Genomic DNA, 138,880 nt, shown 5'->3' on the forward strand with positions numbered 1-138,880 from the left:
CAGCAGATAAGACTATAGGTAAAAATCAAAGCACCCTCAATGTGTGCATAAATACATATCTTTTTTGGGGCCTTGTCAGATCTTGTCCATGTGTTTAGTACATATTCTCTATATTCGAAGCCTAACAGCAGTTGGTACTTCTTACAGTGATCACCAACCTTTGAGTCAAAAAGCAAGCAAAGATCTACATTATTTTTAAACATAACAATAAAAACAGCTCTGTAGGAATGTTTGTGCAGTAGCCTAATACATTCACACCATTGGCTATATGCCTGGCATGCCAATATTGTTCTTCTCAGACCGTATATTTCAAAACCAGCTTTGATAAAATAGATCAGTTGGTGTAGCACTTGAGGCACAGCTGAGCATAAATTTAAATAGTATTTTTATTTTACTGGTCTGATAGTAACTGCATCTGATGGTCATGGTGCTTTCAAGACAAAAGTGAACTCCAAAAGAAACTGTCAAATGACGTCAGTGATCTTCAGGTCAGAAAGTTGGAGCTCTAGAAAGATCCCCGAGTTACGAACTTTGAATTCCAAAGTGGATGATCGTTCAAATCTAATTTTTCCCAGTCAGATCTCGTTTGTCAGTTGTCTAGAACACACTGAAGTCTTAAATCTCTGTTTTGAACACGACATTAGCCTCAGTGGAGGGAGAGAGCAGCAGAGAGTCCGCCTCTCTTTCCTCCAGAGGGGACACCTCTTAACTGAAGTCGCACCACTTCCACATCTGCCTCATGCACAAATATTGTTCCTATGACCAGAGATTTTTAAATATTCCATGATATTAAAACAAACAAGATGCTAATAAATAATAAAATGCAGGGCTATCGATACTTGGCTATTCATTCATTGCAGCTGCAGCGCGAGTGAAAGTAGGGAGAAGTGCATTGTTTTGTAATAGTGTTGAATAAAAACGTATTTACAAAAACAGCACTCTTGCTGGTCATGGTTTTATAAAAGTTATGAAATCTCACTTACGCTAGTATCAAAGTTTGCTGTGGGCAGTGTTGTGGAAACTATATACAGCGCAATACGGGGAAAAGGGAGTGCAAGCCTTTATCGTTGGAGTAAATGATTAACAGTCCCTGTTGTCATCTTAGTTCACTTTGGTAACTTCCTCATACTGTAAGGACAGACGAAAACAAAATGTGCCACAGTCTTGTGATACAAGATTCTGCTTTTAGTTTCGAGAGAATAATCACAAGTAGGATTCCTTACATACACTTTTTGAGTCACTTGTATTGGATGCTTATATCATTAGCTGCCTCACTACATGGGTTGACCTCTCAATAATGAACATCCAGATTCACTACACTGGTCTCTTATTTTGTCTCCGCCTAGTGGTGAATCAATGGTAAATCCCCAAAATTAAAAGACCACAGCATGGGATACAAGCATGTACTGTATTGTCCTGTTAATATTCATTACAGCTCACATCATTCAATTCACACCATTCAATCCCAGACATTCCAAATTGGCATTCTCAGTATGCAGGCACAGACATACAACATCAAACAGCAGTCAGAAGGACAGTGATTCCTCACAAAACCCAGACATCACCATCACCATCACCCCACACAAAATGTAATCCATTGGAAGAAGTATTACCGGGATATTTCTGACATTTTGTCTTTATTCCTTTAACACTCCATAATGTTGAATCTGTAGATGCTACAAAGCAACAATTAGTGTCATATGAAGCTTTAACGCTTTGCTCTGGGGTCCTACTAATAACCCCAGACAGGTACCCAAAATGATCAGTTCAGGTTCACATTTTGAACACGTTAACAATGGCTTGGTCGATTGTGTTGGTTCTCCTCTACACGCTAGGAGGCATTTGATAATGCATTAGACTCATAATACAGGTCCCTCAAGCGTCTATTAGCTCAAGCAATAGCTCTAGCGATGCAGAAGGAGCTAGGCTATTGTCCTGTGCTAACACATGGACTATTTCCTACCCAGAGCAATAGCTCAAAGGTCTAAAAAAAACATACGAACAAGACTTTTTAAAAATGAGATGTTTCAGGTGTTATGTCCAATAGAGCAGTGATTATTAAGCAATGATAGATGAGAATCATTGCTATAGATACATATATTGTTGAACATAATATACTCTGCGGGCATATCAAAGTTCCAGACGGGGGTGTCTGTTACTTTTAGCGTTATGATCCAATTTTTAAGCATTACCAACAGAGTGAAAGTGAAAATGGATTCCTGCTGGTGATTTTCAGGATGTGCAATGATACAAGTAAAAGGAGGGCTGTGATTGGCTACAATGCCTACTACTATGTCAATTTCTCTGGATAAAAATGGGCCATAACTTAAACTAACAGAGATCCCACTCTTGAACATTGATATGCACGTAGACTAAAGTAAGTTCAACAATATATTGATAAATAGGCCAAATCAAACAAATCTATATTTTCAATATTCATCAATTAATGTAAAAAATTTCTTATTGAAATTAAAATACTACTCATATTACAGAGCAAGAGGTAGAGCTTCATATGACACCAATCTTTACTTTCGCATCTACAGATGAAACATCATGGAGCTTTAAAAGGAGGCCTAGGTGAGGTCCAAAATTACATACATATGCCAACTTTGATTAATTATTTCTCAAATTATGCGTTTAGATACAAAATGTCAAATATATGACAATCCTTCCTCCAAAGGACTATTCCATAGATTACATTTTGTGAAAACCCCCCAAAAGCATGTTTTTTTGGGGTCTGGTTCCATGAGGAATCACTCATTAGTATTACATGTCAAACAACTTGTGAAGAGGGGGTCCTCTGTAGTCGATAGTGATCCTGACCCTCCGATTGACATAGTGGCAGGTACAGTACAGTTGACTGAAGCCATATGTATGTAGCTGCAGAAACGTTACAGAAAGTAGAATCTAAAAAAAAAAGGTCCATTTATAAGACATGGCATGCAGACCTTGACCAGGGTTTAGCGGGTTTTCATCCAGGAGGAAAGTGGCTAGAGTGCTGCTCCCATTTCCCCTTTGACAAGTGAAAGCAGTTCCTATACAGGGAGGAAATGGTGGGAGAGGGAAGAACGTGGCGTCAATCCATTTCCCACGAGAAGGCTGTTCAAGGCCCCATAACTGGATCACAAGTGTTTTGGTCCTCGTTCGAGCATGTCTCGAGTTGGTACAATTTCTTTGAATCAGCACAAGAGTATCATACAAAGATACATACCCCCCTCACCCTCATCGAATATTAAAAGTAGAAATTACCAACAAATTTGTACACTGACAATGTGCAAATCAAGGCACTATTGACTTTACATTGAGCAAACTGTTTGGGTCTTCTCATAAGGAGACCGTGGAATGGAAATGTGCAATTGCCTGCAGTTTTTCCTCATGAAAACTAAGTATTTAAAAAAGAAAACATTTGTCCATAGAATCCATGCGGCCGCGCAAACTTGATTTAATTTGTCTCTTAAAAAACTACAACAATATATTAAGTGTAGAAAAAGTGCTTGGTGACACATCCTGTTATTACCAGGCATAAGTCACAAGTATATAAACACACATCCATGATCCGTGTCCATGGCAACAGCGACAATAACAGACTCCATACTGTATCCTCAAGACCGAGGGGGGCCCACCATAGATATCCAGTTCCTTATCGAGTTCTATTCTGCCTCCTGTCTGTGTCAAGCTGGGTCACAATAGGGGATGTCGGGGTCCGAGAAGCGTCTGAGGGCCTTGCTGGTGGCCTGGAGACTTTGTGGTGTGGAGCTAGAGAGGGAGGAGATGGAGGAGGTGGGAGAGGGGAACAGGCCTTTGTCTGGACTGATGTACAGGGACTGGGTGCAGTCTTTGCGTCGGGCGGGCTGTTTCCGCCTCTTGATCAGGCTGAAGCCACGGCTGGCAGGAGGGGTTGAGGGCCGCAGCGGGGGGCTGCGAGCGGATGCCCGGCGGCAGCTTTACCGTGCCGAGGATGATGGGGCGATGGCGTTGTGGCCGGGAGGTGGAGCCAGAGGAGACTAGGTTGCAGAGAGAGGAATGCCCCCTGGGGCCTTAGGTCTCTGGGCAAGGTCAGCTTGGCCTAATTCAGCAGGAGAGAACGAGGATGAGAAAGTACATGTTAAGAGGGGAAAAAACAGCATCATCCACTCAGAGTTCAAGAGTAACAGCCATCCTGAAAGGGCTCAATATCACCACAAATAAACACCATGTTAGTTCGGTCAATATCTCTGTGTGCCACACAGACACACAAAACGTTGCTTGTGAAACTGGGAGCCTCCAACATGCTAGAGAGCAGACCTCCGCCACCCTCTTTAAATGCACCACCAGTTTCACCACAGCTTGTCTAGACCTACATCAGAGACAACATGGACAGACGGGGCCGGGTAGGCCGATGAGAAACACGTGTGTGAATAGGTAGGAAAGGGGGGGGGGGTGAGACAGTACCTTTAATACTGACCTTCGGGCTCAGAGTTGTGGCAGCGCTCGTCCAGCAGGCTCTCAGAGCTCACCGACGCCTCAGAATCCAGGTTCTCCTGGTCTGAACCAGGCTGCTCCAGCTCTGGCAGTCTGTAGGCTAGTTCCTCCCTGGAAAATAGGGGGAAGGGAGAGACAGAACAGAGGGGTCACAAAAGTAACCAAGGGTTGGTGGATCTCCACAACCCAAAACTATATCAATCAGATATAACCAGTGTATACATCACAGTATTAAAATGTGCTGAATTCAGTGGTGAATCTAGGCGTGACTCAGAGGCTCTGCTCGGTTCTTACTTCTCCTGTTTGATGGACTTGATGCGCGCCATCAGGTTCTTCTCAGCCTCCGTATCGGAGTCCAGCGGAACATCGTTCCCAGGGACCACAGTCGGGTCAGAGCACTCTTTCTCATGCACCTGGGAGAGAACACAGTTATTCAGGACACCTCAACGATTGGGCTATCGCAATGGCAAGTCTCCACCACACCGGTTAAGAGGATGAATGAATGGAGGGGAATGGTGGTGGTGTGGGGGTTAAGGGGGCTGTGTTAAGTAATCATGCATAGTGTTGCATAAGGTACCAGGGAACCATGATACCCTAAGGCAGGCAGGAGGTTGTGTCACGATCAGTAGGGAGAAACAGGCACTATGTTATTCAACCACACAACATGTAGGAAAACGTCGGTATCGGATGGGAAGGGTTTGATGCACTATTGAACGCAGCTTGAGACTGCAAATCTGAGCAGAGGTCATGTCATACAAGCTTATTTTACACTAGGAGAAAAAAAGTATATCATCAAGACAGACTAGTCATTCCCATGTCAAGCATTCCCCATTTCCCTGAGTTCCAATTCTTGGTACCGATGAACAGGAAGAATCCACAAACCATCCCTCTAAAACCGTGGTTGTGCTGTGTGGAATCATGTATGTTCCACAAAGCACAAGTGAGTTATGATCAAGAGTGAAATGTCACTAAATACTAGTCAACCATACAAAAGTCAAACCATACACAAAATCCTATGTAGAAAAGACCAACAACACCAACCCAACACCATCACCCTGAAGAACCTTCCCATCACAGACGCTGGGGACTGAAACAAATATGCAGCATCACAGGGGTCTAACAAGTTCCCAGAGAGCTACTAAGAGCAGGTAAGGTACGCAGGCATTTGCTACAGCGCAGCACTAACAACTCTACTGATCCTGGTCTTTACTCGGGTCCACCATTCGTTGACTTAGTTGTGTTAACGCTGGGCTGGAACAAAAGCATGCCCTGTAGTTCTCCGAAACCATAGTTGGGTGACCACTGCAATATTGTATACTACCAGTTAGTATGAAAAGGAGGGGAAGGGGGGGGGGGCATCGACTACGACACGTCATGCACAGACGGGTGGACATGGCAAACTGCATCTAGCTACCAGGAGAACTGGAGCTAAGTGGATACGTACCACCACTCCTTTGTACGGAGCAGAAAACCTGAGGGGCAAATGCCAGTGCAGCTGAAGAAAGGGAGAACCACAAAACAATGAGCAGTAACCCACGATGGACATGGGACAGTAGAGAGTAGAACACTGCCCAACAGTACATCAAGTCCGTGACTATGGTTGGTTTGCCTAGTGAGTCTACGGACCTGGTAAGTGTTAGGGTCAATCCATTTCAACTCAGGAAGTAAACAGAAATTCCAATTCCAGATGTTTCTCACAGAGAGGCATTGAGAAAAACAAATTGAAATGTCAGTTAACTTCCTGAATTGACCCCAACTCTGGGTATTGTTCAGACAGACCAAGGCATGTAGCATTGTGCGTACCGTGTTCTGCCTCTTGAGTTTGAGCTGGTTGACGGCCAGAGCCTCGGCATACTCCAGCTGTTCAATCTCTTCCATCTTCTCGTTGTAGCTTCGGATCTGCTCGTTGATCAGCATCTCCACACACCTGGGACACAGACATTACATCTTAGTCATCCAATTCTATTGTGTTAAAGGCACTGCGTTGTTCTTCATAGAGTGAGTGTCCTACCTAGTTGCCTGAACAAAATAATCACTTGATAACAGCAAAGACTAGGGTTGAGATCAATCAAATTCATTCTAAAATTGACCATTTATCTTATTGTATTTCTTTCCCCTTTCTTTTTTATTTCACCTTTATTTAATCTAGGTGGGCTAGTTGAGAACCAGGTAGGCTAGTTCATTTACAACTGCAACCTGGCCAAGATAAAGCACAGCAGTGCGACACAAACAGAGTTACACATGGAATAAGCAAACATACAGTCAATAATACAATAGAAAAAGTCTATATACAGTGCGTGCAAATGAGGTAGGATAAGGGAGGTACGGCAATAAATAGGCCATAGTGGCAAAATAATTACAATATAGCAATTAAACACTGGAGTGATAGATGTGCAGAAGATGAGTGTGCAAGTAGATATACTGGGGTGCAAAGGAGCAAAAATAAATAACAGGATGGGGATGAGGTAGTTGGACGGGCGATTTACAGATGGGCTATGTACAGTTACAGTGATCTGTGAGCTGCTCTGACAGCTTGTGCTTAAAGCTAGTGAGGGAGATATGAGTCTCCAGCTTCAGTTATTTTTGCAGTTTGTTCCAGTCATTGGCAGCAGAGAATTGGAAGGAAAGGCGGCTGAAGGAGGAAGTGGCTTTGGGGGTGACCAGTGAAATATACCTGCTGGAGCGCGTGCTACGGGTGGGTGCTGCTATGGTGACCAGTGAGCTGAGATAAGGCGGAGCTTCACCCATCAAAGACTTATAGATGACCTGGAGCCAGTGGGTTTGGCAACGAATTTGAAGCGAGGGCCAGCCAATGAGAACATACAGGGCACAGTGGTGGGTAGTATTTGGGGCTTTGGTGACAAAACGGATGGCACTGTGATAGACTGCATCCAATTTGCTGAGTAGAGTGGTGGAGGCTATTTTGTCAATGACATCAGAGTCAAGGATCGGTAGGATAGTCAGTTTTACAAGGGTACGTTTGGCAGCATGAGTGAAGGATGCTTTGTTGCGAAATAGGAAGCCAATTCTAATTTAATTTTAGATTGGAGATGCTTAATGTGTAATTTTAAATGATTTAAACATTTGCTCCAGATATATAAAGTAACAGTGGTTCCGGTCTATGCAGTGATGAGAGAGAGACTTACGTGGTGGTCTTGGCCACGTCCCTCATGCTCATGAGCGGGTCGGCGCTGTCGGGACAGCGGAGGATGCAGGGGGCAAACACGATGGCCAGGGAGTTGGGAGACATGCGGTTGTGAGACTCCTCCTTAGACACTCTGGGAGAGGAAATAAACGTTAATCATGTTTGAGGGGAAAAATGTGTCCTTTCAAATTGTATTCGTCCAGCAACATAAACTGAGCATGATGTTTTTTGTCATTAATCGTTTATTCAACCAATCGAGAGCCCCGGCCATGAGTATCGCACCTGACTAGATGGAAGACGAGCCTTTCCAAGGTGTTGAAGCATGCGGTGGGGAGTTCCTCCAACACTTTGTAGATGGCATGTAGCTGTTCTTGCTTTTCAGGATGTTCTGGAGGAGAAAAGTACCAACATTTTGGATCAACAACAAATGTAACGCAATGACACTCAACAATATTACACCACATTTCAACATGCAGTAGAATAGCTCAGTAGAATATACAAAGGAGAGCATAACCCACATGGGCTGACATAGGGGCTGAAGAAGAAAAGAAGAGTAGCCATCTCTCTCAATACTGGAGAAGAGCCATGGTCTATAGCGGGGCAGAGTTTTGTCTAAACCTAGCGTTATAACAGGACTCACCTACGGCCCGAAGGAAGTCATTGTAATGAATGAAGGTCATGAGGGGGTCAGGCAGTTCCCTCAGCCACTGTTTGACCAGCCCCGTCACTGTGTGGATGGGGTAGTCCTCCAGGCACACAGCGTGGGGGTCTGCCACACAACATCAACCATTACACAAGTCATGGAATGGGAACATGAAGAGGCATTCTTACGTCATACATACGATCTTTAGGCATTATGAAATAAAACAAACACGCTGGTGCTTACATGTTAAGTACGTCTTACGTAGAACCCTTCAAGTGTTAGCCTTCAATATCTTTGTAGCTCTCTTGAAAGCGCTGCTATACAGTTTATGCTATGGCTGGTCCTTACCAGTCTCCATTAGCTGGTGGAGCTCCTTCATGCGGTTGGCAGAGCCAGACTTGCGGTAGATCCCCTCCGTGTACAGGCCGTTCATCTCCACGTGCTCCAGCATTATCTCCAGCACCATGGGAACAGTGTTTTTGTCGCTGGTCAGGTGACAGACTCGCACCCCAAAGTGCAGGCCTCCAGACTCCTCATCACTCTGCATACAGACGTCAACCGTCAGTGGCAGGTTAGTCACATAGGAGTAACATAGGGACCAATCCTGACTTGACATCAGCCAACCTAAATCATGGTCCAAGAATGAGGTTAAAAGGTATACCTTTTTGACACAAAACGTGGAGCAGTCTGTGACAATTTTGCAGAGGCACTTCTTGTGGCACACCATCTTGCAATCTGGAGGAATACAAATATTATCTTAGCATTTGAGTTCACGGTGGGGCTCAGAAGAATGTAAAAACTATTCTCAACATTCACATCAATCATTTGGAGTGTCGTACTTGTTACTTAAATATTGTCCGAATATTTGTGTGTGTGGGGTACTCACAGCTACACATGCAGGCTTTCTCCATGCCCCAGATATAGGAGCTGCACTGGTCACAGGACTGCATGATGTTAACCTGGTACGTGCTGAACACATGGTCCAAAGGGTTCTCCATCTAAACCATAACCACAGGACCATTGATATAAATCTTTAGAGTCGTTTCTTTGAATACATACAGGTACCTGCCAAAAATAATGGAAACACTTGAGTAAATTAGCAGTTGCTTCCACACAGGTGTGGTTCCTGAGTTAATTAAGCAATTAACATCGCGCTTAGCGCCATGTATAAAAATTCTGGGCAGGCCATTGTTTTGGCTACCATGGCAATGCCCCTATAGGATGACAATGCCCCTATCCACGGGGCCCGAATGGTCCCTGAATGGTTTGATAAGCATGAAAACAATGTAAACCATATGCCATGGCCAGCTCAGTCACCAGATCTCAACCCAATTTAACACTTACGGGAGATTCTGAAGTGGTGCCTGAGACAGCGTTTTCCCATCAACAAAACACCACATTTTAGATGGAAGAATGGTGTCGCATCCCTCCAATAGAGTTCCAGACACTTGTACAATCTATGCCATGGTGCATTGAAGGTGTTCTTGCTTGTGGTGCTCTAACGCCCTATTGAGACACTATGTTGGTGTTTCCTTTATTTTGGCAGTTACATGTTTCGTGCCATATTGAGAAGAGTGGAAAGATTTTAGGGCTGATCCTTTGTACTTACACTCTTGTATTTTTTGCGCCTCTTCTTCCGAGTTTTATCAGGCTGAAATACAGACAAACACATCAATACCCAATTTATTTAACCCATATATCAAATCAATGCTGTGTTTGTCATACAGCGAGGCACTGGTTTTACAAAAGCCTTAAATGGTTTTGATTTTGTTTTTCTATTTGAGCAAAAGAACACAGCATTAGCCATAGCAAAATGCAGGAAATTAGCTTTAAAACTGCAAAATGTTCTCTCCGCTCCATGGCAAAATTTGAAGAATTGCAGGAAATTGCCTTAAAAAAAAGATGGCCTTTAAAATGTTCAGCCGTGCAGATGGGTAAATTGCCACGCCCCCTATCACACCCAACACCTAAGTCAAGCCTCTTTTTGACGCAGAAAAAACATTGATAATAGCCCTATGACAAAATAAGCAAGTTCACCTTAGCTGGTTCTGCCTCCTCCTTCTTGATCTCTCCCCGTATGAAGCCATCCAGGACAGACTGAAAGAGGTTGACCACCAGCTGCACCTCACCCTTCTGCTTGTCTCCGGCCAGGCTGATCACCTTGTTCTGGTAGCCACGCATCAGACCGTTGTAGCCAATGTGGGGTTTCTGTCCACCACGGGAGAGAAAGAAAGCGAGTCAGAAATGCATAAAGCATCAACCATTCATAATCCATAGTGTGTGAGTGTGTGTGTCCACATACTGGGAGAGAGTACATTCCCTTGATGGTCTCTCTGAACTGCATGGTGGCTGTGACGAAGATGTGCTCGGTTGCCGACAACTGCTTCCCCCTGGAGCGGAAGTCATTCACCTACAGAGAGATTAAACACGTGGTCAATTGAAAATATCACGGAGCATACAATAAGTGTATTTTAGCTCTATGCATCTGGAAACTACACAAGGTGTGTCACGGAGAACAACCCTCATAACAGTTAGGCTTTAGCTGTATGAAGAAGCAGAAAAGCGGTCCGACCTGATTCCCCAGGAACTCATCCAGATGTCGGAGCTCGTTGGCGTTGGTAATCTCCCGGTCCAGTGAGGCGTTCCACTGCTCTGAGACCCGTGTGGCCCGGCTGATCTTGATGGTGGGGTTCCGGCTCACTGCCCGACCTCCACTAGCCGGGTCTGGGTGGGAGCGAGATGTGTGAGAGAGGTGGTGTTGTGTGGAAGAGAGAGAGAGAGCAGTGTTGTCAATATGTAAAAATACCATAATAAATTATTTGAAAACAAACAATGCTTGGAATAAAGATTTCTAACTTTTCTGTAGAATCTGACAGCCATCAAAGCTCCAAAACTAGGAAGTACAACAAGCTGTAAAATGTAGATTGATGGGACCTGGGTGCATTTTATATATAGTGAACAAAAATATAAATGCAACATGTAAGAATTAACAATTTCACTGAGTTACAGTGCCTTGCAAAAGTATTCATCCCCCTTGGCGTTTTTCCTATTTTGTTGCATTACAAACTGCAATTTAAATTGATTTCATGTAATGGACATACACAAAATAGTCCAAATTGGTCTGCAACACCACTAAGCGGCACCATGAAGACCATGGAACTCTCCAAACTGGTCAGGGACAAAGTTGTGGAGAAGTAGTGATCAGGGTTGGGTTATAAAACAAAAGTTCTGAAACTTTGAACATCCCACGGAGCCATTATTATTAAGCACCACAACAAACCTGCCAAGAGAGGGCCGCCCGCCAAAACTCGCAGACCAGGCTAGGAGGGCATTAATCAGAGGCAACAAAGAAAACCCTGCAGGAGCTGCAAAGCTCCACAGCGGAGATTGGAGTATCTGTCCATAGGACCACGAAGCAGTACACTCCACAGAGCTGGGCTTTACGGAAGAGTGGACAGAAAAAGCCTTAGGTGAACACATATGGCGTTCGCCAAAAGGGGCATGTGGGAGACTCCCCAAACAAATGAAAAAAGGTACTCTGGTCAGATGAGACTAAAATGTAGCTTTTTGGCCATCAAGGAAAACGCTATGTTTGCCGCAAACCCAACACCTCTCATCACCCCGAGAATACCATCCCAACAGTGAATCATGGTGGTGGCAGCATCATGCTGTGGGGATGTTTTCCATCAGGGGGAACTGGTCAGAATTTAAGGATGACGCTAAATACAGGGAAATTCTTGGGGGAAACCTGTTTCAGTCTTCCAGAGATTTGAGACTGGGACGGAGGTTCACTTTCCAAACATACTGCTTAAGCAACACTCACGTTTAAAGGGAAACATTTACATGTCTTGGAATGCTCTAGTCAAAGCCCAAACCTCAATCCAATTGAGAATTTGTGGTATTACTTAAAGATTGCTGTACACCAGCGGAACCCATCCAACTTGAAGGAGCTGGAGCAGTTTTGCCTTGAAGAATAGCCAAAAATTCCAGTGGCTAGATGTGCCAAACTTAGAGAGACCCCAAGAGACTTGCAGTTGTAATTGCAGTTGTAATTGCTGCAAAAGGTGGCTCTACAAAGTATTGACTTTGGGGGGGTGCACGCTCAAGTTCTGTTTTTGTCTTATTTCTTGTTTGTTTCACAAAAAAAAAGTATTTTGCATCTTCAAAGTAGTAGGTATGTTGTGTAAATCAAATGATACAACCCCCCCCCAACAAATTTAATTCCATTTTACTTCCAGGTTGTAAGGCAACAAAGTAGGAAAAATGCCAAGAGGGGTGAATATATTTTGCAAGCCACTGTACAGTAACAGGAAAATCAGTCAATAAATTCATTAGGCCCTAATCTATGGATTTCACATGACTGGGCAGGGGCACAACCATGGGCGGGGGCCTGGGAGGGCATATGCCCACCTGCTGGGGAGCCAGGCCCAGCCAATCAGAATACGTTTTTTACCCACAAAAGGGCTTTATTACAGACAGAAATACTCCTCAGTTTCATCAGCTTTCCGGGTGGCTGGTCTCAGACAATTACGCAGGTGTAGGAGCCGGATGTGTAGGTCCTGGGCTGATGTGGTTATACGTAGTCTCTGGTTGTGAGGCCAGTTGGAAGTACTGCCAAATTCTCTAAAACTATATTGGAGGCGGGCTATGTTAGATAAAGGAACATTCAGTTCTCTGACAACAGCTCTGGTGGACATTCCTACAGACAGCATGTCAATTGCGCACTCGCTCAAAACTTGAGACATCTATGGCATTGTGTTGTGTGACAAAACGGCACATTTTAGAATGACCTTTTGTCCCCAGCACAAGGAGCACCTATGTAATCATCATGCTGTTTAATCAGCTTCTTGATATGCCACATCTGTCAGGTGGATGGATTATCTTGGCAAAGGAGAAATGCCCACAAACAAGGAGGTAAACACATTTGGCATCAACATTTGAGAAGTAATATATTTGTGTGTATGGAACATTTCTGGTATCTTTTATTTTAGCTCATGAAACATGGGACCAATACTTTACATGTTGCGTTTATATTTTTGTTCAATACATTTTGTTTTGTCCATGAAATGAAAGCTTTTAACTTCATTCCAAATTAGTTTTTTTTACAGGGTTCTTCATATCACTGTAGATATAACATCCCTTTTTACCCCTCTTAAACACCAAACTCTCATGCACTGCCATAGCAAGAGGCTAGAGCCAAATTCATGAAAGGTCCAAACTATCTTGTTTTGATAAGAGCTTAATCCTACTTGCCTCATTATTTACCCTGAAAGCAAACACCTGGATTTTCTCTCTGGGTCCCATGTTCAGGAAGTGGCTGACCCTGTATCACTCCTACCTACATCACTGCACTTTTCCAGCACCTTCACATGATTAAAACCACTGACAATTCCAGACCAGATCAGCACAAATAATGTGAGCCTTATTGTATAACCTATTGTAGAACTAGGACACAGAGTTTTTCCTGGTCAGGTCACATATTTGGTGTCCCTCAAGGCTGCGACCAGGTGCCTCTTACCTTCTCCTCGTTCGATCAGGGCCTGGGCCATGGTCAGTTCTACATCGTCAGGGGTCTGAGGCTCCTTATGGGGACGTTTCTTCAGGATCTTCCTCAGGAACCCTGAGGGTCTACAGCACAATCAAACTGTAACCGCACTCAGTCAACGCAAATGCACTGTAAGTCTAACATATTAACATGTATTATGGTTTTTAATGGGTTTGACTAATTCTTGGCGCAAGACTGCACTATAGTAAATAGGCACAGGTGAGTAATGTATCTAATCCTAATAACATGTATAACAATTACAAGAGTACCTGTTGTTCAGACATAGATCACATCTGCCACCATGCATGAGAATTGGATAGAACATGCTTTGTTTTAGTGAACAGATGTGTGAGATGTGAATGCTGAATCTTTATGAAGTGTGAATATCAAGAGGCAGACCTGTGAGGGTTTATGTATGCAAGACTACAGTACTACATTTTCTCATCGGTACAGTCCAGCACCACATATTTTCAGGCTTTACAACTCCGCTCACTGAGAACCATGGTAACAATCCAAAGCCAAATCAAAACAAAGGGCAATATTTGATCTTCCAATCCGATAACTTTGTCATGGCACATTCAAAAAAGTGAATTAATGAAAGAGTAAATGAAGTTAAGGAATTTATCCCATCCAATAATCTGTCTCTATAGCTATATATGGGAAACTCTAGTTTGTGCAGCAAGCCACATGAAGCTGGACAGTTTGATTACACAAGAAAGAGTGTTTTCCCATGGGCCATCTGACTCAGACCGCCTGGGTGGACAAAATCGTCTGCTGAAGTGTTTTCCTCCACTGTTACTATATTAGTCTCTTTCCATCACCATCACACAAGCATTGGGGTTATCCGGAAGACCCTTAGGACATAAGTATATGATTTGACATCCAAAACCCAAGGCATCAAACCAGAATATTGGCCAAGTATGGTTCTAATCTACACCACTAGTTCCCAAACCATTTTATGCTGTGACCTGCCAAAAGCTCTTATGACTCATCAAATAAACAAAACCAATGTTTCTAGGTCCAACACAGTCTCTTTTCACAACCCAAAAGGAATCAGCCATGAATCAAGGCAGGACTATTCTGTTCCCCATCCTGCTGTACAATATCTCCCATTAGTTTCCCTGAAGCAGCGTACTTCTCTGGGGTGGAAGGATGAGTATGGACAGTGTCCTGGTGGCCTGATGTGTCATGGGTCCTCCTCTTCATGCTGCCCTTTGACCCATCCTCTGTAGGAGACTGGCGATACAGGGAGAAAGAATAAGAACAATGTGAGGAATCAAACTAATTCCCTTCCCATTGAGCAGGTGTTCAAAAGCAGTTTGAGAAGATAAGGCCTTGTTAGAAACTCAATGGTGATAGATCATTTGTTTCAGTTGTGATAGGAAAGAGATGACATTTCCAGCAATCAAGAATGGCCCCAACCAAATAGCAACCAATAAACTTCCATGAGAACCCCACCTACACAACTTCCAGAAACACCCAATCTTGGCGACAATTACCTTAAAAGTTCACCACTTCTCATAATTGATACACAAATTATGGATGACGTTCTCATTTTATTACCTGAAAAATACACCCATGTTTATTCCCATCAGCACATTGACCTTTTTTTGTGGTGGATTTGGGGAAAGCCAAATTGAGTCCACAAATAATCTAGGACCACTTGTTATTTAAATAACAAATGAATCATTCAATTGAAAAATGATAGTTGCGTTAGGAATCCACAGGAAAGTCATTGCCTAATAACACACTTACAGTAAGAGCCTGGTAAAATGGTAGCTACGTTACAACTACTTATTTTTTGCTGCCATGGACATGACATTTGATAAAATAAGATTAACTGCTGGGTGAAATAGCCCATGACGACACACATGGCTTGCCGAAACAGCTAAATCATGACGGTCGACCAGAAAGGTTTTCATTGTGGAGTTGACCAACCCTGAAGTGTATTCACTCCTAAGCCTCTTTATTATGTTCTGTGTTACATCTAAGGAAGTGTATGATGATGGGGTTAAACACTATGGCAGAAAAGGTCAGAAAATGGAGTCCAGAGATAAAGAGCCAAAGGTGTGCGAGGAGGCACCAGGTTTGCTTTGGCTGGCAGGGCTCAGTTTCTCTGAGATGGCAAGCTGTGCTCTGGCTTTGTGATTATACCTTATCCATGGACTTTGAGTGCAAGGGCCTGCTTGGGCCCACAGGGGACAAAGGGAAGCAGGTCCAATAGTCCACTTCTGCACTTTTCTTAAAAGGCGAGCGTCTACGAGCTAGCCGACGTTTGTGTTTGGCACGTTTACGGTAACGTGACCTGACCTAGCCAGAAAAGCACAACGACACTTTGAGCTTCCATTCAGATGCCTTGCAGGAAGGATGTGATTGGCTAGCTTTCAGCCTGTTCAGATCTGATGTGCTGCCCTCATATTTGATGAAAAAAAAACAGTTAATAAGAAAAGGCAAGGCACACATCATGGTGGGTATAATACTAGAGCAACAAGCATGTTACCTCTCTGTTTGACGTAGCACCAGCCGATCCAGGGGACATAGCATCAAAAGATGACGAGTTTCCAACACTCCTGGAAATAAAGTAAGTACGATACAGAGATGAGGGAAATTCATGCTCATAACTGGGGGAATCATCAGTTCTTCCTCATGTTGCAAAAACAATGACATCAAAAAATGATATGACATGATATAGTGTAGATATCAGAAGGATATGAAATGTCATACTGTGAATATTTTTTTATCCTGTCCTTGCTGTGGGCCTCAGGAGGACTGGTACTCTCTGGTTGTTGTACATCAATCTTTCCCTCCTTCCATTTCTCTGCCTTCTCCTTCATAGCGTCCTGTTGGCTGTACCGAGTCAGGTTGCCTGGACCCAGGACCTCATGGCCGTTCCTGTTAGCCATTGGCTCAGGGGGGTTCAGGGGTAAGGTGCTGGGGCGTATAGGAGCAGGGGTGGTGGCTTTGGCTTCCTTCTTCCCCTTGTCGTCCTTCTTCCAGGCTACAAAGGTGTACTGGTCCATCTCCTTGCTATCCGTCCGGCCTTTTGGCTTTTCCTCGGCTCGGCTGGCTGCCTCCTGATCTATGACCTTAGGGGATGGCTCCTCCTTGGTGGCTGCCGAGGCGACCCGCTTACTCTCTCTCTGGCTGTGCTCCAGGCCCCGCTGGCGCCGAAGCTCCCTCTTCTCCTGGCTCCTGGAGGCTGTGACCTTGTGGAGGGGGGGAGGACGTAGCTTCTTCTGCCCCGAATGGGGGTCTGCGGAGGGGGTAGCCTCCGCAGCCGCCTGAGCCCCCTTGTGTGTCTCTGGTGAGTGGGGGGCAGCTGCCTCTGTGGTCCCCCCCTCCTCTGGCTCCTCGGAGTGGGCTTGCTCCTGTTCCTCCACAGCCTGGCTCTCCTCCACCAGCTGGGGCCCAGCCTCAGCCTGTGTACTGTTGCCCTTATCAGGCTGGGAGACTGCAGGGGCATTCCCCTTTTCCACCTTCTCAGAAGGTGAACTAGCTGCAGCTTCTCCATCTTCCACTTCCTCCCTCTGCTCCTCCTTGTCCTGGACAGGCACTTTGTCCCAATGCCGGCTCTCATCTAGAGTCCTTACAGCTACCACCTGTGCCTCTAGTTCCTCCTGTGTCTCAGGTTCCTCATTGACGCTTTCTGCCTGCCTCAGCCTTGCCTCTTCATTCTCCCTCGCCCTCCTCTCTGCGGACTCCCACTCTGCCTTTTTCTTTCTCCTGAACGCCTCTTCCTCTGCATCCATTTCCAGTCGGGTTGCCTCCTCTGCCTCTCTCACTAGCCTAGCTGCAGCTTCCTCCCTCCTGGCCTCCTCTTCCTCATCCTCCTTTTTCCTCCTGTCCTCCCGTATTGAATGGCACCTGTAAAGTCCAACATGATTCAGAGGTTGTTCAACATCCATATCACAATGTTAGGCATCTCTTAGAATTTTCTAAGTATTTATAACAAATAACTGTGGGGATTCTGGCAACACCAGTACCGGAATTCATGAGATGTTGTTAATAATAACTTAGTCGCTGTTTACCAGTATCTCGAGGCATTTCAAATGTATAAATACTACATTTAGTATTTCAGTGGTGTGGCCTGGTGCTGTACCTCCTCCGTGCTGAGTGTCCTCTGGCCAGAGCCTGTATCTTCTTGATGCTGGTCCGCCTGCGGAGGTACTGTGATCTCTGTCTAGAGCCCCTCCAAACGGCCTGAATCAGCGTGGCCGCCTGACGCAGTCTCTCCTTGTGTTGCCTACGCCATGCACGCTGGATGGGACGAACAGGGGCAAGAACACATTATTAGCCTGTCTGCAGAAATATGATTGTCTCATATAGGAAGATTATTGGACAATTTATATGTATTTCTTGGTAAGAAATAGACACAGAAAATGATAGCATTCAAGGCATTCCATACAGGGAAAATTAATATCTTTGAACTGACATCAGTGCCTTTTCTGTGCAGACAGTTTTATGGTGGAACACAAAGGAAGGGTTATCACACAGCTTACCTGGATCAAGATGGCCGCCTGTCTCATCTCCAAGAAGTACCTCCTCTCCAGGCTCGCCCTGAACCAGAGCTGCAGGAAGATGATCTTACGCATCACATCCTTGTGCAGCGTGTCCTGCAGCTGCTGACGCTCTAGTTCCTTCAGGTAAACCTGAGGATCACAATTGAAGAGATACAAGAGACACATAACTGGGAATCTATCTCTTATTATACATCTTTGGGGAACATAGGCTACCTGTTCATTTTCCTTATGCTAATAGTTTAGAAAGTAACACCACGATAGCCTATATCTTTAACTTATCATAGGAAAGTGAGGTTTGAGTAAAAAGAGTGAAGGAGCGCTTGTCTAACCTTGGTTTTGCCTATCTGGTAGGTGGTGTGGTCTAGATTCATCCTCTGGAACAAGGCTGAGATGTCCTCTGGCTTGGAGGGTGTGGCGTTTTTGGGCAGCAGCACTCGGAATTGCTCGATGAATTCCTATTTATGGAAGGTACTTAGTTCATTGACCAACACAATCACAGATTTTCGTGAAATAGATAAACTACTTATTTGAAATTCATAACAGACACACAATTTTCTTTTTTTACTTTGACCGCACAATATTTTTCATAACACATTCTTGTCCAGTACATTATTTTCTTCATAATGAATTCCAATTTGTTGTTAGGGTCTTGGGATTATATGTTACGGTAATTGGCCACGCCAATATACACGATCAGACATCACCATTGGAGGGGAGAGGGCGGGATTAGCGCATATCAGACAACTTTTTTTTTTAATTATGTGATTTGCACACATGGGTTTGGGTTGCTAGACCTTCACATTATACACACATCCTCCCAGACCAAACTCCCTCCTATCATTTCTGTATAAAGTAACCTACTGCCTTTATCGGTGATTGAAGTGCACTGTATACAAAATAGTGTGGTGGACAATTATTTTTGTACTTTTGTGTCCGCCATGAATTTCTACACAATAATTTATGATAGTGGGTTACATTAAGACAGACAATGCCCAATAAATATGTTCCTTCTTATATACCGAACAAAAATATAAACACAACATGTAACAATTTCAACGTTAGATTTCATATAAATCAGTCAATTGAAATAAATTAAGCCCTAATTTATGGATTTCACATGACTGGGAATAGTAATCTGCATCGGTTGGTCACAGACACCTTAAAAAAAAAATACCACACATGCTGGTGTGACCATTTATTTACCTCATGCAGCATGACATTTCTCAGAGTTGATCAGGCTGTTGATTGTGGCCTGTGGAATGTTGCCCCACTCTTCAATGGCTGTGCGAAGACGCTGAATTTTGGTGGGAACTGGAACACTGTCGTACACGTCGATCCAGAACATAGCAAATTTGCTTAAGGGGTGACATGTCTGGTGAGTATGCAGGCCATGGAAGAACTGGGACATGTTCAGCTTCCAGTAATTGTGTACAGATCCTTGCGACATGGGGCCGTGCATTATCATGCTGAAACATGAGGTGATGGCAGCAGATGAATGGCATGAAAATAGGCATCTGGATCTTGTCACAGTATATCTGTGCATTCAAATTGCCATAAATCAAATGCCATTATTTGCTTTCTGTAGCTTTGCCTGACATGCCACCATGGGGCACTCTATTCACACACCACCATACACTGTCTGCCATCTGCCCGGTACAGTTGAAACCAAGATTCATCCATGAAGAGCACACTTCTCCAGCATGCCAATGGCCATTGAAGGTGAGAATACCAAACTGTAGTCAGGTCAAGACCCTGGTGAGTATGACAAGCAAGCAGGTGAGCTTTCCTGAGACGGTTTGAAAGTTTGTGCAGAAATTCTTCAGTTGTGCAAACCCACAATTTATCAGCTGTCAGGGTGGCTGGTCTCAGGTGATCCTGGAAGTGAAGAAGCCGGATGTGGAGGATCTGGGCTGGCATGGTTACACATGGTCTGCAGTTGTGAGGCCGGTTGGACTTACTGCCAAATTATCTAAAACAATGTTGGAGGTGGCTTATGGTAAAGAAATGAACATTCAATTATGTAGCAACAGCTCTGGTCGACATTACTGCAGTCCGCATGCCAATTGCCCGCTCCCTCAAAACTTGGGACATCTGTGTTAGTGTGTTGTGTGACAAAAACTGCACATTTTAGAGTAGCCTTTTATTGTTCCCAACACAAGGTGCACCTGTGTAATGATCATGCTATTTAATCAGCTTCTTGATGCAAGACACCTGTCAGGTGAATGGATAATCTTTGCAAGGGAGAAATGCTCACTAACACAGATGTAAACAAATATGTGCCCAAAATGTGAGAGAAATAAGCTTGTTGTGAGTATGGGACATGTTGCGTATATACTTTTGTTCAGTATATTGCTTCTTCCCGGTGTCTGCTGGCTATCTGAGTCAGTGAACAGGTGCAGCGTACCTGGAAGGTGTATTTGGCTCCATAGCCAGACCTTCGGATGCGAACAGTCTCCAGCATGCCTGTGTAGCGCAGCTGCTGCAGCACCAGGGTCTCATTCAGACACATCTCCTTCTGTACACACACACACAGAATGTCGTTAGAGGAACGAACGCAATCATTTTCCTCATACTGGTTGTAAGTAGTAGACTCAATGTTCTTTATTTATGCATACCTAGGTACGAATAACGTAATGTATAACAACTGATACCAATAATGTATAGATGCTCATGTGTTATAGATGACTCCTAATGGAACTGTACCATGTTTTACTATAACTGCTTTTAGTGTCACAAAACTATGAGTTGTCCACAACGTGGTTTTTAAAATCTGTATTTTGTATTGTCAACTACCGTATCATTATGGATGGACACTTATAAAAAACGAAACTCCGTTAAAACATGTTTTTAGTGAAGTGACTTTACCTTCTCAGAGTTGGAGCGAATACAGCGAACGAAGAAGGGCTCTGCTCTTCCCAGATTCTCCAGCAGCTTTGTCAGAGACGTCTGTCAATGTAAAAGAGGTTTCATGTCAATTAAGACTTACCTCAACAAACATTTCCCATGTTCTGCATCTGCATTGTATGAAGTTTGCATTGTGTGAAGTGTGGCTATGTATTTTCAGGTGTATGTATGTTAGTGACTGCCTGGCTGCAGTATTTGCTGGTGAGATCAGCTGACCTGGAACTGAGCGCTGATGCTGGGGGTCTTCTTCTTCTTGTTGAGGTGATGCAGAGACTTGGTGGAGCGGTCGTGGATGGTCCGACCAACGATGAACTTCAGGGAGCGAGAGTCCAGCAGGCTCTAAGGAACAGCATCAACACCACAGAGTTCTAAACGTCTGCAGATAGCACAACAGTCTCATTGATACTCTGAGTTAAATGAAATGTTTTGAAGGAACAAGACCCTCACTGGCCAGTTTATTAGGTACACTCCACTACATTTTTAGTAAATACCTGTAGTCAACTTGTGCAATATGCACAAAATCAGTCTGATGCCAAGCAGATATTACAATAATAAGCATTTTAGATCTGTTCACAAAACGCAGCAAGCTATTCCTTATGCGTTTTATATTTTGCTGTGTAAAAAAAAACTAAGAATTCTGCATTAACGCGACCCCTAAGTTACCTTGCTTGTTATCCAAGTAAGTGGTTTAATTAATAAGGTGACGGGGCATCATATTGTGTTAGCTTTCTGCCGTGCTTGAGTCAAAGCCCTTTGGGTGAGTTCTGTACAGATGCCACTGCCATCTTTTGATATCCTCGCGTTTTTTTGTCCTCCGTTCTTGACCTGTCTGCTCCTCCCCCATCTTCTCAGAGGAGGCAGGCCCGTTGCCCGAGCGACTCCAGACTCCACACAGAATGTACACATGCTGCTCCAGAGCCAGAGTACCGTTTTCCTTCTGACAAGCATGTCAAAACTTTGTTCATTTGCACAATGCAGCTCATTCACTTGTATTATGTCCAAACTCAACAAAAATTACATTTGGTAGCTCCTACCTATATATGTATAATTTTATGAGCTGGATTGCCTGTCTTTGCAATTAGTTTATTCTCATTTGCGCTTGTTAACATATCTAGATAGCAGCCTCCATGGAAATTCGCTATTACTTGTGCAAATTTGGTTAGCATTCTGGCAATAGACGGACAAATCTGGATAGCACCCAACCTTAGCGCGACAAACAACACACATCCAGTCAGTGGCAGTCCTGTGGGTGAAAACAGCTTGTTGATGAGGTCGAAGGAGAATGGCACGAATCGTGCACCCTAACAGGCGGGCCACAAATAGTCAAATAACGGTGCAGTACAACAGTGGTGTGCAAAACGGCATCTTGGAACGTACAACTCGTTGATCCTCGTAGCGGATGGGCTATTGCAGCAGATTCTCGGATTGTATATTATATTTATTTTTCAAATGACATTAATATAGGCGTGCACATAGCTGGCGTATGTATGATGTATGAAGTTTACCTTGGGTATGATCTGTTTCTGCTTCGCGTTCTTGTTTTTCCTGTGGGGAAGGGATAGGTTAGTGAGAGTGGCTCAGCTCAGAGACGTCGCTGAAAAGGTCTACGGGTGAGCATGGGGGTGAGCCGTGTTAGTATGGTGAGTCATGCTCAGTCAGTGAGGCGTGAGGGCTGGCACCTGGAGTATGGGTGGGATGACAAGGGCTGATGGAGGGAGGTTGCGGGATGGAGGAAGGGGGAACCTGGCCAACCAAAATCAGCCAGCCCGGCCGAGACCCATACGACCTAAAAGATCACGAGACGTGTTCCCCCAGCTATCTTGTTTTCATCACTACATATAGAGCATTATATAAACCTTCGGTTTATAGTGAAACTGTTGCTATGTCCCGACTACACTGCTTGACAGTGTGTTATTTGTGAGGTCAACACTCAACTTTTGTTTTGTTTGACTGTTGAAAATACTTGCATAGACTATACCCAACAACTATAGTTTTATATAAGTTAAAAGAAAATAATTTGTAACACACTTTTACGTTCTTTTTGACTTCACAGTCATACACAGTTTCATCTTGAAGCCAATGCATTCAGGTGAGTAATGTCCTTGTTCATGCAGCAGCTGATATTCAAGCCATCAGTGCATCCTCAGCTTTTATCAAGGCCTCTGCATTTCCATTAAAACCCATATGGGCAAAAGCCTTGTTGCACTACAACATCAGCCTCATGCTAATCAACATCATATTGGGACCCAGTCTATCTGGGCCTTGCATTTCACTATCACGAGCAGCCTTGTGTTGTTGGGCATCGTTCTGCAAATAATTAGGATTCCTGTGAGGAGGTCTTTGTTCGTAGGTGCATTTTTCACGAGGTGTGGTCTCAAACAGCTAATTACCTAGCCTGTGTCTTTAACTGTTTGTCACGGGTTGAGAGCTTTAACAACCATGTGAGGTGAAGACATTTTTTTGTAGTCAAATCAGGTGTGCTCGTGCTGAAACAAAATGTGCAACTAAGGGGAAGCCTCAAGAGGACTAAGGTTGAACACTGTTCGAGCTGGGTTGGACTTGCTAGGCCAAGCTGGGCTGGACTGAGCTGGAAGGGGCCAGGGCTACAGACTCACTGAAGGAGGTGTCGAGGGAACCGCAGGCGACCCCAGGACTGCAGCAGCTTGCGAGGGTCCTCACCATCCAGCTGCAAGTCCTTAATGGAGCTGATTATCTGGGCATGCATGTCCCTGATTCAACCCAGCAAGGGCCACAGTGGGTGAAGAGGACGGTGGGGAGGAGACGGGATGAGGGAGGGGTTGGGCACGGGGCATAAGGGGAGGGCAGGGGATGTAGGAACACCGCTGTTAGGACACCTCAAACGACAGAAAACCCCCCCACCACCAAAGAACCCACTTCCAAAGAGAAACACACACAGAACCATTAGAGGTCTGAAGTCGAGAGCAAGTAAAACTTCTGGTTAACATGTGGGACAATGCCACTTCAGTTCAGACCACCCAACCATTGCTGCAGTAGAAAGTGAGAGGTTGTGCACGGTGTGGATGTTCGCACACACCATACTCCTGTAAGTAAGTATTGTGAGCATGCATTCCTGAATCAAAGCTTCAGTGGTTGACATCTTTTCTCCATGCTGGTGTTACACTGCTGGCGACTGGGGTTGGTTTTATACTGGTGGTAAACTGGGGTGGACTGGTGTTGTTAAGATGGCTGTTCCTCTGGATCCATGCATTACTGTACTTACCACTCTGATCAATAAACCAAGGGAGGTCAGGCAGGAAGGGACGGGCCCATAAGGTACCATAGAAAAAACGGCCCTTAGACATGACGTCGTTCGAATTTTCAGGTCTGAAGGGACCAGATAGGGGGAAGCAGTATGGTGGAAACTCCCCCAAGCTAATCGAAAGCTTAGGTGGAGCTATACCCATCTTACTAACACCTATCATCTTTGCAAACACACAAGGGATAGGGCCCTAAGGAAGGAGCTAGGGGTGGTTTAAACACAACTGCTCAGTTCCTCTCAGAGAATGCTCATATTAGAACGGGGGCTTTTGGTCCATTTAGAAACTACAATGATGCATTTCACTTTCTCCGTCGGCAATTGTTTATTACATTTCCGACCTCATCACTAGTACTCCAGGACCTGAGATGTATAGCCCTTGCCCTGACCTGTTTCATTAACTAAACTTTACTAATACTGTTTATAGTGTGCACACGTTCTTAAATGCTGTACTAACCATATGTTAGTGTGCCCAGCCTTTCCAGTTGTTTCCTCCCAGTAAATCAGTAGATTATCAGAGCAGGGCAGCACTAAGACCTTCCTGTGTTCTACATTAACAATAATAAACTAGGGTGTTGAGAGGTTACCGTGGCCGAGAGATGAAGAGCGAAAGAAAGGGAGACAGTAACAAGAGCAATGTGGTGGAAAATAGAGAGCTAGAACAGGGGGAAGAGAATAAGAACAAGACGCAGCCTGTTGATTATAAAGGAAAATGTTTGCCGTGTTTGATGTTTATATGAAGTATTTTTCTGTTGTCTGACTCTGCATGTTTCATATCAGGACTTCCCTTTCCAAACTAAAGAAACTTATGCCTGCTGCAAACCTTCATGACGTAGAGTCTCTTGTGTATCTCTGACATGATGAATATGAGCAAACTCAGAGCGGGAATGAGCCATAGGCTAACTGCCCGTAAAAACAACACTGTCCCTTCCTCCTGCTTGACCTCCCTCCATCCTTCTTCCTGCTCTCCTCCAGTCCACTTACTTCTTACTCTCATAGCTAGCAAAGATGTCTTCGAAGGCCTCTAGTGGGCGCTCGTCAGAGTGATCAAAGTAGAAATCGAGCATAGAAGCCCGTCTGTGGAGGGGAGAGAACAGCACACGGGGTCACCCAGGGGCAGGGGAGAAAACGCAGGGGCCAGGATGACATGAAGGAGTTCATTCCACAATAGAGATATTATTGCATGGATTTGATTCTATGGATTTGACAGAGCTTGCGTCATACAAGCGACCAGGAAGCACACATGGGAGCCAACTGTTTCATTCAGTTCCATTTACCGGGGGACTAGTGGGAGTTCCATTTGGCTCCCAGTACAGATACACTTCCTGAACAATCTTGTGATTCATAATCATGATAACACTGTCTGATCCTGCTTCATGTAATCCTAGGCGCTGGGACACGGATCCAACAGTACGGGTGCTCACCCTTTCATTAGTCATTTTTGTGACAAATGGATTTTTTAATAATACTTTTACAAATAAAATGTGGATTGATGACCAAATCACAACGTGTTCTCTGTGAGAGGCTCCCCAATCAGGGACTAGTAAGGGGCTTGTTATTGTAAGGCAAACTGATTTAAGTTATTCTGGTTCATCCTAAATACAAATCTTTTGTCTGTATAGTAAAGATTCAGTGAGATGACTTGGTCTTGGATCAAGGTAGTCGGGTTTGTGCATTTAAGTGGATTTCTGATGGAAGACTGAGGCATTGCCCGTGGGCTTTAACGCCACAGGCACTCTGGTAGATTGTAATCACTGTGAACACCTGCCGTTGTGCCTCAGGGGAGAGAGCGAGAGAGAGAGAAAGAGAGACCCATCTGTCAATCATGACATCACACCCAAAACAGTAGAGGAAGATGGCCCATTTCACAACGCTACCAGAGTATGTCTCAATTTCCACATTAACATACTATCTAGTACGCATGGCGAGGGCCAGCCATTTTTTGTGACCATGTGACCTAACAGGAAAAACACACGAGGGCCCTATGCATGGGCAATACATCACTTCTTTCTAAGTGGTACAGAAATGTGGATACTGGGACAAATGTTTCCCTTCTTCCCTGTGTGTCCCTCTCTGTCAGAGGTCTGTGCCTTACCGGTACATCCTTTCTACAGGCGTGTTGGACCTCTGCAGCTCCCCCAAAGGAGTCCTGGAAGTGGGGCGCTGCACACCTGTTAAACACAAACCGACATCAGACACACATATAGGTTCTAAAAAGACGAACAGACTGCACCGCATGACTCCTGCCTGTCAGAAATCAGAATAATCCAGTTGAGTCCTTCCAGGGGCCATTTCCCTGCTTTGTTTTTCCTTGATTCAATTTAATACCATTAATCCCTATAAAAATACCCTCTTACGTCAATGGGCCACTTTTCTCATCTAGTCAACACAACAAAACTTCTCTGGCGGATAATGACTGAAGCTTGCAGGGAAAAACCTGACATTTCAAAAGCCTCATGTTTCCCCCCCAAGCCCTGCTAAACTAATTAAGCTAACAGAAGTAAGCCTACTGCAATTATTGGTTACTGTGCATGTTACAGTTCAGGTAGTACAGTTCTAACTCTGAGACATGGCTGTAGACTCCTATAGTGTCTAAAGCATGTGTACACCTATACAATCAGCCGCCCATTGAACCACGTCTCCCAGCTGTACACGTATTGTACCACGTCTCCCAGCTGTACACGTATTGTACCACTGCCTCCCAGCTGTACACGTATTGTACCACTGCCTCCCAGCTGTACACGTATTGTACCACTGCCTCCCAGCTGTACACGTATTGTACCACTGCCTCCCAGCTGTACACGTATTGTACCACTGCCTCCCAGCTGTACACGTATTGTACCACTGCCTCCCAGCTGTACACGTATTGTACCACTGCCTCCCAGCTGTACACGTATTGTACCACTGCCTCCCAGCTGTACACGTATTGTACCACTGCCTCCCAGCTGTACACGCCTCCCAGCTGTACCACGTCTCCCAGCTGTACACGTATTGTACCACGTCTCCCAGCTGTACACGTATTGTACCACCACTGTCTCCCAGCTGTACACGTATTGTACCACTGCTCCAGCTGTACACGTATTGTACCACTGCCTCCCAGCTGTACACGTATTGTACCACTGCCTCCCAGCTGTACACGTATTGTACCACTGCCTCCCAGCTGTACACGTATTGTACCACTGCCTCCCAGCTGTACACGTATTGTACCACTGCCTCCCAGCTGTACACGTATTGTACCACTGCCTCCCAGCTGTACACGTATTGTACCACTGCCTCCCAGCTGTACACGTATTGTACCACTGCTCCCAGCTGTACACGTATTGTACCACTGCTCCAGCTGTACACGTATTGTACCACTGCTCCAGCTGTACACGTATTGTACCACTGCTCCAGCTGTACACGTATTGTACCACTGCTCCAGCTGTACACGTACCATGCCTGTACCACTGCTCCAGCTGTACACGTATTGTACCACTGCTCCAGCTGTACACGTATTGTACCACTGCTCCAGCTGTACACGTATTGTACCACTGCTCCAGCTGTACACGTATTGTACCACTGCTCCAGCTGTACACGTATTGTACCACTGCTCCAGCTGTACACGTATTGTACCACTGCTCCAGCTGTACACGTCCCAGCTTGTACCACTGCTCCAGCTGTACACGTATTGTACCACTGCTCCAGCTGTACACGTATTGTACCACTGCTCCAGCTGTACACGTATTGTACCACTGCTCCAGCTGTACACGTATTGTACCACTGCCTCCCAGCTGTACACGTATTGTACCACTGCTCCAGCTGTACACGTATTGTACCACTGCTCCAGCTGTACACGTATTGTACCACTGCTCCAGCTGTACACGTATTGTACCACTGCTCCAGCTGTACACGTATTGTACCACTGCTCCAGCTGTACACGTATTGTACCACTGCTCCAGCTGTACACGTATTGTACCACTGCTCCAGCTGTACACGTATTGTACCACTGCTCCAGCTGTACACGTATTGTACCACTGCTCCAGCTGTACACGTATTGTACCACTGCTCCAGCTGTACACGTATTGTACCACTGCTCCAGCTGTACACGTATTGTACCACTGCTCCAGCTGTACACGTATTGTACCACTGCTCCAGCTGTACACGTATTGTACCACTGCTCCAGCTGTACACGTATTGTACCACGTCTCCCAGCTGTACACGTATTGTACCACGTCTCCCAGCTGTACACGTATTGTACCACGTCTCCCAGCTGTACACGTATTGTACCACTGCTCCAGCTGTACACGTACCTGCGGTCTTGGCGGCCCAGCGGCGTCCAGCCTCGTTGAAGGCAGCCATCCCCCTGATGGTGGCTCGCAGGATGCCCCAGCGGAACATGGCCACAGGGTCCATCCCGATCAGCTGACGCACGTAGGCCCGGTCACTGCTGCGCAGTAGAGCCACAATGTCTGGACGCATGTGGTCCGTATTCTTCTCCCGGAAGTCCTGCCAGGAGAGTCACAAGGAGACGGTTAAGGATGTTGAGGCCATTTTAGAGTCGCTGCTAAGATTATTAACGCACTGAACAATAATTAGATGTCAGTAACAATGAACAGTTACACAAATACAAGAAGCCTCGCCCAACCCCCTAGACATTACATGATAGTCAGACTCCATGTTTACTATGTTGGTGGGTGGTTGTCCATCCCTACCTTGATCTGGTATTTGACTTTCCCAGCAAAGTGGTGGATGACAAAGGCAGGCTCCATCACAGGCGTGGGCACAAAGTACTTATTCTCCTGGTGCTGCTGCTTAAACTTGGCCAGCAGGGTCTTATCAGTGGCATGGGGGAAGCTGAAGAGCAGGAGAGAAAATAGAGGGCGTGAGAGAAGGAGGGGGGAGACGTATACCGTTTGAACCTGCATCTCATCTAAAATGTAATTTATTGCCGCTTACAGGCAACTATGTAGCAAAGCAAATCTTTAGGCTGCAGTCACTTCTGGCACATGAAGATCAACACATGATGGGGGTGATGATGTCCTTACTTGCTCTCCTCGTCCAGTAGGTACAGGAGACCAGTGGGCTTCTTGCTGATGAGGTGGATGCAGCCCACGTTGTCAGTGTAGTCTATGTTGTGCCAGGTGATGCCCTCCGCCTGGTACTCCTCCTGTAACGGACCAATAACACGGTCAGAGCTAAAGACATAGGATCAGCTCTGTTATACTGTCCTTATGGCACCATAGAGTATGTGTTATTCTATTTCAATGAGGCGCACCCAGGGCCAACTCACCTGCTCAAGTTTGAAGATGTGCTGGTTGAAGTAATACTGAAGCTGCTCGTTTGCATAGTTGATACAGAACTGCTCAAAGCTGTTGGTCTCAAAGTCCTCAAAGCCAAATATGTCCAGGACCCCTATTGACAAACACTGGAACAGAACAAATACATACAGTAGATCAGTTCGAAATGTAGGTAAGATGGCCTAATAATGTCTGGTTAGTTCATTCTTTTTTTTAGTCATTTGCGTAGAAATATACTTTTTTCTAGTTATTTCTGGGGAACTACCGACATGTCTGGCCTTGACAATGACGAAACATGGAGAGGGGAACTCTAAGCTGCATTCCTAGGTCTGTGCTGTTGTGTGTGTGTGTGTGTGTGTGTGTGTGTGTGTGTGTGTGTGTGTGTGTGTGTGTGTGCTCTCTTACCGGGACAGATTCCTCCATGTCTTTCTTGTTGAGCAGTGCATGATTGATGCGCAGGACAATCCAGTTGAACAGTGCACTGTACAGAGACTTGGCCATGGAGTCTCTCGCAGTGATGGCCTGAGAGACAGAATGGGAGAGAGACAGAGAAGGGTGAATGGGAGTAGGCCGACGCACAGGGAAAAGGAGACCAACGACAACACACAATGATCCCGGGGAAGAAATCCAGCAAGATAATGATAGACTGATATTCAGGGCTTATGGTTGCCTACCTCACTGTGGCTGTAGGGCAGAATCAGCTTGTCATTGACTGTCACCGTTTTCCTCTTAGTTAGTGCCTCGACCAGCAACTCCTCTTCCACCTGGGAGGTCACACAGAGATGACATTACACTCACAATTCTCAAAGCTTGCGACATTACTAGGGACAGACCAAAAATACATACATTTAGTGGAGAGGAGGCTTCCTGTATAATCATTGGGGAGAACCAGGCTTAGTCAGTGGACAATAATAGAACACACTCACTGTTTGGGGATGAAACGGATAACCAGCCACATGTTCAGATTTTTACGATGCTCTAAACTCAACTACATTTGTCTCAGTGGACCATTAAGACAAATTTAGTTGGGCCCATTTTAGCGGTCTCCCTATAGCAGGGATACGTTTGTCATTTTAGATCATAATAAATTAACGTGGGGCCTGATCAGCACTCCTACACTGAGACGCTTAGTGCGCAGGCCCCATTTCAAAAACATATTTTTTTATTTTGCTGAATCAGTGTTCCCACAGATACTACATACCTCCAGGACCCAGAGTAAAGACTACTCGCTCATTGATGTGTAGACAAGAGCAGCAGAGCCATTGTTACCTTGAGCAGGTCTGAGAGGGTAGCCAGGACTTCCGGTGGTCCCACGTCCAGTCCCTCGTCTCGGCCTGTAGACGTCTGCCTGTACGTCACGTTGCCCAGGTACAAGATGGCCGACAGCACAGAGAAGATCCTGCAGCAGACAGGTGTCATTATCATAGAACCACAATGAATAGAACAGGCCTTCTACAGTATTTCTATTTTTCTGCCATATTGGATGCACATGACTGCCAACTACTGGAACAACTGCATCAGAGGAAAGGGTTGTCTGGCTACGTTTGGGCAGGAGATTCAAGTGGATCCAAGTAACGCCAACCGACTACAGCATACGCAAATCTATATGACCCATTTGCATTAGACAGCCATTTAATGGATCAAATGGGGTGTGGTGCCCTTGAAGTAGTGGAGATTGACTGCCCATTGGCATGTTCACTCACTGTTTCTTAGTGGCAGACAGGAAGCCCACCATCTCCATGGCCTGCTGCAGCCTCTCAAAATCATGACGCAGGTCTTCTTCATCTTCGATCTTAAAGTTTTGCTGCACAGAGACAGGAGAATGGGGAGAGCGGTTCATTAACATGCAGCGCACATATGGGCAAGAAACTAGGAGAACAGAGCATATGCAGGCCATTCACTGCATAACAATGACACCGCATACCAGGTTTACTACCAACTGAATCAGATGGGGAATGTTACCTTGAGCCAGTTCAAGTACAGGGAAAGAGATTATTAAGACATGCGGAACCCAGGAATAGAATGAGAATCAGGGTACAAAGGATTATACAGTTGAAGTCGGAAGTTTACATACACCTTGGCCAAATACATTTAAAATCAGTTTTTCACAATTCCTTACATTTAATCTGAGTACACATTTCCTGACTAAGGTCAGTTAGGATCACCACTATTTTAAGAATGTGATGAAATGTCAGAATAATAGTAGAGAATTATTTATTTCAGCTTTTATTTCGTTCCTCACATTCCCAGTGGGTCAGAAGTTTACGTACACTCAATTAGTATTTGGTAGCATTGCCTTTAAATTGTTTAACCTGGGTCAAACGTTTTGGGTAGCCTTCCACAAGCTTCCCACAATAAGTTGGGTGAATTTTGGCACATTCCTCCTGGCAGAGCTGGTAAAAACAGAGTCAGGTTTGTAGGCCTCCTTGCTCGCACACGCTTTTTCATGTTCTATAGGATTACGGTCAGGGCTTTGTGATGGCCACTCCAATACCTTGACTTTGTTGTCCTTAAGCCATTTTGCCACAACTTTGGAAGTATTCTTGGGGTCATTGTCCATTTGGAAGACCAATATGCAACCAAGATGTTGCATATGTTGAAGCAACATCAAGACAATTCCCTCCTCATGATGCCATCTATTTTGTGAATTGCACCAGTCCCTCCTGCAGAAAAGGACCCCCACAACATGATGCTGCCACCCCCGTGCTTCACGGTTGGGATGGTGTTTCTTCAGCTCGCAAGCCTCCCCCTTTTTCCTCCAAACATAACAATGGTCATTATGGCCAAACAGTTCTATTTTTGTTTCATCAGACCAGAGGACATTTCTCCATAAAGTACGATCTTTGTCCCCATGTGCAGTTGCAAACTGTAGTCTGGCTTTTTTATGGTAGTTTTGGAGCAATGGCTTCTTCCATGCTGAGCTGCCTTTCAGGTTATGTCGATATAGTACTCGTTTTACTGTGGATATAGATACTTTTGTACCCGTTTCCTCCAGCATCTTCACAAGATCCTTTGCTGTTCTTCTAGGATTGATTTGCACTTTTCGCACCAAAGTACGTTCACCTCTAGGAGACAGAACGCTTCTCCTTCCTGAGCGGTATGACGGTTGCGTGGTCCCATGGTGTTTATACTTGCGTACCGTTGTTTGTACAGAGGAGCGTGGTACCTTCAGGCATTTGGAAATTGCGCCCAAGGATGAACCAGACTTGGAGGTCTAGAGTAGAGTAGATGTCCTAACCGACTTGTCAAAACTATCGTATGTTAACAAGAAATTTGTGGAGTGGTTGAAAAACTAGTTTTAATGCCTCCAACCTAATTGTATGTAAACTTCTGAATGTAGTTAAGGGACGATAATAAAAAGGTACTATACAGAAGAGAACACCGCAGAAAATCAGATCAGTACCTAGGGAGCTAACTAATGGGGATGTGGCTCTAGATTTAGTAGTGGTGTATACAGTAATTGGATATATACTGCTTGAGGTAGAGAAACACATGTACTGTGCTAAGAAAAACATTACTAGTGTAGTGTAACTACGTAAAACCAGTGTGTGTGTGTCATTGCTGAGGGGAGGATGGCTCATAATAATGTCTGGAACGGAGCAAATGGCATCAAACACATGGAAACCATGTGTTTGATGTTGATACCTTTCCACTCCAGCCATTACCACTTGCCCATCCTCCCAAATGAAGGTACCACCAACCTCTGTGTGTGTGTGTGTGTGTGTGTGTGTGTGTGTGTGTGTGTGTGTGTGTGTGTGTTACCTGCTTGAGGTAGAGGTAATCTTCAGGCTGCAGGAGTTTGAACTCCTTGCGCTCCTCCTCGGACGCTCCCACCAGTAGATAGTAAAACACATGGTAGTTCCTACAGGAACACAAAACCATGTTTAGTGCGTTCAATAAAATGTGTTTTGTGTGTGGATACAGTGTGGTTTTCGGCTTTTATTATTTATTTGCTTTCGTTATTTGGTGAAGGTGATATATTTTAAGGTGGCAATAAATAAATCATTCATTTAATAAAAAAAAAAACGTACTTCTTATATTGAGAAATAAATAACTTTTTATTGGTACACATACACATATTTAGCAGATGTCACTGTGGGTGTATCGAAACACTTGTGTTCCTAGCACTCAGAAGTCAACACTGCGGTAGTATTAGTTTCCACCACCCAACATTGACTCTGTGTCTAAGGTGCAATCCTAGTAATGAGCGGGAATGCTGCTATCAGTTGTTCCAGTCTTGCCATCAGGTGGCCGGTCAGCTTGCATTGTTGTAAAACCACACGGGCATAATGAGTTTCCATGTTTACTACTGAGTCTCGCTGACATCACAGACACAGGCAGACGTGATCAAAACAAAAGCTCATTTCAACAGACGTGTTGGCATATGAGTAACATGAGTAGTGCTATAATACTACAACTCCTGTAATACTACAACTCAGACACATCTAGTGAGAACAAGGGTTCATTCTGTTTATAGGCTATACCAACCCCAACCAAAGCATTTGTAGTAGAAATAGTAGCACTTTTTAATTAACTTTATTTAACTAGGCAAGTCAGTTAAGATCAAATTCTTATTTTCAATGACGGCCTAGGAACAGTGGGTTAACTGCCTGTTCAGGGGGCAGAACGACAGATTTGTACCTTGTCAGCTCGGGGATCCGAACTTGCAACCTTTCGGTTACTAGTCCAACGCTCTAACCACTAGGCTACGCTGCCGCCCCACTACGGTGCTAGTCACGGGTAAATAAATTATACATTTAATTTTTATTCCTCAAAAAAATAGTCAGTTCACATATTGATGCAACTCTTTGGCACATATTCTGGCTGGGTAAAAAGTTCTCTGTGTCTAGGCCCGAAAGTCACCCTTGGACATGGCATGTTAACTGAATATGAAAAAGGCACCCAGGGGATCGTCCCTCTGTTTGTACAGAGGGCCTCCACAGGTCAATAGGGGTCAAAGATCATGACCCCTGCTGTTGCCCTTTACCTCTCATTCTTTTCTCTGGAGACCAGGCGAGACTTCTCCAGGAGATACTTCTCCACGATTGCCCTGAGAATGAGAGAGAGAGAGGAGAGGGGCGAGGTGAAAGGGGAGAGGGGAGAGAGAATGAAAACATCAATCAAGTCACACTGGAGTTAGTCTGGTCCTTTCACTTGGCTCTGTGTCTCGTGTTCGTGTGTACGTGCGTGCACGGGCGAGTTCATGTGTAAGGGTCATAAAAGCGGGATGGTATTGACTGAGGAGGAGGGGAAGCAAAGGCAGATGGTCAGTGGAACAATAAAGACTTGAACAAAGAGTCCAGATATGGACAGCCTTAGCGGGGTGCATAGTGGCATGGTCATGTTAACGTGCATCAAAATAGCCACTACGAGCAAGAGTTTGTAACTGCTCTAATTAAATTTCAGGCATATGGAAAACATTAAGCTAATCTTCCTGTTTATTGACAAACTAAAAATAGAGTGTCAGGGCGATGGCTGAGTGGTGTGTGTATATTAACCCCTTACATTTGTGGAAATTGGCCTACATGGATAGGGCCAAATTGAAATGTTTCTAGCAGAATAACTATAAAAAGCATACATACCATGGTAGCAATTGAAAGGGAAACACTTGATGGGGAAAATGATCAGACCAACAGTTCACCTGACAAGACTGAATCTAAAGTATTACACTTGATTTTGTGCATTTTTACATATCCTGTACTTTTCACAGCATTTGTCAGTATAACATAAGAGTTGTCATTGAAATTGGGGTAGGTGGTACAAGATAATAAAAAACTAGGGTTTGAGTGAGGTCTAACTAGTGTCTCCAAGTGGCCACACACCTCTCCAAACTGGGCACAGTTCCTATGTCATTTCAGTACACTTATGATTCAAGGAGAGAGCCTTCAACTATAAGGTGCTTTTAGCTCTTCTTGACTTGCCGTTGAGGAAGTGAAGCAAGCACAGTTTTGTTTGGAACACAGCCCTGCGTCCCCACCGGCACACAATTACTGTCGTTGTTTACACAATCCAAAAAACATTTCATTATAAATCTCAATCTGGATCCGGTGGGCATAATGGCTAGCTAAGTTATAAAATACGATCTTGCTTTCAAAAAAGGCACTTCAGACCGATTGTAAATTTTGGTCCGCACAGAATAGAGTCGTGAGTGCATTCACGTGCGTGTTCCACGGCTACTTTTCTGCACAATACAAACAAACCACAGGCTCATTGTATTCAGGACAACCCAGGCTATAATGCATGTCATCCTCGCAACTGTGGAGCAAACAGTGATCATCAAGGTTGATACTGTAAATGACATGAGTTTTCAAAACATGGAAATGAGAAGTACACATTTGGACTTCTAGGTGTGTGTGGTTTTGCTTGTACGACGTCAAGCGGTATTCATTATAATCCTCAACATCTCATCTTTCGGAACAGACTCCTCTCGACGTAGAGAATTTCCCCACACTTGGTTAACAAATGAGGAAAAGTAGCGCAATTAGCAGGCCTTTTCCTCATTTGTGGCATCTTCCTGTTACGCGTGCGGTGCTCAAGTTTATAACGTCCGTTAGTCAAAACCCATACAGGGCTATGGAGCGGAAAACCTGAGCTCTGACATGTATAGCATGTTATCGTACAGCCACTGTGTTCCAATGTAGGCACTTCTCAAAGACAATCTGGCATTTTCAACTGTTGACAGGATGACAGGTGCTGTGAGTGGCAAGGGTTAACACTAGTAGCTCAGGCAGGCAGAGTGCCTAGTGCTGGGCATGGAAACTTCACTAATTGGCCCGCTGTCTCTTTATAGAGCTGATCTCATAAAAAGCGATGCCAGGCCAGAATGTGCACTAATGCATTACCACAACCAAGCTAAGGGGCTACTGCCTATGATATATTATCTTCATCATTAAGGTCCATATGCAATGCAGACACACTATGACCGATACAGACAGACACAGTTCAAGACCAGACTATGAATATTGGATAGATCCTCAAACTAAGAAGCCACTCCAGGTATCACAGTGAGAGTCTAATCTCCAAATCCCAGGCAGTGAAAGCTAGTGAGATCCAGTGAGCCAGCTAGACTAATGCGGCACTGAGCGATAGAACCAGCGTTTCCATTTGAATCATTTAGCAGAGGCCCTTGTGAAGAACGACTTACAGGAGCAATTAGGGTTAAGTGCCATGCTCAAGGGCACAGATTTTTCACCTACGTGGATCAGGATTCAAACCAGTTACTGGCCCAACACTCTTAAAGCACTACGCTACAGTACATGCTTTCCTCTGCTGCTCCATTCACTGCTGCTCAGCAAGCCATTGTTCAGCAGAATGTCAGCACTGTCGTGCTGTAATCAATGGCTTCGGACTGACAGACCGAGACCCTCAACTACAAGCATAACAAGCTCAACCTGCACTACTACAGCTCAGCCACTGAAGTCTCAATGGCAACATTTCAGCCATCGGTATTCAATTACTTTGACCCCTCTCAAGCTAAACAATTCAATAAAAAGCAATGTGTCCCTGTTTTAGGTTGCCTGCCAACTCAAACTAAATTATTCTGCTGCTCTATGTTCGCTACATACTTCAGTTTGACACTGCCATCGTTGAAGTCGTTTGTGGTGCTGCAGGATTGTTTTGAGAATACAGATTATTTATGTTCAACCAAAAGATTAATCCACCCAGGACTCCTCCATCTACATTGAGGAATATAGATGGTCAGTCACAGGCTTCATTAGGAAATGTATTGATGTTTTACCCACAACAACAATCCGGACATGCCACAGCCAAAAACCCGAGATGAACGGAGATATCCGTACAATGGTGAGAGCCCGTACTGCAGCATTCAATGTCAGCAAAATGAACCCTGATGACTTGGTGGCGCGCGACATGTACAAGGAAAGCAGGTATGAGCTTCGCAGATCCATTAGGGACGCATAAAGACCATACAGACTCTTGAATTGATGTTCGAGAACTCAGACCCGCGTCCATATGGCAAGGACTACAAGGGCAAATCCAGCCGTGCGGTGCCCACCGAAGGCTCCCTCTCAGAAGCACTTAACACTTTCTATGCTCACTCCCTGCTCCAGACGACCAGGTGCTTTTGCTCTCAGAGGCCGACATGAGGAAAACTCAAGACTTGAATGCTCACATAGCCGCTGGCCCAGGCGGCATCCCTGGCCAAAAAAAGTGACATGCCCCTCAGTGTGTGCTGACCAGCTGGCGGGCATCTTTTCAGACATCTTGAACCTGTCCCAGGCTATAGTCCAACTGCTTCAAGACCACCACCATTGTCCCAGTGACCAAGAAAAAAATAAAAAATGTGGCATGCTCAAATGACTATCACCCAGTCACACTCACCTCTGTCATAATGGAGTGCTTCAAAAGGCTGGTCATGGCACACAAGGCCAGCGTGCTAGGCACACTGGACCCAATAATTTGCCTACAGAGCGCCAACAGATTCACGGAAATCACTATTCACACAGCCATAACACAATAACTCCTGTGTGAGAATGCTTTTCATTGACTACAGTTCAGCATTCAACATTATTGTTAACTCCAAGCTCGACACCAAGCTCAGAACCCTGGGTCTGGACACCACCCTCTGCAACTGGATCCTGGACTTCCTGATGGGTAGACCACAGGCAGAGAGGACTCGCAACACCCCCTCCACACTCTCTTAACACAGGGGCCCCCCAGGGGTGTGTCCTCAGTCCTCTGCTGTACAATGTACACCAACGACTGCGTGACATTTCACAAAATTTGGCATGCTGCCCCAGGGTCCTCTCCAAATACTACCGCCGTGCCATGACCATTTGCATCATTGCCTGGTACGGGATTTGCTTGGTCCACGAACGCAAGGCCCAGTACATCACTGGCACGCAGCATCAAGGACCCCATACACAAGCTGTTCTCTCCCTTACCGGCAGGCTGACTGTATCGGAGCAAGAGGTCTGAAACCGTCTCAGGGCCTGTTGGTTTCTACAAGCCATCAGACTGCTGAACACTAACTGACCACCTGCTTCGATTCTCCTCACCTTACCACACATGCACTCACTCATGCACACATCTACTTGGACATACATTCATGCCACACACACACACACCTGGCTGCTACCAGACTCTTATTATACTGCTCAGTTTATGCACTGCCACCCATTCACCCCCTTCCCCAATACAAGTGTAAATATTGGATTATAAAATGGTGCCTTGTATTATACTTACGCTAAAATCTTTATTCTATTCTACTGAGCTAATGACTTTGTTCCTATTCTTATCTTTTATCATTTCTTATTGGTGTTGCATTGTCAAGGAGGAACATGCAAGTGAGCATTTAGTTGGATCATCCACTATGACGAATAAAACTAGGTGACGTCAAAATGAGTGGCGTTGTACAAAACAAAGTCATCAGTGATTGGATCATCTCTAACCAATCACTGTATCAAAGCCAATGAAGCATTTTCAAAACATTGCTTTACCAACGTGTTTTCTGGCTCTGGCCTAACCCATTGGTCTCAAGCGCCAATCAGAATGGTTAGAATGTGTTTCTGTTCTGAAAATCGTTGGGAGACTCAGACGCATTGCGGAGAAGAAAGTAACGTCTATGGGCATGGTGTAGCGTTTGTAATATCTTCACTGAAACGTTTGGGAGCAGCACCTCTGTTAGAGAGGAAATGACAGAGCAGAGCAGTGTGTGACGCAGGCGGTAACCAGAGAGACTGCAGGCAGAGAGGGGAAGGAGGCTCTGCTTTAACTTGGGCCAGCAGGCTTCAAACAGAAACAACCTAAGACAACTAATACACTTCTCACTAGCCTTGTATGGTATGATGGAAGTAACAGCCGCTGTCTGCTGTCACGGAGGTTTCTGCTAGTCACATTACAGTTCTACTGAATTTCAACGGTAACTGCCTTGTGGCTGCCTTTGAGAGCCGGTGTGTGAGTGTGCTGATGAGGATGTTGTTCGTGTTGAAGGGGCAGAGTACGGTGTGGGTGTGTGTTATAAAGTTTTACAAACATACTCAGGAACATCCACACAGGAGGAATGTAGTGTGTGTGTTTACAGGGTTACTCAGACAGACAGAGACAAGAGGCTTGACTGTGTCATCACAACACACAGTGTGGGCCAACGGTCAGTACTTACCCTCTCACCACCCCGCTCTCCAAGTAGTTGACCTGGATGAACTTCCCAAAACGGCTGGAGTTGTTGTTGTGGGCCGTCTTGGCATTCCCAAACGCCTGGTAGAAAGAGACCGAGAGAGAGGTCGAGATGGTTACGTTCACTGTGTGGACCATAAAATGAGTCTAGTTAAGAAATAGGAATAACTACACTTATGCTAATACTGGGGCTATTAGAAGCTGCCAATGTCACCAACAACAGTCTGCTCAGAATGACAACACACAGGCCTCAGAGTCCAGAAGTCAACACTAAATGAAAACAGCAGCTGAGAGACGGGGGGGGGACGACTCCTCACTTTCCCTCCCTGCCCCCTCCTCTCTTGGAGAAGTCCAGGGGATGACACTAGGCCAGTGAGACTGCTGAGGGTATATGGGGAGACTTAGGTCTAGAAGCCTCCCCCCAGCCAGGGACACAAACCCAGCCCTGCCACCAGTCTGAATGGGGAGCCCTGTTCGCGCACACAGGCAACAAAAGGCAGCCACAGGGGAAGTTGAGTCAGTGCATTTTAAATAGGAGCCACATTGTACAGGGAGCAGTCTGAATTTGATACAGTGGTGGTTGAATAGATTTAGAGGGGAGGGGGTCCTCAAAGAGGGGGTAAGATTCCTTACAGTGAACCGTTGACCCATTTCCACTGTTCCAATAGACTGGCTGCCTGGGTATTATGCAGTCTTTACCTATTGCTCAATTTATGAGCAGAAATACACTCACTATATCAACTTAAGCTCCAGGATGAGTGCTGCTGGAAGAATAATAAACTACATTTGAGGGCACAGAAAAGAGTTGGAAATAACTAAAACTTGAAGCAAATAGAGTGTAGACGCAGGAGTTGACAGTGGGGAGACGAAAAGTCTGTCTGAAATGTCGTCATCCATGGCCAGGATTATGTGGTTTAACATGAACCTGTTGGACTCCTCTTTCCCAGGAGACTGTATCCTCATGCTAGTGTGTGTCAATGTATGGTTGTGTGTGTTACTGAGGGGGCGATCACATTGACACAGGGCCAGGTTAATTAAGGCACTGTCAGCTGGCATTGACCGCCCATCCGTCTGAATGGTGCCTAGTGTTGTCAAACGGTTGTCCCAGGGTGAAGGCTAGCAGACCCTGGGAACGCTCCCCTGTGCTCAGCCTCTCTGCCATGGAAGGAATGCTAAAATGTGTCACAGCACCATTCACATTCAAACAGCCCTCTATGCAGCCTTTGTGATTGGTTGAGAGGCACATCAGTTAAGAGGAAGTAGCTCAACAGCTTGGCTACCCAAGCAAAGCGAAATAAAGGCTGACCCCCCCCCTTTTTGTTAAATGGAGAAAGAGGGGGTTAAGAGAAAGCAGATGGAGAGAGAGCAAGGGGATTGGGGGAACAGAGCGAGGAAAAGCAAAGGTAGAAGATCGAAAGAGGAAGAAAAAGGGGGGGGGGGTGATTTTAAGATTCCACAGTGTTTAGCGAGAGTGTACACACACATTTAATATACGACGCCTGACTGTCTTGACTGGCTCCTTTTTCTAGCGTTCCCTGGCAGCCGGCCCCCCTGTATATTTCCACTACAGAAGCCCAAGGCTCAGTTCCCCATTCAGTCCCTTAGCGGGCCACCTCAGACTCTTACCACTTCTCCTTACTAATCACAGCCTTACACGCTAATCGTCATTGTACGGACAGGCTTCTCAGAAGAAAGATCCTTGGTTTAAATGACTGATATTTGTTTCCCAGTATCACCGCCAGGCTCTGACCTCACAACCACTTGGCTACATGCACAATAGATTCCTAAGCTGCTTATTTATTACGACGAACATTTCCACATTCATAGGAAATGCATTGACACTAAGAATCAGGCTCTATCTGCATAACCTATAACTGGAGGCTGATATGTGATAGCACCAATACGGTAACACCACAACAACCAAAATGGTACTTACAAGAATAATGACATAACACTAAATTACAAGGCCAATAAATAAATATATATACACACACACACACACAGTGCCTTGGGAAAGTATTCAGACCCATTGACTTTTTCCACATTATGTGAGACATATTCTAAAATGGACTAAACATCTCTAAAACATCTCAGCCATCTACACACAACACCCCATAATGATAAAGCGAAAACAGGTTTGATTATTTGTAATAAATTTGCAAAAATGAACAAATACTTTATTTACATAAATATTGAGACCCTTTGCAATGAGACTCAAAATTGAGCTCAAGTGCATCCTGTGTCCATTGCTCAACCTTGAGATGTTTCTACAACATTTCCACCAGAGGTAAATTCAATTGATTAGACATGGTTTGGAAAGGCACACACCTGTCTATATAAGGTCCCACAGATGTGCATGTCAGAGCAAAAACCAAGCCATGAGGTCAAACAAATTGGCCGTAGAGCTCTGAGACAGGATTGTGTTGAGGTACAGATCTGAAGAATGGTAGCAAAAACCATCTATGCAGCATTGAAGGTCCCCAAGAACACAGTGGCCTCCATCATTCTTAAATGAAAGAAGTTTGTAAACACCAAGACACTTCCTAGAGCTGGCTGCCCGGCCAAGCCGAGCAATCGGGGGACAAGGGCCTTGGTCAGGGAGGTGACCAAGAACCCGATGCTCACTCTGACAGAGCAAGATGGGAGAACCTAACAGAAGGTCAACCATCTCATCAGCACTCCACCAATCAGGCCTTTATGGTAGTAGCCAGACGGAAGCCACTCCTCACTAAAAGGCACATGACACACCCTCGCTTGGAGTTTGCCAAAAGGCAGCTAAAGGACTCAGACCATGAGAAACAAGATTTTCTGGTCTGATGACACCAAGATGGAACTCTTTCCGGAATGTCAGGCGTCATGTCTGGAGGAAACCTGGCACCATGGGTGGCAGCATCATGCTGTGGGGATGTTTTTCAGCGGCATGGACTGGGAGACTATTCAGGATCGCGGGAAAGATGAATGGAGAAAAGTACAGAGATCGTTGATGAAGTCCTGAGCACTCTGGAGCAGGTTCTCAGACTGGGACGAAGGTTCCCCATCCAACAGGAAATGACCCTGAGCACACAGCCAAGACAACGCAGGAGTAGCTTCGGGACCAGTCTCTGAAAGTCCTTGAGTGGGCCAGCCAGAGCTGGGAATTCAACCTGATCGAACATCCCTGGAAAAACCTGAAAATAGCTGTGCAGCAACACTCCCCAGTCAACCTGACAGAGCTTGGGAGGATCTGCAGAGACGAACGGGAGAAACTCCCCAAATACAGGTGTGCCAAGCTTGTAGCATCATACCCAAGAATACGAGAGGCTGCAATTTCTGCCAAAGGTGCTTCAACAAAGTACTGCGTAAAGGGTCTGAATACTTATGTAAATGTGATATTTCAGTATTACATTTTAATAAATTTGCAAAAAGATTAATTTTTAAAATGAATAACAAGTTTTTGTTTTGTGTGTAGATTGTTTTATGCCCCCCTCATCAATTTCATCCATTTTAGAAAAGGCTGTAACTTAGCAAAAATGTGGAAAAAGTCAAGGGGTCAGAATGCCTGCATGCCGGCTCCCCACACACTCAACCAGTCCAAAGTTGACACCTACTCATTCAAGGGGTTTTCTTTATTTTTCACTATGTTCTAAATTGTAGAATAATAGTGAAGACATCAACATTATGAAATACATATGGAATCATGTAGTAACCAAATAAGTGTTAAATCAAAAGATTGTATATTTGAGATTGTTCAAAGTAGCCACCCTTTGCCTTGATGACACCTTTGCACATGGCATTCTCTCAACCAGCTTCATGAGGTAGTCACCTGGAAAGCCTTTCAATTAACAGGTGTGCCTTGTTAAATGGTCTTTTACCAAATAGGGCAAACTCCACATTATGGCAAGAACAGCTCAAATAAGCAAAGAGAAACAACAGTCCATCATTACTTTAAGACATGAAGGTCAGTCAATCTAGAGAATTTAAAAAGAACTTTGAAAGTTTCCTCAAGTTCAGTTCATCTCTGCTGCAGACGATAAATTCATTACTCGCCAGCCTCAGAAAACGCAGCCCAAATAAATGCTGAGTTCAAGTAACAGATGCATCAGAGACTGCGTGAATCAGGCCTTCATGGTCGAATTACTGCAACACCAATAGATACTTGCTTGGGCCAAGAAGCACGAGCTATGAAACACGAGCAGTCCTTTGGTCTGATGAGTCCAAATTTGAGATTTTTGGTTCCAACCACCGTGTATTTGTGAGACTCAAGAGTAGGTGAACGGATGATCTCCGCATGTGTGGTTCCCACTGTGAAACAGAGGTGGTGGTGTGATGGTGCTTTGCTGGTGCCATGGTCTGATTTATTTAAAATTCAAGGCACACTTAACCAGCATGGCTACCACAGCATTCTGCAGCGATACACCATCCCATCTGGTTTGTGCTTAGTGGGAGTATCATTTGTTTTCAACAGGACAATGACCCAACACACCTCCAGGCTGTGTAAGGGCTATTTGACCAAGAAGGAGAGTGGTGAGTGCTGCATCAGATGACCTGGCCTCCACAAATCACCCGACCTCAACCCAATTGAGATGGTTTGGGAGGACCGCAGAGTAAAGGAAAAGCATTCCAGGTGGAGCTGGTTGAGACAATGCCAAGAGTGTGCAACGCTGTCATCCGGGCAAAGGGTGGCTACTTTGAAGAATCTCAAAATATATTTTGAAATGATTAACACTTTTGGTTACTAAATGATTCCATATGCGTTATATCATAATGCTGATATCTTCACTATTATTCTACAATGTAGAAAACAGTAAAAATAAAAACACTTGAATGAGTAGATGTGTCCAACTGGTAGTGGGTGCACACACACGGCAAGGCAATGCCCCGCCCCAGGCCCAAAGGGATTTTCCAAGGGCGGGAAAAACCAAGCATGGAAGCGAGCGCACTCTTAACTACCAGAACACACCACTCACGGCATGAAACCAAAATCACAAAACAGAATTGAAAAACAAAATATTAAATCATCCCTTCCCCACCCTCACCCCTGATTGGAGGAGCTCAAACATTTATACTGTACATAATTTTTCCAACATTTATTCCACCCTTCAGACAGTCAAATCAACCCATCTTTCCCAATAAATCCTAATTCTACAATTTCCTCTCGCAATGCATCTCCCCATTGAGTCTCACTAGGGACTTGAACCTCCATCTGCAACATTTCTGCCCAAATTGCCCCAAAAATAAACATTTTACCAAAAACCACAATATTTCCTACTGACTGGTCCTTTAAGTCCCCCAGCAATACAGTTTGCAGATCCAACCGCAACCGGATATTATGGCAACCACAATCCTTGGACCCGACTCCAAAAACAAGCCACCGGTGGACAGTACCAAAAGATTATGTTTCCGCATGGCAGTCTGCACCGGTCTGACAGTTGAATACCCCATATACTGAGCATTCTTTCAAGGCGAGAATTGTTGTTTTGTATATCAATTCATAAAGCCGATGCCATGATTTTGGGACATTGAAAATCTGTTCAACTATTTGTAATTTTATGTGGCATAGTTGCCAATCCTCATGACCGTATGTGAAACTAATCCATTTTACGATTTATTAAAAAAGTGATTGACATTTTTTTATGTGGCAGACAAATTAATTCCTTTTGTTTGTAGGACATTCAGATGCTAGTTAAATATAACTGCGCAACTTATCTTGTAGGTTTGGCCGTGCTACAGGTCATCTCTATGGCTAACCAGACAAAGGTATCCAGGCACAGGTCAACTGAGCATCCAATCATTCATTTTGTTATGCGACTATGTGTAGTGTTAGGCAGTGTTAGTGCTTAGTAAAGAACATTGATGGGGATTCAGTACTGAAAGTGGCATGTCACAAGGGTCCCCCTGTGTGAATCACATCGAATTAGAATGATCAATTCTAACTGTGTGAATCACTATACATTGTGGGATATGGAAAATAACCGCCCTATCTCAGATAAACACGTTAACAGACCTTAGTAATCTTCCAGACAAGCTGCACTCATTTGCCTTGAGTAGAAAATAAACAACAAAAAAAGGGTTGAATGCCAGGTCAGTGGAAATAAGAAAGAGATTTGATTGGAGAGGTCTCTGGTTAAATTGCTTCAATATGCATCTTCTCTACTGCAGTCAGAGGATGGCTAGCCACATTTTAGTACAGGACCCAGTGTACTGGAGCCAGGCAGGGCTGCAGGGAGTCTCGCTCCAATGCCATGTTCACCAGACTGGTCCCATTTCCAGGAGCCACACCCAGGGCACCATATCAGGAAAGTCTGGTCAATGCCATGAAAACTGTACAACTGGCCTGTTACATGAGAGCCTGTGCTGGTAACTTGGAAAATATGACACAGCCATTTATGTTCCTAACCAGTGAACAGAGTCAACTAGTATGGTGTGCAAGAATACAAATATGACCTACAATATGAGCAAACAATCACATCCCTTGAGAGCTAGGCTAATTTGACGTAGCTGAGCTCACAGTAGATGACTGACAAATTGCTACGTAGCTGCTGATGAATGGCCAAAACAAAAGAACTGGTCTTACAGGAGCTGAGGCCATTGTGTGTCATGCCAGGGAGCCAGTTTCCCACACCACCAACCCACTGTAGTGCCACCGGGCATCCAGCCTAGCCAAATATAGCCAGGGAAGAGTGAAAACGCAGGCAGGCTGGGAGATAAACAATAGGCACCCAGAATGGCCTCGACTCCTCTATACTTCCTGAGCAACAATGCGGCGTCTGTCGACACGCCTAGTGGGCCGGTTGGCCAATGGCGAGGGGAGGCTCCTGCAGCTAGCTCTTCCTGTAGCATAAAACTGCTGCTTCCTGTTAGAGTCTGCAGTTTTAGCCCACTAATAAGAGGTTCCTGTCTCTGGGCTTGGAGACGGTGTGTGGCATGGGGTGGGTATGGTTGGTTAGACTGGCCCAGAGTCTGGTAGAGGTTAAAACCTGGCTTAACTCTGGGCTTTCTGCTAGGCTGGCCCATCAGCCAATCAAATCAATGAAGCAACTAATTTGTATTATCCAAAAAGAGGTCACATTTGAGTTCTACCAGCATTTGACTGGTGGCTGTTGTTGAAGTCCCACCCTGAAATCAACATTGCATTTTAAAAGCCTGTAATAATTAATGAAGTAACCTTTAATATAGACATGGAAAATTCAATACATCAGATTTTGTAAATTAATAAAGACTTGCCAAAGTACCAACATTCAGCCTTTTGTCCATCTGTGCACCCTCTGACTTTTAGGAAGATTTTCTCCCACTTAACCCAAACATTACATTTACATTTAAGTCATTTAGCAGACGCTCTTATCCAGAGCGACTTACAAATTCATGTCTCCAGGTTTTCACCATCATTGTAAAGCCCTAGTTATTTTGTTGTTATGACAGTCAGTTATGAAGATATTGTTGTTCTGTTTAATAAAATGCAACACGTAAAGCGTTGGTCCCATGTTTCATGAGCTGAAATAAAATTTCCCAGAAATATTCCAGGCACAAAAAAGTAGTTTCTCAACAAATAAAATAGCACAAATTTGAATACATCCCTGTTAGTGAGCATTTCTCCTTTATCAAGATAATCCATCCACCTGACAGGTGTGGCATATCAAGCAGATTAAACAACTTGATCAGTACACATGTGTACCTTGTGCTGGGGAAAATAAAAGTCCACTAAAATGTGCAGTTTTTCACACAAGACAATGCCACAGATGTCTCAAGTTTTTAGGGAGCGTGCATATGGCATGCTGACTGCAGGATTGTCCACCATAGCTGTTGCTAGAGAATTGAATGTTAATTTCTCTACCATAAGTCGCCTCTCACATGTTTTAGAAAATGTGGCAGTACGTCCATCCTGCCTCACAACCGCAGACCACGTACATGGTGTCGTGTGGGTGAGTTTTGCTAATGTAAATGTACCCTATTGTGGCTTTGGGGTTATGGCATGTGCAGGTATAAGCTACGGACAACAAACAGTTTGAATGCACAGAAAAACTGTGACAAGATCATGAGGCCCATTGTCATGCCATTCATCCGCCGCCATCAATGTTTCAGCATGATAAAACACTGCCCCATGTCACAAGGATCTGTAAAATGACCTGCATACTCCCTAGACATGTCACCCATTGATAAAAAATAAAAATAAAAATACATTTAAGTATCTGTAGCCAACAAATGCTTATCTGTATTCCAAGTCATGTGAAATCAATAGATTAGGGCCAAATTAATTTATTTTTCGATTGACTGATTTCCTTATATGAACTAATTCAGGAAAATCTTTGAAATTGTTACATGTTGCTTTTAAATTAATTAATTTGATTAGTGACTCATTTCATTTATGATTACACGAAAACAAGCTTATATACCTGAAATGTCAACAGAGCACTAAGCGTACCGCAAACATTATTTTATTAAAGCCTTTCCCTTTTAATTTAGCTTGTGTCATGCCAATTTTTGCTTTATAACTGCCGCAGATGACCACCACATGTAAAATTCTCAAAAGTTACTGCGAGAAAGTGGCAGTGATCTTAACAGAGCTCGATGCTTATTATGGGATGTGTTATATTAGGAAACCTGAGATTTTGGATATAATGTTAATGCTATGTTAGAGAAAGATCCCGCTGAATGATTCAGAACATGAATAATTATATTTGTCTTGGTAAAAAGCCTTATAACGTAAGTGACATTTCCTCACAAAGCACATTTTCAGACACCCTATAAACCAAACATTCACTAGCTAGCTAACCAACAACCATAATGTATTTGAAAGACAAAAAAGGTGCTCATTGTGCAAATGCTTGTTTTTAATAAACATTGAGACAAAATATAGTTTACATGTTGTTAACAATATAAGCCAACTCAGTTGGTTTGCCCCATAGTTACCGCACGAGTCCGTTTTGTTGCTAAGTTCATTAAGTTGAACTTCTGTGCCTTATGACAGAATGTTAAAATTAGGTGAAATCATACGTTATTCTAACCAAAAGGGGACTCATTTCAGGGAACGGCATATACACTAAACCAAAGAAATGTTTTTATGCAAAAACTTCACTCACAGAGAGTAAAGATAAAGAAATGGGCGACAGTCTGGCTGGCTAAGGCTAGGTCTCAGACTGGAGGCTGAGGGGAGGAGCGGTGGTGGGTAGATGGCTAGCTTCCTGAGCCCAGGGCAGAATTCACACAGTGCTATTTGAGCCACAATGATGTCATACAGTGTGACCAGCCCTGAGCAAAACCTGCAGTACTACAAACTCTCCTGCAGAAGGATAGGAACTTTTGCTGGAAGCGACAAAAAACAATGTGTGCTCTTGCATGTTATATTACAAGATTAACTGAGTTGATCTGAAAGTCTAAGCTAATAATACAGACGCGGCATGAGAACACTGTCAGCACACAGTATACTGTTTAGACTTGACTTGCAGATCTAGAGATGGTGTGTACTGATAATCACCCAGTGGTTATTCGCAGTAAAACAAACCTTCAACCTACTTCTCAGTGTCAAAAGTATGCAAGCCAAAATGACCAAGAGTTAAACGTTCTACTGCAATTGTTTATGTTTAATTCTTAGCCCTTCAGTGAGAATACGACACGTGAATAAAAGAACAGGAGCAGTGACATCTTCCTGTATCAGGCTCTCTGTACATGGGACCAGTCTAAAACAGCTCTTCAAAGCACACGAGAGAACACACAGGTGAAACAGAGGTACCTGTATAACCAGTTGTGTGAACAAATCAAGTTTTAGAGCAGGCTTTCAGTTTGTGCACATTGGACTGAGGCAGGAGACTGCAAGGTCCTACAGAGGGTAGTGCGTACAGCCCAGTACGCAGTACCCAGGACCTGTCAGAGGAAGGCCCTAAAAATTGTCAAAAGAAGCCAGCCACCAATGTCAGTCTGTTGCCGCACAGAAAGAGGTACCAGAGTGCCAAGTTTGGGACCAAAAAGCCCCTGAACAGCGGCTACCCCAAAGCCATAAGATTGCTAAACAGTTCATGAAACAGCTACCCGGACTTTTTCCTTTTCACCTACATGTACATAGTACTTCAAATTAATTACCTAACCGAAATGTAGATATTACCTAAATTACCCCAACTACCTCGTACTCCAGTACAGGGGTCCCCAAACCTTTTCACTCAAGGCCCCCCTTCCAGCATTAGGGAACAGCCACCCCCACACGCCTATATTTCTATACGCACAAGAACTGTTCATGACAAACTATTCACACCCCTCTTGTTGGAGAGAATTTTGCAGCCAATTTTCTATAAAATGTTTCCATGTTTAGTGTGTATACATATATGTGTGACAAAAAAAAAATCTAAATCTACAGGCAAATTATTTTTTGCCTCCGGCTGTTGGCAGTAGGTGCACTCGATTCAACTGCCCTGCGCCAGGTAGGCCATTTTGAACCATTTCATTTGTCTGAAGGTAAAAACGCTACCTCCCAGGAGGGCCCAGAGAGCAAATCAAGTGCACTATAGGCCTACCGCTGGCCAATCAGATGGCTCAGATGACCGTGTCTGCAGTAATGTGGCAGGCATAAAAGAAAGCTACATCAAAGTTGATACTGTGAGATTTCAAAACATTAAAACCATGACTAGAGAGACTGTCAACGAATACAGCAAAGAGATGCTGATTTATGATTGAGTTCACTTTGAATTCAACACTTTTATAAGCCATAAAATGTGCCTTCTTCCCATTTCCACTTAGTGCTACAACATGCACTGCAGCAGTAACGAATGAATAGGAAAGTACATCTATATGCTTGCGTTGTTGTTAGGGGCTTGGGTCTTTCTTAATAGCAAGGAATATTTCACTTTCTCTGTTCATAGGAGTAACATGAATTTGTGCATGAGGCAGAAATAATGCGGTGCGACTTGAGTTTGGCCATCAGCTGGAAGGCTGTGTCCCTTTTTGGTCAGAGTCAGTGTAGGAAAGCGAAGGGATGTTGAGAGGCAGACCACTGCTGCCCTCTCCCTCTGCGGAGACTGTTCCTGCAATAAAAAGCTAATTATTTAAAATGTATGCTCCCTCAGCTGTGCTTCACAAGTAATACAACAGATCTATTACCGGTGTGATTATAGCCTACCTCAAATTTTGAAATATATAATTTTAAAAAAATGTCCCGAACAATGCATTGGCAGAGAAATTCGAGCAAAGCCAATCTGCGGTGATAATGCATTTGGCCAATAGCTCACTGCACAAACCTAATTGCTAAAAAATCAAAACGCATTTCCCTTTACTGTGGCAATTGTGTGCAAGTCAATGCAATATTTGCCAGTTTCAATGCAACATACCAAAACAAACTGCAAGAGATTTTGTTGTAGGCAGAACGCATAGGAGTAGGATTTTATTGCATTGACACTACTCTATACAGACCGGTGCAGCAAAAACAGTCAGCGCTACAGTAGAATTACATGCAAATAGACCATTGCCATATATCGATGTGCCATTTACTTTGAACTGGACTGTGTTTAAAGCATGAGCGGTCATGAGTAGATGTGCTTGTTTGGAGATCAAAGCAAGAGCTGCATGTAGCCATGTGTACACATAGTTCATATCCTTTGCTAGTTAGTGAGTTATTAGCCCAGTTATAGAGCGTTTTTTGTTGTCAGCAATAGGGAAGTATTGCTTCCTGCAAGAGCACAAAACATGTACATTTCTAGACATCTTTGAAAAGTAGCCAGTAGGCAGAGAGTAGCATAATTTGTCTGATTCTCTAATAAGGGTATGGAAATATAGTTATTGTAAAGTGTTCTTGCATCACACAACCTTTTCATTCACCTCCTTGTCTGAAGGACAAGTAGATAAACAGGTTAATGTCAAGCCCTGCATGTTTTTCTACATTGAACACCACACATTGGCTGCTACTGTAGACTGAATGATGGAAATAGAACTACTATGTTAAAATGTTATGGGATGCATTTTCTCCATTGTTTTTGATGGCAGCCAATCAGGTAGGCCTACATTACGATCAAATAGCCACATTAGCCTACATAACCACTTAAAACTAACTTAAGAGGGTACAGCGTCAATGTTCACAGAAAACACACACTGGCAGTTGCCCAGAATTTTCACAACGTTCAAGTTTACGCTAAGCAGACCTGAAATCTCAGTGCCGGAGAAAATTAGAGGGAGCATTGTTTCACGGTAAAGTCTAAAGATGTATTCGGCTTAACTGACAAATCCACTTTTTTTTTTTTTTTTAAGTTCAGATACTCAGAGGCCATTGCGTAATCGAGCAAATCCAATTGTATTTGTCACATGCGTCATACCTAACAGTTGTATACCAACCGTGATACTACTTCCGGGTTGGAGCGAGCGGTCGCATTCGCACTTCGGTCCGCAGGTAGTATTACTTTTCATTACTTTTCATTACATTTCATTATAGTACAACGGTTTGATTTGTCTAATCTTAGCAATCTTAGCAATTTCTTCTTAGCTAGCTACATAGCCGTCTTTGTATCAAAGATAATTGCGTAATTATCGTATTTCGTCGTCCTAACGTAGTCTACTGCCCAGCAGCTAGCCAGCTAGCTAACGTCCACCGAATAGCAGCACTGTAGAAACTATTACACTCAACTGAATGACTTGATTAGTGTAGTGTTAGCTAGCTACATAGTTGTCTTTGCTGTCTTCGTATCCAAGATAATTGTGTAGTTTAGAGTGTGTAGTCTTAGAGTGATTATCTTAATTTACCGAGGTTAGCTAGCCAGCTATTTGTCGTCCTTAACGTAGGAGACACTGCTAGCTAGCTAACAGCTAGCCAACGTCTTCCGAATATAACTTCCCACTCAACAACCCGGTCGCATTCCGCTTCGCTCCACAGGTAGTATCACATTTTCATTTCATTTCATTACAGCACAACGGTTTGATTTGCTTGATCGTAGCTAGCTACATAGCTAGCTACATAGCCGTCTTTGTATCAAAGATAATTGTGTAGTCTAGAGCGATTTTCTAGGTTAGCTAGCCAGCTATTGTCGTTCTTTTAACGCAACGTAACGTAATCAACACTGCTAGCTAGCCGATGTCAACAACTACAGACCAGTGTCCCTTCTTTCTTTTCTCTCCAAAACTCTTGAACGTGCCGTCCTTGGCCAGCTCTCCCGCTATCTCTCTCTCAGAATGACCTTCTTGATCCAAATCAGTCAGGTTTCAAGACTAGTCATTCAACTGAGACTGCTCTTCTCTGTATCACGGAGGCGCTCCGCACTGCTAAAGCTAACTCTCTCTCTCCTCTGCTCTCATCCTTCTAGACCTATCGGCTGCCTTCGATACTGTGAACCATCAGATCCTCCTCTCCACCCTCTCCGAGTTGGGCATCTCCCGCGCGGCCCACGCTTGGATTGCGTCCTACCTGACAGGTCGCTCCTACCAGGTGGCGTGGCGAGAATCTGTCTCCTCACCACGCGCTCTCACCACTGGTGTCCCCAGGGCTCTGTTCTAGGCCCTCTCCTATTCTCGCTATACACCAAGTCACTTGGCTCTGTCATAACCTCACATGGTCTCTCCTATCATTGCTATGCAGACGACACACAATTAATCTTCTCCTTTCCCCCTTCTGATGACCAGGTGGCGGATCGCATCTCTGCATGTCTGGCAGACATATCAGTGTGGATGACGGATCACCACCTCAAGCTGAACCTCGGCAAGACGGAGCTGCTCTTCCTCCCGGGAAGGACTGCCCGTTCCATGATCTCGCCATCACGGTTGACAACTCCATTGTGTCCTCCTCCCAGAGCGCTAAGAACCTTGGCGTGATCCTGGTCAACACCCTGTCGTTCTCAACCAACATCAAGGCGGTGGCCCGTTCCTGTAGGTTCATGCTCTACAACATCCGCAGAGTACGACCCTGCCTCACACAGGAAGCGGCGCAGGTCCTAATCCAGGCACTTGTCATCTCCCGTCTGGATTACTGCAACTCGCTGTTGGCTGGGCTCCCTGCCTGTGCCATTAAACCCTACAACTCATCCAGAACGCCGCAGCCCGTCTGGTGTTCAACCTTCCCAAGTTCTCTCACGTCACCCCGCTCCTCCGCTCTCTCCACTGGCTTCCAGTTGAAGCTCGCATCCGCTACAAGTGGTGCTTGCCTACGGAGCTGTGAGGGGAACGGCACCTCAGTACCTCCAGGCTCTGATCAGGCCCTACACCCAAACAAGGGCACTGCGTTCATCCACCTCCGGCCTGCTCGCCTCCCTACCACTGAGGAAGTACAGTTCCCGCTCAGCCCAGTCAAAACTGTTCGCTGCTCTGGCCCCCCAATGGTGGAACAAACTCCCTCACGACGCCAGGACAGCGGAGTCAATCACCACCTTCCGGAGACACCTGAAACCCCACCTCTTTAAGGAATACCTAGGATAGGATAAGTAATCCTTCTCACCCCCCTAAAAGATTTAGATGCACTATTGCAAAGTGGCTGTTCCACTGGATGTCATAAGGTGAATGCACCAATTTGTAAGTCGCTCTGGATAAGAGCGTCTGCTAAATGACTTAAATGTAAATGTAAATATGCTTACGGGACCTTCCCAACCATGCAGAAAGAAAAAAAAAAGAGAAAAGGTTGATTTTCCTTTTCAAAGAACAAAAGGAATAAATACACAATGAGTAACGCTAAATTGGCTATATACACAGGGTACCAGTACGGAGTCGATGTGCTGGGGGACGAGGTAGTTGAGGTAGATATGTACATATAGGGAGGGATAAAGTGACTGGGCAACGGGATAGCGGTAAATGATTGAGTTGTTTAAGACGTAAATGTTGAATGCTGTCTGAAAGCTAAGCTAGTCCACAAAGCACACTGTAATTTAAAGAGTCACGCTACACGCCAATGATCTCACCTCATCAAAATGCGACCAAAGTTGAAGAGATTCCGCACAGCTTCAGAGCCCAGACAGAGCGGAAACAGTTTACCTTTTACCCAGTCTAACTTTGACTGCCTTCAAGAAAAAGGAGCCAATGCAACCAAATGCCAAAATGTAAAGATTGAAAGCAACCTCATATTTAAGTCATTAGTTGGAAGAGGAAACAGTAAGACTTGTCTGAAAAACAGGAACACAGAACTTCTAAGAAGATATTACTTCCTCTGTAAAATTCAATTTCATGTCAGCCATCATGTGGGCTTGTTGCAGAACATTTGCTATACCTTCTAAAAAACCTTGCAGAGCCTTCTGCAAGAGCAAGAGGAAACGGTGTGTGTGTAGGTGCTTGCACAGGTCTGTGCACTTTACCGAAGGGCTGATAAGGCTGTTACGGAGGAGCCAGGATGGAGCATCTGGTCCTGGCTGAGTCCTGCAGGAATTGGGTCTCGATTGTTTCACGGGCCAGTCTAAGTCTGCCCGTCAGACCACAGGCCTGGGGAAGCAGCAGGGCAGTCTGGAGCAGAACCAGCCTCATCCAGCCTGCCAAAGCGACAAGGACTGCTGATTGTGGGGTGGGGGGGGGGGATCTTCAGTTCTCTCCAACCAAAGCCTTGGGACCATCTATTCATCGTGCTGCTGCCTTAGAACATTGCGCAGTGACTAGTCTCTCCTGTAAAGGGGTCATGAGGCATTGCAGAGAGCTGAAAGTTTGACGGATAGTGTGCCAGATACTGTATTCTATTCTGCCCACTCTGCAGTGCAGTAAATTGACCAGACCAGTTGACATTTATACAGAAATGCTGCCATTCTAGTGTGAAACCAGAATGATCACTGTTCGAATTCAAAGGGGTCTGAGAATTTAATACCGATAAGTTACAATGCTGCATTTACTTCCAATAAACTGCATTCCTCCTGAGGCCTTTGACAGTTTATGACCTATTTTTAGCCACATTACTGAGGAATAAAACAGAAGTATGTGAGAGGGATTTGATACCATATTAGAGCTGGGGCCCATTAGTTAAACACCAAAGCAGCACTTGCTCCACACTCGTTTACAATCAATGACCAGTGTGTGTGATATCTGGGTTATACATTTGGCAATTCTGCTGAGTTGTGTCTCTCTGATCTAACCCAGAACCCTATACCAACTGAGCCACACAGGACCATTGATCTGAGCGTGTGTTAAACGCAGGGAGTTATGCTAGCTGGTATGCGGGGCTCCCGGGGGGCATAGCAGTCTAAAGCACTGCATCTCAGTGCTGGAGGCGTCACTACAGACCCTGGTTTGATTCCAGGCTGTATCACAACCGGACATGATTGGGAGTCCCATAGGGCGGCTCACAATTGGCCCAGTGTCGTCTGGTTTAGGGTTTGGCTGTCATTGTAAATAAGAATTCTTAACTTAACTGACTTGCATAGTTAAATAAAAATGTGTGTGGGGATGTCCAGGCGGACTCAGATGTGACATGATGCCTGGGGCCCAGAGAAGAGCATGCCTGTCCTCCTGTGATCACCGACTGACTCAGTCCGATTACCACCTCTAACAGGAAGTGCTTCATAACGTCACATGACAAAGGGCCCAGAGTTCACTGACAACACATTACTCACATGGAACCCAAACCGGCTGAGCTCGTGCGCCATTGTGCATACATTTATTTTGTCCCCCACAACACGCAGGTTAAAATACAAAAACAAACTGAACACATTACATTAATTTGGGGACAGGTCGAAAAGTATTAAAACATGTACGGCAATTTAGCTAGCTAGCTTGCCCTTGCTAGCTAATTTGTCCTGGGATAAAAAACATTGAGTTGTTATTTTACCTGAAATGCACAAGGTCCTCTACTCCGACAATTAATCCACACATAACGGTCAACTGAATCGTTTCTAGTCATCTCCCCTCCTTCCAGGCTTCTTCTTCATTGAACTTATATGGTGATTGGCATCTAAACGTTCATAGTATTACCACGACGACCGACAACACAGTTCATCTTTCAATCACCCACGTGGGTATAACCAATGAGGAAATGGCAAGTGGGTACCTGCTTCTATAAACCAATGAGGAGATGGGAGAGGCAGGACTTGCAGCATGATCTTCGTCACAAATAGAACCGACTTCTATTTTAGCCCTTGGCAACGCAGACACTCATTGGCACGTGCGAGCAGTGTGGGTGCAATGATTGAATAATAGATTTCTAAATGTATTTTGCAACGCTCGCGCACACGACACGAGCGGTGTAGTCAGCCTGTCAGGCCACAGGTCAAATAGGCTACATCCCAGTGTTAAGATCATAACTACAATCCTATTTGTAAAAGGGTCATGATGAGACACCTCTGTGTGTGTAAACTACTCAGTCACCTGATACAAAACACTGATGATGCACAGGCACACACAATTTTCTCTATGCGGCTAGTTGTTCCCTTGTTGCAACTCTTATTACAGTAGGCCTAAACTTGGATAGATTCAGATTTTTCCAATTATAGGTAATGAATGGTAGCCATTGTTCTGCAATAACGTGTGTGATCCAATTAGAATGTACAATTTAATTTAGCTCTAGACCACAAGCTGGGACATTATAATGAACCACATGGGAGCTCTAGAGTTAATCAGAGATATTCTAAAGCTTGTGTCTAGAAAGTATTTCCATGAGCTTTCCTTTAGTTTGCACAGCTGTTCAACATAACTGACGATGACTCCTGGTCGTCACTCTATTCTCACATAACATTTATATATAAAAAAAAATTAAAAGTTTTACCTTTATTTAACTAGGCAAGTCAGTTAAGAACAAATTCTTATTTTCAATGACGGCCTAGGAACAGTGGGTTAACTGCCTGTTCAGGGGGCAGAACGACAGATCGGTTACGAGTCCAACGCTCTAACCATTAGGCTACCCTGCCACCCCAATATGGATATGGAACAGAGGGGGTATATCACAAAGCAGGATCATTGAGCAAAAACATTCAGATATAGCAGCTTGTCATCTGCCAGAAAGCCAAAGTTGAATGCGTAAACACCATATCATTTAAGTAAATCTTTCTTCAGGACCCAGAAAATTTGGAGTGGTTTGAGAATATTTACAAACATTTTCTAAAGGGTTAAACTGATGCCTGGGACAATATCTCCACATCTTCTTTCATTTCTTCCTTTTGCACACATCTACATCAGCCTCAGATCCTCTTTCAGGTCACATGACGGACGACTAACAGATCTCCAACTCCTGGCTCAAGGAAAACACAGTTGACAAGGGAAGCATCTCTAAAGTCCTCTTCTCTGGAAGAACTAGGTTTGATGCTCGTCATACTTCGTGCACTTCAATATTATGCATGTGGACTAGTCACCTGTGAAGAGGAATCCTCTGCCTTGGGAATGAGAGATCAGCTAAAAACGTTTCACAATGGGTTTAATTCTCTGCTAACCTTGACTGAGACTGGACGACAAATAATGGGGAATGAGTGTTCACATACACCAATTGACAGACAAAGTGAGTCAGAAACACACATCCTTAACCCCATTGCAACCACACAGACATCCTGCTAGACGAGGTATGATATTAGGTATGAGCTCCAACTTCATTGCACATTAGTGATCAGATAGAAATAAATGTTTTAAAGATACCGTTAAAGATCACAATATTTTGGGGGGACGATATATCACAATTTTTTTTTTTTACTTGCTAGGTAGTGCTAGCGCAAGTCGGCTGTACATGCACCAAAACTCTTAGCCATCTTTTTAAATAGCGAGCCAACATGTTTTCAGACCTTTTATTTCCATGACTTATCAAAACAACATGTTCTAATGCTATCTTGTTGCTCTGCAGCAGACATAGCCTATAGTGAGCAACATTTTTGGAACATCAAATTAAAAAAAATCTATCGAACCGCAATACATTTTGAATGGTGAGAATTGCAGTACAAATGTGGCAACTAAGTATCACGATATCATCGTATCGTGAGGTCCCTGGCAATTCCCAGCCCTGTTGCACATGCGTACAAAAAGTCTTACCTCTAGCACAGGCCCAGCACCCAGGATGGTCCTCTCCACTCCACTGGCATAGCCCTTCTGGCTGAGGGCAGTCAGACAGTGGATGAGGAAGTTGGTGCTCTGAGTCTTTCCTGAGCCGCTCTCCCCAGAGATAACGATGCACTGGTTTACCCTCTTTCTTAGCATGGCGTAGTAGGCCACGTCCGCGATGGCAAAGATGTGCGGCTCCAGTTTCCCCAGCTGATGGTTCTCGTACATCTTGACGTACTTGGGGTTGTAGATGGGTAGGAACTTGAAGGGGTTGATGGCAATGAGGATAGACCCGGCATAGGTGTAGATCTTTTTCTTGTGGAAGCGGTTGCGCAGGTTATCCAGGATGCTGCTCTCATTGAGCACTGGGAGGTTGCACAGGTCATCAAAGTCCTCCTGGCGCGGGGGGAGGAAGCCTCTGGCCGCCAACCTCTGTGCTTCCTGCTCCTTGCAGAGGACAGGAAGGTGGACGTAGTGGATGGTGCCGTCGCGGTTCCTCTCCTGGAGAACAAAGTAGAAGCCCTCGCTCTGGGGGTGCTGCTCCTGGGCTTTGCGAGGCCACAGCAGGACCCTCTGGACGGGGAGGTCCCCCGACTCCAGCACCCACTCCTCCCCGCCGCACTCCTTCACCTCGGCCAGCACGTAGAGGAGTTGCGGGTCCACACCCAGGGCCGAGGCTGCGTCCTGGATGACAGAGGCAGCCGTGGCATCCTTGGGCACCTTGAGGGAACAGCAAGGTGGGCAGTCCGCTGAGAGCCGTGGGTAAACCTGCAGGCTGTAGGCCCGCCCATCTTTGCTAGCTGCTCCGCCTTCGCCATCATTGACACTCATTCTGGGGCAGGTGTAGTCGCCTCAGCATGCCGTCCACGCTGCCTTCTGTTCTCTCACCACCCAGCACCTGGGGAGCACAGGAAGACAATTGTTTTTAGAGACAGTTTTACATTTAAGCTCATATGGTGAAAAAAAACAAGCTGACAAAGCAACAAGAGCTGTGGTGCAAACGGTTAGCCACATCTACGCTAAAAGTGCCAAACGACCCTATGTGGGATAAAGTCTTCAATTAAGAAAATAGTTTAATTTAGGCTAAATGAAAGACATTGAGCTATTCCAGATTGTGGAAGTTTCCCATTGCAGCCTCGCAAAAGGCCTAAACAGTTTGCCAGAATGGCATTATGCCGGTGTTTCAAAATGCTAACAAATATGTTGGTTTTAAACGAAAGACTCGCAGCCAACAGGGAAAGCTTGGATTTGAGCATGTATAAACTCCAAACGTCTGTGTGTCTTGGACTAAGCAGTTGGAGTGGACATGTGACTGTCAATCACCATATTCTTATCGGCAGACTCAGTAGCCTCGGTTTTTCGGACGACTTCCTTGCCTGGTTCACCAATTACTTTGCAGACAGAGTTCAGTGTGTCAAATCGGGGGGCATGCTGTCCGGTCCTCTGGCAGTCTCTATGGGGGTGCCACAGGGTTCAATTCTCGGGCCGACTCTTTTCTCTGTATATATCAATGATGTTGCTCTGGCTGCGGGCGATTCCCTGATCCACCACTACGCAGACGACACCATTCTATATACTTTCGGCCCGTCATTGGACACTGTGCTATCGAACCTCCAAACGAGCTTCAATGCCATACAACACTCCTTCCGTGGTCTCCAACTGCTCTTAAATGCTAGTAAAACCAAATGCATGCTTTTCAACCGATCGCTGCCTGCACCCGCATGCCCGACTAGCATCACCACACTGGATGGTTCCGACCTTGAATATGTGGACACCTATAAGTACCTAGGTGTCTGGCTAGACTGCAAACTCTCCTTCCAGACCCATAAACATCTCCAATCGAAAATCAAATCAAGAGTCGGCTTTCTATTCCGCAACAAAGCCTCCTTCACTCACACTGCCAAGCTTACCCTAGTAAAACTGACTATCCTACCGATCCTCGACTTCGGCGATGTCATCTACAAAATTGCTTCCAACACTACTCAGCAAACTGGATGCAGTTTATCACAGTGCCATCCGTTTTGTCACTAAAGCACCTTATACTACCCACCACTGCGACTTGTATGCTCCAGTCGGCTGGCCCTCGCTACATATTCGTCGCCAGACCCACTGGCTCCAGGTCATCTACAAGGCCATGCTAGATAAAGCTCCGCCTTATCTCAGTTCACTGGTCACGATGGCAACACCCATCCGTAGCACCCGCTCCAGCAGGTGTATCTCACTGATCATCCCTAAAGCCAACACCTCATTCGGCCACCTTTCGTTCCAGTACTCTGCTGCCTGTGACTGGAACAAATTGCAAAAATCACTGAAGTTGGAGACTTTTCTCCCTCACCAACTTCAAACATCAGCTATCTGAGCAGCTAACCGATCGCTGCAGCTGTACATAATCTATTGGTAAATAGCCCACCCATTTTCACCTACCTCATCCCCACAGTTATTTATTTACTTTTCTGCTCTTTTGCACACCAATATCTCTACCTGTACATGATCATCTGATCATTTATCACTCCAGTGTTAATCTGCAATATTGTAATTATTCGCCTAACTCCTCATGCCTTTTGCACACATTGTATATAGACTCCCCTTTTTTTCTACTGTGTTATTGACTTGTTAATTGTTTACTCCATGTGTAACTCTGTGTTGTCTGTTCACACTGCTATGCTTTATCTTGGCCAGGTCGCAGTTGCAAATGAGAACTTGTTCTCAACTAGCCTACCTGGTTAAATAAAGGTGAAATAAAAAATAAAATAAATAAATAAAAAAATCACAGCATATAGGCAGGCAATTGAAAACTGGTTCTAAATTATTATTATTTATTTTTTAAATAAGTGGACTTGAAAGATCATTCAACTTTTTGAATCAAGCAATTTACACTACCATCAAGGGAACTCTAAATCCTTCCCTCCACTTAATGGTTGAGTAATATCAGTAGAATAACTAAATTCAGAGCTAAGATTATTGTATGGGACAATATTCAAAAGTTTGAGAAAGATAATTAGAAAAATACACCTTTGAGTAAAAATGTATTTATTAGTTCCTTTAAAATTTTGATAATAGATGAAAATGCAATGCATTTAAGGTTCTTTGTTCAAGTAAACATCTATATTTATTTTTAGGTTTATGTCATTAGATGTTGACTAAATATAGGCTATACCAAGGGGTAGGGGTCAGTACAACCAAACTGTTGACTGACATTCAAGTTTTAGTTGTGCCACTGTCCATCTGACACACTAATGTTCTTGTTTTCTGCATCTAGAACCCAGTCTTAAATCTCCCTGACCATAAAATTACATTTGATTTCCCCAATGGAATGTCCCGATTTTCCACTAGTGGGAATTTCTGTTGGCTTTGGGTTCATTGGACACAGATCAGACACCCATGCATGGCCTAAATGTGAGAAGTTAATGGGATGATAATAATAATGACTCATGTTTCAACATCACTACAGTAGCTGTCACATGAAAGGCCTACTCTAAAAATAGCACCACCACAGAAACTTTACTGTTAGCAGCAAATGTCAAATGATCTTGTCACCTCAGCATCTGCCTCCAAATTAGGGCTGACCCAATTAGTCAACAGGCCGATTGTTTGGTCATTAACCTCTCTGCGCACGGAACCCGGTAGCGGGATGAAATTCGAGAACATACGGTGATCGCTACATAAATAGTCATATTAAACATTCATGAAAATACAAGTGTCTCACATGTTTCGAAAGCCTAGAATCTCGCTAATCCAACTGCGTTGTCAAATGTTAAAAAAATATTTCCTGCGAAAGAATACGATGCAATTATCTGAGGATAGAGCTCCATAAACAACTATTTCAACCAGCACAGGGGTAACAAAAATCACAAACTGCAATAAAATAAAAAAAAGTTTACCTTTGGTGATCTTCCTCTGTTAGCCTAACACGAAACATTTTGTGAACCGCTTGTGTCGTGAATTCCAACTCATTCCATTTGACAACACATTCGAGGTAAATACACATAGTAAACGTGACTTTTCCAGTCATGTTTGGTTTCATTGCAATCAACTGTTTTGTTTGTAACACAACCAAACCTGATGGGTCATTTCATGGGACATATTGACTGAAAGAAACCGATTTGAAGACAACAAGTAATGACATCATTGTGCACCAATGATTTGCCCGCTGTTTCGTTGATTGACTGTATTTTAACCCAATGACCACTCACCGTCTTCAAATCTAGCTGGGTAGATACATATTGCTGTTTACCTCAGCTCATTGGCTAATGTTTATGTGTTGGAAGACCAACCCATGTAGTAAACTCCGTGGGTAAAGAGGTTAATTCGCCATTGATGATTCATACCGGAAGGAGCAACGCATGTTGCGCACAGCATTGTTTTGGTAAAGCGCATATTCAGCTGTTTATACATCAATCAGTATGGCGACTAAGTCAGGAAAATCTAAATCTAGATATACACACAATTTAAGAAGAAATTGATCGAGGATGATTCATTTAGCGATTCCCAAATGGAGGAATATTTTTTGAACGGAGGAGACATTATTTTGGACTGTTAAGTTCTTCTCATGCTCATGCCGTTGTTTGAAATTTATAATATAAAATATTAATTGTGGAATGAAATAGCCTATTTGAGGCTGTTGAGGGGAGGGCAGGCCCACAATGGCCAAAGTGAAATGGAGACAGATATGCATATCCTTGGTTCTGTGCCTGAGCTCCAGGCAGTTAGATTTGGGTATGTCTTCAGGCGGAAATTGAAAAGAGTAGGGGGTAGCTCTAAGAGGATTTATTAAGCGGTTGGTCATCTGAGATTGTATATGTTACTGCTCGACTAACATACGCACAAGATATGCGCCCATCTCAGTGAACTAATCCATTGCAGCGGCATAGACCTAAAAAACAATTTATGCTTGATCCCAAAATGTGGTCAGACGCAAAACAAGCTACATACCGCGTCACCATGCTATTCCCAAAGTTTGTAAGAATGGAGGGCTCTGTATATCTCCGCATTTACATGATTTGTTGGTGGTAGGTGGATGAGGCGGTACATCCTGTATAAATACAAACTCACCACCTTGACAACCGCTCTGCACAGGTGCGCAACCTTCACTGGGGACGGGGACAATGTCATGCTCTGATCCAATGGAAACGTCATAAAATAGGCCTACCTGTTAACTTCCTGTAAGTGCTTGACTGTCTGAAATTTGCATATGAAAACCATAACTGGCATGTAGATTGAGATTGGGAGAAATGGTAAGATAAATTGGCATTCCACATGAGAAAGGTAGCCTTTTACCAGCAACTTCAGGAGAGTAATGGAAGAATCTGAGAAAGGCAGCAGGAGAATAGCTGGGGTCAGGTTATCTATATCTCCGGCGCACTCAAGGTATTTGTACCAATCGATTGGTCGAAATAACAAGACTACTTTTGGGCGACAAAAATGTTTGTTTTTTTACCTGTTATGGCTGCAACCCTTTGTTCTCAATTTCCGCCTGAAGACATACCCAAATCTAACTGCCTGTAGCTCAGCCCCAGAGGCAAGGATATGCATATTCTTGGTATCATTTGAATGGAAACATTCTGAAGTTTGTGGAAATGTTAATTGAATGTAGGAGAATATAACACAGTAGATCTGGTGGAAGAAAAAAGAAAGAAAGAGCATACGTTTTCTGTTTTTTTATTGTTGTAGTATCATCTTTCACATGTACTAGAAAAGCCACACAGTCAGATAGGATGCTGGAGATAATTTTGATGGATAACACAAGAGGGCAACTGTAGGTGTCCAAAGTTTGAGACTGATAACTTCAGGAATGGGTGAGCTACATGACATTTAGCATGAAGTCACCCAGGTGTCCCACACAAGTTGCCCAAATGTACCCAAGTGGCCAAATTGTTTAAATGACCTATAACTATATACAGCAGTGTTGCAAACAGAGGAATGCACTGACACCCACCATGACTATGTAACGATTGTTTACAGGGGCGAATCACGTCGAATGCTCCGTAAAAAAATTGATAGAGATGGAATTCACTGCACAAATAGTTTACTAAATGTTTAGATTTAGGCTATACAAATGGATTTTAGCAAAGAAAACTGCACTTCATTTGATCAATGGGATACTCAGGAAGAGAAATAAGAGCAAGATATCAGAATGTAAGTCGTAATTTTACCTTCAGATGTAAATGTGTAAAAACTGTCATGGCAGAAAATGTTTCTGTTCTTGATTGTTCTTCTCAAACAAAAGCATGGGATTTGTTCTCTGTAATAGCTATTTTAAAATTGGAAAACAGTTTGATTACCAAGATTCTAATCTTTTGAAGGGTGTAAGACACTTGCATTTTCAAGAATGTTTAATGTTACGAAATTGTATTTTTAGTTGTCACTCTGAAATTTCCCCTGATGTTGATCCCTGTACAGGGACAGCAGCCATAACAGCACGCAGACACCCACTCTGTTAAACACGTCGTCTTCCCATTCATGGATGATTACATTTCCACATTGGCAGAGCTCCAGTAGTACTACATTTTGAACCCTAAAAAGTCAATAAGCAGAAACAGTGGAGAAGCTGTTCAGCTGAACTCAGACATCAGTGTTTTCCTGAGGGAAGTGACACTAACCATCTCAAGCATTTGGCAGCAGTTTATGGGCGACCACAAGACAGCCAAAGAAACTCAAAAAGTAAAATGATGAGTAACACAAGCAACATAAAAACGCAATGTCGGCTAACAAAAATGTACAGGAATGGTTAAGACTATGCTAATTGATAGGTAGTTTACAGGCAGACATTTTTTGAAAAGCTTTTAGTTAATGGAGCTGTAAATCTAATTGAAGAGAGTCCCTTTCACAGCCTCCTCCAGCAAGCTGACAGTGGCAGACTGTGGAGAGACTGGCATGGAGCTGTGCTATACTAGTAAATGCCACGGTTCCTCCGCTCTTTGACCAGATGAGACTGGCATGCTTTGTTAAGGTGATGCCAATAGCTTTTGGCTCAAGGTCAACTTGAGACCCCAGATTTACATGTGGGCATTTGTTGCAAAAGGACCTATGAGCATCAACATGTGAAGTACATAGCAGCATGTCAAATTAAAGCTAACAGTCTATATTTGAGAAATGAAGGCATATACATTTTTTCAACCATTTCCATCCAAAAAATTTGGAACAAGCAAAACCTTTGATTTCAAGTCAAACAGATAGACAACATCTACCAGAAAAAGTATGGAGGTAATAGAAAAACATAAAAACACAATGTGAAGTAAAGACTCCTGCCAACTATTATCAAAATTAATATTTAGCTTTGGAGAAATGATTTGCCTTCTGTAAGTTTAAGAAACATTGCCTTGTAATTCCGCTACCAAAAACCCACATACATCTTAAAGATATTTTCTAACTGCTCTCCCTCATGAGGGAGGATAAAGTTCACTGAAGTAACCATTTTAAAAAAGGTAGACCAATTTGCTAGTGCTTTTACTGATAAAGTTGATGAATTATTAAGTGACAAACTCATAATTCTGTTAGGAAATTGTTAACGGAATTAGTGCAATTGAATTGGCAAGAATGGGAACTCATAGTAGTCACAAACTACAGTTGGGTCACCCGTTACTGTCCTGTCCTCCATTCCCTTCCACTAGCATACTGTTATGTTGAGCTTATAACTGTTTCTCTTTCCACTATCCGGTGGTCAAAGCAAGACTAAAAGTCTGGACAACCCCTCCTTCTCACTACCTATCCAGTTGTCATCTCTCTCCGCTTTTACTGACACTAGGGTTGTGCGATATTACAATAGAATCGTAAATCAACGGATGGTTGACAGCCATAGTCTACGGTGAAGACGACATGTGACAGACCATAGTTTTGCCTATTTGAACTTGAATGGCACCCTGCAGTAAAGAGTGTACAACAGAGCATGGCACATGCCTAATGGCAGAGGGTAGCATAATTAGTCTTATTCCATGTAATAATGGTATGGGAATAATAATGCATTTTATTTTGTAAAGTGGTTTCTTCAAAACATAATGAATACAGTAGAACAAAAGAAAACAAAAAGTCTATATACAGTGAGTGCAAATGAGGTAAGATGAGGTAGTTAAGACAATAAATACGCCATGGTGGCGAAGTAATTACAAAAAGTTACAGCAATTAAACACTAGAATGGTAGATGTACAGAAGATGAATGTGCAAGTAGAGATACTGGGGTGCAAAGGAGCAAAATAAATAAATAAATACCAGTAGATAGATGGGCTGTTTACAGATGGGCTATGTACAGGTGCAGTGATCTGTGAGCTGCTCTGACAGCTGGTGCTGTCATCCGATCAAGCATCCGATCAAGAGAAACAGCGCCTCTGTCTCAGTATGATGCTATTTTGGACTAATGTGCGAAGTTAACCTACTTTTTGAAGTGATTTGTTTTACCATCAGATGGAAACATGACTGGTTGTGTTTATGCCACATTAAAAAAAAGTTACGTGAATACATTTTTACAGTTAAATTACATGTTACTATAAAACCCACAATAGAACCACTAAAGCAGTCATTTGGACTGCTCATGAAATAAAACATATCTGCCATTTTTAAAGTCATGCCCCCCTCAGTCTACTACCTTTCCTAAATACGTCTATAATACACAATGTCGTAAGAACCTTAATATCAAAGAGAACTGGTGTTAGACAGTTTTAGGAGGGCAGTCATTTTTTATATGGTTCCCCCGTTGTCCCACCTTCCGACAGCAGGGCTTGCACTTCTCCTCCAGATAGGCACAGCATCTTCAACTATTTGATAATTGCTTCGAAAGTTTGCCTAATCTATACCGGAATTAATTTATAAACAAATAAATGAAGTAGGCAGAATAATGGATGAGTTGATGCGAAGGGAAGCAAACAATGCATAATTGATCTATTCTAATAATTTAAATGTTATGTACTCTAAGTCTTCTCTGGCCTACACAGCAAGAGCATGCGTAATTTACAATGGCAAGAAGAACGTGACTAAACGATGCACTCGTTAGCATTGCTACAACATCTGAATGAAAACGACTCAGATGTTGGGAAAGAAATTCATCATGACATCTCTGATGAGTATTCTTATAATTCTGAGCCTCACCCTGAACCTACACCTCAGAGAGTTAAGCACAGAAAAGCCATAAGTGTGCGCACTGAGCAGGTGCCCACGCCACCACCAATAGAAACGGTGAGAGCACAGAACCATTTGGAATAGAACAAGCCGATGAGAATTCTACGATCTATTATTGACACAAAATGTCATCAGTTCAAAAATTGTATTTGTCAGATGCGCCGAACACAACAGGTGTAGCTCAGTTGGTAGAGCATGGCGCTTGTAACGCCAGGGTAGTGGGTTCGATTCCCGGGACCACCCATACGTAGAATGTATGCACACATGACTAAGTCGCTTTGGATAAAAGCGTCTGCTAAATGGCATATATTATTATATATTATAGACCTTCAAGTGAAATGCTTACTTACAAGCCCTTAACCAACAATAAAGTTCATCGCTGATGGGGAAGGCCCTAAAATCTCAAGCAAGAAATAGAAATCAGAAATCGCACTAAACAGCTTTTGATATTTAGGCTGTGAAACACACACTAACTGATAATTCACTTTTTGACTGGTGTCATATAAACACTTACAGTATATCCAGCTCAGAGCTCCAGCTTTGCATTTGGTTTGCTAAATGGAGAATTCTGCAAAAACAGGGCAAACTGTCCATAAAATATTATTTAACACTAATGTCAGATCATAGCATGGGACTTCAGCCTAAAGCCAAAAGCTAGGATTTATTTTATAAAAACACACTCCTTAACCATATTGTGCCTAGCTGTTTAAAACTTTAGGGATAGGGGGCAGTATTTTCACATCCGGATGAAAAGCGTGCCCAAAGTAAACTGCCTGTTACTCAGGCCCAGAAGCTAGGATATGATTTGGATAGAAAACTATAAAGTTTCTAAAACTGTTAAAATAATGTCTGAGTATAACAGAACTGATTTGGCAGGCAAAACCAAGGACAAACCATCCGGGGGGGGTTATGCGGTCATAGTATTTCCCATTAGTTTTCTATTGAAAGCCCTATTTAAAGGAACCTGGTTGCAGTTCCTATGGCTTCCACTAGATGTCAGTCTTTAGAAATTGGTTGAGGTTTTTCTTTTGAGAAATTAAGAAGTACGGCTGTTCTTTGTGTCACTCCAGATGGATTATACTGTTTGGTGTGCGTGAACTGGAAGGCGCTTCACGTTGTTTTTATCCGGTATTAAACACAGTATATTCCTTCTTAAATTTTAATTGATTATTTACGTTTTAGGATACCCTAGGTTGGATTTAGGAATGTTGTTTGAAATGTTTGGACCAAGTTTACAGGTAACTTATTAGATACTTTGTAGTCATGTTGGGCGAGTTGGAACCGGTGTATTTCTGAATCAAACGCGCGAAATAAAATTGACATTTTGGGGATATAAAGGACATTATCGAACCAAAGGACCATTTGTGATGTTTCTGGGACATTTGAGAGCCAACAGAAGAAGATCTTCAAAGGTAATGCATTTATTATATCGTTACTTCTGACTTTTGTGTCGACACCTGTCTGATTGAAAATTATGTTCATGTGTTTGTATGCGGAGTGCTGTCCTCAGATAAGCGCATGGTCTGCTTTCGCCGTAAAGCCTTTTTGAAATCTGACACTGTGGCTGGATTAACAAGTTAAGATTTATTTTGATGTATTACTTCTATTTTCGGTTATTGTGAATATGGCTATTTCTGTAGTTTGAATTTGGCGCTCTGCAATTTCACTGGATGTTGTCAAATCGGTCCTGCTAACGGGATTGGTGCGGGAAGAGATCACTAACAGGTAAAAAAATATATTTGAGAAAAATAGGCTTTATTCCCTTCTGTCTCCATTCAATATGAATATGACTTTGGCCTAGGCCTACATCCTCATATGCATGCATGGCTTTCTCCCGATCAAACCATGAAAGAATCGAACTGAAAATAACGAAATTGGGAGTCTATAGGCCTAGGAATGGGCTATTCTCAATCACAGCTTTATGAAAGATAGAACAAACAATGGCCTATTAAGAGGATGAGGCAAATAAGGCAATTCTCTAGTTCTGAAGAAAGTAGACGTTTGCTTCTATCCAGCCCATGATTTATACCATCTCACAAATGTGGTAAGACAGCCCAGCCCGTTCCACATCAGTTGACTGTCACTTTGCTCCATCACGTGTGCGAGACCAACAACTGTTCCATGCTGAAGCTCCACCAGAAAGGAATATTGGAAAATATTTGCCTGCCTCTGCCCAGGCTTTCAACTACCTTGTGTTTCATCAGGATTCGTCCAGTTGTGGCATGCGATTTAGCCAAACGGTGGTTTAAGCGGAGTTAATTATTATGTATTTTTTGATTGTGCTCTACGATGGTATTGGCCAATGTTTTAGGAATATATCACGATAAGGTTGGGTGACAACCTTTGTCCTAAGTGACACCTACTAGGGCCGGGACGATACCAGCATTGCGATACTGGTTAGCATCATTGTGAGGAAATAAACACGAAGTGAATTTAACTTCTTTAGGAAAACAAACATTTTCCAAGCTATAGCACACATTTTACATCAACTGGATTTTATAGGCCCAATGAGTAGTCTGCTTCGTGTTGTTTTTTCTGGCATGGGAAAAAAATATCCTGATATCATCACAAGCCACCACCTACCCTCTTCCCATTTACTGTAATCAGCATCCTCAAACTGAGCACTAACCTACACCGGATGTCAAAAAGCAGTTTACATTTGTTCACTCAGCCGTGGCATTGATTTTAATGTCCACAGACTTCATTCTTTGATCCGGTCCGGACTTGATTTGGCCCAAATATTGATGTGACTATGCATAAACAGCGAATGGCAACAGTGTAAAAATTTAAATAGTCGGGGTAGCCATTTGATTAGCTGTTCAGCAGTCTTATGGCCTGGGGGTAGAAGCTGTTAAGCCTTTTAGACCTAGACTTTGCGCTCCAGTAACGCTTCCCGTGCGGTAGAAGATAGACTGTTCTATGACTAGGGTGGCTGGAGTCTTTGGCAAATCTTTGGGGCCTTCCTCTGACACCGCCTGGTATAGACGTCCTAGAAGTTGGCCACAGTGAAGTACTGGGCCGTACGCACTACCCCTCTGTAGCGCCTTGCGGTCCAAGGCCCAGCAGTTTCCATACCAGGTGGTGATGCAACATGCTCTCGATGGTGCAGCTGTAGAACTTTGATGATCTGAGGACCCATGCCAAATCTCAGTCTTCTGAGGTGGAATAGGGGTTGTCGTGCACGCGTCATGACGGTCTTGGTGATGGTTTGTTGTTGATGTGGACACCAAAGAGCATCACCTTTGATGAGAATTGGGGGGGGGGTCTGTAGTCCACAATCATCGCCTTGGTCTTGATCACGTTAAGGGAGAGGTTGTTGTAACTGACCTCGCTATAGGCTCTCTCATTGTTGGTGATCAGGTCTACCACCGCTGTGTCGTCAACAAACTTAATGATGGTGTTGGAGTCGTGCTTGGCCATGTAGTCACGGGTGAACGGGGAGTACAGGAGAAGACTAAGCACACCCCCGATGGGCCAGTGTTTAGGATCAGCATGGCAGATGTGTTGTTGCCTACCCTTACCACCTGGGGGCAGCCCATCAGGAATTTAGGATCCAGTTGCAGAGGGAGGTGCTTTGTCCCAGGGTTCTGAGAGTAGTGATGAGCTTTGAAGGCACTATGGTGTTGAATGCTGAACTGTAGTTAATGAAGAGCATTCTCACATAGGTGTTCCTTTTGTCCAGGTGGGAAAGGGCAGTGTGGAGTGCAATAGAGATTGCATCATCTGTGGATCTGTTTGAGCGAATTGGAGTGAGTCTGCGGTTTCTGGGATGATGGTGTTGTGAGCCATGACCAGCCTTTCAAAGCACTTTGTGGCTACAGACGTGAATGCTACATGTCAGTGAAGACACTTGCCAGTTGGTCAGCGCAGGCTATGAGTATACGTCCTGGTAATCCGTCTGGCCCTGCAGCCTTGTGAATGTTGACCTTTTTAAAAAAGGTCTTACGTCAGCTACGGAGATTGTGATTACACTGTTTATCAACATTTTAGGCTAAACAAATCAGCCGCATTGCTTTTAAATGTTTTTTTGATGCAAGTGGCTGTATTAATTATGTATGCTTGGAATATTTAATTATTGCAGAGAAGGACAAGTTGACCAATGGAAGTCAACTTTTGTACTATGGGGGATAGTAGATTGGCATAGGCTAGTGCGTTCGCGGTTCGTTAGGCCTTGTTGGCTGATGAAAAGTAGGCCAAATGTGGACAGTTGTAACATCTTCAATATGCGCCTCGGAATTCAATAAGAGGGACGTGCGCAGTTGCATGCCCGATATGTCAGTCTTCATTCACTTGTAGCCTTGGCCACATCAGAGGGCCATGTGAGAGGTTCTTCGGAGCACGGCAGCCGGGAGAAGGAAATTATAATTAGCCTATTACATTCAGCCCAAGGGCACAATGGCTATTTTGGCCACAAAAGGCATGGATTTTTTAGGGGGCATTACAACCACACAAGGTGGATGCCGCAAGGAAATTTGCGGCCTGGTGAGAATATTATCAACCTCTTGTCAAATTGTGAATGAGAGACTGATGACGTGTGTGCAGCTTGCGACTTACATCATTAGAGTCCCATCATGCAGCCTGAGAATGTATTAAACATATAGGCCAACATTTGTATCACAACTAAAGTTGCATAAATAACTAAATTAAGCATATAGGAGGACCAGTTTCTTTGCTAGTGTAACGGATGTGAAACGGCTAGCTTAGTTAGCGGTGTGCGCTAAATAGCGTTTCAATTGGTTACTTCACTTGCTCTGAGACCTTGAAGTAGTAGTTCCCCTTGCTCTGCAAGGGCCGCGGCTTTTGTGGAGCGATGGGTAACGATGCTTCGAGGGTGACTGTTGTCGTTGTGTGCAGAAGGTCCCTGGTTCGCACCCGGGTATGGGCGAGGGGACGGACGTAAAGTTGTACTGACATATCAGTGTGGATGACGGATCACCACCTCAAAATGAACCTCGGCAAGACGGAGCTGCTCTTCCTCCCGGGGAAGGACTGCCCGTTCCATGATCTCGCCATCACGGTTGACAACTCAATTGTGTCCTCCTCCCAGAGCGCTAAGAACCTTGGCGTGATCCTGGACAACACCCTGTCGTTCTCAACTAATATCAAGGCGGTGGCCCGTTCCTGTAGGTTCATGCTCTACAACATCCGCAGAGTACGACCCTGCCTCACACAGGAAGCGGTGCAGGTCCTAATCCAGGCACTTGTCATCTCCCGTCTGGATTACTGCAACTCCCTGTTGGCTGGGCTCCCTGCCTGTACCATTAAACCCCTACAACTCATCCAGAACGCCGCAGCCCGTCTGGTGTTCAACCTTCCCAAGTTCTCTCACGTCACCCCGCTCCTCCGCTCTCTCCACTGGCTTCCAGTTGAAGCTCGCATCCGCTACAAGACCATGGTGCTTGCCTACGGAGCTGTGAGGGGAACGGCACCTCAGTACCTCCAGGCTCTGATCAGGCCCTACACCCAAACAAGGGCACTGCGTTCATCCACCTCTGGCCTGCTCGCCTCCCTACCACTGAGGAAGTACAGTTCCCGCTCAGCCCAGTCAAAACTGTTTGCTGCTCTGGCCCCCCCAATGGTGGAACAAACTCCCTCACGACGCCAGGACAGCGGAGTCAATCACCACCTTCCGGAGACACCTGAAACCCCACCTCTTTAAGGAATACCTAGGATAGGATAAAGTAATCATTCTCACCCCCCCCTTAAAAGATTTAGATGCACTATTGTAAAGTGGCTGTTCCACTGGATGTCATAAGGTGAATGCACCAATTTGTAAGTCGCTCTGGATAAGAGTGTCTGCTAAATGACTTAAATGTAAATGTCTAACCACTCTCAAAATAGCCACATATGGGCACTTCCTTTGAAATTGTTTGTAGAAAATATCCTATTTTATTAAGCTATGTTCAATTGTATTCTTCATTTTAATAAAGCCACAGAATTCCAATGATATCTTGCCTGCTAAATGAACTAGTGTAGCCCACAGCTACATGGAATAGACAGATCAGGGCCTAACACAGACAACTCAGTATGGGTCAATGGCAAAGTTTTAAAGGGAAAAAACTTGAAAAGGGATTTTTTTTAAATTTCAAACACTTATGTTCCCTTGAGTCTTACCCATGCACTTTTTAGAAATGTTTTCGGACCATTATTTCAAGCAAAGAAGAGTATAATATGAATATATGCACAGTCTCAAAGATTAAACATTAAAGTTAAGAGTAAAATGAATATATCCCAGTTTTTTTTTTTTGTACTTTTCACTGAACGACCCCAAACCCCCTCATGAATTTTTAAAACAATGTTAAAAACAGTGTTAGGAAACATTGTAATAAATGAATAGTAACGTTAATGAAATACAGTAATTCAACATTCTACATTACAATTGCAATAGTCAAATGTTTGTGCATTGTCTTAACATTAAAATCTCCACATTGCATAGACAAAGTTTCTAATTCTAATATTTAAAAAATCAAATGTGATTAGGTTTAAGCAGAACATCGCAAGATTACAACTTTGGATTAAGTTTAATTGTGCAAACTATTCATGAGATTCAAACATTAGAAGACAAAGAAGTGATCACTTTGTAGCAAAAGTTAAACTCATTGAAGTGCCCAATAAATCAAACTTGCCTTCTTAAAACAGTGCTTTTGAGGTTGTTGCACTAGCGTGACAAGAAACCAGCCCAGTCTGTGTCAGACAGCCGAGACGCTCTTGAGCTGAAGGGCTCGGGCTCACTGATCAGACTTCACATCTCCTTTAGTGGAAGGTAATGTCTTGTACAGAAGGCCAGACAAAAAAAATTCCTCACTTCATGACCTGCACTTTCTCCCCTATCACCTTCAGCACCTGGCCTACAAAAGGGGCGGTCTTCATCGCTGACAATGACAAAACTACCTAGACTTTCAGCAAGTGTTGACTTGGCCACAGCTTCATCTTGCGGTTCCGCCGTGATGGTCTTCTCCTGATGGTGTTTTTCATTGAAGTTCACTTCCACAGTACTGAAACAGGTGTTGCAGATGCTTGGTCTGCTGCAGAAGCAAGACACTCGCTTGCCACTGTGGAGGTGACCTGGTGCAATTTCGTGGTTCCTTTGACTCCAACAAGGTTGTTTGGCACAGATTCCAAATGACCATTTTGGTTGCACCATATGACTTCTCACATTCCCACATTTTAGAGGCAACTACTTATGCACCCATGTGAACACTTGACTTTGACATCAAGTATGCATCTAAATTTATCGAGATATAAAATAAGGTTCAGATATTTCTACATTCTAATTAGTTAACGGTCGCACCGAATGATCAGATTTTTGGGGTAAAACCTGAAAGGGAGTGGAAATGTAAACTTAAAGATTTACAAGAGACTTGCTAAAGTTTATTCTCAACCAAATCGTATCTTAATGTCACATCCTGTCATGAGTACCATCATGTGAATTGATCAAAAATAGTGACTGGAGGTCCCACCAAATGATGCTATTTTTCCAAATGTAAACTGTCTAAACTGTCTTAACCATACAGACGTATAGTGCAATAGACCCTTAAATCATGCCAGAATAGTCGTTTGGCCGTTTTATGATTTGAGATGTTTTATTAACATATATAGAAGGCATTAGTCGGACAGTCGCTCAGCTCCGTATTACTTATTTGAACTTTAGAGCACCGAAAGGGACAGGGTTTTTTTCCTCTCACATTCAACCATCAACTCTTTCAGGACTCAAGATTAAGGGCATAGTTACTTAACATTGGTATAAATGGGTTGTTGATTTTGGAAAATATTTCAGTCAGACAGCAAAATATTCACAGCAGGTCATTGACCCGTATGCTAGTCGGTTCTTCTGAAATAGACTACATTTTCTTCATGTTTCTTTAGACCTGTCTAAAAATAAAGAATGGATTTATTGTGATGGTTTAGGCTACATTAAATGGATTTATTTGAGTTTTTAAAAAGTAGATGTTCCAAAAAGGTCTGCATCAGTGGCGTCTAGGTTATGCGTGGAAGCCAGTAGATGCTAAACGTGTTTATACTAATTAACAGTCATTCAATTACCGTGAGACCGGCAGTTATTTGCTTGACAATTTTTCATGACCGCCACAGCCCTAGTCTCGTGTAATTCTGTTACTGTGGATCTGCCCATATCCAAGTACATCTAAAAGGAAGAAAGCAAAGGAATATAATATAGCTATCTATAACTAATATAGCTATCTATAGCTAAAAACAAAAGCAGAAAACAGCGGATTATAGCCCAGGGTAACATATCATGTAACCTAACTTGGCACTGGTGGCTCTACTGAGTGAACCCCGAGAAAGAGAGACAAGAAAGACGTAAATTACTGTAGGCGCATAACCATCATTTATTACTGCTGTCAGGCCAGAGTTAGTTTTTTTCAATGTGAAAAATACAAAATGTCGACCTACATGCCCAAAAACATGTCCCTCTCCCAAAAGGAGGAATTGGTTTGTTTTGTAATCAAAACATCTTAAAAGCCATTGTTTCCTCTTGGTAAACATGCAAAAAGCCTGCATTACCAAATGTATGCCTCTTCTCCACGTTTCACTATAAATTGCTCCCAAACAGAACAGCAACAAAGCTGTGAAGAGACCATAGCCAGAGATGGGCATCAATAGTAAGACACTCTGGAATCATTCAGAAGGGAAATAGCTACAAAACAGCAGCCAGTGACTCAATTGTTGACCACAACCCCAGAAATCCGGCCGGTAAAATGCCAAGGCATGCAAAAATACTGGGACCACAAAAAACAGCATTATCATTATCCTCCATTATGAGCTGGTCTGGTTTAAATCTGTCAATTTAACTCTTTCCACTGATACCCACACCGGCTTCAAAGCAGAGAAGCAAAGCCGTGCGAGGGGTCTCAGAACATAGTCGAAAAGGGTTACTGCGGAAGTTTTAGCCAAACACAGAACCTCCTGGAAGCTTGGAGGATGCCCAGAATTCCAGAGATAAAAGATAATGTATTGTCTGTGTGGTGTAGGCTAAGCTGCTTACTGTGAGCAGAAAAGGAATTATAACAAACAAGCACCTTAGAAGTAGCTAATTGGTGAAGAGGGTACCCCTATCGCCTCTGAATTATCAATGGGAATAGGGTAAGTGTCAGTGGAGGGGCTGCAGAGGGGAGGACGGCGCATAATAATGGCTGGAACGGAGCAAATGGCAAACACATGGAAACCATGTATTTGATACCATTCCACCTACTCCACTCCAGCCATTACCACGAGCCAGTCCTCCCCAATTAAGGTGCTACCAACCTCCTGTGGTACGTATCTACTGAGCCCAATATCCCTATTGAGCCCGAAGTTTAGACATTTCGATCATATACTGCCCTAATTTCTAAGAAAATTAGATTAATATTTCATTCTCTCTAATGTGATGTTATGAATTTACTCGTTTTAATAAGACGTACAAATATTTTAAATATGTGAAAAGTCCAGACTGTGCTTAATGGGTAGGCTACCGAATGTACCTTTAAACCCTTGGGTGTCCCAAATTAGTCCACCTCTTAAAATTATTTAAATTATTTTTCCAATTGTTTAAAAAATGAACAAAAGAATAGTTCTTATATAAAATTACATGAATCTCACCTAAAGTTATTTAAAAAACTGATCATTACTATTCATCATGGAAGTTGCACTCATATCCAATCAAATTTCAAATCAAATGTATTTTAAAAAACAGGGGGGGACTTGCAAAGACCATAAGTAATTGAAAGTTATCTGAAAGCTGATTCACAAAAGGATTAAGATGGGCAAAAGAACAGACACTGGACAGAGAAACTCTGCCTAGAAGGCCAGCATCCCAGAGTCGCCTCTCTTGACGTTGAGACTGGTGTTTTGCGAGTACTATTTAATGAAGCTGCCAGTTGAGGACTTGTGAGGCGTCTGTTTCTCAAACTAGACACTAATGCAATTGTCCTCTTGCTTAGTTGCATACCAGGGCCTCCCAATTGCTATTCTGGTTCGAGTCAGTTTAAGCTGTTCTGTGAAGGGAGCTGTACACAGCGTTGTACGAGAACTTCAGTTTTGGTAATTTCTCACATGGAATAGCCTTCATTTCTCAGAACAATAATAGACTGACGAGTTTCAGAAGGTCTTTGTTTCTGGCCATTTTGAGCCTGTAATCAAACCCACAAATGCTGATGCTCCAGATACTCAACTAGTCTAAAGAAGGCCAGTTTTTGTATTGCTTCTGTGCTAACATGCTTGCAAAAGGGTTTTCAAATGATCAATTAGCCTTTTAAAATGATAAACTTGGATTAGCTAACACAACGTACCATTGGAACACAGGAGTGATGGTTGCTGAATATGGACCCCTGTACACCTATGTAGATATTCCATACATTTTTGTTTATTATTATTATGTATTTATTTATTTATTTTTAAATCAGCCGTTTCCAGCTACAATAGTCATTTACAATATCAAATGTCTACACTGTATTTCTGATCAATTTGATGTTGGTTTAATGGACAAAAAAAAAAGATGTCATAAACAAAGACATTTCTAAGTGACCCAAGCTTTTGAAAGGTAGTACACACAGTTTACATTTGTTTTACGCTTATTTGATGACAATTATTTAATTCCAAGTCATCTCTATTTATCAGGTCTGAAATGGAGAGAAAATCGAGAGGGATAGAGACCAGTTGCTTCACGAGGTATCTACTTGAAAATACATGCTTTAAGATTAATAGTTGGTAATCAGCAGTTATAAAAGTATGCCTTTTTACTTTGAAGAACTACTAAAATACTTATTGTCAGACAGCATAGGCAGCAGCTCTAAAGACATACGACTTGGATTGAAATAAAGTCAAATAGGCCTAAAACAAAACAATTAAATTATTTTATTCAAGTGAATAAATGGTTAAGTGATAAGCAGTAATGTGCAGTCACTCATGGCACAGCATTCAACCTGCACAATGCAGCGCATTTAATGTAAAAAATAAAATAAAATAGGGGGAAAAAAGTATTCTGAGTATTTGTTAATAATCAAACCGAAACTATCTCAAAAAGCTATACTGAGTAGGTACAAAAAAGATATTTGGGAAATGTATTTGAGGGTCACCTCCACACCAAAAGTATTTTTTGCAGCTTTGAAATTGTACACTAGTTGGAATTTACACAGTCAATAACTTAATAAAAACATTTGATTGGCTTAGAATAAAAATGTATGGATAGAACAACATTAAAATAAAGGGGAAAAAATTGTTTTAAATAATCAATCTAAAATTTAAGTGACTTAATAGGTACGCTTAACCTAGGTCTGGCCTAAATCAGATTACTCTCATTACCTTTTGTAAGGGTAATGAGAGTAAAGACAGCATTTCCTAACCATTTAAACAATGATGACTGTCTCAAGATTTCAATGAAAGTTCTTGTTAAAGCACCCTTAGAGCAATGTAAACTAGGCCAGTTTGTGTAAGATCACATATTTCCATCACTGGACATTTTGCTGTGGCTTTTCAATCCTATGCCTCCAAGGACCGTAACAAATATCACTTGTGATGTGACCAATATTTCAATGAGCTCCATTCTCAAAACTTAGAGTAGGCGAATAGCCCTTCAGTTCAGCTTTACTGAACCTTAATGACGTCACCAAGACGGACATAAAATGCACGCACACAAATGATAACCGTTTTACTGGAAGCACATAAAGTATGAGAGCCAAACAAAACTTTTGTGATGGAAAATAGGAGTGCGTTTCTGGAAACACTGGTGAAACAAAATAGCAGTGCCAGCTTCAATATGGGGCAAGGAACAGAAATCTGTAAACACCACGTTGCATACACAGATTTTATCAACATAACTGATCCCACTTGGCACAGAGAGATAGGCAAATCACTCAAGTTGCAGCATTTCCCTGACTGCCTAGCCTGGAATGCCAACTGTGCCATGTTACTCACTCCTCCACGCCATTTAAAGCTATAAACCCCACCCAAAGTGGGGGAGCAAAGCCTGAAGTGCAATACAGTTGAGAGAGGATCCCACCCCATTCCACAATGAATGGGTCTTGCTATAGCTTTTATGAACAGTTGTTTTCAGGGTGTATGACCGAGCTGACAGCCTTAAGATTACGAGCATTTCGCTACATTAGTCAGTGAACTGCAGACGGCTGTCAGGCTTCTGCAAACACAGAGCAGCCAGTCAAAAGCTGAGCAACCACTGGGTGACTGGCAGGAAGTAAATGAGCCATTACTGAGACAGACCAATGAAGGCGTTTGGTCATTAACCCCCACACAACATAGCTCTTTGGGGGTCAACCCACAGGAAGTGAATTCTGAGTGGCCTGGTCTCCTAGGACATGAGCTAGGAGACAATCCCTTTGAACAAGGCAAGCGGGAGGGGCAGGATAAATGCTGTACAGGCTTCCCATGCTATGATGAATTTAAGGGCTATGCTAGGCTTCCCATTAGTGTGACACAGGATTAGCTAAAAGGCAACTATCAGTCTCAGAGGAAGAGTATATCTTCCTGCAGACCACCTAATTCTCTTTGGGGGGGAAGAGGAGACGAGGGCCATTGAGGCGGTCAGCAGCTAGCCTGATTGGGATGAGCAGTAGAGTTGGCCCGGGGCAAAACAGATTGTCCCCCACGCACAAAAAGGGCCTGCAGTGGAAAAATCAGCCAGAGTCCCTTTTATAAAGTGCAGATGCAAACAGAGTCAGTCTGAATGAAAGAGAGCCTCCCGCTGAAGCATGTGGCTGAAACAGAAACACTGCCTTTGTTTAAGGAACACCTCAGAGATTTAACTCTTCTAGCAGACGGCCAGGGCAGAGAGAAACTCCGGGGCCAGCAGAAAAGAGCGATGCAGGCAGCCCCCTCCTCCCCACCAACACCACTTGGTTCCCTAAACCTTGCCAGCCATTAACAAAACACGAGTTTAAAAATGATCTGCTTCTTTCTTCAGGGAAAAGTAAATAGGAGAATAGAGGGATCCCTAACTGCATTCGATTTGTATATTCTCAAACTCTACACCCCGTTCTGCCACATCCACTAGCACTGACATTGCCATTTTATTTAAGGAAAATGTACTCGCCAAGACAGCTGGGAGTGACAACCACATCAATCTTAAGATAAATGCTCTAATTGTAAGTCTTTGTAAGTAATTGTAAGTAATTGTCTGCTAAATTACTCAAATGTCAAATAAACATTTGGTAAAATATTCCATATAAAAGTAAGCTGACAGACAAGGGAAAGACTAACAATGAGCCAGCCAGACATCTGATGGGCTATTCTCCTCTGGAATAGCCCATCAGTACCAAATGGAAGAGTACTAACAATGGGATGCCAGTGAGTATGGTCCACAGACTGCACTGTATTGATTAGGTACTGCAGAAACATGCACAAGTGATCAATAGATAAACAAATAGCCAGCTGTCGTCACAAGCTCACATCTCTTGAAGGCAGGCATAGACCTAACACTGTGTTCATACAAGGTCTTCATGGGACACGCAGAGGGCTGATTGGCATGCATGCAGCAGCAGCAGGGAGTACGTTTGCAAAATATATAACTGGATCATGACCCCGGGATGAGACTGTACATCGAACCTCTCCCTCTGTTCCTCAGGGAATTCAACACCAATTTTAGCTGGGCTCAATAAAACCCCTTTGTGTAATTTACACAGCAGGTCGGTAATCCGACAGGCCTGGCACGAGCTCCCGAGCTCTGCCCCCCCACAGCCTCACATGTGGCACTGCTCCAGTAACACAGTCCAGATGCCAAGTTACTTAGTTTCCCCTGCAAAGGGTGTCAGGAGAGGAGCTATGAGTGCTATAGGCCAGGCCACAGCGTGCCCACACACAAGGAAGGAAAACAACATGGTCGGTCTCCTTTTCATGGCTTTAAACCAACCTTTTCTCCGTTTGAAGTAGGCTAGGGGGGATAGGTAGCCAGTTAGTGTTGGGCCAGTAACCGAAAGGTCGCTGGCTTGAATACCAGAGTCAAGATGAAAATTCTGGTGATGCTAAAGGGCACTTCACCATAATTCACTCCAGGGGCGCCGTACTACTATGGCGGACCCTGTAAACCACCACATGTTTTTATTGAACCTTTATTTAACTAGGCAAGTCAGCTGAGAGCAAATTCTTATTTACAATGACGGCCTAGGAACATTGGGTTACCTGACTTGTTCAGTGGCAGAACGACAGATTTTTACCTTGTCAGCTTGGGGATTTGATCAAGCAACCTTTCGGTTACTGGCCCAACGCGCTAACCACTAGGCTACATACCGCCCGTATGTGACAATGAAACATTATATTTTTTTAGGCCGGTTTAAATGGCACTTCATAAATGGTTTTCATCGCGGTCATGATGGCATATTTTATAGGGGCTCATGCTTACTGTGTAGGCCTAATTGTTTTAACACTAGGTAATAAGCCTACTTATTTTTACCTTCTCCCAGTCAACCCACCAAATTCTTCCCCTCTTTTAGAGCAGAGGGTTCTAAATCACTTTAACCCATTTTGATTTGAAAGAAACCTTCCAATACATATTTGCCCATTGGAGAAGAGGTCAGAAAGTGAATTTTTGGACCAGAATGACAAATCATTCAAGAGACAAAAAGGTGCTCAAAGTTGGCCGTTTTGTATACACACCATACATCCCTCGCTGGAAAATATAAAATAGTTGAGAATGAATTTAAAAGCTTACAAACAGGTGTGTCAAACTTTTTTTAACACAGAAAACAAAAAACAATTTTAAAGACTTTACTGGGTTACAGTTCATATTGAAATACTTAATTAGGCCCGAACCTATGGCTGTCACATGATTGGGAATACAAATATGCATCTGTTGGGTCACAGAAAGCTGAAAAGAAAATGTATGGGCGTGGATGAGAAAACCAGTAAGTATCTAGTATGACCACCATTTTCCTCATGCAGCACGACACATCTCCTTCGCATAGAGTTGATCAGGCTGTTGATTTGCGGCCTGTTGTCCCACTCTTCAACGGCTGTGCGAAGTTGCTGGATATTGTCAGGAACTGGAACACGCTTTCATACACATTGATCCAGAGCATCCTAAACATGCTCAATGGGTGGCAATTCTGGTAAGTATGCAGGCCATGGAAGAACAGACATTTCCAGCTTCCAGGAATTGTATACATATCCTTGCAAAATGGGGGAGTGCATTATGCTGAAACATGAGGTGGTGGCGGAGGATGAATGGCACGACAATGGGCCTCAGGATCTCGTCACGCATCTCTGTGCATTCAAAATGCCATTGTGTTTGTCGTCCATAGCTTGCGCCTGTCCACACCGCAAACATGCGGCACTCTGTTCACAACGTTGACATCAGCAAACCACTCGCCACCACAAAGCCCTACACGCAGTCTGCCATCTGCCGGTACAGTTGAAACCGGGATTCATCTGTGTAGAGTACACTTCTTCAGCGTGCCAGCGGCCATCGAAGGTGAGCATTTACCCACTGAAGTCGGTTACGACACCGAACTGCAGTCATATCAAGACCCTGGTGAGGAGGATGAGCTTCCCCGAGATGGTTTCTGACAATTTGTGCAGAAATTCAGTTGTGCAAACCCACAATTTATCAGCTGTCCGGGTGGCTGGTCTCAGACGATCCTGTAAGTGAATAAGCCAGATGTGGAGGTCCTGGGCTGGCATGGTTAAACGTGGTCTGCAGTTGTGAGGCTGGTGGGATGTACTGCCAAATTCACTAAAACGACATTGGAGTTGACTTATGGTAGAGAAATTAACATTAAGTAATGTAATAACTGCTCTGGTTGACATTCCTGCAGTCAACATGCTCACTGCATTCCAATACCATATTTGAGTCCCTGGCGGCGTAGTATGTTACTGATGGTAGGCTTTGTTACTTTGGTCCCAGCTCTCTGCAGGTCATTCACTAGGTTCCCCCGTGTGGTTCTGGGATTTTTGCTCACCGTTCTTGTGATCATTTTCACCCCACGGGGTGAGATCTTGCGTGGAGCCCCAGATCGAGGGAGGTTAGTGGTCTTGTATGTCTTCCATTTCCTAATAATTGCTCCCACAGTTGATTTCTTCAAACCAAGCTGCTTACCTACTGCAGATTCAGTCTTCCCAGCCTGGTGCAGGTCTACAATTTTGTTTCTGGTGTCCTTTGACAGCTCTTTGGTCTTGGCCATAGTGGAGTTTGGAGTGTGACTGTTTAAGGTTGTGGACAGGTGTCTTTTATACTGATAACAAGTTAAAACAGGTGCCATTAATACAGGTAACGAGTGGAGGACAGAGGAGCCTCTTAAAGAAGAAGTTACAGGTCTGTGAGAGCCAGAAATCTTGCTTGTTTGTAGGTGACCAAATACTTATTTTCCACCATAATTTGCAAATAAATTCTTTTTTTTTTTAATCCTACAATGTGATTTTCTGGATTTTTTTTTCTCATTTTGTCTGTCATAGTTGTCAAGTGTACCTATGATGAAAATTACAGACCTCTCATCTTTTTAAGTGGGAGAACTTGCACAATTGATGGCTGTCTAAATACTTTTTTGCCCCACTGTATCCTCAATTAAACTGAAGTAGCCTACCAGGCATCATTGAAAAAATAGACAGAAGGGAAAGTGCCTCATCTCGGGAAGAGCTGCTGGCAAAACGCACGAAAGTGCTGTTTGAATGAATGTTTACGCGCCTGCTTCTGCCTACCACAGCTCAGTCAGATTATATGCAGGACACGCTAGATAATATCAGGTAATATCATCAACCATGTGTAGTTAACTAGTGATTATGATTGATTGTTTTTGATAAGTTTAATGCTAGCTAGCAACTTGCCTTGGCTTACTGCATTCGCGTAACAGGCAGTCTCCTTGTGGAGTGCAACGAGAGAGAGGCAGGTCGTTATTGTGTTGGACTAGTTAACAGTAAGGTTGCAAGATTGAATGCCCTGAGCTGACAAGGTGAAAATCTGCCCTGAATGAGGCAGTTAACCCACTAGGTCGTCATTAAAAATAAGAATGTGTTCTTAACTGACTTGCCTAGTTAAATAAAAAAAGGTATAAAACTTTTTTTTATTTTTAAATTCGGCAAAAATCTGCTCCCAAAAATACTGATTTCCGATTGTTATGAAAACTTGAAATCGGCCCTAATTAATCAGCCATTCAGATTAATCGGTCGACCTCTAGTTGAGATGCAACTTTCTCAAATCCTAGCATCATGCAGGCCAATATATATAATTTCGATTTCTAAGCCATTAAGGTCTATCATTCACAACTAAATCTATCGTATAGGACCCGTTTCAAATTATCACTTTTATGCTCAGAGCCACTTCATATGTGCACTCGCTCCGGAATGGGAAAAATATCCTTTCTACTTTATTCAGCTAAGTACAATTCTATTCTTTTTACTATAAAAAAAATCATACAATATAAAATCTTGTCAGATAAATGAACAAGCCTACAGTTTGTCAGGTATTCCCACAACTGGGATACGCGCAATGCCGTCGTGGGTAATCCAAATAAGTAAGATTCCAATGTATTTATTTTTAAATACATTTCAAAAGTCCATTTATATTTCCAACAGAGCTATACATTTGGGTGATGTCGTCCCCCCCCCCTGCCTGACTGCCTGATTAGGCTTGTTTCACTGCAAAAAATACTATTTAATTAACCATCTAGTGTTCAACGAATTAACACAATATCAAATACAGGTAGCCTCGTCAAATAATTAACATCCAAACCTATTAACCATTACTCTCTCGCGGGAATTCCACTATGTAGCCAAACGTAGCTGCTGCTCATATTGGTAGCTGTACTGATGGTGCAAAAGCCATGACAGGGAGACACAGTGGAGTGGTAACGCGAGTGCAAGCAGTTGCACCCGACGCCACTTGGGTACACTGCAGCATCCACTGAGAGGCTCTTGCTGAAAAATATTTTGGACACTACAGTGAAAATGGTTAACTTTATTAAAGCAAGGCCCCTGAACTTTCGTATTTTCTGCACTTTACAAAGATATGGGCAGCGACCATGTAACACTTCTACAACATACAGAAGTGTGCTGGTTATCAAGGGGCAAAGTATAAACATGTTTTAATTGAGATGATCTTAAAGTTCTTTCACTGACCATACTTTTCACTTGTCTTAACGCTTGCATGACGACTAGTTTCTCACGACTGGCCTATCTGGGTGGGAATTTTTCCTCGCACGAATGATCTGAATCTAGGATTACAGGGACTCTCCGCAACTATATTCAATGTGCGGAACAAAAATTGCGGATATGATTAAGAAGAAGTTGGAGCTCTTCTCGGTCTGCATTAACAAGGACAACACACAGGTCTTTCCATCATTGTATGATTTTGTGTGCAAATTAACTCAAAGCTTACGGATAATGTCAAATGTGGCATAGCGAAGCACCAGAGTGAATTGGGTGCGCAATTACGCAGGTACTTTCCAAAATGACGACAAACAACTGGATTCGTTATACCTTTCATGCCCTGCCTCCAGTCCACTTATCAATATCTGAACAAGAGAGCCTCATCGAAAATGCAACAAGCGGTTCTATGAAAATTGAATTTAAAATTCAGAAGCCACTGCCAGATTTCTGGATTGGGCTGTGATCACGCTGTTAAGACACGGATGCCCTTTGCAACCACGTACCTATGGGAGAGTGGATTCTCGGACCTCACTAGCATGAACTAAATACAGGCACCGACTGTGTGGTGCACGTTTGGCCAGTAACCGAAAGGTTGCTAGATCGAATCCCCGAGCTGACAAGGTAAAAATCTGTCATTCTGCCACTGAACAAGGCAGTTAACCCACTGTTCCTAGGCCATCATTGTAAATATGAATTCACTCTTAAACTGGGGTAGGGGGCAGTATTTTGACATCCGGATGAAAAGCGTGCCCAGAAGGGCCAGAAGCTAGGATATGCATATAATTGGTCGATTTGGATAGAAAACTCTAAAGTTTTTAAAACTGTTCAAATAATGCCTGAGAGTATAACAGAACTGATATGGCAGGCAAAAGCCGAGGACAAACCATCCCCCCCAAAATTATTTCAGCCTACCACTGTTTCCAATGGCTGTCATGATTATTATTCGGCGAAATCCTCCCAGATTGCAGTTCCTAGGGCTTCCACTAGATGTCAGTCTTTAGAAAGAGTTTCAGGCTTGTTGGAACAATGAGCTAGAATTTGGATGAGAGCATAACTTTTGTTGTTTATCTCCAGTAAAATAATGATTCTCCGCCTTAATTTTATTGTTTATTTATATATTAGGGTACATGAGGTTTGATTATAAACGTTGTTTGACTTGTTTGTAGAAGTTTATTGGTAACGTTTGGGATTCATTTTGAAGGAGGGAAACCAGTGGATTATTGGATGAAGCACGCCAGCTAAATTGAGTTTTTGGGGATATAAAGAAGGACATTATCGAACAAAAGGATGTAGCTGGGACCTTTTGGAGTGCCAACAGAAGATCTTCAAAGGTACGGCATTTATTATATCGCTATTTCTGACGTTTGTGGCACACCTGCCTGGTCGAAAAATGTTTTTCATGCTTTTGAATGCAGGGCGCTGTCCTCAGATTATTGCATGGTGTGCTTTCGTCGTAAAGCATTTTTAAAATCTGACACAGCGGCTGGATTAACCTGTAGTGACGCCCAGCCCGTGAACGGGAACGTTATCATCATCATCATCTGACACTAATTAGCATAATGCAACAGACATAAATCTTCCTAGAAAATCTTCCTATTCATGAAAATCACAAGTGAAATATTGGAACACAGCTTAGCCTTTTGTTAATCACCCTGTCATCTCAGATTTTCAAAATATGCTTTACAGCCAACGCTAGACAAGCATTTGTGTAAGTTTATCATAGCACTATGCCTTGCTAGCAGCAGGCAAACTTGTCACGGAAGTCAGAAAAGCAATCAAATTAAATCGTTTACCTTTGATGAACTTCGGATGTTTTCACTCACGAGACTCCCAGGTAGATAGCCAAAGTTCATTTTTTCCAAAAATAATATTTTTTGTAGGCGAAATAGCTGTTTGTTCTTCACGGTTGTCTGAGAAATCGCCCGGAAATTGCGGTCACCACAACACCGAAATATATTCCAAATTAGCTCCATAATATCGACATAAACATGGCAAACGTTGTTTAGAATCCATCCTCAAGGTGTTTTTCTAATATCTATTCGATAATATATCCGTCGGGACAATTCCGTTTTCTCTAGTACCGATTGGAGTAATGGCTACCTCTGCACTTTACGCAAGAATCTCTCTGAGCCACCATGTGACCACTTACGCAATGTGTCCCCATACGGCTATTCTTCAACAGAAATGCGTAAAACTACGTCACAATGCTGTAGACACCTTGGGGAATACGTAGAAAGCGTAAGCTCGTTGATGGTACATTCACAGCCATATAGGGAGTCATTGGAACGCAGCACTTTCAAAACCTGGAGCACTTCCGGATTGGATTTCTCTCAGGCTTTCGCCTGCAACATCAGTTCTGTTATACACAGACAATATCTTTACAGTTTGAAAAGTTAGTGTTTTCTATCCAAAGCTGTCAATAATGCATATTCTAGCATCTTTTCCTGACAAAATATCCCGTTTAAAACGGGAAAGTTTTTTTCCAAAAATGAAAATACTGCCCCCTAACACCAAGAGGTTAACAAGAAGTTAAGCTTTATTTTTATGTATGACACTTGTATTTTCATGAATGTTAAATATTTCTATAATTTGAATTTCATACACTGCAATTTCACCGGAAGTTGTCGAGATGGGACGGTAGCGTCCCACCTGCCCGTGAGAAGTTAACTGACTTGCCTAGTTAAATAAAGGTTAAATAAATAAATCAAATGTAGTGCTGAGTACCAGGCAGTTAGAAAGTTTGGTTGGCTAATAATGACCATCAACAGCATCAGCTCTTGGAGAAGCCCAATTATGATGACTAAACAGTGAAGTGGAATTTGACTGCAGTCATGACTCGTGACAGCCGTTGTGGCGGTTATACGGTCACCTTAACAGCGCTACCCATAATTAAGCATTTCACTGTTAGTCTACACCTGTTGTTTATAATGCATGTGACAAGTAACTGTAGTGATGCATTTGAGACATCACATTTTGTTAGTTAGCAGTGAATTTTTGCCATATTAGTATAGATGTGTCAGGAGTCAAAACAAGGTATCAATAACAAGATACAATGAGCTGAAACAAGCCACCTACGATTCCCAACATAGAAACTTCTTGTCATTGTTGCCAGTTCTGACAGTCCAGAATCATAACACAACAGACTTCTGCCCCATCGTTTGGGACGTTGTCAGCTAACAAGTCTATAAACCACACGCAGCAGACCAACGAGGTTAAATCACAACTTTCAATCCAGAGGACCTGCATGCATGAGAATAGGGGAGTTCCCAGCAGAAGATTATTTTAACCAGAAGGCAGCTTGAATGGATGGGGATGACGGCGTTAAAGGGGAAATGTGCCTTCAGTCAGGCGGATGAGCCGAAACAACTCAATGCGGTCACATGAAACATTACCTTTACAATAAGGAAATCCAGAGCATTCCATGGCTCAGGACATCCTGCCTTTTGCCCTTAAAACTGCTCAGACCTGGTGGGGTTAGGTCAGTGTGGAGCAGAATTTTGAAGAGAGAAATAAACCATAGAGCAGACTATTTACAGTTAGAGGCCTCTGGAGCTGACAACTGTTCAATCTACATCCCATCGAAACATGTCTGTACATTCTGTAATGCTGCATCCCTCCTGAATAAGCTTGAGTAAAGAGACTGGGGGGGTATTCTCTCAAGACGTGGGCAAGAATAGGGGGAGGTGTGGAGGGAGCAGCTGTGAGCGTCAAGTGGCAGAACTCAAGAGGTGAATGGGAAGTTGTGGCAAGGAGGCAGACAGAGGGGATATTGTGCGGGAGCACTCATGTGGGCCTCTGCTCTAAAAACACATGACTCCATTGTGGCACCAGAATAGCCACTAACTGTTCCCTCCCCCCTTGCTAAGCCCTCCCATACTCCCTCACTCCTACTCCTAGTAGACAATGCTCTGAAGACAGGAGCTTAAGGTCAAGTACTAAACCCGGACCACACCCCATCAGACTAAACCATGTGTTCAACCGGGATTGCCATAAAACAGCATGTTGATATAAGGAGCTTGTCTGTTACCAAGGAGGGCTTGTGTAATCTCTTCCTATAGGGCAGTGGTACAGTCTTCACTGTGGCGTGCCCCTGGTGATGTTTGGGTGCCCTGTCGGGTTCCTGCACTAAAAAGGTGCGACTACAACCATTTTAAAAAGGATAACTCCTTTCTCACCTTGAAAATCCACAGTTTGTCACTTTACTGACCATGATCTAAACAGCTTCAAGCACATTGTTTTTAAGTCAGTTAATTTTGCTGAACTAGAATGCCATCTCAAAACCACAATGTTGCCCCGAACCATAAAATGTGGTCTAGGCCTACAGCCTAGGCCTGCTGACAGTGCCACTTCCATATGGATCCTTTTTAAAAATGAATTTTAACTGACTTGCCTAGTTAAATAAAGGTAAGAACAAATTCTTAATGACGGCCTATGAACGAACAGTGGGTTAACTGCCTTGCTCATGGACAGAACAGATTTTTACCTTGTCAGCTCGAGGACTCGATCTTGCAACTAGGCTACCGGCCACCCCAAATGACCCTAAAATGTAAATTATATTAACATTCAGCAAGATATAGAATCTTCCACGAAAACATAAATGGAGACATTCAGCCGTGAACTGACAGACTTGGACAAAGGTAACAATAGATTACAAGCCAACGCAACCAGGTGAACCCGGGCAATACCAAACACAGTCTACGGTAGGTCTTCTGTTCTTTACCACCCATCACTCACCATAATCGTTAAGGCATCCCTCACTACGCAGCCAGCTCGAGCTGCAGCCTGGAACATATACAGAGTTCAGTTCAGTCACACTGACTGCCGTTGCTGGACTAGCTGGCACATTCAATGGGAATCATTCATCACTATTATTGCCTCGCCTGGCTGATTTATTTATTTTTTCAAAAATGTCCCTCCTTTGCACCTGTGCCGTCATTAATCGTCAAGTCAAAATGGTGGGTGGGAGCCCCGTTATGAACGGGTCTCTTTAGCCTCCTGTTATTTTCTCTGTGTTCTCTCAAGTACACAGTGTTTATTTACTGGGCCTTGGTCTCCAGAGGAACCTTGGAACTGTGGCACTGGAACAGGCCACTGATATTCATCATCACCATCATGAAGAGCAGCGGGGGAATTCACTTCACTTCATAGATATAACTTTTCACATCGCAACAAATTCAAGTAACTCAGCCATGGACATATTACAGCAATTCTGAAGTTTATGAAGCATCAATATCGGGCTAATGTTCTAAAACAGGAAACCAAAGCGCACCCAGGACCTGTACTGCTAATCAGAGGAAATGGAGAAAACAGGGTGACCTTGACCGATCGTTGTGATTCTGGAGTAGCCGGGTTTAAGGTGGATGCTAGGACTGGGTCTGGTGCAGGGGAGTGCCTGTCATGTCTCTGGGCCTGGCTCAATGACCACAAAGGATAGAGGGTGGAATGCATTACTTCTCACCAGGGCAAACAACCAGTCATCTTGTCCACACCACACACACGGCCAGACAGCGCTCTTCCTGAGAGATCTAAGCTCAGGGACCGAACCGCTAGTGGGTGGGTGTAGAGCCATGGTCCAATAGTCTCTACTTGACCTGGGATACTAATTTTACAGTATATTATTTATAAATGTAGAATGGCCTAGTCTACAGGAATAGAATATTTAAAAACACTACCAGTACCTGTTTGGGTACCTCCCTCCCTGTCTGGACAAGACAACCAAGGAAAATGTCTACAGGGGCTGCCCCTAAACCTGTGATGTGGTCTTTGAAAGTGCATATTAAGATGTTGTCTAAGCCTACGCCATCTTCTGGGATAGCTCTTTGACGTGCATGATGCGACAAGTGGCTTTTAAATGCAGTCACCTGTCCATGACTCACACACTTCACACGTCACTCTGCTAGAAAATTGCTGCATTTTGTGGATGAACATTAAGCTACACTAAAACTCCAGCTAAACACCTAGTTCAGTCTTTGATCATTCATCATCATGACATCATTATGTTTTACTTCATTATGTGCATGTTATTTTATGATGGCTGTGGTGGCCTGAATGAAGGCTCAGTGCAACAGCCCCAAACAAATATATCCCTTCAAATTGACAGTCTTGCTTTTTCACTTATACACTGCAATTGCAGCTATTTATAAATTCAGATTGCCCACATTGAGAGATCAGAGTTGCCAGCAGGATTCTGGAGTGCCGTCCAAGTTCTGTCTCCAGCTTAAGCGTTTTCCATACGTTTAAAAAGTACCAAAAAAAAAACACGTTGTCGCCAAATCCGCACCACATAGCTTGGTTAGCTGCTCACTGCAGAATTCAAAGCTCTTTTTCTTCTTTCTCCCCACAAAACGACACACCCAGGAGCATTCCTGTCAATATACTGCAGGCAAGGCTCCTCTGGATTAGAGGCCCGCTCTGACCAAAACCTCAGCCAATCACAGACAGAGACAGAGGACCTGGCCCCAACACCTGCAAGAACAACTCCATATTCTAGCCTATATTTGACAAACTTTTCAGAAATGACCAGTTCAGGGCAACCTGCTGAGCTTATAAGAACCAATGGCTTAGTGTTCAAATAAATAAAACAAATGCTGGTACAAATTCCTATACTGTACTTGGAATTCATGCAAATATAAATTGGGATAGATGTTCTTAAAGGAGTGCATTACTGTAATGTGCCTACATAATGACAACTTGTCACCTTTTTTGAACACTAGCCTATGGACAGTGAATGAGTTACTTGGTGAGGGAACTGAAAGGTTTTTATTTAACCTTTATTTAAACTAGGCAAGTCATTTAAGAACAAATTCTTATTTACAATGAAAGCCTAAAGGTAAACTACACTAACAAAGGATCACTCCTCCCTGCCCATCCCAGTATTCTTCAACAGGAGACAGGAAGAAAACAGCCTCCCTGAAAAACACAAAGACAGGCCTCTACGTGTCCACGACCTTCATGCCAAGAAATGTCCTCAGCAATATTATCACATAGTAACTTAGGGCTGATTCATTCTCATTTCTCTAGTGATTTAACAGTTCCATTAGATTTAGATGTATTTTCAAAGTAAAGTCACAACTTGGCCTAGCCTATTTATTACAGAACTGTAATTTCAAGGCAGTAGCTCCTCTCCAAGTCAGGGTTCCAAACAAACTTTTTCCAGTTGATGGCACCAGCTCTTGATCTGGTCATACCAATTTTTTGACACTGTGCAACGATAATGACCTGTGTCCCATAAATGTACCTGCATTCTATACAGAACCAGGCTAATGCTGCTTTTTGTTCTATGTTGCTCTGTCTGTATGCTACGTCTTGCTTGTCCTATGTTGCTCTGTCTGTATGCTATGTCTTGCTTGTCCTATGTTGCTATGTTGCTATGTCTATGGTGCTATTGTCTATATTGTAATTGTTTTTAATAACCTGCCCAGGGACTGCGGTTGAAAATTAGCCGGCTGGCTAAAACCGGCACTTTTACTGAAACGTTGATTAATGTGCACTGTCCCTGTAAAAATAAAATAAACTAAAAAAAAAATAATAATAATAAATAAATAATAATGACTAGCCATCTTTTAAATTAGCATGCCCTTGCAGGGCTTGAAATTCAGGTAAATTTGCCAGTGCCAACTGAAAGCTACTGGCCCAAATGACAAGAATACTGGCCCGGGAAAGCATCATTTAAATGCTTCTACAAAGTATAGTGAAAGAGATCTCTATTTCATTGTTAATAAATCATCAGCGTATGTGACGAGTCAGAAGAGTTAGTCCGGGGGGGGAGGTCTGACCATTTTTAGGTCCTTCCTCTGAAACCGCCTGTGTGTGTGAAATATATACATATGTAAAAAAAAAAAATAATAATAATAATAATAACAACAACAACAACAACAACTAGGCAAGAGATTTAAGAACAAATTCTTATTTACATTGACGGCCTACCCCGGGAAAAACCTAACAACCTGGGGCCAAATGTGTGCCGCCCTATGGGACTCTTAATCACGTCCGGTTGCGATACAGCCTGGAATCGAACCAAGGTCTGTAGTGACGGCTACAGCACTGAGATGCAGTGCCTTAGATGACTGTGCCACTCAGGAGCCCCAAACAGAGCGCTCAACGTGGAGCACGAACCCACAACCCTGAGATTAAGAGTCTCATGCTCTACCAATTGAGCTAGCCAGGCAAAGGATGGCAGGGAGCTCGGCCCCAGTGACGTACTTTGCCGTACACACCACCTTCTGTAGTGCCCTGCAGTCGGATGCCTAGCGGAATGCAGCCAGTCAATATGTTCTCAATGGTGCAGCTGTGGAACTGAAGATCTAAAGGCCCATGCCAATTATTGTTCCAGGTAACTGGGTTTAATCAGATTCACTCTCAAAAAAAGAAAATCCCATTTTGTATAGCAATGTCACTCAGCAAATAAAACAAAGTCAGCAAACTGAAAGTGTAAATATTTGTACGAACATAAGTTTCAACAACTGAGACAAACTGAACAAGTTCCACAGACATGTGACTAACAGAAATAGAATAATGTGTCCCTGAACAAGGGGGGGGGGCAAAATCAAAAGTAACAGTCAGTATCTGGTGTGGCCACTAAATGCATTAAGTACTGCAGTGCATCTCCTCATGGACTGCACCAGATTTGCCCATTCTTGCTGAGAGATGTCACAGGGGGGGGATGCCCTAGCCCTCACCCGCCGATCCAACAGGTCCCAGACGTGTTCAATGGGTTCGTCGCTGGCCATGGCAGAACACTGACATTCCTGTCTTGCAGGAAATCACGCACAGAACAAGCAGTATGGCATTGTCATGCTGGAGGGTCATGTCAGGATGAGCCTGCAGGAAAGGTACCACGAGGGAGGAGGATGTCTTCCCTGTAACACAGTGTTGAGATTGCCTGCCTGCAATGACAACAAGCGCAGTCCGATGATGCTGTGACACACCTTCCCAAACCATGACGGACCCTCCACCTCCAAATCGATCCAGAGTACAGGCCTCGGTGTAACGCTCATTCCATCAACGATAAACGCAAATCCAACCATCACCCCTGGTGAGACAAAACCGTGACTCGTCAGTGAAGAGCGCTTTTTGCCAGTCCTGTCTGATCCAGCAACGGTGGGTTTGTGCCCATAGGCGACGTTGTTGCCAGTGATGTCTGGTGAGGACCTGCCTTACAACTGGCCTACAAGCCCTCAGTCCAGCCTCTCTCAGCCTATTGCGGGCAGGCTGAGCACTGATTGAGGGATTGTGCTCTCCTGGCATAACTTGGGCAGTTGTTGTTGCCATCCTGTACCTGTCCCGCAGTTGTGATGTTCGGATGTACCGATCCTGTGCAAGTGTTGTTACACGTGGTCTGCAACTGAGAGGACAATCAGCTGTCCATCCTGTCTCCCTGTAGCGCTGTCTTAGGCGTCTCACAGTACGGACATTGTAATTTATTGCCCTGGCCACATCATGCCTCCTTGCAGCATGCCTAAGGCACATTCACGCAGATGAGCAGGGACCCTGGGCATCTTTCTTTTGGAGTTTTTCCATTTTATACTGTCTGTAAGCTGTTAGTGTCTTAACGACCATTCCACAGGTGCATGTCCATTAATTATTTATGGTTCTTTGAACAAGCATGGGAAACAGAGTTTAAACTCTTTACAATTAAGATCTGTGAAGTTATTTGGATTTTTACGAATGATCTTTGAAAGACAGGGTCCTGAAAAAGGGACATTTCTTTTTTGCTCAGATATATATATATATATATACACACACATATACATATATACACACACACACACACACTGCTCAAAATAATAGAGGGAACACGTAAACAACACAATGTAACTCCAAGTCAATCACACTTATGTGAAATCAAACTGTCCACTTAGGAAGCAACACTGATTGACAATAAATTTCACATGCTGTTGTGCAAATGGAATAGACAACAGGTGGAAATTATAGGCAATTAGCAAGACACCCCCTGCAGGTGGTGACCACAGACCACTTCTCAGTTCCTATGCTTCCTGGCTGATGTTTTGGTCACTTTTGAATGCTGGCGGTGCTTTCACTCTAGTGGTAGCATGAGACGGAGTCTACAACCCACACAAGTGGCTCAGGTAGTGCAGCTCATCCAGGATGGAACATCAATGCGAGCTGTGGCAAGAAGGTTTGCTGTGTCTGTCAACGTAGTGTCCAGAGCATGGAGGCGCTACCAGGAGACAGGCCAATACATCAGGAGACGTGGAGGAGGCCAACAACCCAGCAGCAGGACCGCTACCTCCACCTTTGTGCAAGGAGGAGCAGGAGGAGCACTGCCAGAGCCCTGCAAAATGACCTCCAGCAGGCCACAAATGTGCATGTGTCTGCTCAAATGGTCAGAAACAGACTCCATGAGGGTGGTATCGGGGTTGTGCTTACAGCCCAACACTGTGCAGGACGTTTGGCATTTGCCAGAGAACACCAAGATTGGCAAATTCGCCACTGGCGTCCTGTGCTCTTCACAGATGAAAGCAGGTTCACACTGAGCACATGTGACAGACGTGACAGTCTGAAGACGCCGTGGAGAACGTTCTGCTGCCTGCAACATCCTCCAGCATGACCGGTTTGGCGGTGGGTCAGTCATGGTGTGGGGTGGCATTACTTTGGGGGGCCGCACAGCCCTCGATGTGCTCGCCAGAGGTAGCCTGACTGCCATTAGGTACCCGAGATGAGATCCTCAGACCCCTTGTGAGACCATATGCTGGTGCAGTTGGCCCTGGGTTCCTCCTAATGCAAGACAATGCTAGACCTCATGTGGCTGGAGTGTGTCAGCAGTTCCTGCAAGAGGAAGGCATTGATAATATGGACTGGTCCGCCCGTTCCCCAGATCTGAATCGAATTGAGCACATCATGTCTCGCTCCATCCACCAACGCCACGTTGCACAACAGACTGTCCAGGAGTTGGCGGATGCTTTAGTCCAGGTCTGGGAGGAGATCTCTCAGGAGACCATCTGCCACCTAATCAGGAGCATGCCCAGGCGTTGTAGGGAGGTCATACAGGCACGTGGAGGCCACACACACTACTGAGCCTCATTTTGACTTGTTTTGACTTGTTAAAGTTGGATCAGCTTGTAGTGTGGTTTTCCACTTTAATTTTGAGGGTGACTCCAAATCCAGACCTCCATGGGTTGATAAATTTGATTTCCATTGATAATTTGTGTGATTTTGTTGTCAGCACATTCAACTATGTAAAGAAAAAAGTCTTTAATTAGAATACTTCATTCATTCAGATCTAGGATGTGTTATTTTAGTGTTCCCTTTATTTTTTTGAGCAGTGTATACACACACACACACACACACACTTCTTTTTACGTTATTTTTAAGTCCATAACAACAACATCAGAAAACAACTTTTGCAGTCTGGGAGCAATCCCCCCCAATGTGGAGGGTAGCGTTTCCCATTAATTAAATTACACACCCTACAAGAGACCTGTGTTTGACTAGCAGTGTTTCTGTACAGCACAATGTAATGGCAGAGTTTACAACATTTAATTGGGAAAGCCTTTAGAAATGTTTTTATTTAAACAGTTCATGACTGAATTGTCCATCGCTAAGATTTAAATATGACTTTGGAACAAACTTTTATACCTGGTTTGCATACCCATTACTGTTTAAATAAATCTTGATAATAAAAATAAAACGCTAATTGTAAACTTTAAAAAAAACATGTGACCAAATTAAACAATTCACTGCCACCCTAGAGACCAATTTTAAAATTGATGTCGCATCGCCATGTCAAAGGGTCTACTGTTTTGGTCGCAGTCTCGAATCCTGCAATTGTGTGAGTTTAAGTCCTTTCATCTTCTAAAATAATTTCAATGCCACTGAATAACTGCTGAGACTGTTGTATAGTATCATGCGAGGGCAGGTGGCTTTGACTACTTCTACAGGTAGACCAGGCAGCACATAAACAGACTGGGGGAGCTGGGGGACTCATTAGTGTTTCTAAGAAGAGAACAACAGATCTAGGATCAGATTCCCAAATCCTATTCTTTACCATTTGGAGGATAAAAAAAATATATAAAAATATTTTTTTAAATCTGACCATGGAAGTGCAGAGGGACTCTTCAGGGTTTGTTACAGAGAACACTGCAATAATATATATATATATATATATACACACACACATCTGTAATATATATATATATATAATACATTCACTTTTTGTATCATGCATAGGCCTACTTCATTACAAACTACGCAAAAATATAAAATGCAACAGGCAGCAATTTTACTGTGTTACATTTCAAAAGGAAATCAGTCAATTGAAATAAATTCATTATGCTCTAGTCTATGGATTTCACATGACTGGGCAGGGGTGCAGCCATGGGTGGGCCTGTTTCCCTTGTGGGTGGGCCTATGCCCTCCCAGGCCCACCCATGGCTGCGCCCCTGCCTGCCTAGTCATGTGAAATCCATAGATTAGGGCCTAATGATTGAGGCCTGTTGGACGTACTGCTAAATTCTCTAAAATGACGTTGGGAGCAGCTTATGGTAGAGAAATTTACATTGAATACACTGGTAGCAGCTCTGGTGGACATTCTTGCAGTCAGCATGCCAATTGCACATTCCCTCAACTTGGGACATCTGTGGCATTGTGTTGTGTGACAAAACTGCTCATTTTAGAGTGGCCTTTTACTCTACCCAGCACAATGTGCACCTGTGTAATGATCATGCTGTTTAATCAGCTTCTTGATATGCCACACCTGTCAGGTGGATGGATTATCTTGTCAAAGGAGAAATATTCACTAACAGGGATTTAAACAAATTTGTGCACAAAATCAGAGAGAAATAAGCTTTCTGTGCGCATGGAATATTTCTGGGATTTTTTATTTCAGCTCATGAAACCAACACTTTCCATGTTGTGTTTATATTTTTGTTCAGTATACTTTCTCTGACCTAATTTCGCAAAGTAGCCATGAGTCATCATTGCTTAGGGCCTGCGTGGAAAAATGAGGGTGACTTCCCAAGTTATTCGAGAAACTCAGAACGACACAGTCAGGAACAGGATTGGGAGATAAGATCGCTAGAGATGGTTCCCAGACAGCTTTCAGCTCTTCACTAAACGCACCCACCCATATACATCACTTTGCTTAACCACTTCTGAGAGACGTCATCTAAAAATAAGAAACACATATCCGCACAATTAAAAACGCAATAGGCCTACACCATACAGTCAATGGCTTACACTCAAGCCTCCGACATACACCAAACATTAGGAACGCCATCCTAATATTGAGTTGCGTGCACCTCCCCCTCGGAACAGCCTCAATTCGTTGGGCCATGGACTACAGGGTGTCAAAAAAGTTCCACAGGGATGCTGGCCCATGTTGACTTCAATGCTTCCCACAGTTGTGCCTAGTTAACTGGATGGCCTTTGGGTGGTGGACCATTCTTGATACAAACAGGAAACTGTTGCGCATGAAAAACCCTGCAGTGTTGCAGTTCTTGACACAAACCGCTGTCCCTTGCACCTACTACCATACCCTGTTCAAAGGCACTTAAATCTTTTGTCTTGTCCATTCACCCTCTGAATGGCACACATACACAATCAATGTCTCAATTGTCTCAAGGCTTAAATTATTTAACCTGTCGCCTTCCCTTAATTGAAGTGGATTTAACAAGTGACATAAATAAGGGATCATAGCTGTCAGTGTCATGGAAAGAGCAGGTGTTCTTAATGTTTTGTACACTCATTGTACAGTAGCATCATTCGTTAAGGCTATTGTATGAGACTAAGAAATGTAGGGCCTAGGAAATAACCTAATTAAAAAAGTGTAAACATTTAATGCAGTTGTGTAACATGCTGTGTGCTTGATAAGACATAAACAGGGAACAACAACAGTTCCTGTATTAAAGTGCTAGACCTACAGGTTTAGTTTTGGTGAATTAATCAAACTGATGAGACTTCTCTGAAAAGAGCTTTCCATCTGCTTAGTTGCTTATGCAAAAGCAATGTTGCCTGTGCAAATAGGAAAAAGGATTGTGGATGAAGTCAACACAAGTGTGGATTTCTGTTAAGTTAGCCTATGTACTGAGACACAGAGCAAATATTTTCTATCACATTAGCCTACTATCAGAGAGAATAGACTGCTTGTAAAATGATGTATCAAAGCATTCCTTTATCAATGTGTTGTAAATGGAGTGAATATCAAGACATATCTGGCTGATAAAGAAATTACGTTGATCATCTTTCCACCCACAGTTCCACTCAATTGCATCTGCCAGGCTGTTTAGGCCAATTAGAAGTCGACTCCTAAAAATGGAACATCACCCTGAGCTTTAACCCTCCCACTGTTCCAACACCAGTAGCCTGACAACAGTAGGGCAATGGTGTATGAGCCAGGGGCCATATGGCCCTTAAGACAAACAAAAAAAACTTTATGTGGATCCAGTGTGCTTTCTGCAGTGCATCCAGAAGAAAATTATTCAAATGAAACCCTGTCTTTCATATCTTTAACATTCCAAGGCATTTGAGTCAGCTATGAAACAAAGTCTCTATTTATTACATTGGTTTCCTGTTCCCCAATCAGGTTTACTAATCAGAGTTAGGGGTTAAAATGGTCGCTGTATCTTGTTCAGCACAGAACTCTTTCAAAGAAGTTGAAGCTGTAAGGGCCACTAAATGCAGACACATGGCAAACAGAGCAGCTTAGAGAGGGAAGTGTAAATACACTATTTCATCAGAAGGAAATGACTTGCACATTACACACCCCCACTGGAATAACACCAAATAGCAAGTTCAAGAATGACAGACTTCAGCTAAACATACACCTAATTTCACTGTTGGGATCTTGCACCTTAAAAAGCACAAAAAAGACGATTGGCACTCCCCATCTCAAACTGTTCTGAAATCGTTTATGTTAGAAACAGATGACATTAGTATTCCAGGAACATTATTTTGTTGAATTGAATTTGATCACTGAGAAATTCAGCTAATTGACTGCACACAAGTTGGCTATTTAAAAATGTATAGGATTATTATGTTAAAAATATAACCTAAAATCCAAGTTGGAGTAAACATTTTCTAACAATGAGTTAGACATGAGGAACCCAAACAAATGGTCAAGACACCCACATCCCACCCCAACAACAAGTATATAGTATCAGTTCTCTATGTTTGACAAGTAGTATGGAGCTGGGGCTCGGAGTATTGTTTCTTCATCCTACGTAATGTATTTTCAGTGAATTTGGTGATGTTTTTTCCCCCCTGTCCAGAGAAAGTCATTTAAGTTCTGATGACCAGGTGGCGAATCGCATCTCTGCATGTCTGGCAGACATATCAGTGTGGATGACGGATCACCACCTCAAGCTGAACCTCGGCAAGACGGAGCTGCTCTTCCTCCCGGGGAAGGACTGCCCGTTCCATGATCTCGCCATCACGGTTGACAACTCCATTGTGTCCTCCTCCCAGAGCGCTAAGAACCTTGGCGTGATCCGACACAGTCAGGAACAGGATTGGGAGATAAGATCGCTAGAGATGGTTCCCAGACAGCTTTCAGCTCTTCACTAAACGCACCCACCCATATACATCACTATACATGTCGTTCTCAACTAACATCAAGGCGGTGGCCCGTTCCTGTAGGTTCATGCTCTACAACATCCGCAGAGTACGACCCTGCCTCACACAGGAAGCGGCGCAGGTCCTAATCCAGGCACTTGTCATCTCCCGTCTGGATTACTGCAACTCGCTGTTGGCTGGGCTCCCTGCCTGTGCCATTAAACCCCTACAACTCATCCAGAACGCCGCAGCCCGTCTGGTGTTCAACCTTCCCAAGTTCTCTCACGTCACCCCGCTCCTCCGCTCTCTCCACTGGCTTCCAGTTGAAGCTCGCATCCGCTACAAGACCATGGTGCTTGCCTACGGAGCTGTGAGGGGAACGGCACCTCAGTACCTCCAGGCTCTGATCAGGCCCTACACCCAAACAAAGGCACTGCGTTCATCCACCTCTGGCCTGCTCGCCTCCATACCACTGAGGAAGTACAGTTCCCGCTCAGCCCAGTCAAAACTGTTCGCTGCTCTGGCCCCCCAATGGTGGAACAAACTCCCTCACGACGCCAGGACAGCAGAGTCAATCACCACCTTCCGGAGACACCTGAAACCCCACCTCTTTAAGGAATACCTAGGATAGGATAAGTAATCCTTCTCACCCCCCCTAAAAGATTTAGATGCACTATTGTAAAGTGGCTGTTCCACTGGATGTCATAAGGTGAATGCACCAATTTGTAAGTCGCTCTGGATAAGAGTTGAACTTGACTTAAATGTAATGTAAATGTAAGTTGTTGGGTTTATGTCCCAGCTTACATCCTGATTTTACCAGGTTCTGACCACTAAATGGTGCTGTTCCAGGTGTTTTTTCTTTTTAAGAATCCCTCCTATTCATTGGAATTGGTCCACAAATGCAACAAACAAAAAAAAAACAAAAAAAAGTGGTACCGTGGTTGTCTTATTCATTAGAAAAAAAGTTGTCCAAATCATGTGTTTGGTACTATATTTATTCGAAATTATATGAATCCTAAAAAATGTAAATGGCCAATATGGGTGCAATCAATTACCTTAATTTCTCAGAGATATAATTATATTTCAACAAAATAATGTTTCCAGAATGCTTATCTTATCTGCTTCTAAATGCTCTGAATTTGTTTCTGTAATAAGAGATGATGGGTGTCAGGGCTTGCTGAAATGACATGGTACAACCTTGTTCCTATTTGGTCTTTTTCTGTTTGTGATTAAGTTTTTCCACAGGTCATACATTAGTAATGTAGCTACAATGCTGTGGAGGATTTTGGCAGCATGTGGTTGGGTGGAGGTGAAAGGACGTGGGACTGAATTACAGAGGAGAGAGTCCTCCAACTTTGAAGCTTGGCTACCCCACTCTTTTTTGCTCCAAGATGTGTCATAAAACGTATGTCAGCGACACTTGTGTGTGTGTGTGTGTAAGCTCAGACAATGAGCAAGAGCACTCGTTGTCACAATGTATAGAGGCAAAAATGTTTTGTTAAGTTCACTACCAACTTGTCTGGCTGCTTTTTTTGGACATTGGAATGAGAATCAAAGAGGAAGTAGACACTGAGGTAACTTGAATTATAGACATCAATGAACTGCAATGAAATGTCTTATCACTTATGATTACTATAGCGACACTAAGTTCATTAAAACTCCTACACCAAATGATTTGGATACGGCACAACAATTCTGTCTAGGGTCTGCTTCCCATATTTCATTGATTTGTTCATTGACAAACTTACGTTCAGAACAAGCATTGTAACTAGATAAACATACATTATCTTACCTTGTTCAGTTGTTTTTCTCATCGTCTAAGATGACTCCTTTCCTTATTGTGTTTCGCGCATACAACTGACGGATAATTTAAAAAGCTGCTTTTGTAGTTCCCTTGTTGATTAAATCAAGACTGGCTAACCAAATACATTCAGCTAACGTTAGCCTGTTAGCTAAGGACGTTGTCGTTCAGAATCAAGCAGTAAAATTACGCAATTAAATTAGCTAACGGTCAAAAACATAAGCAACCCGCAAAGTTATGTATCTACAAGGTGGTGTACCTGTTTGCTATTGCTATCTTACCCGAATATTAAAACCTGTCTTGTAGTAAAATACGTTGAATTGTACATCCTTTTCAAACCTACTGGCTGGCTTTTCTAGCTGACTAATAACTGCTAGCCAGCTACTCTACTTCCTTTTTCTCGCAAAGTACTATTCTGCCAGCAGCACAAACGATAACGTCACTTTAGTTATGGCAATAAAAAAATCTAGATAAAAGCCCGCATTTCAACACATTACAATATCATTAGTTGATTACAAATATATATATATATTTTTATCAGCAGGCACTTTTATTGTGCCAACAAGAAATGTCGATAAGTAATTTATGAAAACAAATCCAAAATAAGGTTGATTTTTTTTTTTTAAAGACCAATAATGAAAAAATACAATGTTGACGCTGGTATGTTGAGAAAATTGGGCTGTAGAGAGAACATTTCTACCTGTCTTAGCTAAAGGGGAGTGGAAAAATACTCATTAGGGTCCCTACTAACAAAATATGGTTTGTTTTTTAGGGGGACTGTGTCACAAGGCCTGCTGCTGGCTTTTCACTCCACCCAATCTATATCCTCCAATGGAATACACTGTAATATACTTTACACGGGAAAACCAAATTTACTTGTCTCAGCTAAAGTGGGGTGGGAAATTCTCAGTAGGGTCTATACTAACCAAATAGGTGTCGTTTTGGAGGGAGACCTGTTTTGTACATATTCAGCAGCACTTCGTTCTCCACCCCCTCCATAAAGTAATTCCAATAACATATATTTGTTTGTTTTTTCAAAGTGTATTTCTTTAAATTTCAGCATACCAGTATTTGTGTAAACTTCAAAAAGAAACACTGGGATAAAATACTTCAAATTCTTAATTTATTTTGTCAAAAGTAGTTGCAGTCAGAGGTGGAATAAGTACCTAATTGTCATCCTTGAGAAAAAAGTAACGATAACTTACTAGAAAATGAGTCAAGTAAAAGTGATGGTCACCCAGTAAAACACTACTTGTGTAAAAGTCTAAAACAATTGTTTTAAATATACTTAAGTATCAAAAGTAAATATAATTGCAAAAATATTCTCATGTATCAAAAGTAAAAGTCTAAATAATTTAAAATTCCTTATATTAAGCAAACTAGACGGCACCATGTTTTATTTATTTATTTCCGGATATCCAGGGGCACACTCCAACACTTAGACATCATTTACAAACGAAGCATGACTGTTTAGAGTGTCCGATAAATCAGAGTAGGGAACACCAGGGATGTTCTCTTAATAAGCGCGTGAATTGGACTCTTTTCCGGTCCTTCAAAATGTAACAAGTATTTTTGGGTGTCAGGGAAAATATATTGAGTAAAAATTGCATGACTTTCTTAAGAAATGTAATTAAGTAAAAGTTGTCAAAAATATAAATAGAAAATACTTTAGTAGATACTTTAAAGTACTACTTAAGTAGTTTTGGGGGGGTATGTTTACACCACTGGTTGCAATGCTGTGAAAAACAGTAGTATTGCAGGAGATGGCTAAAAAAAATAGCTATTCTTTGTTTAGCATGTCTTTGCAGGGGGACTCTTATTTAGAAAAGATCATTCCCGATTGTGCTTTCATCATAATATCCTGCTGCTCGGAGAACGATTCTCTCTTGCGGGCTCCGCGCGGTGGAAAAAAGTTGAGAAAAAGCTGCAAGCGATATTCCATACAAAGCACTGTTGCACCAAAAATGTAATTGCTCAGCGCCCTCTACAGATATTAGATGAGTGATGCACTTTGAGTACAGCCGAAAGTGGAAACCGGCTTAGTTTGATTCGTCTTTTATTTGTCTGGTAGAGATAAAATCAAATAGATGCAACTATTACACTGGTGGTTCACTTCGGTGGTCGTACCCCACCTATTTCTACAATTTCTCTTAAAATTTGATTTTTAACCTAATCCTTAACCCTGTAACCTTCTGTAGCTCAGTTGGTAGAGCATGGCGCTTGTAACGCCAGGGTAGTGGGTTCGATTCCCGGGACCACCCATACGTAGAATGTATGCACACATGACTGTAAGTCGCTTTGGATAAAAGCGTCTGCTAAATGGCATATATATTATTATATTATTATATTATTACACAGAAAACAGAGGTCAAACAGGGAAATGGTTCCAATCATTTTTCCATCTTTCATTTTTCCCATAGGGAATTTTAGAAACACTGAAAATTAGGGATGCACAATATATTAGTAAGAATTGTCAGATATTGGCTAAAAATGGCAACATCAGCATCATCCCGATGTATAGTTTAATGCCAATGTGCAAAACCAGTGTCAAAGCTGATGTGCATACCTATATAACGTAGGTAGATGACGTAGTGATGCCACAAACACTAAGGCGCAACACGTGCAACAGCATTCCTAACCTAGCCCACAATGTCTGCCGTTGTGGATCGAGCAGTCTTTTGTCAAGACAATTCAAAGGCGAAATCCATTAACACCAAGATAATGAAATTCATTGCCCTTGACAATCTATCTTTCTCTGTCGTAGATGATGTTGGCTTTTGCCGACTGGTCAGGCACCGGTACACACTACCAAGTAGACACTATTTTTCAAATGTTGTTATACAGTATTGTTGAAACTCACATCCATGAGCTACTTGCTATGGGAGTCACTGTTATTAGCTTCACAACTGACATTTGGACCAGCGATGTCAGCCACATGAGCATTATGAGTCTGACAGCACAGTGGGCCCATGAGGATTTCATACTGAGGAAAGCTGTATTGCATGCTCAAGAATGTGCTGGTTCTCATACCTCTGCTGCCATTTCAATTGCATTTGAGAACATGTTTGACACATGAACAGTCCTAGATCCATTCGAACAACTGACTCGATAAATAAGCTCAACTGTGTCTGCAGCAGACGTGATACCCTCTGTCATGGCATTGAAACGCCTGCTCAACAAACAAGTGATTCGGGAGCATTCTCTCTGAGCCTCTACTGTGTTGCCACCATGCTCGACACTAGGTACAAGGACTGCTACTTCGATGCAGACAAGAAACAGGGTTTAAGTGAAATGTTAAACACAGCTGGACAAGATGGAAACGGACACACTGACAGTGCGCACCGAGGAAGAGAAGCCACAAAAAGACAGAGCTGAAACTTCACTGCTTGACATGTATGATGATATCCTGGTTGAGACTGAACAAATGAACAACGAAACAGCACAGCAAGTAAGTGAAAGAAATTGGTTTTGATTATGTTTTACTAGTAATAGGGACATACGTAAATGCCAACAAAATAACTTTTGGTCAGTGTGTGTGTTTCAACTATTTAACTGTACTAGAATGCTTAAAAGGCTGCAAAAATGTTAAATATCACTATCATTTTTTTGGGCAAGGAAAATATCAGTATTGTCCAAAAATGTCATATAGGTGCCTCCCTACTTAAAATAAGGCTTACCCTGGCGTGACGTTTTGATAATCTAGAAGAAAAGAAACGCACACCTATTTAGGCTAGCGGAGTAGAAAACTTGAAAATTAAAGTGAGCCGTACACTCGAGGAGCACACTCTAGGAGCGACGTTTTGATAACCACGTAAATCTCTCTCGAACAAAGTGACTTTTATCAATATATTCGGCTCCATTTACTCAGTTTCGAAAATGCTAATTAGCATCAAAGTAGACATCATGCAAGACGACAAATCCCTGCAAGCTCCTGCACGTCATCTCTAGCTGACACCTTTGCTAACTGGTGTTGTGTCAATTTAAAACTTAGTTCACAGAATTGTCCATTTAAATGTTTCCAATTTATTCTTTACTACATTTAGCAAAAATTAGATATGTCATCCAGGTCTCTTACCATTGCCCTGATTCGCCAGTCTTGTCCAGATCATTATGGCATTTGTAATTCTTCATGATAGCCACATTAGCAGTTGATTAGCGTTTTATTTATTATTTTTTTTGGGGGGGGGGGTAAATACAGGCAAATATATACTGACAATTAAAGGCCACTAAAATTGTCACCCAACACAATCATACAGTTGTCTCAAGTTGAGGGAGCGTGCCATTGGCATGCTGACTGCAGGAATGTCCACCAGAGCTGTTGCCAGAGAATTAAATGTTAATTTCTCTACCATAATCCGCATCCAACGTCATTTTGGGGAATTTGGCAGTATGTCCAACCGGCCTTACAACCGTAAACCAGCCCAGGACCTCCACTTCCGGCTTCTTCACATGCGGGATCGTCTAAGACCAGTCAACCAGACAGCTGTGGAATCTGAGGAGTATTTCTGTCCCAAGTGTGTGGGCCTATGCCCTCCCACCCATTACTGCTCCCCTGCCCAGTCATGTGAAATACATAGATTAGGGCAGTAAAATCTTTTGAATTGTTGCGTTTATATTTTTGTTCAGTATATTGATAAAAATCCCCTTGTCCTAGATAGATTTACAAAACACAGCCCTTGTTAAGTATTTCTAAAATCCCCTATGGGAAAATTGAATGGTGGAAAAACATTTCCTTGTTTGACCTTTAGGTTTTATGGGTATTATGACTCATACTGTTGTACTCTATACACCGAGTTGCAATTCACATAATAATAAGGAATTAATTCCCCTCGACCACACCCACAAATTGGGGGAAACAACCATTCATTCCCATTGAACCCCAGTGTAAAAGAGCCAACATGCCTGAAAAGCTGTGTTGTTCAATGTACATGTAACCAGGTCAAAAATCCCGACCTGCAATGCTCCAATGTAGGGAAATATAGCCTGCAAGAAGAGCCCTGTGGCTTCAGGCAATTCAGCGTGGGAAATGAGGGGACCCGGTGTCCAAGAAAGCAACATGTAGCAATGTGTGCGAAAAACACTTAATTACAGGTGAAACATTTAACTTGTTATATCACACAGGTGAGGGCGAAGGGTACATCTCAGCGAAGGAGTGGAGCCTGGCCAAGACCTCTGTGTAGAAGAGGGGGGGGTCTTTGGAGAGGAAACATAGTATTAGAACAGAGTGAGATAGTTGGTGAGACAGTGTGAAGAGAAGGCTCTCCTGATACAGTGTCACCCAACCACCCACCCATCCAAGTATAATGTCAATGTTTAGTATCCACCTAATTTTCAAAAGTTACTATGGGCACAGCCAAACAATGGAAGTGATGGATTCAAATTCACTTACGTGAGCTAGACCTACTAGTAGGCTAGTTCTGTTGTGATAATAATAATAATAATATCAAAATCATCCACATTAGAGGAAAGCTGATCGTTTATCATTCTAGTCCTACACCGGTCAATCAACTGATCAACGCATCCTACATTAATGTGGTAACAAAACCATTCATAAGATCCCTAACACACACTGGTACAGACCATTCAGTGCTTTCAGGGTATGTTCACTGTCAGTGACAACTGCAAGTACTACTTCAATGTACAGTACATGTAGGTCTAATGAAAAATAATATAGTAACTTGTATTTAAATGCAGTAATTCAACAACAAACGTTGTTTCGCCTGCATATCTTTTACAGCGTGTCATTGCCTCATTGTTCAAGTGGTTTGCAAGTGATTTCTATTTTTCGAATGGTTGTCAAGTCCTTTGGGTCTTTTTCATTGAGCTCATCTCTCCGTCTGTCCTGTGCAACTATTTGCAATGCATCAGCGCAACAATGTTATAACCTGACAAAAGTGATCACACCAATGCACTTTCTCTCCTCAACTTTCCCCTACATGCATGTTCTATGCTGTAGGCCTGTTTTACATGTTGCAATTAGGAAGAGCAAGCCTGATCCTTTCCCCAATAGGCATTGTATAAAAAAATATATCAAAATGTCCTGTAACTTTTGTAGCCTATAGCTTTTCCTGGGATTTCACGAGAAGAGGAATGGCCTATGGCAGAGAGGCTTGCATAGCCTGCTGCACACGGGAACAGCTGAAAGAGAGAGGCTAGTGATGTGTAGCCGAATTCTGCTCCAAATATTCTGCTAATGTCTCCAGTCATATAGTCCTAAGGCCAACATTTTTGCTGACAATGAAATGAAATGTCTCTGCCATTTTCTATAGACATTGGAATTCTTCCATGCAGCTTTCTCGCACAGTAGGGTAGGATCCCTACACATAAAGCCTCAAATAAAGCAATGTTTGCACAATTTTATACAGGCTTATATACAGTTAATTCAAACGAATTATGAACACAGGATCTTCGAATAGTTTCATTAATTAAGGGCCTGTGTTTGTAGCCATGTGTGCGACGCTAGGCAATATGGTTTGTACAGTTTAAAGGAACAAAGTTGTACAATATCATGGAAATAACTATGTTTAAGCAGGACTCTCCAACCCTGTCTCTGAACAGCTACCTGTAGGGTTTTGCTCCAACCCTAATCTAGCACACCTGATTCTAATAATTAGCTGATTGATCAAATGAATCAGGTTAGTTGCAACTAGGGTTGAAATGAGAACCTACAGGAGGGGTGGCTCTCCAGGAACAGGGCTGGAGAGCCCTGGTTTAATGAAACAAGATAAGTTGTATTTGTAGCCAGCTTGCAGAAAATATCAACTCTGTTTAGTTCTGTAGGCTATAGGTTGCTTGCATGAGATTAAATGTTTTGCTCGCTCTGATTTAACAAACAAAAAATATTGCATACACTTTAATAAAATGTTAATCTCAATTAGACCAAACTATTGAATACAGATACAATTCCTGGTTAAATAAAGGTCAAATTGGTCTTTGCATAAAGCAAACTTGTAGGCATATGCACTTTCATTAGCAGAAAATGTTTTGCCTTTGCATCTGTAGAGAAGTGTGAAATTAACTTTAAAAAAATACAATTTCTAAAGAAAAATATGTAAATGCCTTTAATATATATAAAATTAAACACTTATTTTCAGGGCTGTAACCAGGGTTGGCTGCTGTAGGTTTTCACCTCAGTTGATCTACAAACACTATACAATTGTAATGTTGTAACCCTGAAAGAGGGAAAATGTGAGAAATGATTCACAAGGACATGTAGCATAAGCGAAGAAACAAACATATTACGTTTTTAAGGACTGTATTGGTTGCATGTTAATGTATGCCTATATGGAAGATAAGCCATGTGGAGATGTTCATTTTGACACGTTTGTTGATAAAATTTGTAAAGATTTCCTCAGAGGAGCCCACATGGGGCCAGACCACAAGTTTGGGAACCACTGTATCCTACTAACCTCGCTCTCGGTCTCCTCTGCATTCATTTCAGCCAGCCTCGCCACAGAGACTACTGTATGTAAAGCATTTATGATAACCTAGTAGGGTATTTTTGCTCCTGCTGAAGTAGGCTTCGTTTAACGTTTGCTTTTTATTTCATCCTTCGATTAATTCTAGCCAGAGCCCTTCAACATCACTGCAATATAAATCACTGCTGGCAGCTAGCCAACGCCCTAACATATCTAGAAGCGACTATTTATTTATCAATTGTGCATTCATTCTCCGAGGGTCGGTTTTTGTTTGGGGGATGTCGGTAGACACCACAAGAGTCACGGGACGGTTTTAAAATTGCCCTTTGTCCGGCATCTCGTACACAATGACTGTGAGCTAGGGAAGTTCCTTTCACGCCAGGCTCTCCGACTGTGCAACCGGAGAGCGGAGTCAGACTTTGACATAGTGAATGTGACACTAAAAAGACAAACTGGGAGGTAAATCTGGGGACCCTGGCGAACAAAGCACTGTTCATGATTCCACTCGTTCGCAATTAGGCAGCGTGATTAGAACACAATCACGCCAAAAAAATATGAGTTCAGGGGCCTGTTGCACAAAACTAGGATAAGGGATTAAGCCATACTGAAGTACAATTTCACGAAATGCCCCGCATCTGTCATTTTAACAACTGTCCTCCTTTAAAACAACTGGTTACAATATTATGACTTGTCTTTTTTTTCCCTCTGTGGCCCTAATATTCTATCATTTTATATATAGTCTATGGGAAACTGTAAATTATCTAATGATAGCAACATCTAAAAATCATTTTTTTTCCAAAATCATTGAAATTAATGATCACAAACGTTTAAATAATGACAGTGGGTCTAGTTATATGTGATAACAATGTATAGTGAGCAGTGAAATAACTATTGGTTTCCATTTGTGGTGACTGCTGACTGACATTAGGGATGAGATTAAATAGATCCTGGAATTTAGCCTGGTCTGGAGCAGGCTAGCTCCACAGAATAAATCTCCATGGTAATTTATACCATAACATATCCTCCTGCCCCCTATCCATCTTTAGTGCAACCGGATTACGGATCAATTGAGCCAGGATCACCAAGATATCCTGGCTTAATCCCTTATCCTAGTTTTGTGCAACAGGCCCCAGATCTTTGATCAACGGGAGCAATATTTATATTAACCCGTACAACAACAAAATACTTCAATTACCGCGCCCCCTACTTATTATTATGTCTCAGGTACGCCTACAGCCCGCGAAAGCCTAGAGGTTATGTAATGCAATAATGAATTTACTAATTTGTGGCATATTCTAATAATTATAACGTGTCAAAAATATCGCCATGGTGAAACTTTCAGGCATTCTTGAAAGTTAGGACAGTCATTGTCCTGCAAATAAACATACTTTTTATAGTTGGAAAAAAATGATTTGGCAAGCAGTCGTCTTGTGGAGTGGAGTTTCTAGTTACGTGATGACATCACGTTCCCCGCGTACCTTCAAAACGAAGCTATTCGGCAATCATCGTTTATTCGGAAAAACACAGTTTCCATCATCATTTGTCGCAATAAAGTTCGACCAAAGAAAACTCCACCGCTGTCGACAAAAGAAAAGTATACGATTGTGGTTGATATTTAGAAAATCTCTCCTTTAGCTGCCGTTTCCATTACACATGTCACAATATTTTTGGGTGGCGACATTTGTTATGTCGAATTAACCTGCGTCAATGAAAACATGTTGAGTGTAATCAAGCATCCTCAGCACGCATATAGAATTAGGCTAATTTGCCTGCCCACAAATGTATGCCTATTAAAAAAACGGGGATGTTTGATAGCCGAGTATTTTATTTGTCTTAACACCAACACCACCACCACCAATGAGCAAATCCTTTAGCCTGCCTCTTGGAACCCCACAGTTCTGCTCAGCAGCGGTGCCATGAATTTTTCACTGGGGTAGCCTGGTCATTGCATAGGAGAAGCAGGCTGCATTACCGCAGGATGCTCAACGGTCAGCATTTTTCAAGCTGCGGGTAGTCAGACATGCATCTTCACTTCGGGATGATTATTTATTTGAAAGGGGGCGTCTTTCGAGTTTTTGGTCATTATATTCTAGGCTATAAAATCCCCTTTGTCACAATATTTACACATACATCTTAAATTGCTCAACTTCATTGTTCATTCATCCTCTCCCCAGTTTGGGCCATGGGTGTATGTGTGTGTTCAAAACAGATGTTATTTGTCATATGCGCCGAATAAAACCGGTGTAGTAGACCTTACTGTGAAATGCGTACGTACATGCCCTTAATGCGGTTTTTAGAAAATATTTACAAAATATAAAAAATATATAAAAACACAATAAAATAACGATAATGAGGCTATATACTGGTACCGAGTCAGTGTGTGGGGTACAGGTTAGTCGAGATAATTTGTACATGTAGGTAGAGGTAAAGTGCATGGATAATAAACAGAGAGCGTAAAAATGGGGGTGGTACCAGAGCGCCAAGTCTAGGTCCAAAAGGCTCCTTAACACCTACCCCCAAGCCATAAGACTGCTGAACAATGAATCAAATGGCCATCTGGAATATTTGCATTGACACCACTCCCCCTTTTGTTTTTACACTGCTGCTATTTGCTGTTTATTATCTATGTACAGTCACTTTACCCATACCGACATGTACACATACAACTCAACTACCTCGACTAACCTGTGCCCTCGCACATTGACACTGTACTGATATCCCCTGTATATAGCCTTGCTTCTGTTATTTTATTGTTGCTCCTTAATTTTTTGTTATTTTTCTTATTTTTAATATAGATTTAATATTTTTTATATTTTACTTCAGTTTATTTTAGTAAATACTTTCTCAACACTTTTTTTCTTAAAACTGCATTGTTGGTTAAGGGCTTGTAAGTAAGCATTTCACTGTAAGGTACACCTGTTGTATTCGGTGCACTTGACAAAAACAAATTGATTTGATTTGGAGTGGTGCTTGGCCACGCAGTCGTGGGTGAGCAGGGAGTACAGGAGGGGACTAAGCACGCACCCCTGAGGGCTCCCGTGTTGAGGATTAGGGTGGCAGATGTGTTGTTGCCTACCCTTACCACCTGGGGGCAGCCCATCAGGAAGTCCGGGATCCAGTTGCAGAGGGATGTGCTTAGTCCCAGGGTCCTTAGCTTAGTGATGAGCTTTGTGGGCACTATGATGTTGAACGCTAAGCTGTAGTCAATGAACAGCATTCTCACATAGGTGTTCCTTTTGTCCACGTGGGAAAGGGCAGTTTGGAGTGCAATTGAGATTGCATCATCTATGGATCTGTTGGGGCGGTATGCGAATTGGAGTGGGTCTAGGGTTTCCGGGATGATGGTGTCGATGTGAGCCATGACCAGCCTTTCAAAGCACTTCATGGCGACCGACGGTAGTCATTTAGGCAGGTTACCTTTGCTTTCTTGGGGAAAGGGACTATGGTGGTCTGCTTGAAACATGTAGGTATTACAGACTCTGTCAGGGAGAGATTGAAAATGTCAGTGAAGACACTTGCCAGTTGGTCCGTGCATGCTCTGAGTACACGTCATAGTAATCCTTCTGGCCCCGCGTCCTTGTGAATATTTACCTGTTTAAAGGTCTTGCTCACATCAGCTACGGAGAATGTGATCACACAGTCACCCGGAACAGCTGGTGCCATCATGCTGTGTGTGCGGAATGGAGGCTGTCTGCACGCTTTGACAGCGAATGCGAGGCGAGCTGATTAATAAGAAGAAGAAGCATGGCGTTAACTACATATCTAACTACACATCTATTTTCTATGCAAACGTTCTAAATGTCGACAAACAAATCACTGGACAACTTAATGCATAGCTAGTGATTGAAAATAAATAAAACATTTATGGCGATTATTTTGCAGGTGATTCATTGTACTGCCCAAACAAGAAGTCTAAGAAACTGGACATAATTGTTGGTGCGGCTGAAAGGTTTTTGGGCCCTGCAGGATTTAACAGCCGAAGCATTGCAGGGAATGCTGAATTAAGATGTTCCCGCTTCCCAGGCCCCTGAGCCTTTGTAGAGATTTGATTTGGAATGGACTGTGACTGAAGGAGTGGGGTGTAATTTTTAAATATATATTTTTTCTTTCTATAACATCATCCCCCTAACAGTTTACTACCCGTACAGTAGGTGGCGGAATGGACATTACATTTGTGTGAACACCATTATACTCGAGATGAAGAAAGAAGATCTCTCACAACTTTGTGTCTGGAGTAGTAGATGCAATTTTATTAAATTAGTATTGGGTTAGATCTTTATAGAAGTCTGTGGGATAATAGTACTTGCCCCATATATCAACAGTAATTGACCTACAGTAGGTGTAAACTATTATGTGATTTATTTACTGAGGTAGACCACTAGCTTCAGTGCAAGTAAAACTATATCATTGGTAACTGAATGTAGCATTGACCTTGAATGCCCTTAGTAGGTCATCAACCGATACGCATCTGTCACATAAATGCTCAATTGAGGTAGAATTTGGTCTTAACAAAATATCTAGCATCAGATTACCCTACCTCCAAAAATATAACCATATTCTGCTGTATCTGTGGTTTAAGGGCAACTTGTCGACTCTATTTGGCATACTGCCCATACTGTATATGTTTCACATACTAAAAATAGAATCCTTAGAGTTGCTACATCCATTTTATTTTAAATTAATGCTAAATACCCATTGATTTTTGAAGACTGTAACTTGTAAATGCCTCATGAGCTTAGTTCAACTGTCATACCCCAAACACAACCAAAAGAAACAGGAAATGCATCCAACAAGTTTGGAGAGTGCTAGGAATATGGGACCAAAATACTAAACTTTTGACTACTTTAATACACTAAATACTTACAAAATACTTACGACACCTTCAAACGGGGGGACTAGATACATAAAGTTCTTTCATTTCTAAATGGTAAAACAGATATGTATGAAAATGCCCTAAAATAAAAGGTGACATTCTGTACTGTCGCCTCATACAAAACATCTGATCTCAAATCCAAAATGCTGGAATGTAGAGCCAGCAAATGGGATGGTGTTTCTTTTTTCTTTTTATCAGTAATGATATTTTTGACTACTGAGTGTGTGATGTCTTTAGCCACGTATGGTAAGTGGTTGGGGCCCACTGGGTAGACCAAGTAGGTCTTTATGGCAGAAGTATGGTCTGGCACGGCTGGGTGAAGTGATGTGTGAAACCATAGCTGTACCTCTGTAGTAGAGAAACCAAAGGGAGGGTCCCTTTACACATCTGATCAGAAGGTTCCTGTTTTCTTCATGTCATTATTCTTTTTCTGCTGAGAGGTCTTGCAGGCTCTAGTCATGCAGGCTCTAGTTTTATCTTAAATTGATTATTGTCCAGTCATATGGTCAAGTGTTGCAAAGAAGGACCTAGTTAAGCTGCAGCCGGCCCAGAACAGAACGGCACGTTTTGCTCTTCATTCTAATCAGAAGGCTAATATCAGTACTATGCATGCCAGTCTCTCTTGGCTAAGAGTTGATGAAAGACTGACTGCATCACTTCTTGTTTTTATAAGAAACAATGTGTTGGAAATTCCAAATTGTTTGCATAGTCAACATTCAGACGACCCAGAAGGCACAGTGATGCCGAAACATTGGTAATTTACCCAATAAATTACTGGGAGTTTATATGTAGAGTGTGTGACTTTATTTTTATAGCTTATTCGCCATTCGTCAGCACCTCTGCATAAAATAATTTTCTCTGGGTGTGTGCCCAGCTCATGTTTTTAATAGTCAACATAAACACAGCACTGACACACACACTTACCCCACCAGACATGCAACCAGGGTCTTTTTCACAGTCCCCAGGTTCAGAACACACTTACCCCACCAGACATGCAACCAGGGTCTTTTTCACAGTCCCCAGGTTCAGAACACACTTACCCCACCAGACATGCAACCAGGGTCTTTTTTCACAGTCCCCAGGTTCAGAACACACTTACCCCACCAGACATGCAACCAGGGTCTTTTTCACAGTCCCCAGGTTCAGAACACACTTACCCCACCAGACATGCAACCAGGGTCTTTTTCACAGTCCCCAGGTTCAGAACACACTTACCCCACCAGACATGCCACCAGGGTCTTTTCACAGTCCCCAGGTTCAGAACAAAAAGGGAACGTACAGTATTATACAGAGCCATGAGTGCATGGAACTCCCATCTTAAATAGCGCAAGTGAACAGCAAACCTGTTTTTTTTAAAAACAAATAAAGCAACACCTCTCCCCATATGACCTATTTGCTGTGTTTATGTACTGATATGGAAGTGTAACTGACACACACACACACACACACACACACACACACACACACACACACACACACACACACACACACACACACACACACACACACACACACACACACACACACACACACACACACACAGCATATTAATGTCAATTATTTTGTCTGTGTTGTCTTTTTGGTTGTATCAGACTAGATGTTGCCATTGGAGTCGGCTTATGGGAATCCAAAAATACAGTTGAAGTCAAGTTTACATACACCTTAGCCAAATGCATTTAAACTCAGTTTCACAATTCCTGACATCTAATCCTATTAAAAATTCCCGGTCTTAGGTCAGTTAGGATCACCACTTCATTTTAAGAACGTGAAATGTCAGAATAATAGCAGAGAGAATTATTTATTTCAGCTTCTATTTCTTTCATCACATTCCCAGTGGGTAAGACGTTTACATACACCGTAATGGGTGCGTGTCACGGTCGTTATATGGAGGAGACCAAGGCGCAGCTTGGTAAGCGTACATTCTTACTTTATTCAATAACGAACACTGAACAAAACAAACTGTGAAGCTAATATGGCTAGGGCAGACAGGCAACTAAACATAGAATAAGAACACACAAAATACCCAAGGAATATGGATCCCTAAATATGGTCCCCAATCAGAGACAACGATAAAAACTCCCTCTGATTGAGAACCAATCTAGGCAACCATAGACATATAAACCCCTAGACATTACAAAAACCACCCCCGTCACACCCTGACCTAACCAAAATAATAAAGAAAACAAAGATAACTATGGTCAGGGCGTGACAGTGCGTGCTGGGAAGGGAAGTCTGATGCAGGAGAGTGAATTTGGTATAAACGGAGCAGTTGAATAAATGCTAAAAAAAAAAAACATAGAAAACCAATATATACAAAAATTGTATAAAAGGGTACAAAACCCGTCGCACACCAGAACATGACTTGCACAAAATATACAACAAACAATCACAGACAAAGACATGAGGGGAAACAGAGGGTTAAATACACAACATGTAATTGATGGGATTACAGACAAAACCAATGGAAAAGGAAAAATGGATCAGCGATGGCTAGAAGGTCGGTGACGTCGACCGCCGAACAAGGAGAGGGACCAACTTCGGCGGAAGTCGTGACATACTAATTGAGTGTATTTTGTAGCATTGCCTTTAAATAGTTTAACTTGGGTCAAACATTTCGGGTAACCTTCCACAAGCTTCCCACATTAAATTGGGTGAATTTTGGCCCATTCCTCCTGACAGAGCTGGTGTAACTGAGTCAGGTTTGAAGGCCTCCTTGTCGCACAAGCTTTTTCAGTTCTGCCCACAGATTTTCTATAGGATTGAAGTCAGGGCTTTTTGATGGCCACTCCAATACTCCAATACCTTGACAATGTATTTTTTTTAACCTAATGAGAAGGTGATGGATGCTGGGATAAGGATCAGTACATGTGCCAGTGTAAAGGTAGCCTGACTTGTTTACGTGTTGCTGTGCGTTTTGTTGACAACCTTACTTTGCCATCTGACAACTTTACGGTTTTTACTTTTTAATTACCGTTTATATTTTTGTTTTTTCCCTCAACTTTTTATTTTCATTCAACTTTTTCACTCGGGACGCTTTATCTGGACATGGTTTGTCAGGACCTCCAAAAGCCGAAGCTAAGTAGTAACATTAACATGATGCCTTCTAATTGCAGTCGCTGTACTCATAATATACAGGAAACGATCGCCTTACGGCGAGGACAGCTGTGCTACAAGCCCAGCTTCAGACGCAATCGTTAGGCAAGGGTAATTGCAGTGTAGGAAAGGATGAAACAGCGTCTGTGCCACCAGTAAGTACAGATCGTAACGTTAGTATAAATCCCCTCGCATGGTCCCCGCAGCCGGACAACTTTCTCAAGGTTTCTGGATGGAAATGCTGTAGGAATGCTCAACCGGTGTGACAGAAACTTTCAACCGGTTTTCCACATTAAGCAGCGAGTTGGATTCAGAGGCCGAGCCTTCTCTTGTCTCTACTCCCGTTACGGGGTCTGAGACAACGAAGCTTCCCACCATTAGCTCTGACAAATTGAAAACTCTAGTCATTGGCGACTCCATTAACCGCAGTACTAGACTTAAAACGAATCATCCAGCGATCATACACTGTTTACCAGGGGGCAGGGCTACCGACGTTAAGGCTAATCTGAAGATGGTGCTGGCTAAAGCTAAAACTGGCGAGTGTATTCTTTTGAAGACTGTTTCAAGGACAGCTTTTTCCCATCTACGTAACATTGCATAAATCAGAAACCTTCTGTCCAAAAATGATGCAGAAAAATTAATCCATGCTTTTGTCACTTCTAGGTTAGACTACTGCAATGCTCTACTTTCCGGCGACCCGGATAAAGCACTAAATAAACTTCAGTTAGTGCTAAATACGGCTGCTAGAATCCTGACTAGAACCAACACATTTGATCATATTACTCCAGTGCTAGCCTCCCTACACTGGCCCCCTGTCAAGGCAAGGGCTGATTTCAAGGTTCTACTGCTAACCTACAAAGCATTACATGGGCTTGCTCCTACCTATCTCTCTGATTTGGTCCTGCCGTACATACATACCTACATGTACGCTACGGTCACAAGACGCAGGCCTCCTAATTGTCCCTAGAATTTCTAAGCAAACAGCTGGAGGCAGGGCTTTCTCCTATAGAGCTCCATTTTTATGGAATGGTCTGCCTACCCATGTGAGAGATGCAAACTCGGTCTCAACCTTTAAGTCTTTACTGACGACTCAGCTCTTCAGTGGGTCATATGATTGAGTGTAGTCTGGCCCAGGAGTGTGAAGGTGAACGGAAAGGCTCTGGAGCAACGAACCGCCCTTGCTGTCTCTGCCTGGCCGGTTCCCATCTTTCTACTGGGATTCTCTTCCTCTAACCCTATTACAGGTGCTGAGTCACTGGCTTACTAGGGCTCTTTCATACCGTCCCTAGGAGGGGTGCGTTACTTGAGTGAGTTGAGTCACTGATGTGATCTTCCTGTCTGGGTTGGCGCACCCCCTTGGGTTGTGCCATGGCAGAGATCTTTGTGGGCTTTACTCGGCCTTGTCTCAGGATGGTAAGTTGGTGGTTGAAGATATCCCTCTAGTGGTGTGGGGGCTGTGCTTTGGCAAAGTGGGTGGAGTTATGTCCTTCCTGTTTGGCCCTGTCCGGGGGTGTCCTCGGATGGGGCCACAGTGTCTCCTGACCCCTCCTGTCTCAGCCTCCAGTATTTATGCTGCAGTAGTTTATGTGTCGGGGGGCTAGGGTCAGTTTGTTATATCTGGAGTACTTCTCCTGTCCTATCCGGTGTCCTGTGTGAATTTAAGTATGCTCTCTCTAATTCTCTCTTTCTCTCTTTCTTTCTCTCTCTCGGAGGACCTGAGCCCTAGGACCATGCCTCAGGACTACCTGACATGATGACTCCTTGCTGTCCCCAGTCCACCTGGCCGTGCTGCTACTCCAGTTTCAACTGTTCTGCCTGGGATTATTATTATTTGACCATGCTGGTCATTTATGAACATTTGAACATCTTGGCCATGTTCTGTTATAATCTCCACCCGGCACAGCCAGAAGAGGACTGGCCACCCTACATAGCCTGGTTCCTCTCTAGGTTTCTTCCTAGGTTTTGGCCTTTCTAGGGAGTTTTTCCTAGCCACCGTGCTTCTACACCTGCATTGCTTGATGTTTGGGGTTTTAGGCTGGGTTTCTGTACAGCACTTTGAGATTTTAGCTGATGTACAAAGGGCTATATAAATGAATTTGATTTGATTTGACTTTGTTGTCCTTTAGCCATTATGTCACAACATATGCTTGGGGTCATTGTCCATTTGGAAGACCCCTTTGCGACCAAGCTTTAACTTCCTGATGTCTTGAGATGTTGCTTCAATATATCCACATAATTTTCCTACCTCATGATGCCATCTATTTTGTGAAGTGCACCAGTCCCTCCTGCAGCAAAGCACCCCCACAACATGATGCTGCCACCCCCGTGCTTCACGGTTGGGATGGTGTTCTTAGGCTTGCAAGCCTCCCAATTTTTCCTCCAAACATAACAATGGTTATTATGGCAAAACAGTTATATTTTTGTTTCATCAGACCAGAGGACATTTCTCAAAAAAGTACAATCTTTGTCCCCATGGGCAGTTGAGAACTGTAGTCTGGCTTTTTTTAATGGCGGTTTTGGAGCAGTGGCTTCTTCCTTGCTGAGCGCCCTTTCAGGTTTTATGTCGATACAGGACTCGTTTTACTGTGGATATAGATACTTTTGTGCCTGATTCCTCCAGCATCTTCACAAGGTCCTTTGCTGTTGTTCTTGGATATATTTGCACTTTTCGCACCAAAGTACATTAATCTCTAGGAGACAGAAATTGTCTCCTTCCTGAGCGTCATGACAGCTGCGTGGTCCAGTGGTATTTATACTTGCATACTATTGTTTGTACAGATGAACGTGGTACCTTCAGGCGTTTAGAAATTGCTCCCAAGGATGAAACAGACTTGTGGAGGTCTACAATTTTTTTCTGAGATTTTGGCAGATTTCTTTTGATTTTCCCATGATGTCAAGCAAAGAGGCACTGAGTTTGAAGGTAGGCCTTGAAATACAATACATCCACAGGTACACCTCCAATTGACTCAAATTATGTCAATTAGCCTATCAGAAGCTTCTAAAGCCATGACATTTTCTGGAATTATCCAAGCTGGTTAAAGGCACAGTCAACTTAGGTTATGTAAACTTCTGACCCACTGGAATTGTGATACAGTGAGTTGTAGTCAAATAATCTGGCTGTAAACAATTGTTTGGAAAAATGACTTGTGTCATGCACAAAGTAGATGTCTTAACCGACTTGCCCAAACTATAGTTTGTTAACAAGAAATTTGTGGAGTGGTTGAAAAAACGAGTTTTAATGTCTCCAACCTAAGTGTATGTAAACTTCTGACTCTAACTGTAAACACTGGCCTGATGCCCTCCTAGTAGAAAAAGTATCTTGTGACACATCCTAGGAAACATCATGGTCTAACCACTTCGACACACATGTACCATGAAAACATTATGAAAGTCTCTTCCCGTAATCATCATGGGGCAACTTGAGCAATAGGATTCAAGTATTGCAGCGGTGCAAGTAGTGGATGGGAAAGGTGTTTACATCAGTGATATTAAGTCTGACCTTGACATGTGGATAATTACAGGGGGGGGAATGTATATAATGTATATATAAAAAATAAAAAAAACATTGTGGTGACCTTATGCAAGCGTGGATTAGCCTATATCTATTTAGCAATTAACGCGTTGATTGGGTGGCATCCATCTATGAATAATCACGTTCTGAAGCATTTCACAATTGGTGTGTTTTCTTCTGGCCAGTGACGAAACACCCCATCAGTGTCAATAACCTCTTGCTTCTCGTGTGTGTGTGTGTGTGTGTGTGTGTGTGTGTGTGTGTGTGTGTGTGTGTGTGTGTGTGTGTGTGTGTGTGTGTGTGTGTGTGTGTGTGTGTGTGTGTGTGTGTGTGTGTGTGTGTGTGTGTGTGTGTTGGTCGCTTTGGGTGTGGTGCCATGTGAGTAACCTTCTGAGTGTAGGGCTTCCTTCCTCATCGCTTCTATAGAGTGGAACACATCTGCACTACCAGCCCACATAGGGGGTGGCTGTCCACACACCGCATCACTACCAACGGCATCGCTGCACCAGTAAGTGACATTTGTTCTTCAAGTGTTTATTGTGTTAAAATCAAAAGGATACAACATTTGTCTTTATGTGTTAGCCTATTCATATGAAATGATACAATTAGATAATGATTGGGATGGAGAGCCAGGTGTATTGTCACATTTAATTTAACTGCAGACGTAAATATGCAAGGTATTTGCGGTCATGTACAAGCTTTTGCTCCCATGCAACAAATTACAACACTAATTCTGCATAAAAGAACATCTAGAAATGTAAAGGGAAATTGTATTATAAAATCAAAAAATGAACAAAAGTTATAAATGTAATATGGTACTTTTTATTTCACTCCACAGTGGAAAACAGTTAATACTTAGCAATTTTGGGAGAGTAGGGTGTTGTTTTTCAGTCATTACTACTAACAGGGATTTGGAAATAGTTGTTTTCAAACTTTGAAAGATGTTGGCTTCACATGCAGATTTAAACCCCCTTCCTGGCCGCAGCTGGCTGCTCCTCTCAACTAACCACATGGTGGTTTAAACAGCACCACAGAGGTTTAAATGGCCCTAATGCCTGCTAGCGGAGGCATGCAGTTTTATGATGAGAATCCATGCCAGTCAACTGACAAAATGTCATCTCACTGTCTAAACATTTGTTGTATTTGTGGGATTTTGGGGGATTTCTTTCAGCTTTTCACAATACATTTATAAACAATGCAATTTGACCAAAAAACACATTATTTTCATTACCTGCAGTTTATGCCCTACAAACAGCTTAGAACTTATTATCGCATATCAGACATCTTTTCATATCAAACATCTTCCTGTGTTTGCTAGGTGGGTTGTGAGACAGCAGAGCTCCAGTGGAGAGACTGTTTTAGCCTGAGTCTGAGCCCACATCAGGAGTTCTACACTCACCCATGTCCTGCCTTGTCCAACCTGAACCAGCCATTTTCTGACTTGCCAAGCAAGCCCTTCACAACCCAGCCATGGATGCCCTGTCCTCCCTGAGCTCCTCGACCTCCTGCTCTCATCTGTACCTCTGGGCCAGCAACACCACAAACAGCAGCGTTGATGTGATCCTGGAGCACTACAACCACACAGGGCGCCTGCAGCATCGCGTGCCCCGCCAGGGTGGCCTGAGCTCGGCAGCGGTCCTCTCCCTCTTCATCAGCGTCCTCATCATCCTGGAGAACCTGCTGGTCCTAGTGGCCGTGCTCTCCCGGATCCTCCACAGCCGCCGCTGGGTCTACGTGTGCATCGCCAACATCACCCTGAGCGACCTGCTGGCCGGGGCGGCCTACGTGGTCAACATCTGGATGTCGGGCAGCCAGACGTTCAGACTGAGCCCGGCTCTGTGGCTGTTCAGGGAGGGGATACTGTTCGTGGCCCTCGCCGCCTCCATCTTCAGCCTGCTGCTGATAGCTGTGGAGCGCTACACCACCATGATGAAGCCGCTGCACCAGAAGTCGGCCAGGAAGACGTATCGTATCTACGGCCTGGTGACGCTGTGCTGGATCGTGGCCTTCGCCATCGGCTTCCTCCCCCTGCTGGGCTGGAACTGCATGTGCAGCCTGGAGAGCTGCTCTACCCTGCTGCCGCTCTACTCCAAGAGCTACATCCTCTTCTCCCTTCTCATCTTCTCCCTCATCCTGCTGGCTATCGGCGTGCTCTATGGCGCCATCTACAGCCACGTGCGCAGCAGCTCCAAGGTGGGCTCCCAGCGCAGCCGCAAGCGCTCCCTGGGGCTGCTGAAGACAGTCATCTCCATCGTGGGTGTGTTCATCATATGCTGGGGGCCTCTGTTTATCCTGCTGCTGGTGGACTTCTTCTGTGTGTCGCGGCAGTGTGCACCGCTCTTCAGCGCCGACTGGGTCATCGCCCTGGCCGTGATAAACTCGGCCCTGAACCCGGTCATCTACACCCTGGGCAGCACAGAGTTGAGGAAGGCCATTGCCGGCTTGTTGTGCTGCTGCTGCCTCAGGGCAGGCCTCTGTCACCCTGACACCTTTGTGTCCAAGGAGACCAGCAGCACCGGGAGCATCAGGCACAGCAGCCTGAGGAACAGTTTCAATAAGATCAGGAGTCTCACTGTCAGCCCCCCGCCTGCACCCAATGCCCCCAAGAAGAGCCGCCGCCTGAGCTCCACCACTACCTGCCTGTCTGTGTCAAGCGGTTAGACCACAACGGGCTGCCTGGGGCAGGCGTAGCTGTGTGTGTGTTTGAGAGACCTAGAGAGAGAGAGAGAGAGAGAGTCAGTGGAGGCTCCTCAGAGGAGGAAGGGGGGGGGGCTTTCTACTCAGGGAGTTTCATAAAAGTACAAATATTAAAAATACAAATATCAATTATTAATTTGTAGCATACTGCAATTAAAGCCAGACTAAGTCAATGGCACAGATGGAACTATCCAAGCAGAAGATCTCCATCAAAAATCGAAGTTAAAGAATATGACTAAATCTAATCAAATTTAAATGCAATTTAAATCAAGTTTGATTTAGTCTTACCAGTCTCATTTGATTTAGTCTTAATAGCTGTTGATGAATTTGCAATGCTATATAGATCTAAATAGTATAATTGATGATATAGGACTTATAATGTATGGTTACATTTCATTTGTTCTGTTAAACCTACCCTTTGGAACTACTTTGATAGCAACAGTGAATATATTTAGTTATTGAGAGGTCTCTGAATAATCACTCACAATAGCACATTGGTAGTCGGTGATATAAAAACTAAGCTGGGTTTGGTTAAAACCCTGTATTGGAGACCAAATGAATAGTTGTAGATCAATTCTCCAATAGGAGGTGCTGCCCAGACACGTTTTTTCCTGATATTGGACATTCCGTTGAAGATCTGACATAGTTTCAAAAGATACAAATTCAATTTACTGTATTTTAAAGAAGGGTTGTCTATGTTGAAAGTGGTTACTATGATGACATAATCCTGTGGTTGAAATTTCACCCTCAAAACAAAAGTTTATGACTTTTTTCAAATCCAATGTATTTTCCACTTAACAGATACATTGTCTAATTACACTGTGACAATGTTGATTCAACCAGTTTGTGCCCAGTGGGTCAAGGTAGGTATAGGGCAAATTCTAGTATCATGTAGTAGCCTAAACCTATCGATGTTACATTGAGCTGGATGAATGGAATATGAAATGACAGTCATCCAATATGCTGAAATAGAAATAAGGCCAAGCTCATAAGAAAAAGATTGTCCTCCCAAATCTGAAAGAGCACTAACTGCCACTGGTGTGTGTGTGTGTGTGTGTGTGTGTGTGTGTGTGTGTGTGACCACAGAGAATGCAGTTCCTCCATTATCTAGCTCCACCCAAATGTGGCCTTGATACAACCAGGTCTACATACAACGGTTTTCTCTGTTGTTGGTTTTGTTCATTGTCTTCATTGTCATCAGCCCAGGACCTGGTACACTGACGAAAGAGCATCGTTGTGGTTCTCTGTTACTGTAGCAACACCAATCTGTTTCATTTTATGCATTCCAATTTTTTTTTTAATTAAAAAAGGAGTTCAAACTCGTTCAAGATTTATCATAAAAGATGCACTATGGAAGCTGCTTTTGTTTCACTGTTTCAGCCTTGAAACAGATACTCTTTTACTGTGAAGATGGTTTTCATTGAAAGGGGTGCTTTCTTATTGCACCACTTAAATAGAACTGAATTAAAAACAACAAAAATATGTAGATATATTTAGAAAATGCAATATTATTTATACATACACTGAGTGGACAAAACATTAAGGACACCTGCTCTTTCCATGACAAAAACTGACCAGGTGAATCCAAGTGAAAGCTATGATCCCTTTTTGATGTCACTTGTTAAATCCACTTCAATCGGTGTAGATGAAGGGGAGGAGACGGGTTAAAGAAGGATTTTTAAGCAACTCAATATTTGGAAGGCGTCCCTAATGTTTTGTACACTCAGCAAACATTGTACAGAATGGTAGTTGAATACATTTTTTCAATTGGTTAAACATTTATTTTGTTCAATATTGTTTTTAAGAGTATACATTTGTTGAACGCTTTACTATTGCTGTTATTCTGAAAGAGGATTATATTTCTGTTATTTTGTACATTGACAATGTATAAATAAATATTTTAACAAAATATGTGTCTTGTGGAAAGAGAGAGTTTATTTTTAAACTGTTTTTCAACAGAACATTGTACGAGTGGCAGCAACATGCTGAATTACAACCTACATTTGAATATTAAAACTCAATAAACAGCAGATAAAAAAAAAATATATATAATATATGCCATTTAGCTGACGCTTTTATCCAAAGCGACTTACAGTCATGTGTGCATACATTCTACGTATGGGTGGTCCCGGGAATCGAACCCACTACCCTGGCGTTACAAGCGCCATGCTCTACCAACTGAGCCACAGAAGGACCATAATGTAGACAATTAACTGTTAAGCAGGTAAACCTTGGCTGGGATGGCACAGCAACGGAAACGCTCAGTCCAGTTGTATTACTGGATCACTACTGGGTAAATGGAAATGAACCATTAACTCCCATAAGCAATTAGCAACATCTACCTCAAGGTGGAGACATGTTACCATGGGCTTGCGTGAAGATGTTGCTTCACCTCTAACGGCAAGTTTCATCAGTGCTGCTTGCATAGTCACAGAAACATAGAATTCAGTAAACAGTGATCTCTGAACTAATTAACTTCTGATGGGGTTAACTCCTGAGTCATGCATAGAAATGGATATCAACACGTCGCCAAAATGTCCAGACATTTAGGATTAGAAAATGTACAGATTCTTTCCATGTGAGATGTCAAATGACAAGAGTAACTATTGTTTGCAGAGAATGTATTCCTTTTAAGATCATTTTCTGGCTCCGAGCCATAGTTTTTTTGTCCAGAAAACCTTGTTGTTTTGTGACCCCAGATCTGTGAGTGAGTTGAAACGAGAGTTGAAACGGAACCCCTAAAAGGTATTTAATTCATTCATTAAGACTTTGACATCATGTAAAGATAGGGAAGATAACTGGAAGTTACCCCTAAGCCATGTACTGAGTTGTCTGAGCTCTGGTGCGTGCAGTTTGTTTTGTCACTAGGTGAGAACAGATTAACATAGCTCCCGTGTGGCGAAGCGGTCTGAGGCACTGCATCTCAGTGCTTGAGGTGTCACTGCAGACACACTGGTGCAAATCCAGGCTGTATCACAACCGGCTGTGATTGGGAGTCCCATAGGGCGGCGCACAACTGGCCCAGCACATTTTGATCAGTCATACAGCGGTGAGGAAGGACACTGGTTGAATCAACATTGTTTCAGCTTAATATGTCAACATATTGTAACATGGAAAATACATTTGGATTTGAGAAAAGTCATCATACATGGACTTAACCTGACCAACAGGTTGTTACATCAATCTACACTGAACAAAAATATAAACACAACATGTAAAGTGTTGTTCCCATGTCTCATGAGCTAAAATATAAAATCCCAGAAATGTTCCATATGCACAAAAAAGCTTATTTCTCTCAAATTGTGTGCACAAATTTGTTTACATCTCTTTAAATTGAGCATTTCTCCTATGCCAAGATAGGGCATGTCAAGAAGTTGATTCAACAGCATGATCATTACACAGGTGTACCTTGTGCTGGGAACAATAAGAGTCCGCTCCCTAGTGGGTTGGCTGCCAAGTGGCTGGGCCTATGCCTTCCAAAGCCCACCCATGGCTGCACCCCTGCCCAGTCCTGTCAAATCCATAGATTAGGGCCTCATTGATTTATTTCAACTGAAAATTCCATGTGGAAATGAAAAAACAAATCACTAGGGGAGAACATATTAAATATACACCATGTATACTAAAAATGTGGAACATCTTCCTAATATTGAGTTATACAGTGCCTTCGGAAAGTATTCAGACCCCTTGACCTTTTCCCCAAAACATATATGTGATGTTATTCTAAAATTGATCAAATTATTTGTTTTCCTCATCAATCTATACACAATACCCCATAATCACAAAGCGAAAACAGGTTTAGAAAATTTATAAAATGTATTACAAATAAAAAACTATTTGGACCCTTCGCTATGAGACTCGAAATTGACCTAAGGTGCATCCTGTTTCCATTGAGCATCCTTGAGATGTTTTTACAACTTGATTGGAGTCCACCTGTGGTAAATTCAATTGATTGGACATAATTTGAAAAGGCACACACCTGTCTATATAAGGTCCCACAGTTTACAGTACATGTCAGAGCAAAAACTAAGCCATCGGGTCAAAGGAATTGTCCGTAGATCTCCGAGACGGGATTGTGTCGAGGCACAGACCAGGGGAAGGCTACCAAAAAAATGGCTGCAGCATTGAAGGTCCCCAAGAGTTGCCTCCATCATTCATTTTTTGCCTTCCCAATTTCATTGTATCCAATTGGAAGTTACAGTCTTTTCCCATTGCTGCAACTCCTGTACGGACTCGGGAGAGGCAAAGGTTGAGAGCCCCGCTTCCTCCAAAACACGATCCATCCAAGCCGCTCTGCTTATTGACACAATGCTTGTTAACCCGGAAGACAGCCACACCAATGTATCGGAGAAAACACTGTACATCTGGCGACCGTGTTAGCGTGCATGCGCCCGGCCCATCACAGGAGTCGCTAGAGCGCAATGGGACAAAGACATCCCGGCCGGCCAATCCCTCCCGGCCGGCCAATCCCTCCCGGACAACGCTGGGCCAATTGTGCGCCGCCCCATGGATCTCTCGGTCGCGGCCGGCAGCGACAGAGCCTGGACTCGAACTAGGATCTCTAGTAGCACAGCGAGCACTTAGACCACTCCGCCATTCGGGAGGCCCCCGGCCGCTATCATTCTTAAATGGAAGACATTTGGAACCACAACGGCTCCTCGTAGAGCTGGCTGCCTGGCCAACCTGAGCAATCGGGGGAGAAGGGCCTTGATTAAGGAGGTGACCAAGAACCGGATGGTCACTCTGACAGAGCTCCAGAGTTCCTCTGTGGAGATGGAAGAACCCTCCAGAAGGACAACCATCTCTGCAGCACTCCACAAATCAGGCCTTTATGGTAGAGTGGTCAGACGGAAGCTACTACTCAGTAAAAGGCACATGACAGCCCGCTTGGAGTTTGCCAAAAGGTACCTAAAGACTTTCAGACCATGAGAAGCAAGATTCTCTGGTGTGATGAAACCAAGATTGAACTCTTTGGCCTGAATGCCAAGCATCACATCTGGAGGAAACCTGGCACTATCCCTACGGTGAAGAATGGAGGTGGCAGAATCATACTGTGGGGTTGTTTTTCAGCAGCAGGAAATGGGAGACTAGTCAGGATCGAGGGAAAGATGAACGGAGAAAAGTACAGAGAGATCCTTGATGAAAACCTCCTCCAGAGCACTCAGGACCTCAGACTGGGGCGAAGATTCACCTTCACCCCAGTCAACAACCCTAAGCACACAGCCAAGAAGACAACGCAGGAGTGGCTTCGGGACAAGTCTCTGAAAGTCTTTGAGCGACCCAGCCAGAGCCTGATCGAACATCTCTGGAGAGACCTGAAAATAGCTGTGCAGTGACACTCACAGAAGAATGGGTAAAAAATACAGGTGTGCCTAGCTTGTAGCGTCGTACCCTAGAAGACTCCCGGCTATAATTGCTGCCAAAGTTGCTTCAATAAAGTACTGAGTAAAAGGTCTGAAAACTTACGTAAATGTGATATTTCCGGTTTTTATTTGTAATACATTTGCAAAATATGCTTTGTCGTTATGTGATATTGTGCATAGATTTATGAGGGGGAAAAACAATTGAATACATTCTAGAATAAGGCTGTAACGTAACAAAATGTTTTAAAATGTCAAGGGGTCTGAATACCTTCCGAATACACTGTATATTGGGTGGTAGAAAGTATGTTGAATTTCATATTTTATTAGACATATTTTATTTCACCTTGTTTCAATGTTGGTAGTAAAATGGTATGTTTGAATCAACATCTTGCTTTCATCCTAAACAAAGAGGTATATTGAAATATGAACATTGACTCCTACCGGTATATGAAGGGTAATGCACTTCAGTGAGTAAATTCAACATAATTTCAAGTCAATGTGTTTAAGTTGAAGTTTTACCCTAATTTCAATGTTTACAATGCTGGTTGAAATGAGGTGAAAATAGTTCCAGTTGATTACTTTTTCAAATCAAATGTATTTTCCACATTTTCCACACAATATGTTGCCAACTGCGTTGGAATAACATTGATTCAACCAAGACAATTACTAATGTAAAAGTTAGTCATCTAGTAAAGTACTACTTGATTAAAAGTCTAAAAGTATTTGGTTTTAAATATCAAAGTAATTGCTAAAATATACATAAGTATCAAAAGTAAAAGTATAAATAATTTAATATTCCTTATATTAAAACAAACCTGACGGCATCATTTTCTTGTTTTTATCTTATTTACAGTTAGCCAGGGGCACTTTCCAACGCTCAGACATAATTTCCAAATAAGGCATGTGTTTAGTGAGTCCGCCAGATCAGAGGCAGTAGGGAGGACAAGGGATGTTCTCTTGATAAGTGTGTGAATTAGACAATTTTCCTGTCCTGCTAATGTCACACCCTGATCTGTTTCACCTGTCTTTGTGATTGTCTCCACCCCCTTCCAGGTGTTTCCCATCTTCCCCGTTATCCCCTGTGTATTTATACCTGAGTTCTGTTTGTCTGTTGCCAGTTCATTTTGTTTTGTCAAGCCTACCAGCGGTTTCCCTTCTACTCCTGTCTCTCGATTGTTCCTGTTTCCTAGTTTCCCCGGTGTTGACCATTCTGCCTGCCCTGACCCTGCCTGCCGTCCTGTACCTTTGCCCCACCTATCTGGATTACTGACCTCTGCCTGCCCTAGAACTGTCTTTTGCCTGCCCCTGTTCGATTAATATACTGTACTTCGACTTCATCTGCATCTCGGTCTTACCTGAAACGTGATAGTATGAACTGGCCATGACTGGCCCAGCACCCTCGGACCACCTGCGCAATGCCATCTCCTCCCATGGAGCCACCATTGGTAGGCACGTGGCCTTATGGAGGGTGTCCACACCTTGGCCGAACGCCATGACCGGGCATTGGACATCTTGCTGGAGCTATTCCGTGAGTTGGATGAGAGGCATACTACTACTACGGAACCTCACAGCCCCTCAGTAACTCAGCTGTTAACAACACACCCTCACTGGTCACTCTACCTTCCCAGGAGCCCCACTTACCTCACCGGAATGCTTTAATGGAGAGCCGGGCATCTGTCAGGCGTTTCTAGCTCAGTGTGCTCTCATCTTTGAACTTCAGCCCTCCAGCTTCGGCAGGACTCCCACAGTGTGGCAGACTGTGCGGTGGATTTCTGCACGTTGGCAGCTGAGAGTGCCTGGAACCAGGAAGCGCTGTTCGACATGTTCCTACACAGAGTCCCGGAGGAGGTCAAGGACGAGCTTGCAGCCAGGTAATTACCGACAGATCTCGACTCCCTCATCGCCTTGACCATCAGGATTGATGGGCGACTATGGGAACGACAGAGGGAAAGGGGATTAGATTTTGCTCGCCCGTCCAAGGAAGTCCCAGACGGCCCCGTTGTCGAGAGAAGGTTACCCGAGGTTCCCCGAGAGTCGCAGAAGATGGCCGAGTCACTGTTTCCCGAGCCTATGCAACTAGGTAGAGCTGGGTTATCTCCAGAGGAACGGCTATACAGGCTCAATAACAAGAGTTGCCTGCATTGCGGAGCAGACTCAGACGAGGAGACTGGGATGAAGTAACCAAGGTAATAATTGAAACACAGGGATAAGATGGAGGGCAGGTCAGAGGAAGCTCGGGTGGGTTGCAGGAAACCAGGTGTGGAGGCTGAGGCTGGAGCGAGAGGGGTTGGTACAGGGTAAGCAGGTCCAGAGGGGAATCCAAGGCTGAGTAACAGGATGAGGAGAAGTGGGACAGGAGACGGCGACCAGAGTCAGAGCGGGAAGAACTGTAGCGGAGAGGAAAACCGTGTCAGGCAAGGAAAACAAGCACAACAGGATAACAAGATCTAAAGAGTGACAAACGGCTAGAAACGTAGACTGACTGAGCAGAGATTACGAAGTGGCAGGACTGAGTATTTGCAGAGGTCTTGATTATGGAACAGGTTGCACCTGCGGAGGACTCCAGCACACCTGTCTCCACCCACACAATCACACAGAGAGAGAGAGAGAGAGAGAGAGAGATGGAGAGGGAGAGAGCACTGGAGGAGCGACGGCAGGTCAAGGAGACACAGGATGAGCAGTAGAGGGCGTGGCAGGAGCAGATGTAACAGTAATGTTCTCAAATTGTTCAGAGAATGTTAAGAAATAACATGTTAAGAAATAACATTCTTCTGTTGGAATTTCAGTACCTCAGCATAATGTTTCCTCATGTCTCTGATTAAAGTCATGTTCTCAAATTGTTCCGAGAAGATTAAGTAACACTGTTCGTCTGTGTTCTTCCCACAGAAGAATCCACACAAGTTCCCATGTGTTTCTATTTAATGTCATATTTTTACTACATTCTGGGAATGTTATAAAAAATGCGTGTGACTCAGAACATTATGGAGTATTGTGTGTAGATGGGTGAGAAAAAATAATCATATTGAATCCATTTTAAATTCAGGCTGTAACGCATCAAAAGGTGAACAACTCAAGTGGTGTGAATACCTGCTGAAGGCACTGTATGTTCGAGTCTCACTCATGCCAGGTCACAATAAATAATAAATGTGTTCGCATAATTAATGCCCAAGTGTTATTCAAAGTGTTATTCAAACATTAATTGCAAGTTAAATAAGTTATTCAAAAACCTCCAAATAACCTATCATTTCCATTCTCAGAACGTTAATAAAATCTCCCAAGAAAACTTTCAAGGAACCAGAGTAAACATTTTTTAGAACCTCTATGCAACCAAAAAATGTACGTTTCCGGAACAGGCAAAATGTTTACTTCTGTTCTGTTTTACAAGAAACTTATAGCTTCGTTCCCACAACCGATGTGAAACCAAAAACATACGTTCCGACAACTTCCAAAGAACCACGTTTGCTAGCTGGGTTGTGGCCTTCTGTGGCTTTACAGTTGTTGTTGTTGTTATATTGTTGAAGCGAACAACTGATTTCAAGTGTCGCTCTACTTCTTTATACAAACTCCTGCACTTTATAGTAATAGGGGGGAAATTCCAGGCTTTAGTCCAGGGCTTAGCCGTTTGTTGTATCATATTTGACATGTCAAGGGCTAATCCACTCACAGCAGCTCTCTCTCTCTCCCACAACTGGCCCTTCTCTGCTCCAATTGAGGTGCGATGGGTTAATGGTGGTTGCGTGCAGACACAGCCGTGCCCTCTTTAATTACCCAGCACTTTGCCTCCAGGTGTTCAGCAGACAGCCAGTGATGTACTGTCTGACATGACGATGGGCTCTGAAACCGCTCCAGTACTACACTCCTTTTGGCTTCTCTTCCCTTTCCTCTCCTCCCCCTCTCCTTTTCCACTTGCAGTTCATGAACCCGCCTTGAATGCTAGCTACCTGAGTGAGTTATAAAATGATGTGTTCTCTACACGGTAAAAATGAGGACAACAGGCCAGGAGGTGGATGTGGTCTGGAGCGTGCGAGCATTTGCATCGTTCTCCATGTTTCTGATGCAGATTTTAAGTGGGTAAAGGGGATTTGACTGTGGTGAAGGAACAGAACAGAAGCAATGAGAAAATAAGCTTCAAGGTGTTTGGAGTCTGAGGTCATGGATGACGGTGTCATGGAGGTCACTGGCTATCTGTTCTTTTTCAGAGTTCAGATGGATGATTTCATAAACTGCCGATCTGACAATATTGGAAGTGCCTCACAAACACCTCCAAGTGGTTCAGAGAACATATGTCAGGAATTTCGCATTCAGCGGTCATACTAGGCTTACGCATTAAGCCATTACTGAATGCTATCTAATTAGTGAGTATTGTTGATACAATCTCATTCAATCAATCACAACACTTGCCTTTTCCTTTTCAGATCATTGACATCAGCACAGAGAACAAAGCAAGGGAAGGGCGTAGCTGCGTAATCACAGCTTGTCCATACAGTACATTATTTTTATATTACACCATTGCTGCCATTGAATTTGTCTGTCGCACCTTGCAATGGGATCTTGCCTTGAGGAATTGTAGTACTTTTGGTTCAGTATATTCAGTTGTTCTTGTGTTGTAAGTCCTGTCAGCTTTGATTTAGTTTTGATACAAGTTTCGAAATATGTACTGTAACTGTAGTGAGGACACACACACACACACACGAGCTGGCCTCTGAGAAGCTGAGGTCAGCACTGACACGGTGTAGGAAAAACCATCTGGAGAGGAAAAGGGAGCATGAGAGCACGGAGGAGATGTGCTGAGGCCTTCAACTCAGCTGTTTCCCTCTCCTTGATCAGCCTCAGATCTCCCTATAGCTCCAGTCTGGTTCCCAGATCAGAAGATGTAAGGGGGAGGACAAGACAGAGGTTATGTAGGACCAGGAATTCTCTTGTCCACATTGTCTGTCGAGGAAAAGCTACGGGCCCTAGTTGTGAGAAACTAGAGCATGGTACTGAGAGCAGGGTACTGAGAGCAGGGTACTGAGAGCAGGGTACTGAGAGCAGGGTACTGAGAGTTCACTCATTCATTGAGTAAAAAAAGATTATTACTCAAAATAAGTTAACGTTCCTTAAACCTGGACTTAGTCCAGCAACAATTACTTTGTCCTTAACCTTGTGAGCAAATCTGGGCAAGTTTGGACATTTATCCTCTCCTTATTCTTTTGGCTGAGCACTGTTGCCACTTAACTAATTGTGTTGGGAAAGATGTTTCAAGGGTGATGACACTGCGTACATTTTAAATGAAGACATATTTTCTCTGAAAGAAAAAAAGCATTCTTGAGGTAAAGCTCAATTGACACACCAGATGATGCATGATGACACATTAGGTGATATACGAGGACACGGGTATGACATGTGAAGAAATCCTTCTTCCTTTCCAATAGCTGCTCCCCCTCAAGTCCTGCACATGTGAACTTCATAAAGAATACTCGTAGGAAATTCGGTGTCATTTTTGCATGACTTCACACCGCATACTTTTTCAAAGAGATGTCCTTTTCTTCACTGAGAGTTGGGTTTTGGCAAGGTCGTGACCTTGTGGCTGGGAGGACCGACAGGCAGTACCCCCCGATTCCGTGGTTTTTCTCCAAGCTTGTCATTTACAAGCTATGAGGCAGAGTGGACTGGGGCTTGGCTTTGTAGCACAGCTGGTACTGCTCAGCCTAAGCCAATTATCCAGCCTGCACGCTGCCACGGCCAGGACCACAAGGACCCTGATTAAATAGTGGAGGGGGCAACAAAAGAGAATCAAGCCAAATAAAGCAGCCACATCATGAAATCTGGTCAGCCTTTGAGGAGGCCGATAAAATGACTTTGACATTGCTATGGAAACTAAAATAGGAGTACTGGGGAGAGCCGAGTCTTTGGTCTGGGTAACCCATTTAGGATTGTGCATATATATATATATGTTTTCATTTAACCTTTATTTAACTAGGCAAGTCAGTTATGAACAAATTCTTATTTACAATGACAACCTACTCCAGCCAAACCCAGACGACGCTGGGCCAATTGTGCGCCGCCCTATGGGACTCCCAATTACAGCTGGATGTGATACAGCCGGGATTTGAACCAGGTACTATAGCGATGCCTCTTGCATTGAGATGCAGTGCCTTAGACCGCTGCGCCACTCAGAAGACCATATAGAGGGCTGGAGAGTGTGTATTGTCATATTATGGTTCTAGTGTGGGTTGTAGGCAGCCCACTGGGTGGATCAAGTGTAATCTTGGTTGGGGATTTGAACCTGTGACCTGCGATTACATGAGAAATCATTTGGGTGTCATTTAAGACCCTTTCATGTACCAAGTAAAAACCTAAACCTAAGCAATGACATTATGATGATAAAAGGCTGGTGTTGATCATCATCTGTCACTACGCCCACATAGAAGCAAGAGAAAACCTTGGGAACCTTCAGAATGAAGAAATTCTAGAGCAGACATTGTATGAAGTAATACTTTTTTATTAATGGATTTTGTGGTAGTATTACATGAGATTTACAGCAAAAGTGGTGACTCACAGAACAGCATGAAAGAGACACCTGTGACAACAAAGGAAGAGCAGCATGCCTCAGAGTTAAGGAACCACAAATGCGACATTTTAAGTAGTAGCTTGATGTTAATCCCCTGTCTGATGGATTAGGCTAGTTTTACCCCTAATAGATACAAAAAAAAGATATGAATTTGGACCAATGCCCTGAGGACAAGAATCCACCAGTCTTGTCATATTACAAAACTAGGTTTCATTCAGGTAATCTCTTCAAGGTTAAAAGTCATTGCAAAAATGTCAAGAGGCGGCAAATGCCGTCTACAATCCACGGCCCATTGGATGAGCTGAGATTTATCGTGTAGTTAATGAACCTCTTTTCTCCTACGAGTGAAAAATCTTGAGATAAAGAATGTTTCCAAAGTCCTGATTTATAACGTGCTACATTATCTCTGTGGCAGGGGAGCATAAAGTAAAATAGCAGACATTCCCAATCAGCTGAAAATGAGGCTCTCTAGGTAACGTCAATTACATGGACATAGCAGACATTTCACTTGGATTACCGCACAATGAACTTCAGTTTCTCCGTTTGCTCCCTGACGGCTCAGAGAGCTAGAGAGTGCGTGTGTGCTTAGTTGCGGCATTGTCAAGGGGAAAAAAGCCATACTGAAATAAACATGAAGTCTGAGGAGAATAACTGCATCAGTATGCAGCAAATTCAATGTACCTTCTCCATGCCGCCTGCCAGTTCCTAATGATAAATCTGGTTATGAAACATTCATACTTGAAGCAGGGACATTCAACTCTCACAGGCTGCAATGCCTCCGTCTGATGTCTCAGGGTTTAATGCTGACAGGAATGTTGGGTTTCATCAAGGCCAATGGCACAAGCCCTTGGGGGTCTGGTGGGCAGGGCTAATGGGGTACTGGATGTCTTTCTGCATGCTGACTGGAGGGCGTAATGGCACACAGTGGGCTCCACTCCTGTTCCTGCTGAACTGAGCCAGTACTCAGAGTTCAAACTGATACCAGTTCAGTAGGCACAGGAGGGCACAGCCCCGACCATAGAGTATTTTAACCCTCCACGTCCATCCCTTTAGAAACACTCTACCACTCTATCATTGAGACCGAATGGAAACCACAGAACATACTGTAGCCAATTTGATGGGTAACCCTGAGAAACTTTCAATTTAAGGCCTTACTAAGCGGTTACCACAAGAGGTCTAAACCTCTTGCCAAAACAACATTACAATAGGCCATAAGAACTCTGTTATAATGATCCACAATTAACCAACTGACCAATGGACAAGGGGACAGAGAGAACTACAAAATCAAATGTGCCTCACGTAAATGGGTTGACCACTGTCCCACAAGATGTTTTGCATGTATGTCAACTCATAAAGTCAATTCCACACACTCGTAATGTGGCCTCAGAGTTGCATGGTAGCTTGGTATGGTTCTATACCAAGTACCAAGCCCCCACATCTCAGAGTGTGACAAGAGGGCAGCCTAGCCCACACACCAGCTCAGAGTGTGACAAGAGGGCAGCCTAGCCCACACACCAGCTCAGCTCTGGGGAGGAGGTAAGGTGAGCTGTGCCCCATCCTCTGCCACATAAATCAGTGCCAGTGCCAAAGCCAGGCGCTGTGCTCTGACTGACTGACTGAGATAGAGTGTGGAACTGGGCATGCCAGGGCTGGCCTGACATTCCCCCAGCAGCCTTCTTTCCTCTGCTCTTTACGGGGATCGTGCTGTATCCCGCTGTTGCCTCTGTCTCCATGCCCACGCAACACCTCACTCCTCCATCATTATCTCTCCCTCTCTTCCCACCTTCTTCCTTCGTCTTCACATCTCAGAACTCAGCCAGTACTCATTCATCGCCATCGTTTGGAGCACATCCTGCTGCATCAACTATTTCACCGCAGGCACTGAACTTAGCCACTGTGAACAACACATAAGAGGGATCAATGCTCACCAATTAGCTAAGCTCTGTGCCTTTAGCAAGTGGCTGCTCCCTACAGGATGCACATGAGGAAAATAGACTTTCACTGGCAGTCTGGAGGAACGTTGATTGATTCCTCTAAGGCTGGAAGTATTTTGTAGACTTCTATAGAAGGTAAAACACTCTTTGCACTTTGGATCTATCC

The 138,880-nt window shown here is 43.3% G+C and overlaps 2 protein-coding genes and 1 long non-coding RNA gene across 15 annotated transcripts in view; 1 reads left to right on the top strand and 2 right to left on the bottom strand.

The window, feature by feature from the left end:
* Window positions 1–1,394: 1,394 nt before the first annotated feature.
* On the bottom strand, window positions 1,395–103,668 carry LOC118388632 (unconventional myosin-IXb-like). Of its 9 annotated transcripts, none has more exons than XM_052528592.1 (43): window positions 103,264–103,668; window positions 58,761–59,667; window positions 39,892–39,986; window positions 34,759–34,821; window positions 33,534–33,633; window positions 31,475–31,575; window positions 31,041–31,170; window positions 30,446–30,535; window positions 30,177–30,293; window positions 29,765–29,899; window positions 29,520–29,641; window positions 29,187–29,328; window positions 28,785–28,980; window positions 26,591–26,666; window positions 25,480–25,572; window positions 23,834–23,947; window positions 22,724–22,763; window positions 21,435–21,557; window positions 21,180–21,260; window positions 20,719–20,829; window positions 18,644–18,769; window positions 18,294–18,443; window positions 17,894–18,051; window positions 16,519–17,658; window positions 16,295–16,364; window positions 15,949–16,104; window positions 14,930–15,030; window positions 13,768–13,877; window positions 10,822–10,973; window positions 10,552–10,659; window positions 10,287–10,457; window positions 9,859–9,900; window positions 9,136–9,247; window positions 8,911–8,984; window positions 8,598–8,790; window positions 8,247–8,375; window positions 7,889–7,994; window positions 7,608–7,739; window positions 6,265–6,388; window positions 5,906–5,956; window positions 4,756–4,874; window positions 4,445–4,572; window positions 1,395–4,066 (listed from the first exon to the last, which is right to left on the bottom strand). In XM_052528592.1, exons 2-43 carry the CDS (start codon window positions 59,598–59,600, stop codon window positions 4,005–4,007), a joined length of 6,483 nt encoding a protein of 2,160 aa, XP_052384552.1. In that variant the 5' UTR covers window positions 59,601–59,667; window positions 103,264–103,668; the 3' UTR covers window positions 1,395–4,004. The 9 variants fall into 9 exon arrangements, with proteins under 9 accessions (XP_052384552.1, XP_052384565.1, XP_052384555.1 ...); XM_052528605.1 differs by having other exon boundaries at window positions 4,432–4,572; XM_052528595.1 differs by having other exon boundaries at window positions 103,554–103,664.
* Window positions 103,669–117,782: 14,114 nt separating this feature from the next.
* LOC118388638 (sphingosine 1-phosphate receptor 4-like) lies at window positions 117,783–127,228 on the top strand. Of its 5 annotated transcripts, XM_052528689.1 has the most exons (4): window positions 117,783–118,262; window positions 118,400–118,444; window positions 118,621–122,675; window positions 123,486–127,228. In XM_052528689.1, the coding sequence occupies exon 4, from the start codon at window positions 123,638–123,640 to the stop codon at window positions 124,826–124,828; it is 1,191 nt and encodes a 396-aa protein (XP_052384649.1). In that variant the 5' UTR covers window positions 117,783–118,262; window positions 118,400–118,444; window positions 118,621–122,675; window positions 123,486–123,637; the 3' UTR covers window positions 124,829–127,228. The 5 variants fall into 5 exon arrangements, with proteins under 5 accessions (XP_052384649.1, XP_035633798.1, XP_052384638.1 ...); XM_035777905.2 differs by having other exon boundaries at window positions 117,783–121,576; window positions 122,551–122,675; XM_052528678.1 differs by having other exon boundaries at window positions 117,783–118,444.
* Window positions 127,229–136,690: 9,462 nt separating this feature from the next.
* The window catches only part of LOC127932617 (uncharacterized), a 10,081-nt gene continuing 7,891 nt past the window's right edge, over window positions 136,691–138,880 (bottom strand). The window contains exon 2 of the long non-coding RNA XR_008146149.1: window positions 136,691–138,880. This exon is cut by the window's right edge and continues 2,829 nt beyond it. This is a non-coding gene — a long non-coding RNA (uncharacterized LOC127932617).

The sequence above is a fragment of the Oncorhynchus keta genome, chromosome 1 (assembly GCF_023373465.1).
Source record: "Oncorhynchus keta strain PuntledgeMale-10-30-2019 chromosome 1, Oket_V2, whole genome shotgun sequence".
In the NCBI taxonomy this organism is placed as follows: Eukaryota; Metazoa; Chordata; class Actinopteri; order Salmoniformes; family Salmonidae; genus Oncorhynchus; species Oncorhynchus keta.

Excerpts from the sequence above, each read along its gene's own strand:
- LOC118388632 (XM_052528592.1), bottom strand. The coding sequence starts at position 59,600 with ATGAGTGTCAATGATGGCGAAGGCGGAGCAGCTAGCAAAGATGGGCGG. Across the intron at positions 23,948-25,479 it reads GCTAGCTATGAGAGTAAGAA|GGACATGCATGCCCAGATAA; the intron begins GTAAGTGGACTG and ends GGGTTGAATCAG. Across the intron at positions 9,248-9,858 it reads GGCGCAAAAAATACAAGAGT|ATGGAGAACCCTTTGGACCA; the intron begins GTAAGTACAAAG and ends GTTATGGTTTAG.
- LOC118388638 (XM_052528645.1), top strand. The coding sequence starts at position 123,638 with ATGGATGCCCTGTCCTCCCTGAGCTCCTCGACCTCCTGCTCTCATCTG.